This window comes from Gossypium raimondii, chromosome 13 (assembly GCF_025698545.1).
Source record: "Gossypium raimondii isolate GPD5lz chromosome 13, ASM2569854v1, whole genome shotgun sequence".
Classification (NCBI taxonomy): domain Eukaryota; kingdom Viridiplantae; phylum Streptophyta; class Magnoliopsida; order Malvales; family Malvaceae; genus Gossypium; species Gossypium raimondii.
The window spans coordinates 51,783,651-51,927,829 of record NC_068577.1 but is presented as its reverse complement, the minus strand read 5'-3'; the positions used below and the strand labels follow the sequence as shown (position 1 = coordinate 51,927,829).

The window sequence follows — 144,179 nt, the reverse complement described above, 5'->3', positions numbered from 1 at the left end:
CTAAGCAGTAGTGGAGCAGGTCGAAGATGATAGATCCTATCTCCCTAAGCAGTAATGGAGCAGGTCAAAGATGGTAGATCCTATCTCCCTAAGCAGTAGTGGAGCAGATCGAAGACGGTGAATCTTATCTTCCTAAGCAGTAGTGAAGCAGATTTAAGCCACCAGTCCTATCTCCCTAAGCAGTAGTGGAGCAGGTCGAAGATGGTAAATCTTATCTCCCTAAGCAGTAGTGGAGCAGGTCAAAGATGGTAGATCCTATCTCCCTAAGCAGTAGTGGAGTAGATCGAAGATGACGAATCTTATCTTCCTAAGCAGTAGTAAAGCAGATTTAAGCCACCAGTCCTATCTCCCTAAGCAGTAGTGGAGCAGGTCGAAGATGGTAAATATTATCTCCCTAAGCAGTAGTGGAGCAGGTCAAAGATGGTAGATCCTATCGCCCTAAGCAGTAGTGGAGCAGATCGAAGACGGCGAATCTTATCTTCCTAAGCAGTAGTAAAGTAGATTTAAGCCACCAGTCCATTCTCCCTAAGCAGTAGTGGAGCAGGTCGAAGATGGTAGATCCTATCTCCCTAAGCAGTAGTGGAGCAAGTCAAAGATGGTAGATCCTATCTTCCTAAGCAGTAGTGGAGTAGATCGGAGACGGAGAATCTTATCTTCTAAAGCAGTAGTGAAGCAGATTTAAGCCACCAGTCCTATCTCCCTGAGCAGCAGTGGAGTAGGTTGAAGATTGTAGATCTTATCTCTCTAAGCAATAGTGGAGCAGATCGCATCAAGTTTTATCTCCTTAAGCAGTAGTGGAGCAGACAAAAGAAACTAATCCTATCTCCCTGAGCAACAGTGGAGTAGGTTGAAGATTGTAGATCTTATATCTCTAAGAATTAGTAGAGCAGATCGCATCCAGTCTTATCTCCCTGAAGTTACAGTGGAGCAGACTAAGACCACAAACATTGTCCCCCTAAAGTTGCTGCGAAGAAGATTGAAGCTACAAGTTAGATCTTTCTGAAGTGTAGTGGAGTGGATCGAAGCAACAAGACACAGTGGACTAGAACGAAGTTATTTGAAGAAGAGAAGCACCAAGAAGTCAAGACTCGATGAGACCGGGAAAAATTGGTCTTTCTTAGTCTTTGCTCTATTCTAGTTACACGACAATGAGCAAAGAGGGGCAGCTGTAAGACCCAATTTATGCCAGGGCCCAAAATTACAACCCAAACTACAAACCCATGACCCAGGGCCCAATAAGCCCAAAACCTTAACTAGTTTCAGCAAAAAATCAGAAACCTAGAAACCCTAGTGCGCCGCATCTTGCTACCCATGTGCCTCCAGCGTACTCGTCGCCCGAGGTCTTCCACCGCCAGCCATCCTTGCACCAAAACGGCAAATCTTTGCCTCCGTTGACCGCAACATCTGCAAAGGAAAGCCGAAAGGAATACCTACAAAAGAACAAATAACAGCAAGGCAAAAAAGAAAAGAGAAAAACGAAAAATGTAAAATATTTGGCTATATAAGCCAGCAACCAAAAATGTAAAAGGGGGAAAATCAGAAAAAGAGAAGATATAAACATAGGTTTTTACATTCGAATCCTTGGGATTTCTGTTTCATTTCTTTATTTTTATTTTTTATCATTGTTATACTGAATAATCAAAAAGAAACAAAAAACTTACTTACTTGGCACGAAGAGGGGAACCCAAACGGTTTCCTCGCTTTCTAGGATTTGTGGCCACCTTTCAAAGGATTCACCTTGAACTGAAGTTCTAGGAGAGACGACCTCCAAACGGGGCTAAGAAAGGCCGGCTTTTGCACTTTTGGCCGCCGCTTGCGGCGGAGGTGCGCCGGAGCCTTCAGTCGGACCTAGGCCGGACTAGAGAGTGGAGTTTGAGAGGTTTTTTGGTTTTTTAGAGGAAATGGAAAAATGAAAATTTTAACAAAAATTTGATTTTTATAACGCTATCGAAACGGCGCCGTTTAGCCTCTATGACCCGCACGCGATCCGACCCGCTCCAGGGGGGATCCGCGTGTTTTCATGAAAGGGGTTATTTACGCACGCGGTCCCTCCGCTTTTGTATCGCGTTACAAGTAGCCCTGTTTCCTTCTTTTCTTTTTAATCTAGCCATGTAATTTTATGGTTGTTTTATTTTAGTACATCCTGGAACGACGTCGCTTTAGGGAAAAGGGATATTTCCTGTTCTGGTCCCTTAATGTTATGCGCGCGTTCAGGAAGGTCATATTTTATGTTATTTGTAGATTTGCCCCAAAGTTCTGTTTTTAATTCGAATCAGTCCTTATTTTATTATTTTATTTAGTTTTTTTATATTCTTTATTATTATGCTATTATCTTCATATTATTCTTGTTATTATATTTTGTTTATTTATCTAGTTTAAATATTATTAATCATATTATTATTATTAGTTAGTTTCATTATTATTGTTATTATTATTATTGTTATGATTTACTTATTTATGTCATTTTTAGTTTCAAATTTTGGTTGTATATGTACATACTTACATTTTGTCATATATATATATATATATATATATATTCATACTTATATATTATTTATATACCTTATATATATATATACATATATGTGTACACTCATATACAAACATTTTACAATACATGTATATACATGCATGTATATTTTATAATTCATAGATATACATACATATAAATGTTTTTCATTTTATAATTTCAAAATATATATATATATATATATATATATATATATATATATATACATGCATACATTTCCACAACATATACATACGCACTTTTTATTATAAATATACATGTATACACATACTCTTATATTTTAGACATTTCATATTTTTATATACATATACATATATATACATCATTACACCTATTTTTATATTTGATGATTTTAAAATATGTATACATACATAGATTTTCAGATTTTCATAATTTTGTGTACATTCATGTATATACGCTTTTACACCTATTCGTTATTTATTTATTTATATTTTCATTATTATTTAGAAAGAATGATTCAATTTTATTTGCCTATGTACTTGTCACTTTGTATGTCATTGATTAATGATTCAATTTTATTTGCCTATGTACTTGTCACTTTGTATGTCATTGATTGGTCCCTTTTATTATCTTATTTTTGTTGCTATTGCTCGTGTTATTTTTACGCCATCATATTCATTATTGTTTTGCTATGCATATTTTACACCATACATCAAAAGGAAAATTTTTCTAAATAAGGCAATATTTTGGTTTGGGAATTCGAGAAAATGTGCCCTAACGTGCTGGGCTTCGATTTTTCGTTCGACCAAATAGCTAAAATATCCTTTTAAAATTTCAAAATAAAGTGATATTTTGCATTTGAAAATTCGAGAAAACGTGCCCTAACGTGCTGGGTTTCGATTTCTCATTGAACCAAATAGCCTAATATCCTCTTAAATCTCAATCCATGTCGTTCGAGTTTTTTTAGGATCGTATTTTAAAATTCTTCAAAGTTTTCAATCTTCGACACTAAGACACTAATTAATCAACTAGGTACCAATTTTGGGCACATCGAGGGTGCTAATCCTTCCTCGTGAGTAACCGACTCCCGAACTCGTTTTCTGAATTTCGTAGACCAAAATCGTTGTTTTAATAAAATTAAATTGTTTATTAAAAACAACCCCTTTTACGAGGTGGTCCGATCACACCTCATCCAAAAAGATTGGTGGCGACTCCCGTTTTTTGTTTTTATTTTCAAAATCCAAGTCGACCCCGTTTTCATCCAAAAAATGGTGTCAACTCCAAAAAATGGTGTCAACACCATAAATCATCTGTCGAAGCCATTTTTTGTAAAAGGGGTTGACTTTAATTTTGAAAACGAAAACAAACATAAGAGTAGCCACCAATCCTTTTTGATGAGGTGGAATCGGGTCACCTCGAAAAGTGGTTGTTTTTAGTAAACGACTTGATTTATTAAAACAACGATTTTAGTCCACGAAATTCAAAAAGATGGGTTCGAGAGTCGGTTACGTACAAGGAAGGATTATCACCCTCGTAATACCCAAAATTGGTACCTAGCTGATTAATTAGTGTCTTAGTGTCGAAAGTTGAAAAACTTTGAAGAGGTTTAAAATACGATTCTTTCTTAAAATATCTCTTAATTGAAATTTTTTTGAAAAGGGTGTATTTCACTTTAATCGAGAAAAAGAATTATATCTCGTAAGTTAGGACACAATGTCTTAAATCCTTGAAACGAGAATAAACACCAAAAGTTTTATTTATTTTAAAAGATATTCGATTATCTAAATTTTAAAAAGAAATCATATTCCATAAGTTAGAACACAATTTTCTAATTCCAAAATAATGAAAATTAATCTCGATTTAAAATCTCTTTTTATGCATTGCATGAAGATAACATTTGAAATGTCGTATATTTAATTTATCCGTGTGATATACAAATGAATAAGTGATGTAATTTTCAAGTAAAAATAAAAGGTGGAACATGCATAAAAATAAACATAACATGAGAATATCAAAAGAATAAGTAATAAGATAACACGAAATAAGAATAACAATCACAGTAAGTAATAAAAAAATTACACATGTAAAAGAAATTTTTTTGTTTAAATAATGAATGAAATAGTGAGTAAATAAATAAGTAAATAAACAAAATAGATATATATATATATAATATTAAATTTGATTATTATTTTAGGTAAAAGAATAATAAACAAATAATATTAAGTTTTAGGTAACAAAGATAGAGAATAATAACTAAATAAATAAAATAAGCATGGATAATATAAAAGGAATATTGATAACAAGATAAATAAACAAAAACTAAATAATTAAAAGAAGCCACGAAAGGAACCAAATTTGGTTAAATGAAGGATTAAATTGAGTTTAAAATAAAAATTAGGGCCTAAATTATAAAAAGAAAACTAAAAAACTAAATCAAAAGTTAAATGAAATTTAGGGGATAAATTTTAAAATAAAAAAGGAAAGGGCAGATTAAGGGGTGAAAATAAAACGAGCACAAAGGGAGGGAGACCAACAGCGAAATTATTCCAGGCCCTCAAAACGCATAGCTTCGATGGAGACTAAAATGAAGCAAAAATAAAATTATAGGGTAAATTTAAAAAGAAAAAAAGAAATGGGACCAAATAGGAAACACTAAAAAGGCAGAAGGGCTGAAGCAGTAAATATCCCATTTCTGTTTAAAACACGCGGATCCCAGGGGTATTGGGTTGGGTCGGATAGCCCCAAAACGACGTCGTTTTGGGGCTAAATGCAATAATCCAAAACGACGTCGTCTCTAAGTAAAAAATAAACCCCAAAAAATCATTTTCACCACATTTTCAAAAAAAAAAAAAAGAAAACTTCTCCCTTTCTCTCTGGGCACAGCCCAAATTCAGGCTATCGGGCCACCGTGGCGGCCACTGGTCACCGGCGACGGTGCTGCCGTTCACGGTTGCTGGAAAACGTAGAATTTTTTCTTTTTTCGGCCTTTCAGCTTCCCGAGCCTAGATCTGAAGACTACCAACCGAAAAGGTAAGAAAGTTTTGATTTTTTTTCTTTTTTTGTTCGTTTATATATATATATATATTCAAAATAAATAAATAAATAAGAGAAAAAAAGATCACCTTTTTCACTTTTTTTATTGCTTTTTTTTTATTCTAGAGAAAAAAAACCTCCTTACAATACGTTCAATGGCTTTTTATAGCCAATTTTACAAAGTTTTCTATTATTTTTACTGTTGTTTGCGTGTTTATTCTTCTTTGCAGGAGTGGTTGAGGAGCGGCAGAGCAGTTGGTGGCAGAACGGTGGTGGCGTGCTGACGTGGGAGGAGCAGCGGCACTAGGGGGCTAGGGTTTCTTTTTTTTTTCTTTCTGAAAAGCTGTTTAGGCTATTGGGCTTATCGGGCCATTAGGATTTTTCTGATTTGGGCCATATTGGGCGATATTGTAAATGGACTGTTATTTTTGGAAACTTTTTTTTTGTCTGGTTTGGGCCCGGGCGAAATTGGGCTCTCACACTATCAAAATACCTAAGTTCGAGTATATTTTTAAAAAATATGACATATACATTATGCTTTACTTCATTAATGATTTTGCGTTTGCAACTTTTTCCTTCTCTTCTTTTTTTTACTTTTAGGATAAGAAAAAGAAGAAGAAAGAAGCGAAGAATAAAGTAAATTTCATTTCTACCTCGACAAGGGGAATCTTCCTACAATGAAAATCCAGTTCAAATAGACAACTGTGACAACAATTAGAATTTATTATAATGATTATTCACGTTCTTCATCCTCCTTTTACAGAACTTTTATTTCCTTTATTCCAATCTCTTTCTTTAATCAGCACTGGATGGAAATATGGAATGGAGTATCTGAAAGTTGAAGTTTGTAAGAAATGGAACCAATAGCAATAATGGTCGTCAATACTCAGATCAAAATTACTGTTTAAATTTTAAATATTCATCACTAAGCTTGTTTGCATCATGTTTCATCCTCATTTGAACCTTCGGACCTCTTTAAGATATGAAATATTCAAATAAAATTGTTTTTTTTTATCTTTTATCTTAATTTTAAATTATTTTGAATTATTATTTTATCTTATTTCTACTTCAAATGTACTTGTTAAATCAAGTTGAGCCATTTTATCAACTTTTCTTAATTTCGATCTTGGCCTATATGCTTTTTTCTATCATTTTGCTCAAACAAGCAAATTTTTGGATCTTCATTCAGCTCCAATTTTTTTACCTTTTCTTTATGGCTAAAATAAGGCAATTCTTATTCAACCAAGCCAACCAAGTAGCTTTTTTTATTACCAACCAATCATCACTATTATCTATTAGTTCAAAATGTCAAGGTTTATGCTCAACTATCTTGATAACCAGTCGAGTGACCTTGCCTAATAAATATTACATCCCAATTCACTAATATCTAAAATCACAAAATCTATCTTAGCATGCATGGTAGCATCCCAATTGAACCCATATATTGCTTGAAAGGGTGTCATTAAACCCAGGTAATTTGCAAGAGAATCGGCAGCTACAATGGCAGAATCTATCTCCCTAAGGTATTTCAAAAAGATGAGATTTTGATATGAAAAAAATCATGATTAGCACACCACTTCACTTGCCAATCAAACCGCAACACACAACCCCTCATTAATGCAAATCCAAAAAGAGCAAGCTTTGTATAATGTTGGGGTGGTAAATATGTGAATCTCTAGACAAACAAAACGGGCTCCCTTGGGGATAAATTTCCGGAGGCCCTTTCCTAACTTAAGTATTTGCAATTAGATAATATTGTAATGGAGACTGATAGTCAAAGGCTTTGGAAAACTTTTTATCTTGATGAAGTGGATGCCTCAAATTCTGGTTTGTTAATAAATGATTGTGTTTCTATTGCCTTGGATTTTCAATCTTTTATATTATGTTAAATTCATAGAAACACTAATAAGGTTGTTCATATCTTGATAAGAGAAGCTTTGTTGAGAGCGAATTACACATATTGTATTGTCTATTCTTTTGCTATTGCTAATATTGTTAATGCTGAGAAATTGTCTGTTTTGGATGATAATGTGAGGAGTTAGGATTAGGCGTGTAATACCCAATTTTAGCCTGGGCTCACATATAGAAATATAATTTTTGAGGATATACAATCTTAGATATGATATGTAATCCTAGATATGATATGCAATCTTAGATATGATATATGCAATCTTAGATATGATATATAATCTTAGATATGATATGCAATCTTAGAATATATGATTTTGTAATCTTAGAGATTTAATTTGTAGATACCCTTTAATCTCAGCCATTGACGTAATTGATCTGTACCGTTGGATTTGGGGAGGCTCAACTATAAATAGAGGCCTCTCCCTTCATTGTAAAAAAAAAAAAGGAGGAGGGGAGGAGGAATAAAAAAGAGAACGATTGGCAGTTTTTTAAAGGTGGCTTACTATTTTTTTCTTTCGATTATTTTTTTACTTATTTACGATTTTAAAAAAGGGAGAAGGTAATACCACTGCGAATTTTATTTATTTATTTTATTTAGCCCCTCCGCCTTTTAATGTTTTTGTAATTAAGTTTTTTTTTAAATTTACCCTTTTATTTATTTTAAATTCCAATTTAATCCTTTTGAACGGCGCCGTTTTAGAGGAGAAGGAAAAATTTCCCTTCCAGCCCCTCTATGTAATTCGAGCATTCAATTAAGTCCTCCAGACTTTATTTATTTGCAAATTTATCCCGAATCTTTACTGGCGATCCAATTTAGTCCATTTTCATATTTTCTTTAAAAATCAATATTTTTGATAATGTAATTGTATTCTTTTATTTTTATTTTATAATTCTCTTATACAATTATTTTTTTTATATATGTATACTTTTAAGCATGTATTTATGTTTTTAATACTAAAATTTTCGCGTACTTATATTTTATATACACATGTTTAATTTATTTAATTAATTTTAATATTATATTAATTGTTTAAAACTTATGTATTTTTTTATGTGTACAGTGTATTTTTTTATCATTCGTTTATTAATTTATGTTTGCATATTTTATTATTATCTTGCCTATTTATTTGATATTTTGCACGTCATTATTTTATATTCATTTGTTTATATCATTTCTATGCTATTGTTGTATTTGTTATCACAATATTTGCACATATAATATAACGTTACATCATCTTTTACTCAAATTTAAAAATAGAAAATTTTCAAAATTGAGATAATGCTCGTATTTAGGATTTTCAAGGAAATTGAGCCCTAACGTATTGAGTTTCGATTTTCTTCGTTAAATCTAACAATCGAGCATTTCTCTTTAATCAAAAAATAAGAACTCATGATTGGGAATTCAACACGTTGTGTTCTAACGTATTGGATGTGATGCATTGATTTCTCGAAATGAAGATTTTTTCTAAAAAATAATAAAGGAAATATTCCGAGTTTGGGATTTTAAAGGAATTGTGCCCTAACGTATTGGGCCGCGATTTCTTAAATCTTGAATAAATGGATATTCTTTTACATTTTTTTATTGCACTAGTATTTTGCCCTAATTCATTTTTGGGGAAAATTAGAATGTCGTGCCCTAACGTATTGGGTGTGGTATTTTCTTTCTCTGAAATGATAAGGGTCTTAATACGTAACGTTTTTAAGTTTTGCTAAGGATTACGTTTTTTTAAATTTTCGACATTAAGACATTAATCAATTAACTAGGTATCAATTTTTGGGCGTAATGAGGGTGCTAATCCTTCCTCATACGTAACCGACTCCCGGACCCGTTTTTCTAAAATTTGTAGACCAAAGTCATTTTTAGGTGACCCAATCACACCTTAATAAAAGATTGGTGGCGACTCCCAATTTTCATTTTTTAAAGTCGACAACCTAAAATTTTTTTTGTTTTCAAAAAAATGGTTTCGACAGCTTGGCGACTTCACTAGGGACTTTTTTAAAAAAAATAAGAGAGTCGAGCCACAAAGTTGATTAATTCTTGTCTTATAGTCGAGAAAATATTTTTTATAAAAAACTCATGACATCATTCATTATCTTCTTGTTTAAATATTGTTTGCATTATACATTTCATGAGCTGAACAATTTTACCCTTTTAAGTGGGAGTGAGAAACTATGCCTTCGTGAGGTTTTCACCTCCGTGTAGGGTAGTGGATTGCTTCTGGGATACATCCGTACCTATGTCTTCGTGAGATTTTCATCTACGTACAGCCATAGGGAAATGTATTCCCCTGAACCGAACTCGATCCATATGAGCCTATAATGGGTGAGGATTGAGAAATCTGCTGGTTCGGGTACCTTTACTTTAGAACCGAACCGCATATAATGAGCCTTAAGAGCTTACCTTAGGTAGAACCGCACTAAACCCTAGTAGATATCCGAATAGATGTTTTACTATTTCTTGATTATTTTCTATGTTTATATATGTTACTGACCTTTTATGTTTTATTTTGATTGCATGACATGGCATTTCATTTCATCATAAAAAAGAGGTGTTGATTCACGTTCAGCTGTTAAATAGAGAGCTTGTCATAAGAAAATGGGTTTCTTGATAAAGTGAATGACAATATGGTTGTCCGAATATGGTCCAAGAACACGTGATAAGAGAAGGATGATAATTTAATGGAGGGCTACACGACTATGGCTCTGTTGCCCAAGGATTCAAGATGACAAAGATTATTCGAGAGCCGCTGAACTTTCTTAAAGAGGAGCCAACGAACATCATGAGGATGAGTAAGCAACGAATTGTGGCCCGGATAGAGCAAAAAAGAGATAGAATAGACGTCCGTTTTGAAGAGTTCATGATATTTATCTTAACGCTCAAATGGAGAAGAGGATCGAATGTCTTCGCCTCTGAGGGCAAGGCCGTATAAATATTCATTTTATGTAAAGAGATTTGTTTTCTAGTAAAGTTCTCTAAATGGAATTGAATCAGAATCAACGTCTCTTTATGCATTCATTTCATGCATTCGCATTACATGATATCATAGCATTAAAGTCCACTAAAAGATTTTAACCACTCCTCAGTTAATCTGGAAACCAATCAACCTACCAAACACCGCTATGGTACTCGTTCGAAAACTAAAGACATGGATCAAAGGATGAAAAGGCTAGAACAATCCCAAAAAGAAATGCAAGAGCAGCTTTAAAATTAAATGAATGAGCAGCAAAAAATGATAGACAAAATGATGGAATCTCAAGGGAGTATGATGGCCCAGTTAACTCAATGGTTCAACAAGGGAACTGATAAAGGAGAAGGCTCTGTGCTCAATGTTGAAGAAGGAGACAATGAGGGACCTGTCTATCCTCCAAACTTTACCTCCCAACAAGTTGAGATATACCCGCGTAGGTCCTCTGTTACCATTAATCCTCAGTAATTTCAGGGTGACGCTGCAACGCCAATGAATCTTCAGGTAGGATCAGGCTCTAACCCCGGAGCCAACCTTGTTAATCCTACTATCCCTGATTTCGATGAGACGACTGGAAAGGAGAAAATGAATGATGAATTGCCAAGACAGTTAGGGGAAAAGTACAAATGGCTGGAAGAGAAATTTAGAGCGATGGAATGTGCGAAAGGCTACTATGGGATAGATGCTAAAGAATTGAGCCTGGTTCCGGATTTAGTACTCCCATACAAATTCAAAATGCCAGAGTTTGAGAAGTACAATGGAACTAGTAGCCCCGAAGCTCATGTTACCATGTTTTGTAGGCGGATGACTGGGTATGTTAATAATGACCAACTGCTGATACATTGTTTCCAAGATAGCCTCGCAGGGGCAGCATCCAAGTGGTACAATCAATTGAGTTGTACCCAGATTAATTCATGGAGAGATCTAGCACAGGCGTTCTTAAAACAGTACAACCATGTAACTGACATGGTACCTGATAGAATCACTCTACAGAACATGGAAAAGAAGTCGGGTGAAAGTTTTAGGCAGTACGCACAGAGGTGGAGGGAGGTCACCGTCCAAGTTCAGCCACCGCTCTTGGAAAAGGAAATGGTAATACTTTTCGTTAACACATTTAAGGCTCCATTCATCACACATATGTTGGGAAGCGCCACAAAAAGTTTTTCTAACATAATCATGAATGGTGAAATGGTAGAAAATGCTATCAGAAGTGGAAAGATGGATGCTAGAGGAAATAATAGAAGGCAAGCCTCAAAGGAAAAAGAAAATGAGGTGAACAGCGTGAATACGTACAGCAAATCGATTATGGTAAATCAACCAAGAAAGGTGGTTACTAGTCAGCAGGGTTCATTAAGACAAGAATCAGGTGTGAAGCAAGACACTGAGAAGCTCCAGTTCACGCCAATTCCAATGTTGTATAAGGAGCTGTATCAAAAATTATTTGATGTACATGTTGTTTCTCCTTTTCATGTGAAGCCTCCACAACCTCCGTATCCTAAATGGTACGACGCAAGTGTACAATGCGATTATCATGCGGGAGTTACGGGGCATTCAATAGAGAATTGCACTACCTTCAAAAAGCTAGTTGAAAGACTCATCAACCTGGGTGTTGTCAAGTTTGATGACTCATCTAGTGAAGGAAATTCTCTACCCAATCACATTTGATAATGGGGGTGAATGTGATGTATGAAGAAGTGTTGAGAGGCGTACACATCAATGACATATATGAGGACACAAATGAAAAGGGAACTTGTTAGATATCCGCCCTTATAAATCTGGAGTGTTCTAAGCAATTGAACTGCGAAAGAAATTCTTGTAGCATTTAGGGCTTACTTAGAGTAATGTTCAGAACACACTTGTTGCTTTTAGCCTAGAGGCAATAAGAATTCCTTTATGAAATAGGCTTATGTCTAAACGTCATTATTCTAGTAAAATACATATTTGCATTCATTTTTGAGCCAATAATTTTTTTCATTCTTTTTGAAATAATTGTTCTTTCATTCTTTTGGATTTTCTTCCACATCATTCTTTCATTATAGTTATTCATAAATACATTCTTTTGTATATTCTTTTATATTTATTATGGGTCCCTAGATATCAATAACATGAGTGACGCTGCTACAGGCTCAGAATTTCCTTTTGAGTGAGATATGTGTTTAGAGGGATCTCATGACTTTGAAGATGACATAGATTGTAGCCTATTTCCAGACCTGTTAAGGATGGTAGAACAAGTCGAGAAACGGATCTTACCCTACAAAGAATCATTGGGATACCTGACTTCTCCTTATGTGGGACATAAAGGTCATTTGGTCAATCTAGCCAAAAGAGTCTGATGATCATCGATTCATCTTTGTGGTCGTCAATTACTTTACTAAATGGGTGGAAGCTGCCTCGTATGCCAATGTCATAAAGTTGACAGTCAGCAAATTCTTGAAGAATTCTATGTCAGTATGGAACCCTAAAAAGATCATATCTGGTAATATACTAAATTTGAACAACAGCACAATATCAAAGGTTTGTAGTCTGTTCGCGATTAATGCCATATCGTAAAAAAAAAACTCTGCCAGGGCAATGCATTTCTCCTAGGCCCATTGCGGTATTACCTATTGAAGATAAGATTCTTTCTCTCTGAGTTTTTGGATTAATTCCGATTGAAGAGGAAATTTTAAAGTTATTCATCATGGTCAAATGCGCCAAAAGTAAATGATACGAGCTCACAAAAGGTCCACCCTATAGAATTCTTTGAGAGGGACCTAGTATTGAAGAAGATCCTTTCCATACAAAGAAGAACTTCATCCTAAGCTGGAAAGGACCTTATATGGAAGGCCTTATCTGGAAAAGTGTCAATTTTGATTAGAAGGGATAAGAAGGACATGCCTAATCCTATGAGTTCAGATTCAATAAAAAAATAAAAAAAAAAAGAAAAAGGAGAGGCCAAGGTGAAAATCCACAAAGGACGCCTTGAGGCCAAAGGGGATTTGAGTTGAAAACCCGAAAAGGGCGGCTCAAATATTGATCAGAATGGGGCATGAGGTGATCAGAGCAGTTCAAATTTTGATCAGATAGGGGCATGTGATGATATTGCTATACTTGAATCAACAGGAAAGGGTAGGCGACATCTTGGGGCATCGACAAAGCATTGTAGATCTCCTAAACACATGTCAAACTCAGAATGGTCTTCAGAAAGTTTGTGCAGAGAAGTTCAAGCTGCGATATCTGGGGCACCCAATTTCCATACTATTTATATTGAATTTGTTGTTCTTGGAATACCTCATTCTTTTCCAAGATACACATTCTCAATCAATTTCTTTGTTATCCTTATTTTTGATAATCTATTCCTTTCGAGCTATGCTTAGAACCAATTGTATTCTCATCCATTGTTATACCCTTTTTGCAAGCATGTTGCATTGGAATAATGATTAATGGACTAATAAAACTTTCACAAGGGAAGTTCTACATATTACTCTAGAAGTTTCTAAATAATACAGGAACCTGAAACAGGACTGTTGTTTAGAAAGTACCATGTTTAAAGGTTGGAAATTTGAAAAGGAAGAGTCTAAATTAGGACTTTCTCTTTGGATCTTATTATCAAAAACATTGATGATAAGATGTCGTGTTGACGACAAGGCTTAAATAAACAAGCAAGCAATGATCACAGACAATAGAAAGAGGTTTCCTCGGAGAAGAAAGCCTTCATTTGTGCGTGAGCCTTTGGTACAACACCCTGGGAATGGTGTAAAGGACCAAGGAGGTCCACATTCTGTATCCTTGAATTACAATAGGAAAGGATTGAGAGAAAGCCAGATTTTTCTACCATTGTATCACAACGAGAGAAGGATGGTCCAAATTTTGTGTCCTAGAGGATTGAACTTTCAACTTCATAGTGGGGGCAATTTGATTAAGTGTTTCATTGGAGATGCCAGCCAAGAAGGAAGGTGTTGAAGACAAGACCTTAATAAACTTCGAGCAATGATAACCTAAGTGATAAAAAAGGATCATTCTCAAAAAAAAATATTCTACACTCATGCAAACACCATACATGTCTAGTTAGGAGCATTTGATTCATTTTGATCATGCCATCCTAATCATTAGGCATAATTAGGTTCATTATACAGGTCATGTTCCCTAGAAAATAGATCGGTGAAATCACAAAGCCTTGCCTCCCTAGGTTACAGCGGAGCAAGTTGAAAATAACAGATCTTACCTTATTGTACTAGCAGTGAAGCAGATCGAAGACATCACTCTTATCGCCTTGACGTTGCAATGAAAAAGATTGAAGCTACAACGGTGAATCTTATTTCTCTGGCATTGTAGCGGAGCAGATTGAAGCCACGATGGTGAATCTTATCTCTCTGGCGATAAGGCTTGGATTAGCTGAAGCGGAGCAGATTGAAGCTGTGGGCAGCGAATCCTATCTCTTTGGCATCACAGTGAAGCAGATTGAAACCACGACGGTGAATCTTACTTCTCTGGCAGTGTAGTGGAACAGATTAAAGCTACGACAGTGAATCTTGTTTCCCTAACATTGCAATTAAAAAGATTGAAGCCGCAACGGCGAATCTTATTTCCTTGGCAGTACAGTGGATCAGATTGAAGCTACGACGGTGAATCTCGTCCTCGGCATTGCAGTTAAACAAATTGAAGATGGCAAATCTTATCTCCCTAAAGTTGCAGTGGAGCAGATTAAAGCCAATGATCCTATCTCCTTGAAGTTGCAGTGGAGCGGATTAAAGCCGATCTTATCTCTCTGAAGTTGCAAAGAGCAGATCACATCTGGTCTTATCTCCCTGAAGTTGCAGTGGAGCAGACTAAGTAAACAAGTCTTATCCTCCTGAAGTTGCAGTGAGGTAGACCCAAGATGGCGAATCTTATCTCTCTGAAGTTGCAGTGGAGCAGATTAAAGCCAATAATCCTATCTCCCTGAAGTTGCAGTGGAGTGGGTTAAAACCGATCTTATCTCCCTAAGCAGTAGTGGAGCAGATCGAAGATGGTGGATTTTACCTCCCTGTGGTTATAGTGGAGTACATTGAAGCCAGTAATTCTACTTCCCTGGACAACAGTGGAATAGATTGAAGATTTCAGATCTTATCTCCCTAAGCAGTAGTGGAGCAGATCGAAGATGGCGGATTTTACCTCCCTGTGGTTATAGTGGAGTACATTGAAGCCAGATTCTACTTCCCTGGGCAACAGTGGAATAGATTGAAGATTTCAGATCTTATCTCCCTAAGAAGTAGTGGAGCAGATCGAAGATGGCGGATTTTACCTCCCTGTGGTTATAGTGGAGTACATTGAAGCTAGTAATTCTACTTCCCTACACAACAGTGGAATAGATTGAAGATTTCAGATCTTATCTCCCTAAGCAGTAGTGGAGTAGATCGAAGATGACGGATTTTACCTCCTTGTGGTTACAGTGGAGTACATTAAAGCCAGTAATTCTACTTCCCTGGACAACAGTGGAATATATTGAAGATTTTAGATCTTATCTCCCTAAGCAGTAGTGGAGTAGATCGAAGATGGTGGATTTTACCTCCCTGTGGTTACAGTGGAATACATTGAAGTCGATAATCCTATCTCCACGGTCGTGAGTGTAATAGGTTGAAGATTGTAAGTCTTATCTCCTGCAGTTGCAGTGGAATAGATTGAAGCACTAGCTCATATACTTCTGAAGATGCAGTAGGAAGGAATGAGGCTACTTGAAGAAGAAGAGTTTCATGTTCTAGCAAGACCGAGCAAAATTGGGCATTTTTAAAGTCTTTGCTCCGTTCCTGTTACACGACAACGAGCAAAGAGGGGCAGCTGTAATACCCAATTTTAGCCTGGGCTCACATATGGAAACATAATTTTTGAGGATATGCAATCTTAGATATGATATGCAATCCTAGATATGATATACAATCTTAGATATGATATATGCAATCTTAGATATGATATGCAATCTTAGATATGATATATAATCTTAGATATGATAATGCAATCTTAGAATATATGATTTTGTAATCTTAGAGATTTAATTTGTAGATACACTTTAATCTCAGCCGTTGACGTAATTGATCTGTACTGTTGGATTTGGGGAGGCTCAGCTATAAATAGAGGCCTCTCCCTTCATTGTTAAAAAAAAAGGAGGGGAGGAGGAATAAAAAAGAGAATGATTGGCAGTTTTTTAAAGGTGGCTTACTATTTTTTTCTTTCGATTATTTTTTTACTTATTTACGATTTTAAAAAAGGGGAGAAGGTGATACCACTGCGAATTTTATTTATTTATTTTATTTAGCCCCTCCGCCTTTTAATGTTTTTGTAATTAAGTTTTTTTTTATTTTTTTAATTTACCCTTTTATTTATTTTAAATTCCAATTTAATCCTTTTGAACGGCGCTGTTTTAGAGGAGAAGGGAAAATTTCCCTTCCATCCCCTCTATGTAATTCGAGCATTCAATTAAGTCCTCCAGACTTTATTTATTTGCGAATTTACCCCGGATCTTTACTGGCGATCCAATTTAGTTTTCATATTTTCTTTAAAAATCAATATTTTTGATAATGTAATTGTATTCTTTTATTTTTATTTTATAATTCTCATATGCAATTATTATTTTTATATATGTATACTTTTAAGCATGTATTTATGTTTTAATACTAAAATTTTCACAGTACTTATATTTTATATACACATGTTTAATTTATTTAATTAATTTTAATATTATATTAATTGTTTAAAACTTATGTATTTTTTTTATGTGTACAGTATATTTTTTATCATTCGCTTATTAATTTATGTTTGCATATTTTTATTATTATCTTACCTATTTATTTGATATTTTGCACGTCATTATTTTATATTCATTTGTTTATATCATTTCTATGCTATTGTTGTATTTGTTATCACAATATTTGCACATATAATATAACGTTACATCATCTTTTACTCAAATTTAAAATAGAAAATTTTCAAAATTGAGATAATGCTCGATTTAGGATTTTCAAGGAAATTGAGCCCTAACGTATTGGGTTTCGATTTTCTTCGTTAAATCTAACAATCGAGCATTTCTCTTAATCAAAAATAAGAACTCATTATTGGGAATTCAACACGTTGTGTCCTAACGTATTGGATGTGATGCATTGATTTCTCGAAATGAAGATTTTTCTAAAAATAATAAAGGAAATATTCGAGTTTGGGATTTTAAAGGAATTGTGCCCTAACGTATTGGGCCGCGATTTCTTAAATCTTGAATAAATGGATATTCTTTTACATTTTTTTATTGCACTAGTATTTTGCCCTAATTCATTTTTGGGGGAAATTAGAATGTTGTGCCCTAACGTATTGGGTGTGGTATTTTCTTTCTCTGAAATGATAAGGGTCTTAATACGTAACATTTTTAAGTTTTGCTAAGGATTACGTTTTTTTAAATTTTCGACATTAAGACATTAATCAATTAACTAAGTACCAATTTTTGGGCGTAATGAGGGTGCTAATCCTTCCTCATACGTAACCGACTCCCGGACCCGTTTTTCTAAAATTTGTAGACCAAAGTCATTTTTAGATGACCCAATCACACCTTAATAAAAGATTGGTGGCAACTCCCAATTTTCATTTTTTAAAGTCGACAACCTAAAAATTTTTTGTTTTCAAAAAAATGGTTTCGACAAGGCGTATTGGGTAAGTCTAATGACTTGAGTTTAGGTACTCTCCTTTTTATTCTTATTTTTATTTTTCCTAGTTTATTAATGAATATGACTTCTTCTAAAAAAAATAAATCTAGCAACCTAACATAGAAAAGAAAACAGTTGATTTTTCATATTAATTACTATTTTTACGAATATTTTTTTATATGTTGAATAAAAAGCAAAATTCCAAACATATACTAAACATATATATATATCAGACATGGATACACAGAATAGCATAGAATGTTAGTTGGTCCCCATTTTCCACCAATATATAAGGCTTGCAAAGGCTATTATTAATTAAAATAAATGGCGTAGCCAACAAAAAGGATGAAAGGAATCATATGCAACTCCTTTTCAAACGAAACCATAAACAAAAGAAAAAAAGAAAAGAACATTCAATGTTTATTCGGGGCAATGGTCATAAAATTAGCACCAAAGTCAGTAATTGGTAAAATGGGATACTAATACCATAAGAAACAGGAAGAATTACGGCTTCCATTTCTTGAACTTAGGTTTGAGAAACTTGCTCCCCTTCTTCCAGCGTTTCCCAGGCTTGAATTTCGCTTTCTCATGTTTGAATTTTCCCCGACCAAACAAACCCCCATGGCCATGTGCAATACGGTGTGCCCCGTAAGCCGCAGCTGCACCCCCTGCTATCAACCCTCCCACCGCATGTCCATGTGAACTTTGTCCTGTAAATTTTAGATACACCCGTTAGACATTCACAATCAACACTTGAGGTTGAGTAATAGAAGCAAGGACTGAACAAAAATGACATAATCAACTATAAGTTTAAAACCATATGACATCCTTTTGCCCATTGTTGTTTGAACCAAAGACTAAAATGCCTGCTATAGGGAGGATTGATGAGCCATATAAAAATTAAAGTGTGATTGAGCATACATACCGGGATAACCAGCTGGTGGATAAGCTGATTGAGGAGGATATCCGCCAAGATCACCGGGTACCATCCCTTTTGTTTTAATCTCCACTTTTCTTTTCTATTCTTTTTCCTTCTGGGGGTTTTATTTAGATAATCAGATGCATGCCATGCCAGGCCGTTTAAAACAATTTCAATTTGATGTTCGGTGTTTTTTTTTTTTTTTCTGATCACAGGGAGGCCGTGTTGATGCAAAGGGCATAATTTACTTATCCAATATATGGATGGTCTTTGTTGCAACTCACCCAGTTGGGAACTTCTTCGATTTTGATATGCCTCTGGCACTAACATCATCCTTTGCCTTCAACCCTTTTCTCATGGCTTTACATATTGTTGAGATGATTTTAGATAGTGTTAAAATGGTGTTATCCAACATTGTTTGTTAAGACTTGGACTGCATGTAGCCTTATATTTACGTTAGGTCTCTCTACCTGTTATGACTCTTAGCATGATATCAAAGCTCTGGTTCTGTGTCATTTTGGAACTCGAATGTTATTTATTTGAGTTCGTCACACGATTGTCTTCTTTTGCAGTGCATCGTTGCCATGGAGCTTCTTTGTTAGGTTCAATTCTCTTGCATTTCGACACTGATTCATATGATGTATATATGTTCCTTTTATGCAGCTTTATGTGCATGATGAAAAGTTTAATCAACCAATATTTCACTGCAACAATATTTCTGGTCATGTTGAGTCTGTAAGAAAAATCGTGAATCGCCATCTGCTGTCAAACTCTCCTGCAGTTTGTTCAGTAGTTCCTGAAAATCTTGATTGTACAAATTTTAGCTAGTTCCTGAAATGAGCATAGGGCACTGTGCTCCACTCATTCATCCAAGATTTTGTTCAAGGAAGGCGGTTGCAGAGCCTTTGTTCCGCTTTTTCTAAATTTGATTTCCTCGGTTAGTCGGTACAATCAATAATTAAATCCGGCACAGCAACCTCAAATGGATCCTTTACAAGCAGCACAAACTCCGGTTGATGAAATGATGAGACATGCGTAAGTTACGTAGTTATCAACCATATTTACCGTCTTGATCGAGTTCTTAAGTAGCTTGAAGTAAATGGTTGTCTCTGTTTTCTGTAGATATGTTGATCCAAACGATCCGATAAGAATCTTTTTACAACAGCCAGTACACAGCCGCAGGTAAGGCGGCGAAATTACCAGTCCCAACCAACTAAATGTTCAATGTAATTTGATCTTAAGAAACTTAGACTGGTTTATTGCGTTGTGCAAGTAAGTGCTGCATAATGCCACTATTTCTTTCATGTTCTGTGTTGTCCAGTCTTTACCAAAAATGAGTGAATGGAAATTGCTTGTTTATATGCAATTTTATGTTAATTTGATTGTGCCATTGCACTCTTATTCTATGTTCTAACTTGAGTATAACTCAGACAATAATTGAGTTGAAGTGGAAAGTCGAATCATTTCTAACCAAATAATAATACATATTAGTAGTAAAAGAAAATTAATAAACTTTACACTTAAAAATCATTCTGCTAATTAAAATCGAGTGCTTTTGATTCGCTTTAACAGGTTTTAGTAGGGTTTGACTCTATTTATGATCTACGTCTTGAATGGTTATGAAAAGATACAATAATTTATTGAATATGAAAAAGTAGTAGAAAAAATCTAGATTTGCAAGAAAGTTTAAATGAATTTTATGTTGTATGTGGACCGTCTTTTATTTCCTAATTCCTAAAGAAAAAAAGTCGATGAAACTTTGTTAGTAAAGGTTGAATTTTTGAATTTTTTGAACGTGTAGCTTTGATTTTCATTTGTCTTTATGGGTAGTTTTTTTTATCATGTGATTAATTTGACACTGAATGAGACCGATGTCCAATAATATGAATAGAATAGAATTGATTAATCTAATTGTTTAATTAGAGTTATGTTGAATCGATTAATTTTAAAACAATCAAAATTAATTGAATTATTGTTTGAAAAACTATAAAATAGTTACCTAAGCTCGAATTTAAGCACGCTTTTAGATTGAGCTTGAATTTATGTTTTTTGTTTTCTTTTACTTCGGCCTCGTTTTATTATTTAAAAATAATAAATAGTTATATATTTGTATAATTAAATTTAAATAAAAATATTATTATTTTAATAATGAACTATCTATTTAGGAGAGTCAAGCATAAGGTTAAAAGATCTTTTATAACTAAGCTTCGAATTGATTCTATTCAAGTTATACAAGAACTTGTCGATTGAGTTTTAACTTGATTGATATTGACATTATTGCTATTACAAGATGGCTTGAGTTCGAGTGCGTTGAAACGCATTATCCTCTTATTTAAATGTTGGGAGGAGCTTATTTAAATGTTGGGAGGAGCTATTGATAGTTTTAACTATTGTATCAAAAAGATTAGATATGATCGAAAACTATAATTGATTGTTAAAATAAAATAAAAAACTTAAATAATAGATATATTAATATTATATAAATATAAATATTTTACAATTAGAATTAAATAAATAAATAAATCTTTTTTATTAATAGTAACGGGTTCAACTTGAATTACAACTTTATCTAATGCCGGGCGGGAACTTTGGTGGGATCAAATGGGATCAACTTGAACCAAGCCAACCAAGGTGGGAACTTTGGGGAGGAAGCCCGGGCGTTGTGGTGTGCGAAGGCAAACGCAAGAACCGCCAGCGGCAGACAATTCCAAAACTTTTTTTTATGTCTTGCAACTAACCTTGGACGAAAACCCATTACTGGACACCCCACAATGACTTCAAATTCCACCGCGAAAACCCTGGTCAAAACCTTCCTCAGAACCCCACATTCCCTCAAAACCAAATTCCAAGCCAAGCAGCTCCTTGCCCAATTCCTCAAAACCCAACCCTACTCTCCCTCTTCCACTTCCATCCTCATTTCCGTTTACTCTAATTTCAATCTTTTACACCCCTCCCTCTTCCTCTTTAACTCTCTTAACTCCCCTCCTCTTCTCGCGTGGAAATCTATAATCAAATGCTATGCAAATTCTGGCCATTTTCTAAATTCCTTGACTTGTTTCGTCCAGATGCGAAGTTTTGGTATTTATCCGGATCCTAATATGTTCCCTTTTGTGCTTAAAGCTTGTGTCTTTTTGAAGAACTTGAGGTTGGGTGAGTCCATTCATGGCTGTATTATTAGGCTGGGTCTGGACTTCGATTTGTTCACTGGAAATGCACTTTTGAATATGTATGCAAAATTTCAAAGCTTACAACCGAATGGAGGACATAAAGTTTTCGCCTTTAATGTGTTCGATGGTATGCCAAAAAGTGATGAACTTTGTGGGACATCGGCTCAAGAGAAAGGCGCAAGTATTATTCAATTAGATCGTATGACAAAGGTTTTAGAAATGATGCCAAAAAGGGATGTAGTTTCATGGAACACTGTAATTGCAGGGAATGCACAAAATGGAATGTATGAAGAAGCTTTGAGGATGGTTAGGGAAATGGGGAACGCTAACATGAAACCTGATTCATTTACTTTGTCCAGTGTACTTCCTATATTTGCAGAGTACGTGGATGTCATTAAAGGAAAGGAGATTCATGGTTATGCTATTAGACATTGGTTTGATTCTAATTGTTATATAGCTAGTAGTCTGATTGATATGTATGCAAATTGTGCTCGTATCGAAGATTCATGTGGTGTATTTAATCTGCTATCTAAGAGAGATGACATCTCTTGGAATTCGATTATTGCAGCTTGTGTGCAGAATGGTGTGTTTGATGAAGGTCTGAAGTTATTTCGTCAAATGTTAACGGCTGAGGTAAAGCCAAGGGATGTTACATTTTCTAGTATCATGCCAGCTTGTACGTACCTGACAACATTGCATTTGGGAAAGCAACTACACGGATACATAATTCGAGGTGGATTCAATGATAATATGTTTATAGCGAGCTCCCTTGTTGACATGTATGCCAAATGCGGAAACATCAAGGCAGCAAGGTGGATTTTCAATCAAATGGAACACCATGACATGGTTTCATGGACAGCAATTATAATGGGGTATGCTTTGCATGGGCATGCTCATGATGCCCTTTTGTTGTTCAAGCAGATGGAAATGGATGGGGTCAAACCCAACTACGTATCATATATAGCTGTCTTTACTGCTTGTAGTCATGCTGGATTGCCAGAAGAAGCTTGGAGGTATTTCAATAGTATGAGTCGGAATCATGGTATTAAACCAGGCTTGGAACATTATGCAGCTATGGCAGACCTTCTTGGTCGTGCAGGAAAGTTGGAAGAAGCTTATGAATTCATTGGTAGCATGCATATTGCACCTACAGGTAGTATCTGGTCAACGCTGTTATCCGCTTGTAGAGTCCATAAGAACCTTGAGTTGGCAGAAAAGGTTGCTAACGAGATATTTAAAGTTGATCCAGAGAATGTGGGAGCTTATGTGCTGATGTCGAATATGTATGCAGCTGCTCGGAGATGGAAAGATGCAGCAAAGATGAGAATATTTATGAAGAAAAAAGGCATAAGAAAGGAACCAGCTTGTAGCTGGATTGAAGTTAAAAACAGGGTTCATACTTTCATCTCAGGTGATAAGTCACATCCTCTATATGACAGAATATTTGAGGCATTGAAAGATCTTCTCGAACAGATTGAACGAGAAGGCTATATTCCGGACACAAATGAGGATTTCCATGATGTTGACGAGGAGCAGAAGAAATACATGATATTTAGCCATAGTGAGAGACTAGCTTTAGCTTTTGGCATCATTAGCACCCCTGCTGGGACAACGATTCGAATAACCAAGAACATTCGGGTCTGTGTCGACTGTCACACTGCAATAAAGTTAATATCAAAGGTGGTTCAAAGGGAGATAATTGTGAGGGATAATAGCAGATTTCACCATTTTAAAGATGGGAAGTGTTCATGCAGAGATTATTGGTAACAGGCTGAAACTGAAAATAATGTTGAGATCTAAAGCCATTGTTGCGAGATGGCCAACCATGCAATAGCTCGCACAAATGGCAGACAGTCCAAATGTGACTTACTGGGCGGACAATCACCTGTTGAATTGCCTCGCTTACTGTCGTTATGCGGACCATCATGTAATCATGCGAACTATCATGTGAACAGCCATGTCGCGGACAGTTCATATGCAACAAGCCTGGTGGACTGATCAAGTGAGAACAAAGCTGCGATCTGTTTGGCGAGGTTAAAGACCAGCGGAGTGTATCCGATGAATGTGTCTGTGGACTGTATCCGCAGTTAGAATGAAATGTTTTGGTGCACGCTACCAGTGATGAGTGCGTGTGTGTTTTAGGAAAAACCAATCTTAATTGGTAGATCTTTTGTGTTTAGGTAATGATTGACATGTTTGGTTAATTTACTTGTGTACAAGAAATTTATTTCAAGTTTCAGGATTGTTTTAGTGGGGTTTGTTGAGTTATCTTGTAAAGAAACTCGTATATATTGTTAAGTACGAAGAAAATGAAATATAGAGCAGACTTGTTATACTGCTATTTTCTCTGTTTTTGCTTTCTTTCTTTGTTCTAAACGCCAACAGCCATGATCATCTATGGGTTGAGGGATCAATATTTAGACGCAGTTTTCACTCTTGTGAGCAGGGAAGAAGAGTGCGGCGAGAATCTTTGCAGTACGAATCAGTGAGAAGCTTCCACCAGAATTAAAATCTTGGGCAATTTAGAAGGCCAAAGGCACCCTAGAAGCATAAGTGTCTTCAGATTACTTAGTTGGGATGCTCTTTGATCTCTGTCCTATAGATAGAGTATCGTGATAACTTCAACTACTCATTAGAGCTTGAGAACTCTAAGAAAACAAATGTGTTTTAGGGAATGAAGCATTTAGTCAAGAGCCTGGCCCGACTTTTTCAAGTAATCACTAGGAAAGTAGGAAGTAGAACTTTGCACAGGCTTTTACAGGTGTGGGGTTTCTCCGAGGTTCAAATGTGGCATTCTCTGCAACTCCTCTTCTTAATCCAAACCAAGGGTTTCTTTGTACCAGAGAGATGTTGGAATTTTCCTGAGAAAATGTATGATTTTCCATCTGACTTGGCACCTTCTATACCTAACCTTGTTGGTTGATGATTAAAACTTTAAAGAAGACAAGAATTCATCTAAATATTGAACTCCTGTCTCTTCTTTACTAAGTTGATCATCAGATGAATAAATGCTTCAGCCATCCAGAGCATCAACTCCTTCATAAACCAAGGCCTCGGAAATATAACCAGAAAAATATATTTTCTTCACCTAAAGTTAGCCCCAGTATTAAGTGTAAGAAATTTGTATTTGCGATCAGGGATATGTGTATGTGTCCAACATGAATATTTTAAAATTATCTTTTAAGGGTTTTTGATAAAAGTATCACAAATGCCCTTTTACTAGGAATTAGATTACATTTTGCCTTCTTTACTAAAAATGAACAAATTAATCTTAATACATTAGATCAAAGAACAAACTAATCATTCTGTTAAAAATTTCATCTATTTTTACTGTTAAAAATTAATTTGCTTTTTATCTAACCTATAGAAATTAATTTGCCCATTTTTCAGTAGAATGAGCAATCCAACTCCTAGTACAAGAGTTCCCATGATACTTTTACCTTTTTTTTTTCTCATACACTTGAAGAATAATATTCTTTACATATCTCAATATGTATTGGGAAAAAAAAATACCGACCAATGGACACCTTAAAAGAAAATGAAAAGGATATGTATTCTGCAATCTAGCAGAGTTGCGCAGAGAATATTGACAAGTAGAATTGACTGATCAATTTAAGTAGTTCACAAATTGAGAAGCCATTTCCAAATTCAGGAATCAACTCAATAAAAGAAAAGGTAAATTTCGACTTAAACTCATACACCAATGAATACATCAAAAGTTCCCACAACTGAAATACTAGCTGAAATGAAATGAGTCCAATACATGAAACTAGCTCTTTGGTATGTTCTTTCCAACAATCTTAGCCGGGGTTATACGTAGCAGATTTCCGGGCTTACCAGGGACAGCACCTTTGATCATCACAACTCGAAGCTCATTGTCGATTTTCACAATCTTGAGCTTTCGGATCTTTCTTTTGCTTCCTCCCATCCTGCCAGGCATTTTCTTTCCCTTGTACACACGCCCAGGTGTTGTTCCAGCACCAATAGACCCCAATGCTCTATGACTCTTGGAACCATGGCTCATTTGACCTCTTTTAAAATTATGGCGCTTTATTCCACCTGTGCAAAAATTATGCCAAATATTACATTCCACCAATTGGGGAATTTCAATTGCCAAAACAACGAGACCCACATTATGGCAAAGGAAGCTAAAACCTTTGAAGAAACCCTTGGCATTTCATATCAATGTGCTAAAAACAATGTAATATGAGCCAAAGGATATACTTGGATACTAACATCAATAAAAGAGAAAAAGATAACCCATTTCTGAACTTTGCAATTTGACAAAATTGAAGCCTAACAACACCAGCATTGATGAAGCTATGATTCACACAATTAATTCACTTGAAACACAAGGATTTTAATTTGGAATATCAAACTTTTGTTCATTCATCAACAACTCCACTAGAAACATAATATAAAACCATCATAACCTTCAAAATGCAATAAATAAATATAAAATCAAACCTTGAAATCCTTTCCCTATGGTAGTCCCAGAGACATCAACAAGATCACCTTCCTTAAAAATCTCTTCAACAGCCAATTTCTGACCAGTCTCAAACTCCCCCACACTTTGCAACCTAAATTCTTGCAAATGCCTCATGGGAATAACACCAGCTTTCCCCAAATGACCCAACTCAGGCTTTGTCAACTTCTTATCTCTAACTCTCCGATACCCAACTTGAACAGCATCATAGCCATCAGTAGCCGATGTCTTAACTTGGGTCACTAGATTTCCTTCTCTAAAACCAACTACAGTCACTGGAACAACTGTGCCATCAGTTTCAAAGAAACTCATCATTCCAAGCTTTGTGCCCATTACTCCAATGCCTGCTTCCATGCTCATTGAGACTATATGCGAAAAAGGCCTCTTCTCGGTAGTTTTGAAGGCAAAAGAAAACTGGGTTTTTGTGGGTTTTGAGAGAAAAGAAGATTTGAGGGAGAAAGGAGGAGACTTTTGGCAGCAATAGCCTAAAGAATGGAGAGATAAGGTAGCAATTGGCATAGTTTTTTCTGGGTTTGATTCAGAATAAAGATTAGGAAGATGAAATTTTGAGCCAAAACAGAAGACAGAAAAATTTTGAAGCTTTTATCCTTAGAGCCCTTGCTCTTTCTTATCTAGTTGCGGATGAGACGTGGGAAGCAATCTCCTGCTGTTGGATGCATAGAATGGTTTTTTGGACCATTGGAATACCTAATTCCTCACCCAATTTTAAGTTTTGGTCACTCAAAAATAAATTTTTATAATTTAATTTTTAAAATATTCTTATTTTAAACACTTAACAAGCACTCGAGCATTAAATCAATTAAAGAATTGAATTATTTGTTGACTCCAATAAACAGACTCAAATCGAAACCCTTATATTCGAAGCGCAAATAGTAAGATGAGATTTATCAAGGTTTATGCGTAGGCATAGTACATACAGTATATCTTTGAGCACCCTACACTGTTCAAGATTTGCTCTAAACAAAATTTGTTTTCAACGAAATATAAATGAGACTGACATGCTCTATCAACTAATTTTTATCCCTTGGAGAATTCCTCAATTTTCCGCCTTCTTCTTATCTAAATATAAAAGAATTGAGATAAACAGAGTTTTTCTTTTTCCATAATTTTAGGAATTATAACTTTTTTTAATTTTTTTAATTTTTTAATAATGTCACATCAACAATGAAAGGTTGAAGGTCAATTTGTTCCAAATAAAAGAGTGGGACCAAATCGAATAAAAGTGTAAAAGTCGATGGTTAAATTTATTAAATTATTGCTCTCTCATCTAACTTACCGGAACTAGTTTGCCTATTTTTTAATAGAAAAATCACGATGAGATTGTTTAAAGACTTTATCATTGGAAGACTACATTGAGTTATATCACCCATTAATTTATATCTTTTGTAACTTACAAGTGTTGGGTGTAATAGTATGCTACATTGCATTATTAAAGGAAGACACTAGTTTGAATTTTGGAGACGATATTGTTGGAAAGGACAACCACGAATCTAAAATATAAACCATAAAACAAATTTGAAAAATACTAAAAATAACAGAGCAATGTGATGGTCTTGTGTCCATTGGTGGGCTCAGTTTATATCATTTTTCACCTTAATAATTAAAACTAAAACAATTAAATAACATATTTATATATGTAAAAATCAATAAATTTAAGGGTAAACTACACCGTTAGTCACTCTAAATAGGAGCGCTCCTATTTTTGTCACTCCGATTTTTTTGTTAAGTTGGTTACCCAAAAAATATATTAATCAAATTTCCCACTTTTGTAGGCACAACAAATAAGGATGTGACTTAGACTGTGCTAACAACTCTTGTTTCCTACCCAGAGTCTAAAACCTTTGTTCCTATGACTCCTAAGGAGTTAGGGGGAGATGTATCCTCTTCTGCCTTTGAGACTCAACTGTTGCATCATCCCAATAGAATCAACAAGTTGCTACTGAGATTGACGTGCTACTAAGCAACCCATTGCACTCGAGCACACACCTGTTCCCAAGCATAAAATTGAACCCTAGTTGTTGCTATAACTAGCCAAGGTAATCTTGTTTCTACAATTTATAGTTCATTGGTTAATGTTGTTGTTACAATTGCATAACCATCTTCCTCAAAAAGTCCAATTGATACATTTGCCTTCACCACCAATATTCAAGAACTTGTGGTGGAACCTATGAAGGTTGCAAAAGATAATAAGTAGGACCATATTGTCTCTACTGCTACTAAAAATAAGGCTAAGTTTGGAGCCTCAAACTCTAAGATTGAAGTGACCGAGGAAGTGCCCACTTCCACTAGCCCATCGTTGGTAACCATAAGGAGAATCCACTTTGTAATGGAAAATGGGTTTGACGACATAGAGGCTGTCAAGAACAAACAAGGCAAGGCTCCAATTGTTGAAAAAGCTAACAAGAAACAAAAGATTGTTGTAGAAAGTTCTAATGATCCGATGAATCAAAGACAATAACTAAGTCAAGCTTTGATGAGGATGCACCTTTGAAGAATGTCACTACTAGAAAAGTTAGGACTAAGCATCCCAATGCTCCTTTCTTTGCACAATAGAGAAATAAAAAGATGAAGCAAGTTGGGGTTCCAGAGTTGCTTGTTGGCGCTACTAATGTTGCCAAAGAAGATGAAGAAGAAAGATTGATTGAAAAGAGGAATCAAGTATTCCTAACCTTTGCCTATTCTAAGAGGTGCTTTTATTTTCTCAAGAAAAGTTTCATCGAAGAGCAAAACTGTAACATCCGCATTATGCCTCGGAGCTAGGTATAGTGCTATGTCCGATTAGGAATATTAGAAAATTTTAGAAACAGATTAAATAGGAAATTTTGAGTGTAAGTATAAGAAGTAGTTACAACCTATAGGAAATTAGAAAATGTTTTTAGATCAGGAAACTTAATTTGAGATATTAACTAAATTGTAGAAGAATAGAAAGTGTTGTGGTAAAAGTAGAAAGTTAAAAGTTAGAAAAGAAATACATGGAATTGGTGAGAAAAGATGAAGGACAAGAAGTGAAATTTGACCATAATAAAACATGAATCATGCATGGTATTATAGAAAAGATAAAGGATAAAATATTAATTAATTAAATTAGATAAATATGGAAAAAACTTAATTATTCAGGATGGAATTGTGTTAAATTGCCATTGGTGGACCAATTTGCAAAACTATTATTTTAATGATTAATATAGAGACATTTTCATGGAACTATGTAGAAAAGAGTAGAAAAGATGAAAAATTTCATCCTCTATAAGAAGAAAAAAAAATGTCACCCTCTAAAGCCATAAACAAACTTTTAATTTTATTCCAAATAGGTCCTTCCACCATTTCTTAGCCTGCCTAAGCTCAATTCCTTCAATTTCTTTAATGTTTTCTTAGCAAATACAACAAAAAAGATAATAATCATCTTAATTCCATGAGAAAAGAATCCATAGATGTGTTGAATAAGAGAGAAAATAGGAATTAGATTTTGATTTCAAGTAATTAAGGTAAGAGATGATGAAATTTTTATGAAATACATGTTTATTTCAATAAGATAGTATAGAAATGTTATTTGATTATGGTTTTAACATGTAAATATTATATGTTTTCATATGGAATTGAAAAAAAAAAGAGAAGAAAGGTGAGACTCAAATTGAAGACAAATGAAAAGAGGTGGTCAAAGAGTAAAAAGAAGGAGAACTCAACATTCAAGCCTTGGTTGTAAGTACTTCAAGAATTTTATCTTGTTTGGCTTAAAATTTAATCATAAATTATGTTAACTGAATAATTTAATTATTAGTATTATTTTGATATGTATAGTAATCCTTAATGAAAATTCATGTAAAAGATTTAATTTCAGTTTATATTATGAATATATAATGTTATATGTTGACAATTGAAAAAGGTCATAAGTAGAAAAATGATAAAGTGGTGATGTAATGTGAATTAATTATGAAGTTAATTTACAAATCAAGTTGAATTGTGAATAAAAGGACCAAATTGTGAGAATTGAAAAGTCATAGTATATGACTTGATTGAATAAATGTTATGGTTCGATAAAATGAAGCTTATGTAGATGAGATTTGAACTATTAGGATATAGATGGCAAGCCATAAAGGAAGTTTAGCTCACTTACTATTATGTATATCCTTTGTATTTGTTCTCAGATTTGTTCAGATATCCTAATTGTTCAATTTAGTCTACATTGGGCTATCATATGAAATATGAATTAAGAAATTGATAATGTCATGGTAAGTTCTTCAAAGGTAAAATTTTGAATAGTAAGAACTAGGTTTGAAATGAAGTAAGATTATGTTTATGAAGAATATACTAGTTTTTATTAATTAAAAGTTCTAATTTCTTGTTGTACTTACTAAGCCTTCACTGACTTAACACGTTTATTTCCAATATGTAGGTAGAAATTAATCGGACAAGCTAAGAAATAGATTGTGAACTACTTATCTCATCACATCGCCAAGTTTGGAGAAGAGTATGGTACTAACTTTGGTATAGTTTAGCATGTACATAGGTATTTTGACATGGGATATGGTTATAAAGGACTAATATATAAAATTTGTAAACTTGATCTGTTTTGTGAATTTAATCCAAATTCATATCATGTTTGTGTTAAGTTTGAATTGTTGATGTTATAATTGATTTATATGCTTGCAACTATGGATTGGTTTGAATATGTAAAAGAAATTGGTGTGAAGGGACTTAAATGTATAAAGTTTGGAACTTAGCAATTACCCTGCATCCCAAATGACAAAAACCTATTTTGGTATTGATACCATAGCCAAGGTACCGATACTTAGTGGCAAGTATTGGTACTTTAACCTTGGTATCGATACTAATGAATTTAATCCAATTTTCTGAAACTTCAAAACTCAAAACAGTATTGATACTTAACAAGGGTACCAATACTTAGTGGCAAGTATTGATACTTTAACCATGGTATCGATACTTCATGCCCAGTATCAATACTTAGTCACTATTTTTCATAAGTTATTTTAATTGCATGAATGCTCGAAAAATTCATCCGAATTCATCCCATGTTGTAGTACCAATACAATTATGATAGTTAAATCATAATAATTAGTATATAATATTTTTTTATTGTTAGGACATAATAATTTTCTACTCTAATAATCAATGTGACATTCCTATACCTAATCTGATAGTCGGGTCGGGATAAAGGTGTTACAAAAACATTGATGAATCTAGTTTTGCTGACCATGGGATCGATACAATTCTTGAAAACAATAAACTGATGGGATTAGTGAGTTTTGTTAAACCATATGTTAGAAATGTTGTCTTGGAATTCTATGCCAATCTCCTCTGTAGTATCAATGATGACGAAAGCAAACTCTATACAAGGTTTGAGCCATAAGTGAATGGGATTAGCGAGTTTAGCACGTCAGTGATTAAGAAGGCACTAAATTGCCACTGTCACAACATGGTTGAGTTGGGTGAGACCATGGACCAAACTATTGTTACGATTACCAACAACATGCATTTTACCTGGCCAAAAAAGGTAACATCCATGCCTCTTTACTTTTTACAATTTATGTTGCTCTATATGCTATTTGCTATAAAAAAACTAGCTTCCCAATAACCAACGAGATTTTGTGAGTAAAAAGACTGCAATCTTTCCTAGAAAAGTTGTAGAAATGGTGGAATTCAATCTTAGCCAGATGGTCTGTGATAAGATTATCAAGCATACTGAAAAGGTGCACGAGAGATACCTGATTTATGATGATCTAAAAGCTAGTGGTGTCGAAAAGTGTGGTTTCAAAACCTCGTTTTTGTAAATCAAACTTATAAATATTTTTATTAAATATTTACGGAGTTATGTTAGAGGTGAATTCAATTTTAGTCGGGTAATTTTATTGATTTATGGATTAATTAGCGTACACAGACTAAATCGCATAAGTGATAAAAGTGTGAATTATTATTAAATTATAAGGTAGTAAATGGCTAAGGGACTTTGGAAGCAGTTAGACTCATGGATTATTGATAGTGGACAATATTGAATCCTGTTATAAAGGAAAATGTAATAAATTTATAATAAATGAGTAATAAAATAAAACATATTATGAGAAAATAAACAAGATAGTGGAGAAACAAAAGGAAAACATTTATCTTTTTCTTTTTTAACTGAAACCATTAAAGGGGAGAAGAACATACACACGGCTAGGGTTCTTAAAATTCAAGATCAAATTGGTATGTTCAATTTAGTCATTTTCTTGTATTTTTTATGTTTTCGGAATCCCGGTACCTCGAACTAGTTGACCCATGTCATAATTTTTGGTACTTTTAAATATTTAGGATGTTACCATTGTTGAATATTTGAAGTTTTAGGTGTTATTTGATAGATTTTAAGTTTAAAATTGATAAACGATTAAATTGTAAAGTTAATTCATGATTTTGTGCAATAGGGACTAAAATGCACAAATTTTGAATTTAGTTGTAAAAATGTGAAATAAAGAGTTAAATTAAGCCCAGAGTGAAAACAATATAAAAATTAGAGGTTAAATTTGAATGTTATGTTAATCCCGATTTTAGGGACTAAATTGATTAATATGAAAAGGTTGTATAATTTAGAAATTTAATGTGAATTTGGTTGTGTATTATTAATTTATTATATTTTTTTTAATTTGTAGCTATCGTCGGCCCATAGTCTTCAAAAAAGAAAGGAAAAGACAAGGTCGTCGACGAATAGCTTGGAGTTTACAGTTTGTGTTTCTATAATCTGAACTAACTTATAAATTGCTACATATTGATTTAATTTTCCATGGTAAGAATATGAGGTGAGATTTCTTGATCATTTGAGATGATTTAAATTGATCGATGACTATGAAGGTTAGATTAAGTATAATTAAAAAATGTGTGTATTCTTTTATAAATGTGAAAATTTAGTATGTGTTGGTTATTTATGGCTACTATGTATATTAATTGAATACTTACATATTGAGAATGAATGTGGATTGAAAAATTGGCCGATATTTAGACATGAAATAAAAACCTTATTAACTATTTAGGCAGAGTCGAATATAGTTGGCATGCTATAGGATAGGAAGAGTTCATGGTTACTTTGACTACAAGTCGGTAAGGCAGTGGGTGCCAATTTGCTTCAGTTTAACTGATGAGACACTGGGTGTCAAACTTATTGATAGCATTGGGCACAACTACTTGGTGTGTTGGTTGGATCTGTGTATCCGTCCGAGTCTAAATCGTGTTAATAGGGAAATCAATGATAAAAATGAAATATTGATATTGAAATGGTAAATGATGGAAATGGAAGTGAAATATGTGAAATGGAATGAAATTATGGATTGAGTTATGAACATAGGTTGATTATGTTTAATGGAAATATGAGAATTGTAAAGTGAAATGGATTGTGCAATTACATGAATGAGTTACCAAATGATGTATGTAATGTAATTGCCAAGTTTTTATTGAGAAAATATATTGATATTATTTAAGAAAGTATGATATAGTATAACTGAATTGGTTGTGATTAATGAATATATAATTTGGCATTAATAGCTTGATTATTTGCATATCAACACTTGGTTTAATTTATTTTGCATTGTAATGATTTATATTGTATTTCAATGTTCGAATTATAGAAATACCACTGAGTTATATTCAACATACGATTTTGTTTTCCCGTTCGCAGGTTAGGTACTTACCAGTTCGATCGTCAACTCAACATCTAGCGGAAATCCCAAAATTAAGTGTTGGTGATGTTTTTACTTTGGTCTTGACATGTATCTAAAAATCTCTTTCGGTTAACAAGATTATTTTGTAGCTTGATGTTATTTTGAGTACTATGTATATAAGTGTATATATATGTGTGATGGTAATAGTTATGTGGTTGATCTTTTGATAGGTTGCTTGATATATGTAATGTTCTAATGGTTGAGAAAATATCATATTTTGTGATGTATTTTGGTTGATGCTTAAGAATGATATGATGGATAATATGTTTAGGTTATGTCTTAGAAATGTTTTGGTATGTTGGATGTTTTGGTAGTTTTGGTCTTGCACTGAAAAACAATGTTTGGTGTATATCTTACAAGTGAAATTGAATGATTTATTATGTCTCGAAAAAGTTAATTGATGCATGCTTAGTTGGTCAGTTGAGGTGCCTTAATAACATATTGGTTTGACACTTTGTAACACCCCTTACCCGTATCCAACATCGGAATAGGGTACGAGGCATTACCAAAACACATACACTTGTAAACGTATTTAACCGAATTATAAAATTTCATCTAAATTAAAACTTTCAAAATAATTAACATGCTTCTATAACTTTTCACAATATATCCTCAAAATATTATAATCATAATAATTAGGGCCTACGAGACCCGATACATACTTATGCAATTTAATGTTTCATTTCCATTTCATTCAATTCGCAACTTCTCATGCTCACAATTTAAATCAATTCACTAGCAATTTCCATTTAATTCACGTACAATTCAATGACATTAAGTTCAACACTAATACGTATTTACCATTTAACTCAACGTTTATCGATTATACCGTTCAATAACACATTTATGAAATTCTCAATTTTGCAATGAAAATATCACTTTAGCTTAAATAACAATATCATCCTGGTATAAATGCACTACCACTTATCCATTTACTTTAATTCGTTTGGGCCCATTTGTCACTTACCATCCTTAATAAAATTAGGGAACGATTACGGAAAATTGAGTACTTCACTTTGACTTTGCCATAGTATAACTATGGTCTTACGTATGATCACTTATCACTTGTCCCTAATCAGATAAGTGTAGCTAAGGCTACCACTTATCACTTTGTCACTTGATCAGATAAGTGTAGCTAAGGCTACCACTTATCACTTTGTCACTTGATCAGATAAGTGTAGCTAAGGCTACCACTTATCACTTTGCCACTTGATCAGATAAGTGTAGCTAAAGCTAACACTTATCACTTTGTCACTTGATCAGATAAGTATAGCACTTATCACTTTTTCACTTAATTAGATAAGTATAGCACTTATCACTTTTTCACTTGATCAGATAAGTGTAGCTAAAGCTACCACTTATCACTTTGTCTCTTGATCAGATAAGTGTAGCACTTATCACTTTTTCACTTGATCAGATAAGTGTAGCTAAAGCTACCACTTATCACTTTATCTCTTGATCAGAAGTACTCAAATCCGGCGTTCCGCTTAATTTGATCATTTATTCGATTTTCGCATTTTTGTTTTACTCTCATTTCAACTCTAAATACATTTCATCATACATTATATAATTCATGAAATTAACATTTAATCATTAAATTTCAGCCATATGAACTTATTATTTCATTATCTTTCCACACTTGTTTCTATGCACATCACACAACATATAAGCATATCATTCAACCATAGTTGCAAGCTAGTGTATTTAAACATAACTCTTTTTGGAACTAACCACACGATAAACCATTTCAATGCATAACTTATAAATTTAACATGGCATAATCTAGCCACTACTTGGCCAAAGCCTAAGCATATACACCAAATATGTTAGCCAAATACACATATAGCATAAGCATTATAAGCATGGATGAGCACAACATTTATTCATGTATCAGGCTTACCAACATGTGTTAATTCATAAACCATTCATGACATTATTTCATGCCAAATCATATACCGAATATACCATACACACATACTATGAAACTTTATTTTCACACATGAGCTTAAACCATGACCAATAATGCACAAATATAAGCATCATTTCTATTTCATCGTTTATCAATTAAAATCAAGCATATGACCAATTATAAACAAATCATTCATATATTTCCCAATTTTCCTCCTCCTCCTCTCCATTCCACATCCTTAATGTGTATAACACACTTAAACAACATTAGCTATAATTTCAGTATTCACTCACATGTATATTCAAAACTGTTTATCCGAGTCAGAGTCACTAAATTATTTTTATCTGGAGCTAAAGAGCTCCAAATTAAGATCTGTTAATTTTCCCTGAAACTAGACTCACATACCTTATCTCCATAAAATTTTCAGAATTTTTGGTTTATCCAAATAGTACATTTTATTCTTTAAATTTTCTCCTGTTTTGCTGTCTGACAGTTCCGACCACTCTTCACTAAAAATGAATTATCTAATTGTATAGAATTTGGATGATGTTTATGTTTATTTCCTTTAAAATAGACTCATTAGTAATTCTAAGCATATAAATTATAACTCATAATTATTTTTATTAAATTTTTGATAATTTTCCAAAGTCAGAACAGGGGAACCCGAAATCATTCTGACATTGTCTCACAAAATTTATTATATCTCATGATTTACAATTCCATTGCTTACACCGTTTCTTCTATGAGAAACTAGACTCAATAAGCTTTAATTTCATATTTTATTCACCCTCTAATTAAATTCTCACAATTTTTGGTGATTTTTCAAAGTTATACTACTGCTGCTGTCCAAAACTGCTTTAGTGCCAAATGTTGATTTCCATTTTGCCCCAAATTTCACAGTTTATACAATTCGGTCCTTTCTCAATTCACCCCTCAGTTAATCTAATTTTCCCAATTAATACTTTACCTAGACATTATAAGTTGTTTCACAACTATTCAAATTCAGAATTTCCACATATAACTCTATCTTCAAACTCTTTTACTATTAGGTCCCAAACATTCACTTTCTATTCAATTCTTTCAATAAAATCAGCTTATGAACAATTTAAAGCTCTAATTCCATGCTAAATAATCATATATTTCCAACATGTATTCATAGAAACTTTCAACTTCTTTCATAGAATTAAAAACTGATGAATACAACAAGTGGGCCTAGTTGTAAAAGTCACAAAAACACCAAAATTTCAAGAAATAATCAAGAATTGAACTTACCTGCAGTAAAAATAGGAAGAACCAGCCTAAGGAAACCATTCTATAGTGTTTTTGCTTATGAGAATGCAGAAAAATAAAGAGAAATCTAGATAATTCCACTTTGGTCCTAACTTTATTAAGTAAATTTTGCAATATTCCAATTTTGCCCTTATTTCTCCTTACTTTGTTGTTGATTTCATGCCTTTGCCGTCTAGCCCAAATAGAACTTGGGTCTATTTGCCTTTGAAGCCCTCTTCCTTTTATCATTTAAGCTATTTAATCATTTCCCATAATTTTGCATTTGTTACAATTTAGTCCTTTTTATTCAATTAATTATCGGAACTTTAAAATTTCTTAACGAAACTTTAATACTAACTTTTTAACACTCCATAAATATTTATAAAAATATTTATGGCTTGATTTAAAATCTCTGAGGTCTCAATACCCTGTTTTTTTATTCTAATTATTTTAATATTTATTTCTAGTGCACTATTCACTATTTCAAAAATTTTCCTAACTTCACATTTAACTTATACTCACTAAATTAATAATATTTTCTACTCATTTTTCGAATTTAGTGATCTCGAATCACCGTTCCGACACCTCTAAAAATTCAGGCCATTACATTTTTTTTCCTCGTCGGATTTGTGGTCCAAAAAACACTGTTTCGTCTAGACCCAAAATCGGGCTGTTACACACTTAGGTTAGTTGATTTCAATGATGTATTTGGCATGGATTTGGTGTTTTGAATGGAGTGGTTCATGAGTAAGTATGGCTTTAGTTGATAATTTGCATGTCTATAATTATATCTAGAAATACCATTTAAGTTTTGGTGAATTTGGGCATGAAATTGACCACTTAAAGTTAGATTTTTACCATTTTTTAACTCAAGTATCGATACTTGAACATATGTGTCGAAACCACTGCTTGAAAACAAAAATTAGTTATCGACTTAAAAATGAAAATTGGGAGTCGCCACCGATCTTTATTGAGGTGTGATCGGATCATCTTGAAAACGATTTTGGTTTACGAGTTTCAAAAAAATGAGTTCGGGAGTCAGTTACGTACGAGGAAGGCTTAGCACCATCGTAACGCCCAAAATTGGTACCTAATTGATCATTTAATGTCTTAAGGTCGAATGTTGAAAAAAAAGATTAAAAAAACGATTTCCCTTAAAAAAATCTTTATTGAAACCTATTATTTTGAAAACTAAGAAATTGTGGTCATCTTACCTCAATAAAAAAATCGAAACCCCGTAAGTTACGGTACGATTCTTTGAAGTTTCGATGACAACACACGAATTTGCTTCTATTAAAACTCTCATCTTGAGATAACAAAATATCGTGTCCAGTGAGTTAGGACACAACATTTTGAATCCTCAAGTTAAGTTTTGATTTGGAATTTTTATGTTTTAATTGAAAACGAGATACTCGGTTACTTAAATTCAACTGGAAAATTGAAGCCCAGTGAATTGGGGCCCAATCTTCTCAAGAATCTTGGATACCAAGTATCTTGAAAATTTATGGGTAAACAATTCCAATATTTTAATCAAATGCAACCTTTTAAACGAATGTAATGCGAATGAATGACAACGTACAATGTAAAGGATAATTTGTAAATATCATACTCTTACGAATAACAAATGGTCAATAGATAAATACAAATAAACCTAACAACTATAATTTCAATCACACATTATGCAAATACCAATATCAACATTAAAATTAAATGAATTACTAATCAATTTTAAAGGATACACCAAAAATCAATAGCAAGAAGGAAAATCACAATCAATAAATTATATCTATAAAAGTTTTAAAATAAACAATAAATATAAGTATGAAATGTGTTCAAAATAGAGTAAAAACTAAACACTATAAAATAATAATATTTAAATGAATTTTGAAGAAAATATTATACAAGAAGAAAATTAAAATATATAAAATAATATACATATATTAATTTAGAATAAGTAATTTATAGGAATGGAAACATATTGTAAACAATAATATATAATAACATACATAAAATTAAAATAAATCAAATATATTAAAATATTTGGAAGAAGAAAAGCATCTATATATATAGAAATAGGTATGAAAGTATATAATTTAAAATTAATGGTATATTACACATGATAAGTTATAATACAAATAATATTATATAATAAAATGCATAATGAAATTAAATATCAGCATATCATAATAAAACAAAATTTTAGTAATAATACATAAATTTGAAAACAAGTGTATAATAATAAGTCCAAAATAATAATACAATGAATTTATAATACAAATAAAAATGGGAAAATTAGAAAAAAAGCCCTATTTTAAAATTTTACCGAAATGGGCCGGTAAATAATTATTTACCGGAATAGGCCCATACCGAGAAAATGCGTCCACGTCAGCGCGATGTCAAGGTACGTGACAGGAAAACGCGTCCTCAAGGGCGCACTTTGTCGACGTGGACATAAAGCGCTACGACGTGGACGCGCTTTCACGCCACGTCGGTAGCCCCACGGGATGCGTTTTCCTGCAGCGTGAACGATTAACGACTATTTTTTGATCGTTGGTGAGCCCCCCAACAGTAAAAAAAAAAAAGACTATAAAAGCCCCCACCCATTCATTTTTTTTTCACAAATTAATCATTTCTCTATTATTCTCTCAACAACATCTCAATTTGCTCTCAATTTCCTTCGGTCTTGAAGGTCGTTTTACATTTGTCTTCTTCCCTCATGTGGATTTGGTGGTAGCTACTTTTCAAGCTGATTTTTGTGAATAAACTAGCTCCACGCAACTCATCTAAATGATCATAAAGTCATGGGATGTCGATACTTAACGATGATTTTATTAATAGCTCGACAATCCACACACATATGCCATGTCCCATCTTTTTTTTTGGCACAAGTAGGACAGGAACTGTACAGGGACTAAGACTTTCTCGGATGTAGCCCCTTTCCATGTCTCTTCAATTTATGTTTACAATTATTTTGTCTCTTGCGGGTTGATTTGGTATGTTGGTCTGTTTGAAATAGTAGATCTCGGCACAAAATCAATTTGATGTTCTATACCCCTTAATGGCAGCAATCCCTTAGGAACATCTTCAGGAAAGACATTTTGGAATTCCTACAAAAGAGTTAAAATGTAACCAGGCAAGGATTCGCCAACTTTGTTAGTATTAAACTACAATTCTTTCTACAAAAGTACAAGTATGGGCTACCTGGTCGTCATAACTTTCCTAATCTCTCTTTCTTTTGCATAGAAATTTGATTTTTTTCTCTCTTTTTGTTTCACTTTCTTTTTTACTCTTTTTTTCTCTTATAATTACTCTCAATTTCATCATCTTGGCTTGGTTTTCATGAATTTGATCCGAAGTTGTTCCACCATAATTTTACTTATAATATTAGTACAACTCCCACCATCAACTATTAAGCTAGAAACCTTGCCTTTTACATGACAACAAGTTTGAAACAGGTTCTCTCATTGTAATCATTTGCTCTTGGTTCGAACGTTTAGTGCCTTCCTTGAAACAATACTATTTTTTTATCATGATTTTAATTAAAAAAAAGAACAAATTTGACGATAAGATGTGTACCTCACAAAATAAACCTCATGTATTACTCTTGGATCCTCTCGTGTTTGCACACAAATTCTGGCTTTTATCACTCTAATAAGCTTACACGTTTTCTCGCCTTTTACCACTCAAGTCTCTTGAGTCTTTTAAGAACTTGGTATGAAAAAATGTTAACAAAACAATAATATTAGAGGTGTTGACAAAAATATTAGAGGTGTTGTTAGGATGGGACACAATTGAAGAAAATGGAAGGTTGAAATTAATTTGACAGAAAGAGGTTCAAAAGACTAAAAAAGATTATTAGAAGGTATTTTGGCGAAACGGACAAAAAGGAAAGTTTTTTGCTCAGAAATTTCTTTTGTTATCGTACATTTTTTGAATTTCACCTCATCTTTTTCTTTCCTTTTTTACTTCCACACCTATTTTTTTAAAATCTAGGAGAGAGAACAATGATGCCTGTGAAGAATACTAACTTTGATACTAAATTATGTGAACCTTGTATGCGATTAAGATTAAGACACGATTTAAGTTTCTCAATCATTCTAAACAAGATCAAACTCGAAATATGATAAAGGGTAGGAATAAAAGTAAGATACAAGCAAAATGGTAAAGGGATATAACTTTTGAACTAAAAAAAATCTTCGAAATGAACCTATGCTATATAACAACGAGACTCAATTTCTATAAAGATGATTAACGTTTCGATAAGTTTGGATAATTGAAGAAAACCTGTGATCCGCTATTTATATATAAATTAGGAACCAACAGTATAAGGGTGATTTCCACACACTTCAAAAATAGAAGTAAGTGATAAGATTAGATAAGTTTGAACTCGACAAGAAAACAATCTTGATAAGTTCGAATTTAAGTTCTTGAAGAACAAAAGTGAATTCTCTCAAATTATGTAATTGATCATCATCCTTAAATCTTAAAAATGAAGAATTATTTATAGTGAAAACTAGCTAAGTGAACAACCACAAATCGGTTTTAATTGCAATGTTGAGAATGTTCTTTAACATTTAAAGTTGCATTAAGAGTTCTATTCAACCAAACAACCACATGGTTCATCTACTTGTATATACTTATTTAGTGAGTAAGAAATTCTTCAAGGGACTCATTCTTCTCCCATGTTGGACGGTGCATTGGTTTGACCAAAAGTCACCTTCTAGAATCCTCCAATGGGCCTTGTTCAACTCCCTTTTGGATGGTGGCACTTAATGAAGAAATGGTTTATCGAATGGTCACTTGTCATGCTAAAAATGAATAGCCTTTTGTGTGTGAACAATTCTTGATTCCCTTTAGCAAAATGAACAATCCATTTGCATCCTTAAAAGTGGCTGGCCATTAGTGTTCTAAACTAAATGGATGGTTGGGCCTTAAAAGTCTGCATCCAAAACGTTGCATAGGCTTGGGTTTTTATCAGAGGTCAAATAAGAATTGGTCTTGTCATGTTCGGCCCAAACTTGTTGGATTAAGCCCACAAATGACTAGGTCCGGTAGGCATTGTAATTGGATCACTCAAGGAATTTTGCAAGCCATCTCTTGTAAGCTTGTCAACTTACGACCCAAATGGTGTGGAAATGGGTAGCTTGGTGTTTGGCCCAATTAACATTCTAGAGATCACATCAAAAGGTTATTCAAAAGATAAAAGACAGAAAAAAACCCCTCTGCAATGATCTACTTGCCCTTCCTATGGAAGAGTGATTTGGCAATATTTTGATAAAAAGGAGGAGATTATGGCTGATAGGGGAAGAGGATTGTTGCTAACAGTAATGTTTTTGTTGCTTTAACTTTATTTTGTTTATGTTGATCTCTTTTATTTTATTTTGAGATGATTGTAATTTGCATTAAAACTTTATGGGGTGAACTAGATGTTATTGGATAGATGATTATACTTGGTTGCATATTGTTCTTGTCCACAAACTCACTTAGTTATATTATGATTTTTTTTATTGATGCAAAATTCAAATTAAGCATTAATGGTTGACTGACTTAATTATCTTCCAAGTTAAGAATGTTGAATTAAGGGGATTATGCTAAGGTAGAGCTCTTTTTGATTGATGGCTAAGCTTTTTGCCTTAAAATTGTTTTGTTCAAAAAATTGTCAAAAGGGGAGATCGTTGACATATTTGAAGTTGTTGCAAATTTTATGAGATAGATATAGATTAGAACAAATTTAGTTTAAATTTATTTTTAAAATACTTTATATTAAACATGTCATTCACGTCAACAAAGTTTTTCATGAAAGTGTGTATATGCCATATTATTGTTTTCCTATGAAACCAAGTTATCCTCCATGATTGTTTTATGGTCTACAAGTTATCCTCCATGTTTATTTTATGTTATATGAGACTAATTTTTCAAGGTTGATGGTTTCCCATCATAAAAATATTATCTCTAAAATTCGAACTTGAATTCTCTCATTAAGACTGTAAAATACCTTCCATTACATCAAATACATAAACTTAAAATATATTTAAATAAATATAATCTCTAACTATCCTACCTGTTATTTTATGCTGCACCCCAAAACTAAACAAAACCAACTTGTTCTTGTGGTGGGGGCTACCACCTAACCTCTATTATTAAGTTTTATTTTATGGGTTAATACTCAATTTGATTTCTAAATTATACCTTTTTTTAGAATTTTAAAATATTTCATTTTCATACTTAAATTTGTTATCTCATTTTGGTGACATTACCATTTTGATTGAAATAGTTAATAATATTAACTATTTAGACTAATTAGTGTCATCATAAAAATAGAAGGGCCAAAGTACGTGAAAAATTAAAGTATATAGATGAATTTCAAGTTTTAGCATATTATAGGGCTAAATGAAAGTTTGACCATTGTTTTATAATGTCATGAGGAAGATCAACAAGGTAAATCCAAAAGAAATGAGAAACCATGTGTCTATCTGTAAAAACCTTCAAATTATATATAATTACGTAATATTATAATAAAAATTACTGATATTAAATATATAAATTAATTGAGAACAATATAAAATGTAAAATTCAAATTATATTAAAATTAAAGAAAAAATTAAATATCAAATTTCAAAACTCAAAATTAACCATTTTCTATGATGTAAAAGGACACCAATATAGTTAGAAAATATATTGGTTAGAAATGAAAAAATAAAATAAATATTAATTTATTTGTAAATTTTTAGCAAAGGTGTAAATAAGTACCATCTGATAATTCTTTTAATATATTATTTTAACTTTTACTGCTTTTCATTTTAATTCTTAGTATTTTTTACATCAATCAATACTTTAATATTTCATTAAGGATAATATAGAAATATAAATAAAATTTTAAAATTTAGAAAGACATTAAATTAATTAATTTCAATATGATAATAACAAATCGGTTGATATTATTAAGTAATAAAAGTTTTCAATAAATCATTTAATTGATTTTAAAGAATTTTTGTGCGTGTCTCAAATAATGTGATTGTACAGTCAACCGTCATTAGAATTTTAAAATTTAAATGACTAAACTCTAAAATTAAATAATTAATTTTATAATTTTTTAAATGCAAATGTTGACATTAATATTTTCAAATGGTACCATTTGAGAATAGTGAAAACTGAAAATAATTAAATGTTGTGTTAATGTTTACACTCAATACACGCAATCACTATTTTTATCAATTTTATTCTTTTGACCGGATTAATTTTTAAATAAATATCGTAAATTTTAGTAACTCGTGCTTCGCACCGGGTATTGTAAATCATTAATAAATCATTATTTAACTTATCAACTCCGTTTTATTTTTTTATTGATAGTTAATTTTTATAAAAAATATAAAACAATTGTTGAACTTATCAACTTCATCTTTTCTTATTTATTTTCATTAGTTATTGTTAATTAAATATTAAAAGACATTACTTTTTAAATTAATATGATAATAAATTTAATTTTTAATGTTTATATATTATATTAATTTGATTATAATTTTTTAAAATTAACTATGAATAATTACACATTCTGTACTTTGACTATGCTTGAAAAGAAATCATCAAAGAAATAAAAAATTTAAAATATATAGAAATATAAAATTTTCAGTAATTAATAAAAAGTAATAAATTAAGATCTATTTTTCCGTTCTTTCGTTTTCTACATAAAATAATTTATAAAAATTGTGTTGTTTTCATTTTTATTTACAAAAATCTAAAGAAGTGAATTTCGTTTCAATAACATCTTTATCGAATACAACCTTCCATTTTGGTATTAAATTACAACAACAAATTTTAGGTTATATTTTAATGTAAATTTCGATTAATATCGGTGTTTACTAGTTAATTTTGTTCACATGGGTTGGAATATGGTATACCAAGTAGTACAAAAACTGAATTAAAATATACTTTTAATTTTAATTTTATTATTCATTTTGAATTTCTTGAATGATGAATTTTTATATGGAAAATTATATTGTTTGATTTATGAAATTTTTTTACTTGTTTATTTTGAGTTTGTTTAATGGATTTTATTTGTGAAATTTATTAAAAATATTTTATATAATTGATGGTTATTTTATATTTAAAATTTATTTAATCTCATTGTTTGATACTTTTAATATTTTATATATATCGAATATTTTTTTAAAACAATACTAAACTTAAAACGCTACAACAAAACAAATCGATATTGATGCGTACCAATAGCAATAAAAATAATACATCCACTGCATAACACTAACTACTTGAAAATAAACACACTAAACTTACTGATATGTCAGAAATTACACTATTTTTTACATCCTTTTACAAATAACTTTAGCTTGTTTAATAGTTAAATCAAAGCATCTTAGTATATATTTAGGTTTTCATGCTTAAAATAGTAATTTATGCTTTTTAGTAGTTTTTATTACATCATATATATCTAAATAAATATTACATGGTCTTGTAGGACAAATCGGGAGGTAAAGATGCATATTTGGGTCGAAATTAATGCCTATGTCGCGACACCAGATCCGATGTCACAACATTACAGACCTATTTTGCAACACTACTTCTGCATGGTCCAAAAGTCCTTGTACGCGACAACTGCATTTTTTTAGGGAAATTAAAAGTATTTTTCTTAGTCAAACTCTAAGTACTTAAAGGATGGTTTAGGGACTTTAATGTTTCAAGTTTAGCCTATATAAAGGCCATTGTAATCAAATTAAACACACAATTTTAGTGATTGATTCTTAGGTTTTTGTTTTCGTTCTTAGTTTCTACTTAGTTTATTTTATGTTCTTGTAATCAGAAGACCCTATTTCAAAGTGAGACTTTCGTGAGCAAAGATTGTTCAGGAGCCAACTTTTATCAATAAATCTATGAACATCTCTTTCCTTTATTCTATTATTTATATTTCTTTCTTTGACGTTGCTGATTGAATGTTTATGTAAAGATTATAATCAAAATATACTTTATATATATTTCACATGTTTCAATTCTATTAATCTTATAAAGTTTTTGGTTGATAGAGTTCATTTGGATTGGTTAGAGCTGGTTGAATGTTATTAAACCCTAGGATTGACGACCCTAGGAAGTTATCTAGGTAGGAATTAACTCGAAATTTATATTGCCTACCAAGCATCATTCAGCAGATCAGTGGTTAAGGAAGAACTTAAACCCTAGGAAGTCATATAGGTGGGAATTAACCTGAATTCGGTATTGCCTATCCATGAAAACCTTACCCTACTTTAGTCTGAACTGGGTCATCGAGAGGTGAGCAGTTCTCATCATCTAGCTAAGTTAGTAGAGGGCTGATAAACCCTATTAAGTTAATTAGGAACCAACTATTTAGATCCCTACATCAATAATTAATCAGGTAAAACAATTGGATCTAGGCTAAAGGAACTTGCATAATCGGAACAAGGAATAGGAGAAGTCAATACATGAACTTAAGAGTAGATTTAGATTTAGTTCAATTCATTTAGTTTATTATTATTATCTTGCTTCCAGATGAACACTACTAATTTGTGACTTGAGTAGATTAGTAGTTATTTTTGGTAATTGACTTAATAGCCGCTTTCCCCAAACTACAATTCCTAGGGTATGATCCTCGGCATTCTTACCAAGTGTTTCATTGTAAGCAAACTATATTAAAACATGGACCATATACTTGCAGACATCGCCTTAATTCACATATTTAGTTGTAGTATTCTTACTCTCAACGTTGGTACGTCGGGAGGTGGTTAACTTGTTGGCACTGTTGACGGGGATTGTGATGGTGAAATTTGTTGTTGTTTTAATTACTTTGTAAAATAATATTAATCGAAAAACGAACGAGCTAGATAGTATATTAATTTTTTTATATTCATTAATTGTGTTATTTTCATTCTCAATTGTAACACCCCTTACCCGTATCCCTTAATGAAACTGAGTATGAGGTATTACTAAATTTTTTTTTATAAAATTTCGGCAGCATTTCTGCTTATTTTTACATAAAACCCCCTGCAAATTTTCAAACACAATTTCAAACATATTCAATATTCCAACCAAATACAGTTGTATGTTCAAACACAATTTATCCATTAACAAACACCAACATTTTAAACCGAACCATACTATATATATACATATTTACATCGCAATACATAAAGTCATCTATACATGCCATGTCTCCAAAGTATTAATTGCAAAATACCCAAAAAGTTGATGATAGTGTGGATGATTATCTGACGTCGTCTAAGTTCCGAACTGATTGATGTCACTATAATCAAGGGAAAATAAAAACGAGTAAGCATATAGCTTAGTAAGTAAACATATGACAAATAAATAATTTCCTCACATGATTACATAGTAACATTATTTTAATCACACTTAAATTTCATCAATTGTTCAATTTCCAGCAAGCAGTTTTTCTGAGTCACGGTCAGTAATTTATTTTTATCTGGAGCTACAGGGCTCCAAATTGGATTCTGTAAATTTTCCTCAAAACTAGACTCATATAAATTTCCATCATAAAATTTTCAGAATTTTTGATTTAGCCAATCAGTACAGTTTATTCTTTAAAGATTCCCCTGTTTCACTGCCCGACGGTTCTGACCTCCATTTACTAAAATTTAATTAACTCCCTATAAAAAATTCAAAAAATGTTATTGTTTATTTCTATTAAAAATAGACTCATTAAATAACCCAGGCAAATAAATTTCAGGCCATAATTATTTTTGTAAAATTTTTAGTGATTTTCCAAAGTTGGAACAGGGGATTTCGAATCAATCCAACCCTGTCTCAAATAAATTTAAATATCCCCAAATATACAATTCTTTTGCTTGCTCTGTTTCTTTCGTATGAAAATAGACTCATTCAGCTTCAATTTCATGTATTATTCAACCTCAATTTCATATATTATTCAACCTCTAATTCATTTTCCACCATTTATGGTGATTTTTCAAAGTTTCCCAACTGCTATTGTTCAAAACAGTTTTGTATTTAAATTATTTCCTTTGTATTTTTGATATTTCATCCCACCTTATACATGGGTCGATTAAGTATCAAACCCAATATTCCTCCTATAAGCTTGTCCACCACATATAAATATTCACCTTCCCAATTTACTCGTTGAACACTCGGAATATTAACCGTTATCGGTGGATTCAACACTTAGCAACCACCAGTGATTCGGGGAATCAGCACTTAGCAACCCCTTTCACATTCAAAGATATGGTGGAATCAGCACAACCACCAATGATTCGGGGAATCAGCACATAGTAACCCCTTAGGGGAATCAGCACTTAGCAACCCCCTTCACATTTAAAATACGGTGGGATCAGCACTTAGCAACCACAAATGAATCGGGGAATCAGCACTTAGCAACCCCCTTCACATTTAAAATACTTCGGCTTATTCCGAGTGTTCAACCGGAACCCATATTTTCAACATTTTACCACCTTTCCCAACTTAACCACATTTTTAGGATCTTGCCGAATATTTATTCTATGTTCTATTAAATCCCAACATATATTGAATGATATCAAAATAATGCATTAAACCACATGTTTACTTACCTCGGTGCAAAATATCGTAATTTTGCAATTTACTCCACTATCTTCTCTTTTCCCCGTTTGAGGTAGTCTTCTCGTCTTTCTTGATCTATAATATCAAATTTAACTCATTTAATGTTCATATTTAATAAAATAGTCCACCCAACTTTTTGAAAAATACAATTTTGCCCCCAAACTTTTACATATTTACACTTTTGTCCCTAAGCTCGAAAATTAAAATTCATCTCCTATTATTATATTTTATGACATGCTGAACATTTTTCTCTTCTATGACAACATCAAATTCTCACTCTAACACACACTTTTGAACATTACGTATTTTTACCGATTATGTCAATTTACCCGTTTTCGTTTAAAATCGCTTAGCAAAAGTTGTTTAACATAATTTCTAGCTTCATATTCCACCATAAAATAGCAAAATAAACACTTTTCACCTATGGGGTTTTTTCCAAATATAAACCCTAGGTTAAATTATTGCTAGAATAAGCTAAATTAAGCTATCGGGACTTTAAAAACGTAAAGAACATTAAAACCGGGGCTTGGAATCACTTACTATGGAGCTTGGAAGCTTAAAAACCCTAAATATGGCTTCCCCCTTGCTGATTTCGTTCACCATGAAGAAGATGAGCATATTTTGCCATCTTTTTCCCATTTAATTCTATTTAATTACCAAATGACTAAAATGCCCTTACTTAAAAAAATCTATTTCACTAATTTTATGCCCATTTTTGTCCATCAACTAACTAATGGTCTAGTTACCACATAAAGACCCCCAATTTAAAATTTCATAACAATTAGACACTTCTAACATGTAGAACTCAACTTTTGCACTTTTTACAATTTAGTCCTTTTGACTAAATTGAGTGCCCAAACGTCGAAATTTTCGAACGAAATTTATACGAAATTTTTCCATAAAATTGTAGACCATAAAAATATAATAATAATCATACTTTCCTTCGTCAGATTTGTGGTCCCGAAACCACTGTTCTGACTAGGCCCAGAATCGGGCTGTTACATCATTGTATTTGTTCACCTTGTTGGCCAGACAATTTAATTATAGAGGAATTTGATTATAGGTGGTTTAATGATGAAAAGACTTCTTGGGACAGCGAATAGAACTACATAACAAGTTGGTTGAACAAAGTCGCGAAAAACCAATGGAGCAATGATAACATATGTGAATATAATTTGTATCTACACGAATCTTTTTATGATTCATACAACCAAGATAATGATAAGCCCAAAAACTCAGACGAGCTTCCTTGTGATTTGCATAAGATACCCTAATTTGAAACTACTAAGCAGTCCAACTCCAAAATATTATCAAACATGTCAGACATGATGGAACAAATGAGGAAAATGCTATAAGCAATATCCGAGGTGATACCTCCAAGGGAAGAGTTTGTGCATGATGTTCCCAACCTTGATCTTGAGGACCCTTGTATTATCGTTGACCACCTTAAATTAGACAATAACAATTAGAAAGAGTTTGGAATTGAAGATCATGAGGATGAATTAAATATGGATGAAGTGATCTCCGATCTAATTAACATAGTAGTCAATATAAACTTAGCAGTAACAACTGATACAGAGCTTTCAATCGCTTCTAAATGAAAGTGTAGAAGAGATAATACACTTTTTGGCCACAATAGAGAAAGTGTCAGCTGAAGAGGTTGATGAGCTCAATCCAATCTCATCCGAAAAGGGAAATAAAACTTAAGTGACCAAAAAATTCACGCTATATAGAGAGGATGAAGATCGAGGTAATAATACCTTGAAAAATAATTTGGGGTTAGCTTGGATTTGGTACCAAATAGCTCGTAATGTAGATGTTGCATCGATTAAAAATAAGGCAACTTCATTGGAATTAACTAAAGGGGCTAGGTCATATATATCGACAACTGAACAAACGTCGAATCACAGTGTCGAGAACCAACTGGAAGTTCTTCTATGGTGGTAACATGGATCGTATCAATTTTTGAGTAACTTCTATTTCCAATTTCCTATTTTAAATTTTGTTTCTTTTATTTTTATTAATCTTGGTTGTGTTTAGTTTTTTTCCTCCCACAACAGGTGTAGATACCATAGAGTGACATAGTCAAAAAAAAAATTGAAGAAGCCAAAAATTGGGCTTAATGTCGCGACATCGCACCCTAATGCTGTGAAATCCTAGACGGAACGACACCTTGCAACATGGAAGTTCATCTGAATATTTTAAGATGTTTTGTCATCCATTCTTGACACTTCTTCTTTTTCTTCTAATTTTTATTTTTTTTTCTTTACATTATAGTTCATATTTCTTTTCGTAGAATCCTTTTTAGGTACTTTTCTGTCCCCTTGGAGCACATGGATCCCGGGACTATCACGAAAGTAAGGAATCAACTTTTAAGGAAGTTTATTTGTTTAGGCTTATGTTTTCTTTACATCAGGAATAATGTATGCTCTAAAGTGTGGGGGGGAAGTACATAAGATTAGTTTTTTTGTGTTTTTGTTTGTGTGTTTACTCTAATTTTGTTGAATATTTATTTTCCAAAAAATATTATTGTTTTCATTGTATGGTGTTTGAATTATATTAATATTGTGAATAGTGGTTGAAAATAATAAAGCATGTAATGGTTTTAGTCAAACATGAAATTTTTATTGATATGAGATAAATTGATTATGTTTTAGATAAATTGATTAGGTTACTTAGTTAAATTGCACAATAGATTAAAAGTACCTAAGTAAGAATGTTTAATGATGCCGTGAGATATAAGTCTTATATATAGTCGTAGAGACATGAATGCTTGAATTTATTATTATTTGTTTAATTTAATTCGAAGCATGAAAGAAATTGTGTATGGTGGGATGCTTAAGGATGACCTAAGGCATTGTTTGAATAGCCAGTTCTTAAATGACCATATCTTAATGTTATGAATCCCTAGTCTCTTTATTTGAGCCTAATAACTCTTTTTTTGATGAACCAACAAAATTGAAACCCAAAAACCAAAAATAAATTGAAAAATTGAACTCTTACCTATCCTTGGTCCTTTAATACATTACGAAATAGACGTCAAACCATAGATATTGAGGTTTTAGGTAGACACATCATGTTGGTTTAAAAAAAAGTGGAAAGTAAGAAACAATGTGATGTAGTGATTATAGGTCGAGCGTAAACGTGCAAAAAAGAAAAATCCAAAAAAATTCAAAAGTAAAAACGAGAAGAAAAATTATAGAACAGAAACAAAAGCATTGTGATTGAGAAAAGAGTAAAAAGTCAAGTGAGAAAACAAAAATTCAAAAAAGTGTGAAAAAAACTCGGTCATCAGTGCATCAAAACTCGTTAAGTTGACCATAGTTGTTAGTATTATATTGTATCTTCTTACATGGGGAAATAAGAAAGGTGAGAGAATAAGATAAAAGGCGGTGAGCTTGGAAAGGACACTTAGGGGGAAGAGAGGGAACAATGTCATATGCCTAACTCTTTCTAGTGTTTGAACCATTTTGAGCCATATCTTTCTTTGAACTCATACCGTTCTAAGCCTCAGAACTTTACAAGTCTAGAAGACTAATGTGACTTAAGAGTTCTCTGTGCATAATCTTCTGAAATTGCTAACAATTATACTTAATAAATATTTTCGATTCACATGATTGTTTCTGCTACATATTTGTTTGATTTATGTTAATGGTGATATTGCTAAACATTTAATCTTGAGAATTACTTCTAATTTGTTAGTAATTTAACTTTGTAAACTAATCTTAATTTACTTTAAAAAGTTTTCAATGCATCGAACTATCAAGATTAAGTCACATATGCGATATAAATTGTGATACCTTTAATATTTGACAATCATGTTCGTAGTAGTAATAAAATCCAAAAGAAGTTTTCTTATTGTATGCTATGTGTTTAGACTTGGTTTGCTTAAGGACAAGTAAAAAGTTAAGTGTGGGAGAGTTTAATGTAAGGTTCTTATTTACATCCATCTTCGCTAACTCTAACTTGTTTAAAGAAAAAAAATCGAGTCATTTTCATATTATTATTATTTTCTTTCTTTCTTTGTTCCTTTTGCCTAAATATGTGCTTTGGTTGCTTGAAGACAAGCAACAAGTTAAGTGTGGGGGAGTTTGATTTGCCACGAACTACATTATTACTTACATCATTTTCACACATAACTTTAGCTTGTTTAATAGTTAAATAAAAACATCTTAGTATATATTTAGGTTTTCATGCTTAAAGTAGTAATTTATGTTTTCAGTAGTTTTTATTACATCTTATAAATCCAAATAAAGGTTACATGGTATAGTAGGAAAAATCAGGAACTGAATATGCATATTTGGACCGAAACTGATTCTTATGTCACGTCACTAGATTCGATGTTGCAACACTGTAGGCCTATGTTGCAACACCACTTTTGTTTGCCCAAAAGTCCTTGTTCGTGACAGCTGCGTTTTTTAGGGAAATTAAAAGTATTTTTCCTAGTCAAATTCTAAGTACTTCAAGGTAGTTTAGACACTTTAATATTTTGGGTTTAGCCCATATAAAGGCCATTGTAACCAGATTAAACACACAATTTTAGTGTTTGATTCTTAAGTTTTTATTTCATTCTTAGTTTCTACTTAGTTTATTTTATGTTCTTGTAATTGAAAGACCCTATTCTGAAGTGAGACTTTCGTGAGCAAAAATTGTTCAAGAGCCACACTTTCATCGATAAATCCATGAACTTCTCTTTCCCTTATTCTATTCTTTATATTTCTTTCCTTGACATTGCTGATTGAATGTTTATGTAAAAGTTAAATTCAAATTATACTTTATATATATGTCACATGTTTTAATTTTATTAATCTTATTAATTGTTTGGTTGATAGAGTTTATTTGGATTGGTTAGAGCTGGTTAAATGTTATTAAACCCTAGGATTGATGACCTTAGGAAGTCATCTAGGTAGGAATTAACTCAAAATTTGTATTACCTACCAAGCATCACTCAGCAGACTAGTGGTTAGGGAAAGAAGAACTTAAACACTAGGATTGATGACCCTGGGAAGTCATATAGGTGGGAATTAACTTGAATTCATTATTGTCTATCCATAAAAACCTTACCCTACCCCGATCTAAACTGGGTCCTTGAGTGGTGAGTAGTTCTTGTTGTCTAGTTAGGTTAGTAGAAGGCTAAGAAGCCCTGCTAGATTAATTAGTAACCAACTATTTAGATCCCTAGATCAACCATTAATCAGGTAAAACAATTTTATCTAGGCTAAAGGAATTTTCATAGTCGAAATAAGGAATAAGAGAAGTCAATACATGAACTTAGGAGTAGATTCATATTTAGTTCAATTCATTTATTTTATTGTTATTATTATTTCTTGCTTCTAGATTAACTTTACTAATTTGTGATTCGAGTTTATTAGTAGTTATTTTCGGTAATTGACTTAATAACCATTTTCCCCAAACTGCAATCCCTAAGGTGTGATCCTCGAAATACTTACCAAGTGTTAAGTTGTCAACAAACTATATTACAATATGACTTGTATGCTTGTGGACATCGCCTTAGTTCACATCTTTTGTTGTAATATTCATACTCTCGACGTTGGTACGTCGGGAGGCTGTTACTTACCCTCTTTTTAAACTTTTTTTTGCTTTGTTTTTCTTATAATTTCTTGAATTTATAAAAAAAAATTATTGATAATCTTTCTACCACCATCATCATCACCAAAATCCTTCACAAAACAGCAAGCTGCTATTTTCACCTTTACAACTCTCGCCAACCATCACTTGACTCATAACTCTTGCCATCATCACATTTTTCCACCATTGAAGACTTTTATTCACTCCCTTTTCTTACCTAGAAATCAAGCCATTGCTTCACTCACAACACTAAAAGAAAAACCATCTCTTACAAAATCAAAACATGTATAAAAATAAAATAAAAAAATTAAGAAGAGTCTAAAAACCCTAAAGTAGTTTGAAAAAAATAAAAAGAAGAGAGAGAAATTGATCTAGTCAAGGTGGACTTTAGGAGTTCGAGGGCATATTTGGAAGATTCCAATGGTGGAAGTGAAATCTAGTTGTCGCGTAACAACATATTATAAAACGGGGTTGCTACAACAATAGACGATGAAGATTAGAAAGGGTAAAGGTGACTGGTTCTAGCCTAGATTCGTGGACTTCGAGAATTTTTGGTGAAATGGAACCCAGATCCAAGCTCAAGGGCCAAGACTACTAGCAGATAAAGTTTGAATTCACTAGCAACCAAAGATGACAATCAACATGAAGGCTGGCACAACGGTCCAACATTGGCCTTTTTCCGATTTCTAGGTTGTATTTTAGAGAAAAGTGAAAAGAGATATGTAAAAAAAAAAAACCTTAACCCACAAATTAACTATACCATTTTTCTCATTTTGGTACTTCAATTTTTTTCCCAAATTATGTTTAAATTAATTTTTCTCAAGTTGGTATCTCTCTTAACCAAACCGTCAATTAAAATATCAAGTCTATTTAAAAATGATTAACCTATAAATTGATACCTTAATTATATCAATTTTCTCGGTTTTATACCTAAACATTTTGTTGACTACAAGTGCTACCTAAATTAATTTCCCTAAGTGTGAAACCATTAAGTTTATTTTTTTTAAAGGGATAATATAAAATTTTCCCCTAAACTTGACAATTGTGTCTACTTTGGTACTTGTACTTTTTTTATCCACTTTGACACTTGAACTTGACAACTAGTTTCATTTTGGTCCTTGAATTTGAAAAAATATATAAGTTTGATGATGTGACACTTTGAGATATCATTACTTGAAAATTAAAAAATATATAATTTTTTAAGTGAAGTGTTCTAATAACCGAACTAGTGGTTGAATTAGCCAGACTGCTAGTCTCAATTTAATCATTTTGATCGGTTTAACTGTTGTACCAACTAATTAAATAAATAATTAAAAATTCATAAAAAATATTAAACTTGTTCAACTTGGTCAACTACTAGTTTTCATTTCAATTTTCAATTTTTAACAATTACAAGCCGTTTTCAATTCAATCGATTCAACCCCTCTGTTTAGATCAGTATAGCGGTTGGTGCTCAATCCAATGGGTCCAACTGACTAATGCAATCATGTTCCAGAAACATTGATCACATCATTAAATCTTGTTGGAATTCAAGTTCAATGACTAAAATGGATCTAGTTGCTAAGTTCAGGTACAAAAGTGAACCAAACAAAAGTATAGATACCAAAGTGGATCTAGTTGCTAAGTTCAGGAGTCAAAATTTATATTATCTCTAAAAAAGGTAACTAATTAAAAAGTGTTATGTAGCGGAAAAAAGATAAACATTATTATATATATATATATTCTTGTTTACTTTATATTTTTTTTCTTTCTCCTTTTCTCTTAGGCTTCTTTTACAAGTGTAAGCATTTTGGGATTCATGGTTTTATCAAGATTTTGTAAAACTAAACTGATGATCAAATTAGTTAGGCCACCCATTTCTAGTTTGATCAGTTTATTCGGTTCAATCAAATAAATGATTAAAAATTCATAAATGTAAAAAAAAAATTAAAATAGAGAAAACTAGTTTAAGCGGTTCAATCAAATTTTTAACTTGATTCAACTGTTTTGTATTAGTTCAAAATTTTAACTCTAATGTCTTCCCATTTTGAGGTTTCCTTTTTCACATTTCATGGTTTACTTGACAAATTTCAACAAAGGGCAGGAGGGTGATATACGAAGAAATGTAGGATAATCACAAGAATTTTAGGAGAAGTACAGAACCTGAGAGAAAAGTCAAGGATTGAAGTAATGAATAGGGCCCTCACGGAAATCATGACGAAAAAAAGCAGGGCACGTGACAAATAGCCCAGGGTACATGGCATGATCATGTAGGCATAAAAGCATTTAGGACAAACACGTGCATATCATAATAACATCATACATCATATACAGGTATTCCAGTAGAGCAAGAGATTTTGGTGGCAGCTGCATTGAATCGATGCAAAAGAAGGATTCCAAGTTTTACCTGATAATCTTGATTGAAATTCTGATTCTCAAAAAAAAAAAACCACTTCTTTTTCTGTTTTTCAAAAATCAACTCATAATCTAAGAGGTGAGTTGAGCCTCGGGTCGCACGCTGATGTATTTTCAATTTCAGATTTTCAAAAATCAACTCATAATCTGATAGGTGAGTTGAGCCTCAGGTCGCAAGCTGAGGTGTTTTCAATTTATGTTTTTCAAAATCAACTCATAATCCGAGAGGTGAGTTGAGCCTCAGGTCGCACGTTGAGGTATTTTCAATTTCTAATTTTCAAAAATCAACTCATAATTCGAGAGGTGAGTTGAGCCTCGGGTCGTACGCTGAGGTATTTTTAATTTCTTTTTTTTCAAAAATCAACTTATAATTCGAGAGGTGAGTTAAGCCTCGGGTCGCACGCTGATGTATTTTCAATTTCTAGTTTTCAAAAATCAAATCATAATCCGAGAGGTGAGTTAAGCCATGGGTCACACAATGAGCTATTTTCAATTTTTGTTTTTCCAAAAATCAATTCATAATCCGAGAGGTGAGTTGAGCCTCGAGTCACACGCTGAGGTATTTTCAAATTCTATTTTTCAAAGATCAATTCAGAATCTGATATGTGAGTTGAACTTTGGATCGCACGCTGAGCTATTTTCGATTTCTGTTTTTCAAAAAAAAAATAGACAATCGAATAAAATTCAGTGCTTTTAAGTCTTTACTCTTTCCCTGTTTCACAACGATAAGTAAAGAAGGGCAGCTATAATCACTGAATTTTGTTCGGTTTGGACTTCATGTTTTAATTTTTCCAAATTACGAGTGTGGGCTTGTCTCATATGGGTCCAATGATTGGGCCTGTAGGGAATGGATAATTAGGCTTTTAACAGTTTGATTTTGGACTTGTTTTGGCTTTAGCCCATTAGTGTTTTTGTTTTTATGTTTTATTAATTTTAATAATAATAAAATAATAATAAAAATACAAAAATTTAAAATTTACATTTTGGCCCCAAAATTTTTCCTAAAATTACATTTTGGCTCTCAGTTTTTCTTAAAATTACATTTTGACCCCTTGACTTTTCCTATTTACATTTTGACCTAAATTTTACTATTTATATTTTGGCCCCTAACTTTTCCTAAAATTACACTTTAACCCTAAAAGTTTTGCATCCTTTGCAATATAGTCCTTCTGGCACAAAATCCCCAGTCGTCAGGCGCGATTTGCACACCTACCCTCCGATTTTTCAACAGCTAGCTTAAGCATGATGGCCCTCCAACTGCTCCCTAAAAAATCAACAGATTAAAAGGACTGTCACCTTCTTAAAATTAGCAGCAAGAAGCAAAAGCAAAAAAATAAAGCAAGCAAGTAAAAAAAATAAAAATAAAAACAACAGAAAAAACTTCAAAAATTTGGTTGTTTCCCCATCGCCATTGGCCCACTGCCACTTTGACCACCATTTTCATCGTCATCCCAACCTAAATCGAAACCCAAAACCTATCTCCTTTCAAAATGGGCAGCAAATGAAGCAAAAAGAAAAAAAGGCAGCCAAGCCAAGAACAAAAAAGGAGCTTAAAAAAGAAAAAGAAGACGAGCTTACCTTTAAAACTGCCACAGCCACCGAAGGTGGAGAAGAGCTGAGCAGCTGATCGGAGTGGTTTACGATGCCCATGGGTTTTTAGGGCTCTCGAAAAAGAAATAAACAAAAGGAGAAAAGAGAAGAAAAAGAGAGAAAGAAGAGAGAGGGGGAGTACGCCGGTGGCCATCGCACCGCCGGATAAGGGAAGCGGCGACGACGGGCTAGGGCTAAGGTTTGAGAAGATGAAAAAAGAAAGAAAGGAAGAAGAAGGAAAAAAGAAAGAAAAAGAAAGAAGGAAAAAAGAAAGAAAAAGAAAAAGAATTAGTTGGATCTGATTCGACCCGACTTGACTCGATAATGCAAGAATACCAACCCAAAGAAGCCAGCAAATTAATCCAAGAGGGCTCAAAGAACAAGCGGGCCAAGAGCAACCAAATACCAAACAGCCCACTCCCAACAAATTTAATCCGCAACAACAAAAAAAAGAACAGAAAAAAGGGGCCCAAATTGTGTAGCCCATTGGATCGAGCTCGTAACTTAGGTTTTTGGTAAATTCTTAATCTCCTTTTTTTTATTTAGCACAAGTATTTTAATGTTATCTCATTTCAATTAGTATTTTTTAATGCCTTTTTTTTTGAAATATTACCATATTTATTCCATTTACAATTTCAAATTTAAACAATTTTAATACCTAAGGCAACAAACTGATTTAGCATTAAGTCATCAATTTCACTGCTATTTTGGGTGGATATTGTTGATTTCGTGTTAAATACGAGACGTCCTTCTAAAACTTGATAAATTCAAAAAAAATTTCTTGCATTTTCAAATCAAATCACTATTTTTGTAATTATTCATAAATTATCAAATCATTTAAAAAAAGGATATATATACAACAATAATATGTAATTTATTCAAATTCTCATTTTTTAATCAGATCATGATTAAATATTAAATTAAATTCGTATTTTTGAAAATTAAGATAACGCGCATTTAACGAGATACTAATTTTGGGCTTCACGAGGGTGCTAATACATTCCTCATGCATAACCGACTCCCAAACTCTGATTTTCTCTGGATTTTGACGTAAACCTAAAATCGACTCTTTGTAAAGGAATTTTAAAAATCTTTCTTTTAAAAAGAGAATTTGATAGGTGTCCAATCACACCTAGAAAAAGGATCGGTGGCGACTCCTCTTTTTTTTTCTAAACAAAATTGAGACTTTTTTCAAATTTTTAATAATCGTTTCCATTAGCACTCGTACAAATTTTAGTTGGCAACAAATATATCACCACTCAATTTGCTGCTACTTTTTGAAAATATTCAGAAGCACACCAGGTTGTCTTAACCCAACCTGAGCCTTGAGCTATGTACTTGTCTAGGTACAACTTTAGCAATTTGAAGCGTTCACCTTCCCTAGGCAAAGAGAATTATCTTTAGGTCCAAATCGTATTTTTCTAGTTTTTCTATAAAATTATAATATATATATATATATATATATATATATATATATATATATATAAACATTCATAATTGAAAAGTGATGTCAATTCAATAAAACACTTACTAACTTGTTGGAATGGAATAGAATTGTGAAGGAATTCTATCCTATAAGAATAAAATAGAAGTGTTATGGAACGGGATGTAATAACTTTAATAATAGTTTTGTTAGATGAAATGTAATTAACATGTTACATTACTTTGTTTGATTGAGTAAAATAGTATGGCATAATGTCAAATTTAACTCTTAATGTTTTTATAATTTTTCTCAATTTGGCCTTTTTAACTAAATTTGACCTCAATATTTTAAAAAGAGTCGAATTTGACCATCAACGTTTTGAAAAAGAGTTGAAATGATATCTTTTAATGAGGATACTAAGTAAAATGTTAATTTTTTTAAATACAAGAACCTACATGACACTCCATGCTAATTTTTTAAAAAATTTTATAAACTTTTTATTTTAATTTTGATTCTTTTATCTTTATAATTTTTGAATTTTTTTATGTGACATATCAGCAGCTCATCTACGCCATTGGCCACCGCTGTTGAACCCAATTTGTTTTAGGTTTTTATCTTCTCATCTTATTCTTCTTTTAAAAGAAAATTTAAAAGAATCCTGGATGTAAAAGAATAGAATGAGATTTTCACCCAAAAAATTCTAGTTGCTCACTCCATCGTTTTACTTTTTGTTTGTTTGAGTTTGTGTTATTCAACCTTCTGTTAATGATTATTTGATGTATTATTAGGAAAAAATATGAGAAATATATATATGTGAGTGAAAAATAATATTTTTGGAGGCCTTATCAAAACAAAAAATGCTTATAATTCTTAAAAAGATGAAAGCAAATAAGGACTATGTTGGAAGCCAGTGCCCTTAGCAGATGGTTTGAATAGGCAATTCAAAGAGTGGGTGGCTGAATGGGAACTCAAGAAATAATCCTAGAAATAAACCCGACCTGACTCATTATCAAGTCTAGCTTTAAATAATAAAAAAATTTCAATAGTTAAATATCTATTAATATAGACAATATTTTAAATTCATATGACAAAAATATCATATCAATTAAAAATTTTAGGCTTAAGGGTGTAAAAAACCATCAAACTTCAAAAAAAAAAAAAAACAATTAAGCTCCTCCTCTCTTTTTTTTGCACTCAATTGAGCACTTGAACTTTTAAAATGCATTAAAAAGGCCCTCAAATTTCTTCAAAAAAAAGCAATTAAGTTCCTTTTTTTTTTGCACTCAATTGGATACTTGAACTTTCAAAATGTATCAAAATGACCCTCAAAATTTTTCAAAAAAAAAACAATTAAGGCCCTGCTCTTATTAAAATTAGAAAAAATTAAAATAAAATTTGAAAATTTATTAAAATTAGAATTTTTATAAAATTGTAAAAAGTAAAAATTGTAAAATTTTATAAAAATCATAAAAAATTATAAAATGCATCAAAAATCTCTTTAACAATTAACTTTAAATTGGTTGTTAAAGTCAATGGCCCTAATTTTATTTTTAAATTAAAGTTATCATGTGTCGCAACGTAATGTGACATGTGGCGAAAATTGATAAAAAAATAATCAATAAAGTTATAGAAAATTATAAAATTATTCTTTTGGTACGATAATTTTATAATTTTTTTACTAAATTTATATTTCATTATATTTTGTATAATTTCCTTACAACTTTATAAAATTTTATAAAATTTTATATTTCTATATATTTTATAATTTTTTATGATTTTATAAAATTTTACGATTTTTATATTTTATATTTTTCTAATTTTTAATATTTGAAAATTTTATTAAAATTTAATAATATTTATAACTTTTAATTTTTTTAGTTTTTCTAATTTTTAATAAAAATAGAGGCTTAATTTTTAAAAAAAAAGGTTTTAAGGTATTTTTTATACATTTTGAAAATTCATGTATCCAAAATGAGTGCAAAAAAAAAAACTTAATTACTTTTTTTTGAAAAGATGTGAAGGTTTTTGACCGTCAAAATTTTCCATATATGATAAGAATAAATATAGTAATAAATTCAAGAGTTGAGTTTTTAAAATATTACTCATATAAAAAAATTATAAAATTATGTAAAACTATATATATACTCTTTTACTCTCACTTCATCCTCACCACAACTTTCTCTCTCATCCAATTTCTTTCCTTGTTTATTTGATCATCTTTGTTCATCTTATTCTAGAAAACATCACAAACCCAGAAGTTCATCTCTCTAAAGGGTATGATGATTTAGTATGCTTTTCTCATCCTTTTTGTAAAAAAATTCGTTAACTAGGACTTCAACATCTCTATCCCTCTCTTTTTTTCGAGATAAATTTTTGGATTACTTTGGCATTAGAGGTGATGCAGGGACTGATAGTGGTCTTCACATTCCTTAAAAACCATAACTTTTAATCTGGTCTCATAAGTTAATCAATGATAAAAATTTAATTTTTCATGTTTAGTCACTTCATAAATTAATATAAAATAAAATTATATTTTGACATCTAAAAATTTTATATTTAGGTTCCAATCTTTAAAGAAAAAGTTTCTATTTAATTTTTAAAAGTCTTAACTTTTTTTATTTTTGTAAATAAAAAATAACGATTTCATAGGATGATTCATGAGGGAATTATCAACAAAATTATCTTCCTACAAAATTTCTTTAATCCTGATACGCAAGGAGTTAACACTCGACAAGCCATTTTAGCCAAAGCATCAACAGCCCGATTAGTCTCTAAGAACATAAGTCAAGAACTAACTTTCTTCCGAGGCCAAAAATTGTTGTATCCTCCTAATTAGTGCATTTTTTAAACCACCAAACTTGCTCTCACTGATATAGATCATGTTTTCGAGGTTATCCGATCCAATGATGATCTCGTTATATCCTTATTTCTGAACGATAAATAATCCATCCAGCAGATCCCATAACTCAACAGCCGCTGAAAAGCATTTCCCCCCAAAAAATTATAACCTAGGATCCACTCCCCTCTCTTGTTGCATGCACAACACCTGCAGCAAAAAGACCGGACACAGAATGAACAGCACCATCAGTAACTACATACTGGAAACGCCTCTTTCCTTATCAGATTACGTGGCCTTCTCTCATTCGTAGCTTTCGCTGTCCCTCCCATTATTATTAGAATTGATACTTAAATTGACATACGAAAGTAAACGTTATTATTAAAATCAGTAAAGGGAAAAATACATTAACCCTTTAATATATTAAATCCTTTAATATATTAAATATAGGAGACATTAACAGCTAACTAAATACATTTTAAGATTCAATTTATAAACACCCACCAATGCCACCTTCTCTTGGATCAGATTCAACCAACCTGATCCAAATTTGCATCTGTATAAATGCCCTTAGCCACTCTGATTGACTTCAAGGATTCACTTATTATCTAGTAACTATTTCTTCAACGTTTCCCTTCCATTTCTCTCCGTTTTCAAATCCAGGCTTCAGCAGCCAATTCTAGTATTGGAAGCCAAAGGTTATCGGATTCCCTGTAAGTTTTAAGTCTCTATGCGTATGATCTACAGTAGTCAGTAACATACTAGTACTGGTCTGGTCGGTAATAATGTTGCATGCCACATAACGATACTAAAATCATTTTTCATTCAATATATATAAAAACTTTATTGCTAACTTGATATGTATGTTTGATGCATGAAAAAGTAGGTGCAAGAAATGGCTCCAAGGAAGGGACAATTAGGTAACGCCCCATCGTTTGAGACAAAGAAAGATGAAGCATCCAATGATTCGGAAGTTGAGGATTTGGAGCGGGGGCCGGACCAAGGGTTTATCTACGAGGTCCCTAGGAACATTCGTCAAGCAAATCCAAAAGCTTACACTCCTCTATTAATTTCAATTGGCCCTCTTCATTATCGGAAAACAAGTTTGGCTAGCATGGCCAAGTATAAAGTGGATTATCAAGTTAAATTTCTTCAAAGGACTTCCGTTTCCAAGAAGGCATTGGAAAGTTTTTGGAGCTTCATTGAACGCAACGAGAAAAATATTCTCAACTGTTACGAGGCTTTAATCGATGAAGACGAGTTCGTAAAGATGATATTTTATGATGCACTGTTTATCGTGGAGCTCTTCTTGAGGAACTATGAGAAGGAAGTGGAAAAAAATTCGGACGTCAAAGACTTGTTGTTGAAAGAAACATGGTCCGCTGGTCTACGGAGGGATTTGATCTTACTTGAAAACCAGATCCCAATGTTCGTGCTTGAAGAACTGTATAAACCATATGAAAACCACAAACTAGCATCAGATGCTTCTGTTCCTTCTTTCCTTAAACTAGCTTGCTCCTACTTTGACATTCCATGGGACCCGCAGTTCGAGCATATAGAAATCCCACACTTCACCGCTTTGCAAAGATGCCATATGACCAAAACACAAAATCCATCATCCAAGACCAAGATCCCAACGTTAAAAAAAGTGTATGGTGCCGCAAGTTTGCAAGAAGTTGGTGTTCAGCTTATAGTTGAACCTAATCAAACTGCATGTTTGCTTGATATTAAATTTGAAGGCAAAAAGCTTAAAATCCCCAAATTGACAGTGCACTCCAACACTGAAGCTTACCTTCGGAACGTCATGGCGTTCGAGATGTGCCATTGTCCAGATGAAGCCTACGTTTGTGCTTACATAGAACTAATGAATTATCTCATTCAAAATGCCCAAGATGTAGAACGGTTAATAGAAAAAGAGATTTTAAGCAAGGAAGGCAAACACGAAGGAAGACTGGTTACCATAATAAACACGAATATAGTTGTGCAACGTATGATTAAGAAACTTATGGTGGGTATTGGGCAGCCATCTCCTGCATGCTACCGGGTAACCGCGAACCGATTGAACCAGCTTTATAAAGAGGCTCGGAAGCGCAAAGTGACATTATTCATCAAGGAGAATTATGGAATTCTGAAGCGTGTTTATTTCCCCAATCTTTGGAGAGGAACAGGGACTGTTGCAGCTTTTATGGTGGTCGTCTTCACCTTCATGCAAACCGTGTTGGCGTTTGTGAAAGATTAATTTTTAGTATTATTGTGCTGGTGTGCTTTCAATAAAAAATGAATGCCTACGCATTTGTATGTAATGAAAGTCGTGATTGAAGTTTTCATGGTTTTGCTTTTAGTTTGGCATTTGGCTAGGGTCAAATATTTTAGTGTATATTAAGTTTAATTATCATGCTAAAGTTAACATTATATGTCCTATCACCTAAATTTTCTATGTATGTAATCTTCAGTACCTGCTTGCACAAACCACACCATCTGCGTAACTTATCGTTGCTCCGTCACTCAACCCAACTCCTGGCCTCTTCGTCTGCATGCATCTATCTATATATCTTGTAAAGAAGGTTGAGGTTAAAGATGATGTGGACAACTTAAGGGAGGCACAGGTTGTGGATGGTAGTGATTTAGTGAATAAAGAAGGAAAAGAAAGAAGGGAGAAAAGAAAAATAAAGAAAATTTCATATGTCATTTAAAGTAAGTAATTAATATTCAGAAAAAATAAAAAGGAAGACAGTTCTTAAATACTTAGCATATTTGTCATGCCACGTCAGATAAACCTTACTTCGTTAAGGGTACTTAGCAATTAGGTGAACATTTTGTAGTAACCCCATAACCGTAGTGATGATTTTGTAAAATTTAAAAGTTAAGTGGTTGAAACATAATTTTAATTAAAATTTAAGGACGGTTGATGTAGCTTACCCTTAAAAGAAAATGATTTGTTGATTGTATAATTAGTTGCAGGTAGACCTGTCCATGGGCCGGGTGGCCCGGCCCGGCCCGACGACCCGCCCGAAATATGGGAGGGTTTGGGTAAAAATATAGGCCCGAAATATGGGCTTGGGCAAAATTTTAGGCCCGTTTAAGAAATGGGACTGGCCTCGGGCAAGATTTTTTTGGCCGGCCCGGGCCGAAAATATTAAATATATATTTTTTATTTTTAAAATATAATAGTTTTTTATTTTAAGTTTATTTACTTTCATTTCCTTGACTAGTGTTACAAAATAATAATAATAAAACATCAAGTTTGTTTTACTAATCAAATGTTAGATTTTGTTACAACAATTAATACAATTAATAATTTGATAAATTTACTAATCAAATGTTAGATTTTATTACAACAATTAATACAATTAATAATTTGATAAATTTACTAATCAAATTTTAGATTTTATTACAACAATTAATACAATTAACAATTAATAATTAATAATTTGATAATTTTACTAACAATTAATTTTAATAACAATTAGTTTTAATTTTATTAAAAAAATAATTTTAATTTTAATTAAAAACGGGCCGGGCCGGGCTCGGGCCCCATATTTTTTCGGGCCGGGCATAGGCAAAATCTCAGGCCCATATTTTGGGCCGGGCCCGGGCCTAGTAAACGGGCTGAAAATTTTTGTGGGCCCGGCCCGAACCCGGCCCGGCCTGGCCCATAGACAGGTCTAGTTGCAGGTTGTTTGTAATTTATTTTTTCAAAAAAGATTATATGAAATTGTGATTTTACGCGATCCATATATATCTTATTTTTACAAGTTTATGAAAACTTTATTATTAACCCGATAGCGTTAATAAATTAAATTGTAATATTTTCAAAAACCTTCAAATTAAATATAATGACATTTAGAATTTAATGCCGCGACCCCAAGACAGCAAACCAGCTTCACTCCTCGAAGACCAAATTACAAAATTATTCCATGGACGTCGCGATCTTGAGGTTGAATGTCACGATTTCAAAAGTTAGCGTCATGACATCCAAAAGTTAGCGTCATTCTTCTCATCATCTTAATATCATAAATTTTAGGATAAGGTTTTCCCATCAGATGACATTAATATCAAGAGACATTTGTCAGCCAAAAAAACTAATCAAAGGACATTTGATTAAACCATATAAAATAATTAAAACCTTCTAATTTAATAGCTCGTGCTTCGCACCGGGTATTGTAAATCATTAATAAATAAGTTTAGAAACAAATATTGTAAATCATTAATATATTTTTATATATTGCGACTTAAGTCTCCCTCCCTGTTTTATAACTACTCAAGCCTGCTTCTGGTAGTACATAGTGTTTATACTACACTTGAAAATGATTTAGGTAAAAGTTCTATATGTTGTTTAATTTCCAAAAGAAATATAAGGATTTAATTAAATTTTAAAAGTTTAGGGCTTAATAAAAAATTCAAATTTTTGGGAATTTAGTTAAAATATTTTAGAAAATTAATGAGAGTTAAAATTTTTAGAGATATAGAGGTCAAGGAACAACATATTGTAAAATGGGGTTGATGCCATTTTTCATTACATTTTTTAATCATAAATGCTACTATTTTTCCTAGTGAAACCATTATGTTTATTGCTTTTGAAAAAAAAAGGATAATAGAAATTTTGCCCATAAACTTGATAACTAGGTTTACTTTGGTACTTATACTCTTTTTATCCATTTTGACTCCTGAACTTGACAACGAGTTTCATTTTGGTTCCTAAATTTGAAAAATATAAAAGTTTGATGACGTAACTTTGAGATATCATTACTTGAAAATTAAAAAAATTATATAAATATTTAAGTGATAACGTGGTACAATCTTTGAGTGCCACATACAATGTTCTAATAATCGGACTGTTGTTGAACCATTTAGACCACTAGTCTCAGTTCAATCGGTTTGATCGGTTCAACTGTTATACCAACTAATTAAATAAACAATTAAAATTCATAAAATAAAATAAAAAGGATTAAATTGGTTCAACTATTAGTTTTCATCTCAATTTTCGATTTTTATCGGTTCTGAAAATTTTTAATTCAATCGATTTAATCCATTTGTTTAGACCAATATAACAATTGGTTCTCTATCAAATGGGTCCATATTGATTCCCTGTAAGTTTTAAGTCTCTATGTGTATGATCTACAATAGTTAGTAACATTTTGCAACATAAGTCTCACCTCTCGTGTTTTAGTACATAGTGTTTATACTACACTTGAAAATGCTTTAGGTAAAAGCTCTACGTGTAGTTTAATTTCCAAAAGTTAATAATAATAATAATGATGATGATGATGGTTTAATCAAATTGTAAAAAAAGTAGGGTTTAAGAAAAAGTTTCAAAAAATTGGGAAATTTAGTTACAATTTTAAGAAGATTAGAGTTTTAAAAATTTTAGAAATTTACTTGAAATTTTTAGAACTTTTAGAAAATTTAATTAGATTTTTTTAAATTTCATGGACTCATTAAATATTTTAAAATTTTAAATTTAAAAGATATAATGGAAATTTTTCTTAGTGCCAATTTGTACATTTTTATTGTTTTTTCTTATGACATGGTCAACAAAATTGCAAAACTTTAAGAAATAACCGAAAGTTGTTTTTGCAAAACCACGTGAATCACCTAACCCATCGGTTACTTTGGGTATTGTCAACTTTTTTAAAAAAATTATAAAAATTATAAAGTAATTCAACACTTTTTGAAAAGAAATTATAAAATAATTATTTAACTTGTCAACTTCGCTTTTTCTTTTGACTTTCATTAACTATTGTTAATTAAATAACAAAAATGTCACGTTTTAAATTAACATAATAATAAATTTAATTTTTAATAAAATAATTTCCAATAATTACGCATTTATGTACCTTTTCTATGCTTGAGAAGATATCATAAAAGAATTTAATTTTTTAAAATAAAAAATAAAAAATTTCATAATTTATAAGAAGTAATAAATTAAGATTTATTATCCATTCTTTCATTTTATCAACATAAAATAATTGAAAAAGTTGTGTTGTTTTCAATTTTTTACAAAAAGAAATTCAATTTCGTTTTTATATCACTTCTACCGATTAGAACACTCCATTTCAAGTTCTATTTTAATGTAAATTTCGATTGGCGCCAGTGTTCACTAGTTAATTTTGCTATTTTTGGAATTATAGTGTATCAATCAATACAAAAAAAAAGATTAAAATTTAATTTTTATAGAATAAAAGAAGAAGAGTAAAGAACAAAAGAACATGGGAGAACAAAAATGTGAGCGTATTTTATTGATTAATGAGAACAATTTATAATGTTTCTCTAAAATTTATATTTATAGATATAAGAAGTATAAATAAAATAGAATTGTACTTCCAATGAAATATAACTTGTCAACTTTGCCTTTGCTTATTTATTTTCATTAACTATTGTTAATTAAATATAAAATGTTACGTTTAAATTAACATAATAATAAATTGAATTTTAATAAAAATTTTCCAATAATTACACATTTATATTGTTTGATAAAAAGTATTGTTGTTGCTATAAAATTGTATGAATTGTTTTAATAGGAGCTAATAGTTTTATTTTTAATTTATTCTATAAATATAGTATTAAAGATGGATAACCAATTCTTTGTATACACATTTCGAGGGGGTAGTTTTACAAATAGCAAATGGTTGTATATTTGAATCTCGTCATCAAATAGAAATAGGGTTCAACAAGAATATAAAAGTCGATGATGTGAAACAGAAGATTTGTGCAAAAATTACTCGACGTTGTGGGAGGAGAATGTCTAGGCTATTCTACAAATTTCCAGTTTCGTAAAATTTATGCAAATATAAGGAGATGGAACTTATAGATGATGATGGCGTAGAGACTATTATCACACTTTGTCGCTCACTTGGGAACATTTAACCAGTTGAGTTGTTCACTGAGTTAGCAGATGTTGAGCCCACTTAAAATATCACTCCATTAAATGAACAATATAGAGTTCAAGACCCAAGGTTCTGATAGCATCTACCAATAGGCGGTCATTTGTACACAAATTTGAGTTTGATCTAAACATTGGGTAGGTAGAATTGTGCGATTATGAAGCAACATCGACATGAGCCAAGAATTCACACAATGTTCCGACTGTGTATAACAACCCTAATCCAGGTTCTTGTTTATAGATGCATCAGTTGGTGATTGGTACCGATGCAGATGGTGAAGATGGACCCGATAATGATGGTCGCTACGACCACAAGGGTGAATATTTTAGTGGCCCTAATACCAATGAGCTCTCGGATAATATCGATGATGAAGGCGTAGATGATGATGATAATGTATATGCCCCTTCACTTGAGAACCCTACTCGAGCCATTTTCATACGCAATAACCTTGGGGTCCACATGTTGAGCGTAAATCTTGATGTTCCACATGCATCTGAGTTCTCTGATTACCTAAATTTGATGCCTACGAAATGGTTGGCAATAGATATCAAATCAAAAGAGTTGATAATGGGTCAACAATTTGCAAATAAAGAGAAATGCATATTTGCCATCAAGTGGTATAGCATGAAAACGTCGATGGGCTACAAAGTTGTTATATCTAAACTAACATTATATATTGGGAGTGTTAGAGGTTTGTAGAAGGTTGTTGGTGGCAGGGACGAGTTGTATTGATCTAGAGGTCACAACTGTGGGAAATTCAAAATTTAGGCCTCATACATGAACTTCTGGATGTATTACATAAGACCATCGGAAACTTGATGTGAAAAAAATCTGTAACTACATCATGCCACTGGTGAAAGACATGCCCATCATTCCTATATCGGTCCTGATTGTCAACATGCAATCTTGATTTCAGTACAGAATGTCATACAGGAAACCATGGTAGGCCAAACAAAAGATATTGAGTAATTGTACGGAGATTGTGATGCGTCTTACAGTGAATTGCATGGGTGGTTATCCGTAATGTAGTAGTATGTGCTAAGGATTATTATTGACTTACAAACTATAACGATCTGATTTCTAGTGGTATCGAAAAATGTGGTTTCAAGACCCATTTTCGTAAACCAAATCCATAAATATTAAATAGGAAAAGACTTGAGGACTTAAATTGTAATTATCCAAAGGGCCAAAATGGTTAATAAATCATTTTTAAGTATTCTATAGTGGATGGCAAGATGGTATTTGATTAAATAAGTAAACTTAAGATTAATTATAATTAAAGCATAATTAACTAAAGTTAATCAAACATTAAATCATGTATAAAAGTGAGAATTTGGTGGAAATAAAGAGAAAATATATCATCTTTCTTCTTCACCTAAAATTTCCACCATTTTTTAATTAAAGAAACCTTCCAAGCTTGAAACATTTGGCCATAATTTGGTAAGCTTATTTAGGCCCTTTTTCTTGTACTTTTTTTATAGATTTGAGGTCATGAGAGCTTAATTTAGCTAGCTCATGTAACAATGTAAGAAATTGTTAAAGTTTTAGAAAGCTTCTATTGTTGAGAATTGAATGATTTAGGTGTTAAATTGATAGAAATTAAACTTAGTTTAAGAAAAATGAGTAAATTATAAAGCTTAATTGATGGTTTCGTACATTATAGACCAAATTGAATCAAATGAAAAATTATCACAAAATTTCAGTAGGAATAGGAAGTAGGAGGTCCCTAATGATTAAATGTGAAATCGAATTTCAATTTGGAGGTCTAAATCAGAAGTTATGCTTGTCTCAATTTTTGAGACTAAATTGAATAAAATACAAAATGTGTGTGACTTTGTAATTGAATGTGATTTGATATGGAATTTGAAATTCTTTATTGTTGGATTATTACTCATAGCTAAAGACGATTTGAGGCTGTCGAGAGGGAAAGAAAAGGCAAAACCTGACGTCGAGCGACTCGAATTTTTGATTTGTATTTCTATAATTTGAATCAATCTATTTATTGCACATTCATGATGTTTTGCTTGGTACAATACTGAGGTGAGTTTAAAATAGGTACTGGAATTGAATTGGTATGATTTTGATAAATTATAGAGATAAATGACTAAATTGAATAAAATGAAAAGTAGTCTAACTTATGATTTATGATATTATGTATGAAATTAAGCAGAAACATGATATTTGAATTGATGAAATGATAAGTTGATGATATATTAAGAATGAAATAATGAGAAGATTTATAATGAAATTAAAAAATTGGTTACCTTATTAATTGTTTAGGTAGAGTCGGATATAATTGGCATCTCATAAGATAGATTGAGTATGGGTTACTTTGACTATATGTTGATGAGCGCTGGACGTATTTTCTTTCGGATGTTCAGATGAGTGTAGGGCACAACTTTTATTTCAATTATATTGATGAGCACTAGACACAATTTATTCACTTCGAATGTTCCGATTAAACACTGAATGATAAATTGGTGTGCTGATTTGGATTCATGTACCTGTTCGAGTCTGAGTCATATTAACAGGGAATATAAATTGTGACTTGGTTGATTGATACTTAAAGATAATTAAAAGTTATTACGTAGTATTACATGTTTTATAAATGATAGTTGATTACCGATAGCATTTGAAAGACTATGTGAACCAGCTAACGAGCCTAAGGGCCGATATGGTTAGACAAGGAATGATTGATTCAATTTTGAAATTGTAATGTGGATTTTGTTGAATGTGTTAAAACTATAACATCCCAAGTTTCACTGGTTGACCAAAGAATCACAGCGTTACCTACAGACATTTATAATGGTACACAATATCTTTGAAAAATAGAAGTGTTTCACGGTACACCACTCTATAGTAAAAACTCATTGAATTGTCGTTTGGCGAAATATGGATTTTGTGATTTTGATAATATTGGTGGTATGCCACAGTTGAAATTTTTGGCGAAATGCTACAATATTCATTTCAAACGTTGCAACGGTCATAAGTACAAACCAAACTGAAAAAATACAATGTTTTTTTTAGGTTAAGGTATTTTTGGAACTATATGCTACACTACCCTGATAATTACATGTTACAAAACAATAAAATAGGCAGCTAACAAAAGAAGTCTCTTTCTGGCTAAGTCCTTTCAAGAATAGTCCACCCATACTTAAAACACTTGAAAATGGGGAAAAAAAGAAGCGAGTGAGTTTAAAAGAACTTAGTGAGTTTCGAGATAAGGAACGACCATTCGATCAAGTGAACACAATATGTTAAAACAACTTAGATAGTTTATATTATACAACTTACAGGCGTACATAACCTAACACTTACGTAATATATGTTGGAAGATAAATAGCGCTAGAGAAGTACTGTTAGATAGCGGGTATTATCCGCGTCTAAGAACTAGTCTTTGGTGAGTACGTGTCATTATTAACTTCTATTTGCATGCAATATTTAACTACCCATTTACAATAGAATCCAACGTAACTGCATACAGTTCATGCAAGAACACTTATAAACATTCATACACATTGATACGCCCTTCCTTATGCTAGCTTTTGATCCTTTAAACACTCTAAAAAGCTAACATTCCATTTTCACGATATTGTTCTGTGTAGCTAGTAATTTGATTAACCAATCGAACCCCCACAAATCCTCGTTAACTCGAACACTCACGTATTCCCTCGCAAGGCTAGGGCCTTTCACCAGTCTTGATTTGCATTCATATGCAATACCAGAGGTGAAATAATCAGTTTCTCCATTTTATTCTCCCATCATTATACTGATAAAATTGTTCTCAATGTAAAATTGTTCACATTCATATAAAATGCTTATAAACTATTTATAGAATATAGATAACCCTTTAAAACAAAAAATTAAAATCTAATAATAACCAATGACTCTTGACCTTTCATTCTCCTAAACAAAAACTACTAATTTAAACCCATTAAAAAAACAACATAACTCTTGACCTTTCAACTCTTGACCTTTCACTTACATAACTCTTAACTTTTCATTTAAGTTTATTTAACAAAACTCCCCTGTAAACTTAAATGCTTCTGCCATCCTCAATGCCGATTAATTTCTTGTAGTTGTCGAAGAGTACCATCGGTAGCGGTTTTGTGAAGATATCCGCGACTTGGTCTTGACTTGCCACGTGCACTAATTTCACACTTCCTTTCTTTACATGATCTCGGATGAAATGAAAATGAATGTCAATGTGTTTGCTTCTCTCATGATTCACTACGTTCTTTGCCAAATCAATCACTGATTTATTGTCAACTCCTGTCTCAGTTGCACCAAGTTGTTGTTGCTCCAACTCGTCCAACAAATTTCTGAGCCATATAGCATGACACACACACCAAGATGCTGCCACATATTCAGCTTCACATGTCCAGAGTGTCACGATTGGTTGCTTCTTTGAAAGCCAAGTAAACATCGTGTTACCCAAAAAGAACACATATCCCGGTGTACTTTTTCGATCGTCTAAATCTCCACACCAATCACTGTCGGAATACTCAATCAACTTGTAATCTTCCATATTTGAATAAAATAACCCGAGTGACACCGTTCCTTGAATGTACCATAGGATTCGCTTCAACGCCTTCCAATGTGAATAAACCGGTTCCTCCGTGAATCGACTTACAATGCCAACACTTAGCGAAATGTTAGGCCTTGTGCAAGTGAGATAGCGAAGGCTTCCCACCAAACTCTGGTATTTGCTCGGGTCGACTTGTTCTCCTCCATCGAATTTCGAGAGTTTTACACCTGGATCCATTGGTGTTGATACCGGGTTGCAGTGTGCCATCTTGTATTTCTTCAAAATTTCCTTTGCATATGCCTCATGTGACACAAAAATACCTTTCTCTTCTTGTCTAACCTCCAAACCAAGGAAATACTTCATTAAACCCAAATCTGTCATCTCGAATTCTTGTGTCATCTTGCTCTTAAAATCTAGTATCATCTCACCATTGTTCCTCATAAAAATGAGGTCATCGACATAAAGAGCAACAAATAACATATTACCTCCATTCTTCTTCACGTAGAGGGCATGTTCATAAGGACATTGTTTGAACCCGTTCTCCTTGAAGTATGTATCGATACGATTATTCCATGCCCACGGTGCTTGCTTCAACCCGTAAAGTGCCTTATTCAATTTCAGCACCTTCTTCTCCTCTCTATTTTTTATGTACCCGGGTGGTTGTTCGATGTAGACTTCTTCTTCGAGCACACCATTCAAGAATGCTGACTTGACATCCATTTGAAATATCTGCCATTTAAATTGAGCTGCTTGTGCAAAGAGCAATCGGATTGTCTCCATTCTTACAACGGGAGCAAATTCCTCGTCATAATCGATCCTCTCCTTTTGCTTATATCCCTTTGCAACAAGTCGTGCCTTGTACCGTTCTAACTCACCTTGAGCATTCATCTTTCTTTTGAACACCCACTTCACACCAATGGGCTGACTTCTTTTCGGTAATTCTGTTAACTCCCATGTGTTGTTACGGTCAATTGCTTTAATCTCCTCGTCCATAGCAGTTTGCCACTTCTTGTCTAGCACTGCCTCTTCAAAACTTATATTCTCAAAATCTGCAAACTTCACATTTTTGGTTGTTGCGGTTCATCTTCATCATCGATAGTTTTAGTTGGTGTAGCAATTGATGATCCTCCATCTTTGATGATAACCTCCGTTGAGTTATTCCAATCCCACTCGCTTGCTTCATTGAATCGTACATCACGACTTACCACAACCTTCTTACTTATCAAGTCGAGTAGCTTGTATCTTTTGTTTTCTCATCATACCTAATAAAAATAAACCTTTTGCTTTTGTCTTCGAGCTTCGTTCTTCGCTGATCCGGCACATGTGCATAGGCCTCACTACCGAATACCTTGAGTTGAGAAACTGATGGTTTTTGTCCACTCTAAGCCTCTTGTGGTGTTTGATCATCCAACTTCGCATGTGGACATCGATTTTGCACATAGATGGCACATTGCACGGCTTTCGCCGAAAATTCCTTCGGCATTTTCTTGCTCTTGAGCATTGATCGAACCATGTCGAGAATAGTCTGATTCTTCCTCTCGGCCACACCATTTTGTTGGGGAGAGTACGGTGCGATTAGGAACCGTCTTATGCCTTGCTCCTCACAATACTCCATGAAAGCCGTCGAAGTATACTCGCCACCTCTACCAGATCGTACAGATTTGATGTGTCTACCAGTTGCTTTTTCCACCATCACTTTGAACTTCTTGAACACCTCGAATGCCTTAGATTTTTCTTTAAGAAAATAAACCCAAGTTTTTCGTGAAAAATCATCGATAAAAGAAATGAAATACCTTTTACCACTAAAAGATTCGGGGGTGATTGGTCTACATATGTTGGTATGAATCAATTCGAGAAGTTGCTTAGCCCGATATTCTGCTTTCTTTTGAAACGAAATTCTCGCATGCTTGCCAAGCACACATTCTTCACAAAATTTTCCCTCATAGTCCATGTCTGGTAGCCCATGCACCATGTTCTTCTTCACTAACTCGTTTAGACCACCATAATGTAAGTGGCCAAAACGGAGATGCCATAATGACACCTTGTCTTCAACGTCGACTCGCAAACATTTTCCTTGAAAACTTTTCAAATTCAACTTGTACATGTGATTTCTCTCCATTTCAACTAGAGCGACCAAACGCCATTCCTTATCTTTCAAGTGTAACACCCGATCTTTCATAAATACCGAATAACCTTTTTCCATGAGTTGCCCCATACTCAAAATGTTGCTTTTAAGGTCTGGTACGTAATACACATCTTGGATTGACCCAACTAACCTATCTTGTTGTAAATAACAAACGGTACCTTGGCCTTTTACCTCAACCTTTGATGCATCTCCAAATGACACATGTCCCATTTCAACCTTTCGCATCTCTTTGAATAAGTGCTTATGCCCGTACATATGGTTACTTGCACCCGTGTCAAGGTACCATACCATGTTGTTGTTGTTGTTGACTTCGTTGTGTGCCATCAAGAGAAAACCTTCTTTTGCCTTCTCATTTTCCGTGGTTAGGTTGGTTGTCTCTTCCACCTTTTTTGAGATGGGACATTCTTTCGCGAAATGTCCTGCCTTACCACAATTGTAACACTTATCAGAGTTACAATCCTTCACATAGTGACCATATTTGCCACACTTGTAGCACTCGACATTGGAATAATTCGACCATCTGCCTCTTCCACGACCACGTTTTCTTCCACGCCAATTTTTTTGGTTTGAATGCTCCTTCTCCTCATAATTCCCTTCTTGACGATGACCTTTTCCACCACGACCATTTCCTCGATCTCCACGACTACGGCCTCTACCTCGAAAGCTTTGAGAATAGAGAACTTTTTCGTCTTTGATTGATGCCTTGGTTTGAAGTGCTTGCTCGAGTGCCTCCTCTTTCTTCTTCTTCTTATGTTGTTCATGTGCCTCGAGAGAACCGGCGAGTTCATCGACTGTGAGCGTTGCTAGATCTTTTGACTCTTCTATGGCACATACAACATTCTCGAAATTGTCAGTTAACGATCTCAAAATCTTCTCCACAACTCGTGCATCGGTTAACGCTTCTCCGTTTCGGTTGAGTTGGTTCACCACGGTTTGAACACGAGTGATGTAGTCGGAGACACCTTCCGATTCCTTCATCTTCATGCCTTCCAACTCACCACAAAGGGTTTGAAGGCAGACTTGTTTAACTCGGTCAGCTCCTTTGTACACCTTTGCTAAAATGTCCTACGCTTCTTTTGAAGTTGTCATACTTGCAATCTTTTCAAAGCCCGACTCATCAACAGCTCGGAATAACATGTACAATGTCGCCTTATCTTTCAATCGCATTTCTTTCAACGCCTTGTTTTGAGCCGCCGTATATCCCGCAGTAGTTGTTGGTTCGATGAAACCTTCTTGGACCACCTCCCAACCATCTTGAGACCCGAGCAGAGCTTTGATTTGGATGCTCCAATTCTCATAGTTCACCTTTATTAGTCGAGGCAATGGCACATTACTAGTCACACTCTCCATAGCTCAGATACTAATTTGATAAAATTGTTCTTAATGTAAAATTTTTCACATTCATATAAAATGCTTACAAAATATTTATAGATTATAGATAACCCTTTAAAAAAAATTAAAATCTAATAATAACCAATGACTCTTGACCTTTCATTCTCCTAAACAAAAACTACTAATTTAAACCCATTAAAAAAACAACATAACTCTTGACCTTTCAACTCTTGACCTTTCACTTACATAACTCTTAACTTTTCATTTAAGTTTATTTAACATATACCACATCAGTCGCCTCCATTACCCCTTTTCACCTTTTGAGATACTGAGCTTGTACACCAAAGAAGGAGTATTCATTTCACTCAAACATGCACATTTATTTAAGCTTTATTTTCATAGTTTACCATTCAAAAAATGCACATGCAATGTCACACATAATAGTCATTGAATGGCTCATATAGGTTGATAACTTTCTTTTTATAAGGTTAATTTGTTACAGGAATTAACTTTATGCAGGTTCCACAACACTTAGAGTAGTGACTACTTTACCTAGATAGATGGTATTATTTTTAAGTAGGTTTGAATATTCATTAAACAGAATGTGAAATGAAACACACCAGGGATCTTCAAACAAAACTTTATCTATGCAACGGGTTCTTTCCCTTTCAAACTAGGCCCTTCTCATGTTTCTTTAAGCTAAAATAATCAAACACTACTATTAATATACATAAACAATTGAAACTTTAACAAAAAATAAGAATTAGTAACACGCAATCATTTATTCAAAAGGAAATTTCCTTTTGTCTAGTAGTTCTGGTAAAACCCTAATAAATGATTCCCACTACCCAATCATTTCCTAGTATTAAATTAAAGAAAGTCTCAATTATTTACCAACACCTGGCTTGGAAATGGTAGTTTCTACACAACAATTGGTTCCTTCTACAAATGAAGAACACTCTAAGTTTTTTCTTCGGAAATAACGAATATGAATAGAGAAAAAGAAGGTAAAGTCCTTTCTCCATTTTTATTTTGTCCTATTTATAGGAAAATTTTAATCTATATTCCACTGTAATCAGGGTCTCTAATCACAAATCATGCATACACGATTCCACTAATTAATCACATCATACGAGGCTCTCTAGGTTTCACGTACAATAACATGCTCTTTTCTTAAGGTTTGAAACATAACTAATACGTGTCCCACTTGCTGCTAGTTCTAAAATAGACTAACGAGTTCACAACACTAGAATTTCACAGGTGGTGGATTCACTAGCAGAAGGGTCCACTAAAACAAATAACTCGCCAAATGTGTAAATATTTTTAAGGGTGGAGTGATCTAGAAACTAAGAAAAATGGATGGATTAGGACCAAATTGAAAAGGGGAAGAATTTTGAGGGACTAAATCGTAATTTTACCAAATTAAGTGATGACTCAAAGATGGAATTTTAAAATATCTTAAAGGGCAAAATGGTCATTTAGAAGAGAGAGAAATCTAGAAGATAATGATGATGTTGGAGATATTTTAGATTAAATAAATAAATAAATAAATATTAGTTATTAATATTTTAGTTTGATTTTTAAATAATATTTTATTATTTTATTATTTTATTGTTTAGTATATATATGTGGAAAGAAAGGTTAAAAAAACAAACCAACCAACCCATCATCTTCCATGCATCCAACGTGAGGAGAAGAGAGAAAGAAAGAAAGTTTTGCTTTCTTTACAATTTGGTCCCTCCTTCAAAAAAAGTTACCATTTTCACCTAAAAATCAAAAGAATTTCCATATCCATCAAGAGAGAAAGATAACAATGAGACTATGGGGAGCTAGAATATCAAGTTAGATTCAAGAAATAGAGGCTGGAGGAGAGAGAAAATCAAGTTAAAGATTGAAATCAATTGAGCAAGGTAAGAGCATAAAGATTTCAATATATTTTGAGTTTGATATTATTGAAAAAGTATGAAATTGATGTTAATGTAGGGTTTTATTATATAAGGATTTATGTTCTTGATATGTTAGTGAAGAGAAAATAAGAGAAAGTGATGAGAAATAGTATAGAGAAGGAAAATAAGAGTGTTATAAACTTAATAATCAATATTTTGCACTAAAACAGTTTTGGACAGTAGCAGTAGGTTAACTTTGAAAAATCACCATAAATTTTGAAAATCTAATTAGAGGATGAATAAAATATGAAATTAAATCTTATTGAGTCTAGTTTCTTATAGAAGAAACGGTGTAAGCAATAGAATTGTAAATCATGAGTTATAATAAATTTTGTGAGACAAGGTCAGAATGATTTCGGGTTCCCCTGTACTGACTTTGGAAAATCATCAAAAATTGGATAAAAATAATTAGAGGCTTAAATTTATATTTTTAAATCCTTAATGAGTCTATTATCAATAGAAACAAACAGAAACATCATTAGAATTCGGTACGAGGAGATAATTAATTTTTAGTGAAGAAGGGTCAGAACTGTTAGACAGCAGAATAGGGATGACTTTAAAGAATAAACTGTACTTATTGGCTAAGGAAAAAATTTTGAAAATTTTATGGTAAGAACATATGTGAGTATAATTTCAGATAAAATTTACGGATCTTAATTTTTAGTTCTGTATCTCAAGATATAAATAATTTAGTGACTACGACTCAAGTGGACAGCTTTGAATGAATATATATAAGTAAATGGTGAAATTATATATAATATTACCTATAAGCATGTTATATACATTAAGGATGTGGAATGGAGAGGAGGAGGAGGAAAATATATGATTATTTAACTAGCATGAGTTTTCATTAAAAATGACCAATTTACATGTTTTAGGTTCAGGGACTAAATTGAACAAATGTGAAACTTTAAGGGTAAATTTGTAAAAATGTCAAAAAGTGGCCAAATTGCATTAAATGGATTGGTTATTTATCTAAATTACAAATTTGAATGAAATTTAGAACAATATTGGGTGGAAATATGAGAAAAATAGAAAATTTCCAAAATGTTCCTGAATTTTGGTAATTCTGCAATTTAGTCCGGTGAGCTCGTATGAGCTATATTCTATATAATTTTAATTGAAGTGAATGCTATTTGGTAATGAATATTATATATATGTGTGTGTGTTTATTATTGGAATCAATTATTATTGGTAATATGTATAATTATTTGATGCATTTAAATGATTATCGGAAGCTCGATTGGGTTGGAAGCTTGTTGGAGATATATCACATTATCCATTGGTTCTATTGGTAATTTTGGATGATTTGATTTAGTTATAATGACTTGTATAAGTTAAATTGGTTAATGTTAGCTCATAAATGTTTTGATTATAATTGGTCATAAATATGAATGCTTGATGAAATGAAATGTCTGAAAATTAATTTATAAACTCCGGTAATGCTCTATGTAACACTCCTAACCCGTATACGTCGATAAATTAGGGTTACGAAGAGTTACCAAATAAAACGCAACTTAACACAGACATTCAGTAGAATTCAAGAATTTTACATTTATATTAAATTAGTCAAATATGAAGTAAGTATAATTATAAATTTTACTTTAACCTTTTATAACAAAACATAACACTTCAGTTCAGTTAAACTGTAAGAAAAATAAGCTAGTTTCATATGGCTATTAATTATATATATACAGTACATTAAAGTACAACTCCCAAAATTTAAACGTTTTAATACTGAGATAGTAGATAGAGTGATGATCTTCGCTAACAATCCCCGAGTCTGCAGCTTGGTTTTTAACTAAAAAACAAATGGACAAAAACAATCAAAGTAAGCTTTTATAGCTTAGTAAGTTTATAGCATATCTAAAATACATATAAACGAACATATGTATAAACATTATATGCTTATAATCAAGTTACGATATAATCATTAATTGCATATAGTAATTTCTAATATACTTATCATTTGCATTTCATCGAATGCATATCTATGATCTTTCAAATACATAAGTCAAAAGCTTATATTTTTACTTATCAACTACATGAACCAAATGCACATTTATACTTCTAATCCACATGTGCGAATGCATACATGTATATTCAACAATTTTCATAACAACCAATATATGTGCCTATTCACTAAACACATAGATCCAAACATTTATATGCTCATCAAATACATATAAATAAATGTTCATAAACTTATCCATTACATATAACCAAAATCATATATATATATCAAATGCATATAATCACTTAATTTAATAGATTCACCGGCACTTAGCCTGCTAGGCTCATAGCCTGATTCAGATCACTGGCACTTAGCCTGCTAGGTTTATAACCTGATTCAGATCACTGGCACTTAGCCTGCTAGGTTTATAACCTGAATCAGATCACCGGCACTTAGCCTGCTAGACGTATAGTCTGAATAATTTCACTGGCAATAAATCCGATTGGTATTGAGCTTTAACAAAAGAATCTCAATTCACAGAAGTTGTATCTCATATTTGTATATAAAATCCACATAAAATTCAGCTCAATATTCATAACTTATATCTTTAAAACACATGGATATATATAAATCCCAATCATCAAATCTAACTTAAATAATTCAATAATTCAACAAAACACATTTATATATATATATATATATATATATATATATACCTCATACTTTAGATTCCACTACTAATATCATAAGATTTAACTTATAATATCCTATGTACTTTTAACATTTGAATTCCATATATACCTATATAATTTCATATACCTTTTCAATACAAGATCTTATACATGTACATATATACATATTCAAACTAACAAATATATATTACTATATGCTTATATTCAAACAAGAACTTGTACTTTTATACATTATACACATACATATTCAAATTAACACACACATATATAAATATAATTTCATACCTATACTCAATATAATTATTTATTCACATATATATATATGCTTATTCAATCCAACTTATACAAATATTTGATACATATATATATCTTTATATATATATATATATCTATTCGAACATCATGTAAACATATAAAACAATTAACATTAACTAAATTAAAACTTTATTGACATATATACATACATATGTTCGAATACATCACATGCCTATAGTTCCATACCCAAATTATTTACAAAGACATTGATGTATATATATTTGTATATTCATACTCATTCGAACCTAACACATATATATACATAATTTTCATACTTCTCATTTGATTTATATACTTTTAATTTTAACTCAACATAAATACATTTGATATTCATACATGTAATATAAACTGATTTAATAAAATTAAATAGCTAATAAACTTACCTCGAATATCAGCGGACACGATCGACTATTCAACTACTTTCATTTTTCCCCGATCCAAATCCGTTTTCTTCATTTCTCGATCTTAATCATATTCAAATTTAACCTTTTTATTCATCAAAACATTCAATTAAATCCAAAAATACATAAATGGGCAAATTACCATTTTGCCCCTAACATTTTACACTTTTTGCAATTTAGTCCTTTTTGCACAAAACACAAAATACACAAAATTTGCCCACACCAAGCTAGGGCCGAATGTTCCTTATCTTCATACAAGTCCACACATTTCATTTATTTCATATTTTAATCCCTCAAAAAATTCATTTTCACAATTTAGCTCTAATTTCTCAAATTCACTAAAAATTCAAAAACAAAACATGTTAATCTATCACATTTCTTTCATTTTTCATCATCAACTATCACAATGTTCAAGCATTCATCAATGGCATATTTCAAGTATTCAAAGCAACGATCTCAAAAACGTAAAAATTAACAAAAATCGAACAAAATTCATACATTAATCAAGCTTTGTAAGTGCCAAATATTCCAAAGCTTTAAACCCTTATTTTTCTCTCTTAGTTTCGGTAAAAAAAAGAGATGAAGAACATGGTTTTAAATTTGTTATATTTAACATATATTAACCATAATATTTAATTTACTTAATTAACCTTTGTTAAAATATAATATATAACACATATTATAAGGTCATTCTTGACCATTGCCATCCACTCACCTAATGGTGGACTAATTGCTTCTTAAATCCTCCAAATTATAAAGACAACAACAAACAAATAGATACTTTCACATTTAACCATTAAATTTTTATTTTACGCGATTTAATCCTTTTATTTAATCTGACACTCAAACGACGAAATTAAAACACGAAAATTTATACAATTAAATTCACACATAATAAACACACAAAATAATATTAAAATATTTTTTTGACTCGGACTTGTGGTCCCAAAACCACTATGTCCGATTAGAGTCGAAATCGGGCTGTTACACTCTATAACCCTATTCTGGAGAAGGATACGCGTTAGGGGTGTTACACAGCGTACAATTTGTTTTTCATGTGCAGGTTAGGTTTATATCAAGTTCTTGAGTATCAACTTTAACATCCAGATAAAGATCCCAGACTAAAAAATGTTTATATAATTTCCTTTTATTGGTTACACGACATGTGATCTACCATAATTTGTCGTAGCAGATTAAACCTCTTTTGTACTTAATGAGCTTGTTAAAAAGCAATTTAGTTATGTTTTTACTTGGTTTTTATCCATAGCAATTAGGTAATAAAGTGAGCAATTTAGGTATTTTATAAGACCTTGTAAACCGAATTTTGCCTAAAGGTGGACTAACATGTTAGGTGAGTGTATAGGACATCACTTTAGGATAGAAAGACAGTGGGCCACAATGGAGCTGGGATGTCAGAACACAAAAAGAAGAATACACAATGAGCAGTCTACTGAGTATGTCGCAACACAACCTTGAAACGACACCCTAAGAAGCAATCTGTCATCAATGTCGCGACACAAGCATGAGAGTGTTACGACACCAATACGATGTGGCCACTTAATTGATCAAGGGTGTTTTCATTCACACAACATAATTTAATGAAGGTTAGTCACCCATTTTAGGTCAAGAAAAGACTGTTAACCTAGGTCTATAAAGTTATTGCTCAGAACTGCTTAAGGAGACTTTTGCCTCATTTTAGTATCATTGTCATTCTTTTGTTAGGTTTTACTTTTAAATTTTAGTTCCATTCTTGTTTTGTTATTAAAGATATTCAAATTGTGGATTCATTTGAGATTATTAAGGATTGCATTTTGAGCTTCAATATATTAAGGATCTTCTTAATCTTTTTATTTGATTTTGTAAATGTTTATATTCCAATTCTAATTTATGATGTTTGTTAGATATATGAGTAGCTAATCCCTTAGGAAGATTAACAGGTGGATGTGGGATTAGTTGGCAACTATGTAAGGTTTCTTAGCGGATCAATTGGTAGGGAAAAGAAAAAAAATTAAATCCTAGGCTTGACAACCGTAGGAAGTCATGTAGGTAGATATGAACCCGTAATCAGTATATTCTACTGTGAAAATTGACTGCTTTCAGATGTACTAACGTGCAGAGTATGAATATTGCAGTAAAAGATATAGATATATGAGGTGGTATCCGCAAGTATATAGGTCTAGTTGTAATATAGTTATAACGGAGTAGGTGAGTACTCTGAGGATTGTACACAAGGGAGGCGAGTGTTGTATCAATTTTAATGTAAACACTAAAAGATCTAATTAGTACTTTAATTTAGTTATAGTATGATGGTAATAAAAGAGAATTTTTAAGATTTTTTTATAATAACAAAATAAAATAACATAAAGAAATAAACTTCAAGAGATCAAAGAATAGGATAAATCAAATCTGGTTATGGATTATTAGCTCGTTTCGGTATTTCCCATCAACTGTCACTTCATGTTCCTCATCAATCAACTAGTTAATATCCCAATAGGATCTTTCGATCTTCCACTCAAATAATGACTCAGTAAGAACTACTTATCTTTTGACCTCACAGTCCAGACTGGTTTAGGGTGAAAGTGTTCACGGATAGACCATACCAGTTTTGGGTTAATTCCCACCTTGATTACTTCCTATGGTTGTCAATCCTAGGCTTTTAAGTTTTTCCTTTTCCAAATAGCTGATCCGTTGAGTAACCCTGTAAAATAGATAATGGATCATACCTCCACTCGTTAATCCCTCAAAGAAGGATTAGTTTCTCATGGTTTTCATAAACAATATGGAATTGATATAAAGACAAAACATGATAATTGAATTGAAGTGTAGAGTTTAAGAAAATGCTTAATTTGTATTAAGAATAAATTGAATCCACAGAGTTTAACCGTCTCCACAAATCAGATCTATCAAGATAAACAAGGACAATTTGAAAATAAATCTAAAACCTAAAAAGGAAGAAAAGATAAACTGAAATTAAAAGCAGAAAACTAAGCTAAGTAATTGGTGTCTTTTACATGTGACAAAGGAGCGTATGTATAGATTTTAAGTGGTCTTTCTCTTTAACCCTAGGTTAGCTGACTTTTCCCAACTTTAAGTTTAATTGTACGAACCAAAACGCCCCTTGGCTCTTGTTATTTACCGTCCAGAGTCAATGTCGCAATATACCAGAACCTGTGTCGGGATATAGGAATCAGTATACTCCCCTTTTGGATACCTTCAGGGGTATGTAGTGACATCCTTAAGTGCTGTCATAACATCGAAAGTAGTCTTGTGATTTCCTCCATTCTGCTCCCTATGTTGCGACATTGAGCATTCCATGTTGCGACATAGTGACCAGCATATGTTTGTTACACCTTCTAATGGTCTCCTACACATTTATGAAGTTCATTAGCTCACCCTTAGGCCTCATTTGGCCCCTAAAGTCAATAAATGACTCATTTTTTCCCATTTTATTGATTTTAACAAAACATACTAAAACATAATTAAATCTTAATGATAATGCTTAATTTCAAGCTTTTAAAGTGTGAAAACTAGTTTAGTATGCTACACTGAATTAAGACAGATCAAAAACCTTACCCTGACCCAATCTGACTTGTGACATTGAGAGATAAGCAGTGCTTACCGATTCATTAGGTTTGTGGAAAGGCGAGTGGCCCTACTAGGCTAATGACTAGCTGATTGAATAGAACCTAAAATAGGAGCTCAATATGAACACTGAAACGAGTTAGTCTTCTACCTTTAGATATGATAATATTTACAACATGTTTCTGTCAATATTTTATTCTTCCTTTTAAATTCACTTTTATCATTACTTTATGAATCGTCGAAATATAATTTGGTTAAAGTACTAGTTAAACATGTTAGCGTAGGAGCTAATTTTACTTTAATCAAGCCTCTTTTGGATACAATCATCGAGGTACTTTCTATATTTTGTTGTACAAACTATATTACAACCTAACCTGTATACTTGTAGACACCGCTTTAATTTACATATTTAGTTGTAATATTCTCATTCTCGACAATAGTATGTCGAGAGGTAGTCATCATGTACCTAGCTTGAGTTAGATTAGTATTTTGAATTGCTCATATGTTATATGTATATAAAATGATGAATGTCACAACTTATGGCTGGTTATGTTTTGAAGTATAGTTGGTAATGTGTTCATATGCATAGGTAACTAAATGTCAATTAGCTTAATAAAGGACTGACTGAAATTGTTTAAAAGAATGAATGTATGGGTGCACAAATGGTACTTTAGACATAATGGAACTCATTAGGTATATGAATTTGGTTGTATTTATAATTGCAAATGAATTTGAAAAGCTTTAGGTGGTGGCAAACATGTACCAAAACTCAACCAATTGAAAATAGTATGTCACATTATGGTGTTGAATGGTGGTCGTTGTGACAAGCCCAGGTTGCCTTACCAGGGCATAGTACCGAGTTCGATTGTTGTGACGAGGCCTACTCAATATGTTACATCGTGATGTCAACTTGATGTTTTGAATTTTTTATAAATCGGTCCTAAATCTATCTCGATTTAGTTTTAGAGCTTTCATAAGCTCACGTAAGACCTGAAAATGGTTGTTTCATGAATTACATGCATGTTTTGATTGAAATTAATGGTATGAATCATACGAATTTTGATTGCACTTGCTCTCACAATGAATGTAACACCTTGTAACTTGGATCTGATGATTAGATTAGGTATCACGGTGTTACATTTATTGGTATAAGAGCTGTAGGTTTAGCTAGATTTAAGATTAAATCAAGCTCAAAAATTGAGTGTAAAGGTATATGCCAAAATTGAGTCAAGTTTGGTTCAAGATTTAGATACTGATTATAATTTTTTTTTCTATTTTATAGCTAAAGATGTTAGAGGAATAAAAAAAACAAGGCTAGTGATGATGTATATAGCAATGATCATTCCGATGAAAGTAAAAATAGAATTGGGATTGAGACACTTGGCATTGATTCAGCCGGTGCTCATCAGTTTAGAGTTGTAAGATATTGACTAGAGGGTTAGGGATGAAGATTTACTCTACGTTATAGCGAAAGCTCTTCAGTGAGTGGCGAGAGCTACTCTACAAGTTGCATCAGTACTCGTAGTTGGACGATCTCTAATAAAAGAGTTCTAAAAGACTGTGCCAATGAGTTTAAAGGATTGAAAAGGGTTGATCCATAGACAAATAAGGCTTTGCTTGAATCGAAAAACTGGTTACTGCAATAGTTCGAGTGTTCTTCACATGAATGTGTCATGTACGTAGTTTCCCTCTTGAAAGAGGAGGCATATTAGTGGTGGCTAATAGTTACCCAACATGTTTTAAATTATCAAATTAATTGGGAATTTTTTCAGTAGGAATTCTAGAAAAAGTACGTCGATGAGTTATATTTGGAAGATTAGAAGCATGAATGATGTTGAAACAGGGTGAGATATTAGTAGTTGATTGTAAATGTGAATTTTCATGGTTCAACAAATACGCTCTAAATCTAATATTTATAAAGAGGAAAGTTGTAAGGGATTCCTTCGAGGATTGTATAATGAGCTTAGAGTTCAATTGGTCTCCCAGAGAATAAAAGAATTTTCTGACATGACTGAATGAGCCAAGATTGTGGAGTAGGCTATGGGCCTTGACAATAGGACTGAACCCTCCCGAGCCTTCGGGAACTGGATAAAGAATTCTAGTTCGTATTCATTACCTAAGTGAGCTAGAGAGTCTTGAGAGCCTTAGAGAGCGACCCCAAAGTCCGTTAGATCAGAAAGAGTCCAAGATTGTCAGCTATTAGTATCTGTGGGCAGTGTTAGAGGTGTAACAGCCCATTTTTTGGTGGTGTCGAAAATAGTGGTTTTGGGACCACCAAATCCGACGAGTAAGTAGTAAATATTATTATTTAATATTTACAAGTCAAATGTGATTTTAAAAAGGTTTTTGATTTGATAATTTATGTTATTTAAGTGACTTATTAAGTTCAAGTGGTAAGACCCTAAGGTCAAATGGTTTTAGAGAATGAGGTATTGTGTCCTTGTTTCTATAAATCAAGCCCTTAATATTTTTATAAATATTTACAGAGTGGTATTAAGGTGGTATTAAAGTTTCACAAAAAAATTTTAACGCTTTGATGGTTAATTAATTAAAAGATTGTAAAAGATGTAAATTTAATCACTATTTGATTTGAGTGATTAAATGGTTAATTGAATAAAGGAAATGAGACTTAAATGGTAATTAGACCATTCAAGGTGTTAATGGACAATAATGGACATGAATTTGATGTTTTATTTAATTATTAACTAAGGTTAATATGGTAATTTGATAATTATATTAAAATAAATAAAACAAAATTTTTATTCATATTTTTCAAAGCTTCATCACCGATTTGAAAATGGGGGAAGAAGCCATTTCTTTTGCTTGGATGTTTCGGCATGTTCAAAAGCTTAATTGGTATGCCATTTTAGCCTTGTTTCTTTTAATTTTTATGTTTTTGAGATCATTGTAATTAGGATTTTGAATGTTTCCATTGATGAATCTAGTGATTTTTATGTTAAATTATGAAATTAAAATGTTGGTTGGTATTTAAAAGTATTTTGCTAAGGGTTTTTTATGTTCAATTAGGGACTAAATTGTTGAAATAGTAAAAATACAAGAGTTTATTGTGAAATTATCGTAAATGGCTTGTATTTAATGCCATGAATATTTTACTAGCAAGTATTTGTATTAAAATGGCTAATTTGTAAGAAAGTAAAAAGAATAAATTGCATAAAACATATTGTTTTATCGTCTAAATTAATAAATTGAATGAAATTATTAATTTAGATTAAGATCGGTGGAAAATCAAAGAGAATTAGAAATTATCAAAATGCCCCTGTACTTTTACATTTTTGGAAAATAGCCAGGTAAGTTCGTATAAACTATACTATGTATAATGTTGGCTAAATTGAATGTTATTATATGATTTTATTGAAAATTAATAAATATATATGTTAATTATACAATTTATCAAGTAAAGAAACGATAAAAATTTAATGACGTACGACGACTATTGAACCCTTTTGATCTTCAGGAATATATAGGATACAAATGACATGTCATTAGGGGTTACCATGTTTCGGGTGCTGGTCCTGCATGTCCTATCGGTGGTTGAGTTTCCGGCATGTGTTACAGTTACTTGACAGCTTGTGTGAGTAGCACTGTGTAGCTACGTTCCGATGGACAGCTTGTGTGAGTAGACTGACTGCTACGTTCTGATCGACAGCTATATTCTTGAAAGTTATTTTATCATGCTGTGATTTATGCTAAATTATGTGTTTATTCACTAACTTGTGTATATGGTTAATGCTATATTTATGTCATATGTGTTGTGCAAATGAAATGGTAAATGCTCAATATGAATTAAGATAGGTATGCAAAAAACTCATTAAAATGGTGATATATGAAAAACATGATATATTTTGAGATGGATGATAAATCCAATTGAATTGTGCTCAAGTATAATGGTTATCCATGTTAAATTCATATGAATCATGTTCAAATGAACTAACATATGTTGTTGATGTGCTTAGGCTTATGCCAAGCTTGTGGATGTGATTGATGTTTATTATTATGCTTGTACTATGCATATCTAATGAGTAAGAAAAGGGGACAAAATGGTAAGTACGTAATTGGGATGCGTTATGATGTTATAAAAAGTTTAATATGATAAACGATGTATTTATATGTGACCAAATTGCGTATGATTATGTACATGTTTAGTTATACATGTTTAATTATTGTGATTGAGGTGCCTTTTGTGCATATTGGTTGTATGATTATGTACCTATCTAGATAAATTGTTGTTACATGGTTTGGTGTACTTTGGAATGCTTGATTACATATGGTAAATTGGTTATAGGGGTGTGCATGAATGGGTGAGAAAAAGGGCTTGGAAATGTCCTATTTTTCGTTCACAGGGTCAGACACACGGGTGTGCGTCTCAGCCATGTGTGACACATGACCAGGCGATACGAACGTGTGTCCTAGGTAGGTTTTTAAAGGTTGCATTTCGAAAGTTACATGGCCTGGCACATGGGCGTGTGGCTTGGCCGTGTGACCTAAGTCAAAGAGTTACACGGGCTAGGACAAGGTCATATGTCCCTACTTCGAATGCATACACAGTCTGAGACACGGGCATGCATCTTAGCCATGTGAGTTATACGGCCGAGTGACCCCTGCAAGTTGAAAATTTTCATCTTTTCCCTGAAAATTCTATATGTTTCTGATTTAGTCTTGATTTGTTTCTAATGTGTTTTTAGGGCCTCGAAGGTTCGTATAAGGGACAATATGTATGTTATTGATGGAATTTGCTATGATTGATGTTGTGAAGTAAATGAGTTATATTTTTGATAGTTTCGAAATGTAAACTTTGGTAATGCTTTATAACCCTATTCTAGCTATGGGTACGAGTTAGGGGTGTTATAAGAGGTCTCGCTAGAGATTATGATATTTTGAACTGTAATAATTATGGAAAAAACACCAGAAGAAGTGTTGGAAGTTGACAAGGGCTTGCTTTTTTTTTGGATCCCAAGACCACTTTATTTGATTTTGCGCGAGGAATGATAATGATCTATCTGTTACAGCTCAGAGGTTCGCTACTAAGGGCTGGGGAAATCCTTGTAGTGGTTCTGTATTGAGGGGTGGTCTGAGAAAAAGGACCAAGTCAACAATTCAACAATCTTAGGCTAGAGTCTCAGCTTGAGCCTATGTGGTTCATTCCTGTTAGAAAGGTGATGTTACTGATGTCGTAGTAGGTATATTTCTTTTACACACATGACCCGTATATAGTTTGATTGACCTTGGTTCATCCCATTCGTATATAAATTATGGTTTTGTGAAATCAAAGAGTTTGAAATCTAAAATGGCAAAATTTGCAATGGTTGTATCAAGTCATTTGGGAAAAACCGTGCTTGTTGACCAAGTTTGTAAACGGTGTCCATTGGAAATTCATAATAGATAGTTCCCTACTAATATACTGATCATGCCATTTGGCAATTTCAATGTGATTTTGGTAATAGATTGGTTAACTAAACATGGTGTGATACTAGACTATTGCTAAAAGAATTTTTTTATCCAAAGTCCAAATGGTGAGGCCATGGAAGTGAAAGGCATTATAACAAGTGATTCAATTTGTATCGTTTAATCAGTTAGAGATAATAAGCTCTTAAATCAAGGTTGTGAAGCATATTTGGCCTATATAATTAAGTCAAACTCTGATGAAAGCCAAATAAGCAATATTTAAACAATATACGAGTTCACAAATTTTTTTGAGGAATTGGAAGGATTGCCTCCTGATCGTAAGGTCGAATTTGTAATTGAAGTTTACCTAGGTACAACTCCAGTATCAATTGCTCTATGCTGTATGACATTGACAGAGTTAAATGAGCTAAAAGTTCAATTGTAAGATCTCCTGTAGTGTGGCTTTATACGTGGGGAGCTTTAATATTGCTTGTCAAGAAGAAAGATTGGTCAATGCAGCTTTGCATTGATTATAGATAGTTGGAAAAGTTGACAATCAAAAATCATTATCCTGTATCACGTATCGACGATTTTTTTGACCATTTGAAAGGTGCTTCAGTCTTTTCCAAGATTGATTTGAGGTTCAAATATTATCAGTTAAAGGTAAAAGATAGTGACGTACCAAAAATAGTGTTCTGTACACGATATGTTCACTAGAATTTCTTGTGATGCCATTCAGACTGACGAATGACCCTATGATATTCATGCATCTCTTGAACTGCATATTCCAGCTTTATCTAGATTAGTTCATAATTGTATTCATTGATGATATCCTGATATGCTTAAGATCAAATACTGAGCATGAAATGCATTTGAGAATTATATTGCAAGTGTTGCGAGAGAAACAACTATACTGGAAGCTCAATAAATGTGAGTTTTGATTATTTGAAGTGGCATTTCTGAGGCACATTATTTTCGTTGATGGAATTCAAGTCGATTCTAAAAATATTAAAGTTATCATTCTAAGGAAAACACCAAAAAGTGTAACAAATTTTGAAGTTTCCTTGGTTTGGTCAAATATTATAGGAGGTTCGTGAATGGGTTTTTCAAAATAGCTTTGCCTATGGCTAAGCTCCTGCAAAAGAACATGTCGTTTGAATGGAATAAATGGTGCCAAGAAAGTTTGAGAAATTGAAAATAATGTTCACTAAAGTGTCGATCCTAACCTTGCCTCTGTTAAGGAAAGAGTTCATGGTGTTCAATAATGCCTCATTGAATAGTTTGAGTTTTGTGTTGATGAATGATGGCAAGGTGATTGCTTATGCATCTCATCAATTAAAACCGCATGAATTCAATTACCCGACACATGATTTAGAATTGATCGCTGTGATGTTTACTCTGAAGATCTGGAGGCATTATTTGTGTTGTGAAAAATGTTGTATTTGTATAGATCACAAATGTCTCAAATACCTCCTATCGCCAAAGGATTTCAATCTGAGACAACATTATTGGATTGAGCTATTGAAGGATTACGATTGTGTAATTGATTACCATATTTGGAAAGCAAATGTTGTATTTGATACTCTGAATAGAAAGGTAGCAATTGAATTGCGGGCAATGTTAGCTCAACTCAATATTTGTGATGATGGTAGCCTGTTAGCTGAATTGAGAATTAATCTCGTGTTTCTTGATTGGAGAAAGGAGGCAGAATTTGTTGATATTAATTTATCTAAGAAAAAACAACTTGTTCAGCAAGGCATCATTGAAAATTTCAGTGTAGATAAGAATGATTGCCTTAGATTTTGTAATCGAATCTGTGTTCCTAAATATGTTGAATTAAAAGAATTGATTCTATGTGAGATTCATATTAGTTTCTTTGTAATGCATCCTGGTGGAGCAAAAATGTATCGCGACTTGCAAGAAAAGTACTGGTGGCCCAAAATGAAAAGGGAAACCGTTGACTATGTTGCAAAATGTTTGACCTGTCAATGGGTAAAGGTCAAACACCAAGTTTTCACTGGGTTATTACAACCTATTTCAATTTCAGAATGAAAAGTGCCCAATGTTACAGGAAAAGGTCAAAAGGAAACCTTTTAACTACCTCCATATATGATCTCTAAAGCTAAGTTCTTCAAAACATCTCTAAAAAAATAGCCTAAGAACTTCTCATATTTCGGGGTTACTTTCATTTCTTCTACTTTTATGAAATAGTACCTCGTGAAACATCTCCTATTAAACATCTATTGAAATGCAAGACCAAGGCTATTCTTGAAAAAAAATTATTTTGGCTCGTTTCAAATGTGAGTTATTTTAATATAAAGGCTTTTCTAAACAAGAGTTATTTTATGGTGATACTTTTCTTGGAATACCTTATTCTTAATAATGGCTCTTCCGAAAAAACACAATATTCGAAATAGAAGTTGTTCCAAACAATGGTTGTCCTAAACATAATTATTATTGAAATTCTATTATAGTAAACTAGAGATGTTCTCAAATTACAGCTACATAGATAACAACTATTTTAAACTGAAGCCCTGTTCTAAATATAGTTGCTCTAAGTGCAACTATTCTTAAACAACGGTTGTTTTGAACAACTATTTTGACTAATAATTGTTCTTCTAGAGTGATTTATAAAATATATATAATGTTCCAATAGTTGCAAATTAAAAGTATCAAGTGACTCAAAATTATTTTACTTGATTATTAACCAAGACTCGTTATTATTCATAGTGATTAGTTGTAACAACTTTGCTTTAAATGATGTCAAAAATAATGGCATCGGGACCACAATTCTAACGAGTGAGTTATTATTTTAATATTTATTTAATGTCTAAGAGATTATTTTAAGGTTTTATTAAAGTTCCGTTAAGAAATTTTGAAGTTTAAATGGTTAATTAGGTAAAAAGACGAAATCGTAAAAAGTATAAAAGTTGAATTCTACAGTTAAAAGGGCTAAATGGCTATGGAAAGAAAATTTAATGGACTTGAGTGGTAAATATACCATATTTAAAGTTAGTGGTTAATAATAAGGTTAAAGTAGTAAATTTATTGAAATTTAATGGACTTGAGTGGTAAATTTAATGAATTTTATTAAAAAATTTATTAATAATAAGGTTAAAGTAGTAAATTGGTAAATAAAAGAAAAACTAAGTAAATAAAATAAAAATAAGATGTTGTCTTCTTCATTTTTGTTTCAAACCCTAAAATAGCCATTAGAGAAGAAGAAAGTTTGAACCAAGCAATTACTCTTTCATCGTATGAATTCAAGCCCTGTTTTTAATGATTTTTATGTTCTTGAGTTAATTTTAGCTTAGTCTACAAAACTATTAAAGGTTGAGGGACTTTTCATGGTTTTTAATAGGTTTTGAAGTTATTTGATAGATTATTAATCTTGGTTGTAAAATAAACATGTTTTGTTAAGTGATTTTTATGAAATTGCATTTAGGGATTTATTAGTGAAGATAGTAAAATTTCATGGTAAAATTATGAAATAATGGTTTAGGTGGGTTGGTATGAGTTCCTAAGAAATTCGGCTAGCTTGTATAAAGGATTACAATGGTTAAATTTCAAATTATGAGCTTAAAGACTAAATTGTGAAAAGTTAAAATGTTAAGGGTAATTTCATAATTTTACATATATATGAATCATGGATTAAATTGAATAGTAGAAGTACTGAATTGAATGAAATTATTTATTTAGATCAAGATAAACCAACTTAAATCGAGGAAAGACTAAAGCTTTGGATTGGTGTTAGACTCTACTTTTACGACCAAAGTTGCCAAGGTAAGTTTGTATGAATTATTACAGTATTAATGTTAGCTAAATTTATTATTTTCTATGTTGCGTTAATATAACGGACTTGTAATTGTATATGTATCGATGTTTAAATAATTGATGGATAACGAGTCTTGTTTGAACCTTTAAAATTCTTAAGATATGAATGACATGTCATTAGGGATTTCATGTTTCGGGTACTGGTCTTGAATGTCCTACCGATGGTTGAGGTCCTGCATTTGTTGTGGATTCTCCACAGCTCGTGTGAGCAGTATCGTGTAGCTAACATTCTGACCCACAGGTAGTGTGAGTAGGCCCATTTCACAGCTCTTGTGAGCACTATTGAAAAGGAAATGTTACAGTTATATGGAAAGGCACACTATGTGTGAGCATTCCCGAGGATTCGATGCAATTATAGATGGTTCCACGGATAATTAAAGGAAATGACACAGTAAGTCTACAAATGAAATAGTTCATGATCATATGAACAAGTTGATGAATTAAATGATGTTTATGTGAATCTTACTATAACACCTTTAACTCGTATCCGTCGCCGGAACAGGGTTACGGAGCATTACCAAAACTTATAGAATAAATATAGACATTTTATATCATTTTAACATTCATGTCAGAAAATTGATCGTAAAGTCCCTTATTAAGGCCCTCGACACCCAAAACATACATTAGAAACAAGTCAGGACTAAATCGGGAACTCAGAGCATTTTTCGTGAAATTTGAAAACTTTTCCTAGGTGCAGGGGTCACATGCCCGCGTGGTCAGGCCGTGTGGCTCACACGGCCAAGTGACACACCTATGTCCTAGGTTGTGTTGTATATGAAGTAGGTTACACGGCTGTGTCCCTAGCCCATGTAACTCTTTGACTTGCAAAACATTAAGGTGTAGGGGTCACACGGCCAAGCCACATGCCCGTGTGCTAGGCCGTGTGAAAAATACTGAGCATTCCGTTTTGAATTTTAAGATGGGGGGACACACAGCCAGAACACACGCCCAAGTGCTATGACGTGTGTCACACACGACTGATACACACGCTTGTGTCTCTATCCATGTGGACAAAATAAGGCCATCACCAAGCCTTATTTCTCACCCATTTGATCATCCACCTACACAAACATTTTTTAACACATCTAAAAGCCAATCCAAAACATTTAAATCATGCCAAACTCAATAACACTTCATAAATCCATGTTTATGAATTTATCTACTAGGCCATATTTACTTAATATCATACTAATATTCATAAATCAAATTAAGCACTTATATCAAACATGAAATTAATTTATATGTTAATATACCAAAACACATTCATCACAAGCCATTCCAATGGCTATTTACAACCAAAATATTTGTATGCTAACATTGGCTAACCAAAACCTATACATGTCATTATATCTATAATTAGTATCATATTTGTACTGAAATGTGCCGGTGGATAGTGTGAGTTATCTCCGTCAAACATCCAATCAAACAAGCTTTCGTATTACTATAAAACAAATGAAAGTAAAATAGAGTAAGCATATTATGCTTAGTAAGTCCGTATAAACAGGAAATTAACTTTCCATTCATTTGTACATTAAGTAAACATACACACGCATTCCAAACAATTTGGCCATAGCCTAAGCACATAATCTCATCAAATATGTTAGTTAATCATTTCATGTAAATATCAATACCAAAGATGAGCTCATCAAATACCAAGTTCCATGCATTTCATGTATTTTCCAGATTTTGATTTCATTTTGATTTTCACTTGTCTTCATGTCACAATTTCATCCGTTGAATCATTTGAAATCTCGATGGATACGAGGGTAGTACACATAAAGTGTAAAAATCAGAAATATGTCAATTCATGTCTGGGAGTACTCATTAGAGCATTTAAACAGAAAGCTTTCTCTCAAGCACTATAACGGGAAACTCATTAAGCCATGTAACGAGAAGCTTATCCAGGCTTAATAACGGGAAGCTCACAAAGAGCCTATATCGGGTAGCTTTAAAGAGCACTTAACGGGAAGCTCCGAGGAGCCTTTAACGGGAAGCTCACAAAGAGCCTATAAACAGAATGCTCATAAGAGCGTGGGTGTGTCTACAACATATGCATATCACAACTAGTCGGGATGCTCAGAAGAGCATTTAACGAGAAGCTTGTGAGAAAACTATAATGGGAAGCTTGAGAGGGCCTATACCGGGATGCTCTTTTGAGCTATGGTATGTTCGCAACAAATGCAGGACCATTACCGTTTCGGGAGACAGAACCCTGTATCCAATTTAATTTCATTCATTCAAACGAGCTTCAACATTTATCAGGTATTTTCTGGATATGTGACCAGATTTCATACACATGGAAAATAAATAATTCACATACAATTCATTCAAATAATTTCAAACATATAATTATAAAATTAAGTTAAACGAACTTACCTCAACTAATTGTTCGTGACTTGTAATCTACTAATCTGATACTTTTTCTTTAACATGATCTACTTCCGTACTTGGTCTATCCGGATCTATACGAGTAAATTTAGCTCAGTTTAATACAATTTACATTCAATTCTATACAAGTCACATCTTAGGAAAATTACTATTTTGCCCCTATACTTTTACTAAATGACTATTTCGTCCCTAGGGTCGGAAAATGAAATTCATGTAATTTATTCCTTATTCCATGTCTAAATACTTTCATATATATATATATATATATATATATATATCAATAGAAACCCATAAATTCCATGAAATTTTAGAATTTCACATAAATTTAACAACTTTACAAATTAATCCCTAAAACATGATTTCATCCAAAATTCCTTAATAAAATACCTTTCAATACCCATCAACATCTCAATTTCATCACTTAATAACTAAAATCATACGAACTTATCAATGGTATCTTCTAAAACTTTCAACAAAATAAAAACTAATGAAATAGTAAGTTGGACCTAGTTGTAAAAGTCTAAAAACATAAAAATTTCAAGGAAAAATCAAGAATTAAACTTACATGAAGCTAAAATATGAAAAACCAGCTTAAACCCTCTTCAATGGCTATTTTTGAGTTGAAAATGATGATGAATTTGTCTCGAATTTTCAATTTCCCATTTATTTCTCTTTAATTTGGCAAAATTGTAAATTTTGCCTTTATTTCACATAAAATCCTTGATTTTTTTTCATGCTATGCCACCTCAGCCATTCATGTGGGTCTATTTTCTCTTTTAGTCCTTATTTATTTACTATTTAGACTATTTAATCACTTTAGTAAGTTTTGCACCTTTTTTAATTTAGTTCTTTTTAATTAATTGGCTACCAAAGCGTTAAAATTTCCGAACGAAACTTTAATACTACCTTATTGACACTTCGTAAATATTTATAAAATAATTACGACTCGTTTTATAACACCGAGGTCCCAATACCTCTTTTTCTAAATCAATTAATGTAATAAATCTTTATAACCACAAACTTACTAATTCAAAAATCTTTTAAAAACCTCATTTGGCTCGTAAATATTAAATAATAAAGTTTATGAGCTCATTTGCCGGATTTGGTGGTCTCGAACCATTGTTTCCGACATCACTGAAAATCAGGCTATTACACTTACTTACTATATGATTGAATACATTTGTATCAGGGATAAGCATACTAACTTGTGAGTTGATGATGCTTGTATAGGCTTATGCTAAGCTTATTGTCTCGGTTATGATATTGTGCTGATGAAATGGTAAGTTTTGTTTGAGTTTATATGAGCTTACTAAGCACTAGTTGCATACGTAGTTATTTTCCTTTGTTTTATAGATAATCAGAAGCTCGATCGATTGAAAGCTCGTCAGAGACCTATCACACTATCCAACAACCATTTTCGTTAGTTTTTAAGTATTTTGGCCAAGGTTAGTAATGGCATGTATAGGACCTTTTGTAATGGCAGTTCATGATTATGTAAATGGTTGATTTAGTATGTTCATGCTTGTAAAGTTTATGTTTGGATTTGATGAACTTTTTATGCTCGTTCAAGTTAGGTCATTTTGGCCATTCTTAAGTAGTTGTATATAAGGCTCTTTTAGTATGTTTGTGATGGCTTGGAAATGATCATTTGTGATATGATTTGGTAAATAATTGAACTAGGTTATATGCTAGAAAAGTAGCTATGTTGTTTTGGTTTGATCCATGATGTTTTGATACAATTGTGGTGCCTTTGAATGGCATATTGGTTAGATGAATTAGGATGTTTGAAATGGCATGTTTAGGTGTGTTTGAATGATGTTTAAATCCCTTGAATGTGTGCACAAATGGGATGATTGATTATATGTATTTTGGCCTTGAATTGGCTTGTTTTAGGGTCAAATTATGGATCACATGGCTTGGGACACGGGCTGTCACACGGCCGTGTGATATGCACGGCATAGCTACACGACCATGTGTCATGTGTAAATTTCTAGTGTTTTAATTCAGTGAGTTACACGGCCTAGCACACGGCCGTATGTTGCAACTCAGAGAGTTACACGGCCTGGCACACAGCCCCCGACACGGCCATGTGACCCTACTTAGTGAGTTACACGGTAAAGACACGGGCTAGGACACGGCTGTGTGTTCCCTTGTTTGATTGCTACATAGCCTAGGCTATGTCACACGGCCGTGTGACCCTTGTTTTCTAATTTTTCCAAAATTTTCCCAAATATTCTATTTTGTTTCAAATTAGTCTTAAATTGCTTCTAAGTTATTTTTAAGGCCGTGAAGGCTCGATTTAGGGACCAAATGTATATGTTTACTATGATTTTGATTCAGATTAATTTTTTAAATGTTATGATGATAAATGTTTTTCGATGGATGGATAATGCTCCATAACCCTAATCCAAAGACAGTGACGGGTTAAGGGTGTTATATTAATTATGGATCTTAAATAATAAAAGCTATGTTGCTTTATTATTAACAAAAAATTATGATTATTCAAGTAATTTATAAAAATGATATTGCTCATTCTTAATAGATGTATCTATTCAAATAAGCATCTATTGAATAATTATGTCTCTACGAAGAGACATGAGAACTTACATAAATAGGAGAGGAATTTTATTTACATATATATACTAAGAAATACCAAACCAAACCAAAAATTCAAAAACAAAGGTTTCCCTAATCTTCTCCATCAAAGATTTTCCTATAAAGAATTATTACAAAAATTATTTATAGAAATCTATACTTTTACTATGTTCCGCATAATCATAAATAGGAGAGGGAGTGGATCGACATCTTCGACAGTAAATCAAATGGAAGCTAGTTTCGGCTTTTGCTGATATTACAACGCTGTTTCATGGAATAAAATTCACAAAATCATCACAAGGAGATAGAGAAATTCAAAGAGAAGCAAAGGAGTTGGCAACTAAAGCCCTAATGTGGATTTATCCTTTAGTTTGTTTGTATTTTCTTACGTCCTTTTCTAATTAATTTCCTGTCGTCTATTTGGGAGACCTAAAAGAAAAAGGCAGTTGATAGAAGACAAAGAAAGCTGTGAAACACATTTATGGTACCCTACCAGCCCCCGACTCCACCCTTGGCTAGACAAAGAAAGCTGTGAAACACATTAACCCTTTAATATATTAAATATAGGAGACATTAACAGCTAACTAAATACATTTTAAGATTCAATTTATAAACACCCACCAATGCCACCTTTTCTAATATTTTTGTTGATGTTTAGTTGGATCAGATTCAACCAACCTGATCCAAATTTGCCTCTATATAAGTGCCGTTAGCCACTCTGATCGACTTCAAAGATTCACTTATTATCTAGTAACTAGTTCTTCAACGTTTCCCTTCCATTTCTCTCCGTTTCCAAATCCAGGCTTCACCAGCCAATTCTAGTATTGGAAGCCAAAGGTTATAGAATTCCCTGTAAGTTTTAAGTCAGTAAAATACCAGTACTGGTCTGGTCGGTACATACTGATTTCAAAGCACTGTAATGTTGCATGCCACATAACGATACAAAAATCATTTTTCATTCAATATATAAATAAAGTTTATTGCTAACTTGATATGTATGCTTGATACATGAAAAAGTAGGTGCAAGAAATGGCTCCAAGGAAGGGACAATTAGGCTCAATTAACGCCCCATCATTTGAGACAAAGAAAGATGAAGCATCCAATGATTCGGAAGTTGAGGATTTGGAGCGGGGGCCGGACCAAGGGTTTATCTACGAGGTCCCTAGGAACATTCGTCAAGCAAATCCAAAAGCTTACACTCCTCTATTAATTTCAATTGGCCCTCTTCATTATCGGAAAACAAGTTTGGCTAGCATGGCCAAGTATAAAGTGGATTATCAAGTTAAATTTCTTCAAAGGACTTCCGTTTCCAAGAAGGCATTGGAAAGTTTTTGGAGCTTCATTGAACGCTACGATAAAAATATTCTCAACTGTTACGAGGCTTTAATCGATGAAGACGAGTTCGTAAAGATGATATTTTATGATGCACTGTTTATCATGGAGCTCTTCTTGAGGAACTATGAGAAGGAAGTGGAAAAAAATTCGGACATCAAAGACTTGTTGTTGAAAGAAACATGGTCCGCTGGTCTACGGAGGGATTTGATCTTACTTGAAAACCAGATCCCAATGTTCGTGCTTGAAGAACTGTATAAACCATATGAAAACCACAAACTAGCATCAGATGCCTCTGTTCCTTCTTTCCTTAAACTAGCTTGTTCCTACTTTGACATTCCATGTGACCCGCAGTTCGAGCATATACAAATCCCACACTTCACCGCTTTGCAAAGATGCCATATGACCAAAACACAAAATCCATCATCCAAGACCAAGATCCCAACGTTGAAAAAAGTGTATGGTGCCACAAGTTTGCATGAAGTTGGTGTTGAGCTTATAGTTGAACCTAATCAAACTGCATGTTTGCTTGATGTTAAATTTGACGGTAAAAAGCTTAAAATCCCCAAATTGACAGTGCACTCCAACACTGAAGCTTACCTTCGGAACGTCATGGCGTTCGAGATGTGCCATTGTCCAGATGAAGCCTACGTTTGTGCTTACATAGAGCTAATGAATTATCTCATTCCAACTGCCCAAGATGTAGAACAGTTAATAGAAAAAGGGATTTTAAGCAAGGAAGGCAAAAACGAAGGAAGACTGGTTACCATAATAAACACAAATATAGCGGTGCAACGTATGATTAAGAAACTTATGCAGGGAATTGGGGAGCCGCCTGCTTGCTACCGGGAAACCGCGAATCGATTGAACCAGCTTTATAAAGAGGGTCGGAAGCGCAAAGTGACATTATTCATCAAGGAAAATTATGGAATTCTGAAGCGTGTTTATTTCCCCAATCTTTGGAGAGGAACAGGGACTGTTGCTGCTTTTATGGTTGTCGTCCTCACCTGCATACAAACCGTGTTTGCTTTTGTGAATTAATTTTTAGTATTATCGTGCTGGTGTGTTTTCAATAAAATACGAATGCCTATGCATTTGTATGTAATGAAAGTAGTGATTGAAGTTTTCATGGTTTTGCTTTTAGTTTGGCATTTGGCTACGGTCAAATATTTTAGTGTATATTAAGTTTAATTATCATGCCAAAGTTAACATTATATGCCCTATGACCTAATTTTTCTGGGTATGTAATCTTCAGTACCTGCTTGCACAAACCACACCATCTGCTTAACTTATCGTTGCTCCGTCACTCAACCCAACTCCTGACCTCTTCATCTGCACCCATCTATCTATATATCTTGTAAAGAAGGTTGAGGTTAAAGATGATCATGTGAACAACTTAAGGGAGGAACAGGTTGTGGATGGTAGTGATTTAGTGAATAAAGGAGAAGGAAAAGAAAGAAGGGAGAAAGGAAAAAGAAAGAAAATCTCGCATGTCATTTAAGAAAGTAAGTAATTAATATTCAGAAAAAAGGAGGAGCAATTCTTCTTAAATACTTGGCATACTTTGTATGTTAGCTACCTTAGTTTTGGCAAAATTTTTACTAAGACATAGCACTTAAAATAACAAGTGAGCAGAAGTATCCATGTTCATTAGTAGGTATAAGCAAACTCAAAACATATCAATCCATCACTTTCACATAACTTGTCTCAATGTCATATTCTATCATTATCTATAAGAACATAACAACTTCACATAGTTCATTTTTAATGTCATATTCCATTACCGATCTATAAGATTATACTAATTCCATACAATTCCTTTCAATGTTATATCAAATTATTTTATCAACTCATTTCATTACATTTTCAAGTTTTATATTCCAATTATCATGTTTCACCAGATGGAACTTTAGTAAAATAGACTCAGATACATAGGTAAACTATGCCATACTAGGTTGCTCATCCAAGCTAAATTACACCAAGTTGATTATCTGAGCTATATAATACTTGATGATCCGCAACGGATGTTGAATCTCAATATGACCTATAATAATCTTCGTACAATCACATATCCCGTTCCAGCACGCATATAACTCAATAGGCATCAATTACACATATTTCATTATCATCCCTATAATCAATCAATTTTATACATTTATACTCTATAGTCATTCAAATTTTCACATTTATTACGCAATAGTCAATCATCACATGGCATTCCAATTCATTCCATTACTAGACATATATGTCAAATTCACTAATATTTTAAATTATACTCAAACATAGATATATCAAATTAAACACAAGCACACATATCATACAAAAATGAGATAGAAAATTCCATATGAACTTACTTATTCAAAACAAAACACTAGTCGATTCTTTAGAGACTAATCCCTAATTTTAGCTTTTCCCTATTAACTCCACTTTGAACCAAATCTTGATATATACAATTATTTTATATAAAAATTCAATACCAAACATTTTCATAAAATTTCCTGACATGCATGATCCTATATAAATTTATTTTTGATTTCCTTCATATTTTATGTTTTATTCAATTTAGTCCCTAAACTCGAGATAGGCATAACTTTCAATTCCTAGCTTTGGATTAAAATATGATTTCATATATTCTCATTAGAGGCCTTATATTTTCTATTTGTAACATAATTTCATGACAGGTTTTACATTTACTCAATTTGGTCTCTAACATAACAAAGTTAACAAACAAGCTAATTTAACTTTAAAATCTAGTCATTTTCATATTCTAAGCTTAAAATCTATCAATTTCAAACCAAATTCTTTAAATAATCAACAATGACAACTTTCTAAAACTTTAACAAATTCACAAATTGGTACATGGGTTAGCTGTATCAAGCTTTCATGACCATAAATCTATAAAATTACAAGAAAATAGCTTGATTTCCATACCTATTTGAATGTTCGAATGACTAAGCCTTAAGAATGGGTTTTCTCTTTTTCTTTCAATGGTGAATCAGCTAAAGAAGTATGAAGAAGATGGTAACCTTCTATTTCTTTCCACTTATCTTGTTATTTATAGTTTAATTAGTAGCTAATTAGCTTAATAAATCACAATTAGTTAGCATAATCTAACTTTTAACTTCACTTATTAGAGATAGAATCTTCCATTAACTTTTACATAATAATGGTTTATTACCCATTTCGGTCTTTTGGTTAATTGTTATCTAGTCCTCAAGCTTTTTTAATTAAAACTCTATAATGATTGGACTTTACAATTTTGTCCTGGAGCCTTAATTAACTATTAATTTGACAAAATTATTCGACCATTCTTCAATATATTTTTATATTAGCTCGGTAAATATTTGTAACACCCGTACCCGACTTGCTCTCCAAATCCGAGTTTCGGATGATTCAAATCCTAAATATCTAGCTAACACATTTGAATTTTATTCTCAACTAATTAACAATACACAATAGTCAATACTAGCATATACATCTTTTAAAATAGCTAGTTCACAACTTCATTTAAAACTTTGACTTTAAAACTTGAAAATTTTAGAACTTGACTAAAACCCCAAGGTATAACCTCTAAGAGCGCCCCTCTATATGCATGTTATGACTATCCCTCCCTTTTTCCTTCAAGTTGGCAAAGTCTGGCTTAGCCCCCCGCGCAATTTCCAAGTGAAAGCTTATTCCTGCAATTAAGCATACCGTTGGTTAGTTCGATAGAACTTAGTGATCTTTTGCAAGTCGACCATATAGCTAAATTGAAATTTAATAAATAAACCCTAAAAGGATATTTTTCCACTCTCTGGTCACCATTGGCCATTAGCAGATTATTTCAATGTGTCTTTCTCTTCGCTTTTTTCCTAAAGCGCACCGCTGACCAACTCCTTCATAATTTGTAGCATACACAAATTCTATCCAAGGTAGGGGTTCACGAGGAATACAGAATTGAACACACCTCATCCAAGATTCTTTGTTTCCCCCTTTCGCCACCTTGGATGAGAGATTCCCATGTCAGCCATTAACTAACTAACATTGGCTTATTGGGTTTAAAATTCCGATCTTCCCTTTTTCCTAGCAAACTATTTACCCCAGATAAACCTTAAGCGAGTTCCTTGTCATTCCTAGTGACTTAGCCCTTACCCATGGACCCTGAAGTTTCACTCCTTCATTTGGTACATCCTCTAATTGAAAAAGCCTTAGGTTCCATTCCATTTGGCGTTCTTCGCCAAACTCCATCACCAAGCTAAGATTTTTCACCTTGTGAAGTCCCATTTTCACCATATCGGCTGAGTCTTCATGATGTCACAACCAAGCTACAGTTCTTCACTCTTTTACCCCAAGTTAAATGTCTCAATAGATTTTTCCAAGTCTTCTAACCTGATAGGTTGCACCATGTTTTCTATCCTAACACACTCTCTATGCTGACATAATCGAGTTATAGACTTACACAGTAGACCCCATGTAAACGTTATTATACAAAATTGACATACGAAAGTAAACGTTATTTTTAAAATCAGAAAGGGAAAAATACATTAACCCTTTAATATATTAAATATAGGAGACATTAACAGCTAACTAAATACATTTTAAGATTCAATTTATAAACACCCACCAATGCCACCTTTTCTAATATTTTTTTTGATGTTTAGACTTTGGATCAAATTCAACCAACCTGATCCAAATTTGCATCTATATAAATGCCCTTAGCCACTCTGATCGACTTCAAGGATTCACTTATTATCTAGTAACTAGTTCTTCAACGTTTCCCTTCCATTTCTCTCCGTTTTCAAATCCAGGCGTCAGCAGCCAATTCTAGTATTGGAAGCCAAAGGTTATCGGATTCCCTGTAAGTTTTAAGTCTCTATGTGTATGATCTACAGTAGTCAGTACCATACTAGTACTGGTCTGGTCGGTACATACTGATTTCAAAGCACTGTAATGTTGCATGCCACATAACGATACTAAAATCATTTTTCATTCAATATATAAATAAAGTTTATTGCTAACTTGATATGTATGCTAGATACATGAAAAAGTAGGTGCAAGAAATGGCTCCAAGGAAGGGACAATTAGGCTCAATTAACGCCCCATCATTTGAGACAAAGAAAGATGAAGCATCCAATGATTCGGAAGTGGAGGATTTGGAGCGGGGGCCGGACCAAGGGTTTATCTACGAGGTCCCTAGGAACATTCGTCAAGCAAATCCAAAAGCTTACACTCCTCTATTAATTTCAATTGGCCCTCTTCATTATCGGAAAACAAGTTTGGCTAGCATGGCCAAGTATAAAGTGGATTATCAAGTTAAATTTCTTCAAAGGACTTCCGTTTCCAAGAAGGCATTGGAAAGTTTTTGGAGTTTCATTGAACGCTACGATAAAAATATTCTCAACTGTTACAGGCTTTAATCGATGAAGACGAGTTCGTAAAGATGATATTTTATGATGCACTGTTTATCATGGAGCTCTTCTTGAGGAACTATGAGAAGGAAGTGGAAAAAAATTCGGACATCAAAGACTTGTTGTTGAAAGAAACATGGTCCGCTGGTCTACGGAGGGATTTGATCTTACTTGAAAACCAGATCCCAATGTTCGTGCTTGAAGAACTGTATAAACCATATGAAAACCACAAACTAGCATCAGATGCCTCTGTTCCTTCTTTCCTTAAACTAGCTTGTTCCTACTTTGACATTCCATGGGACCCGCAGTTCGAGCATATACAAATCCCACACTTCACCGCTTTGCAAAGATGCCATATGACCAAAACATAAAATCCATCATCAAAGACCAAGATCCCAACGTTGAAAAAAGTGTACGGTGCCACAAGTTTGCAAGAAGTTGGTGTTGAGCTTATAGTTGAACCCAACCAAACTGCATGTTTGCTTGATGTTAAATTTGAAGGCAAAAAGCTTAAAACCCCCAAATTGACAGTGCACTCCAACACTGAAGCTTACCTTCGGAACGTCATGGCGTTCGAGATGTGCCATTGTCCAGATGAAGCCTACGTTTGTGCTTACGTAGAACTAATGAACTATCTCATTCAAAATGCCCAAGATGTAGAACGGTTAATAGAAAAAGAGATTTTAAGCAAGGAAGGCCAACACGAAGGAAGACTGGTTACCATAATAAACACGAATATAGCGGTGCAACGTATGATTAAGAAACTTATGGTGGGAATTGGGCAGCCATCTCCTGCATGCTACCGGGTAACCGCGAACCGATTGAACCAGCTTTATAAAGAGGCTCGGAAGCGCAAAGTGACATTATTCATCAAGGAGATTTATGGAATTCTGAAGCGTGTTTATTTCCCCAATCTTTGGAGAGGAACAGGGACTGTTGCAGCTTTTATGGTGCTCGTCTTCACCTTCATGCAAACCGTGTTGGCTTTTGTGAAAGATTAATTTTTAGTATTATTGTGCTGGTGTGTTTTCAATAAAAAAACGAATGCCTACGCTTTTGTATGTAATGAAAGTAGTGATTGAAGTTTTCATGGTTTTGCTTTTAGTTTGGCATTTGGCTAGGGTCAAATATTTTAGTGTCACTACAGGGTTTTAGCGGTACTTTTAGTGATGTTTCGATAAAAAACGCCGGTAAAATTCAGGAATTAGCGGCGCTTGACAGAAAACGCCGCTAAAAATGAGCTTTCGCGGCGTTACTAAGAAAACGCCGCTGAAAATATGCATTCGCAAAAAAAAAAATCCCAACGTCGTTTGGTAGTCTTCGGAGGGCTTTAGTGGCGTTTTTATATTTCCGCCGCTAATGCTTTTACTTTCAGCGGCGTTTTTAGGCTCTCGCCGCTAATGGTCGGGGGTTTTAGTGGCATTTTTAATCAACCGCCGCTAAAGTTAAGGTATTTAGCGGCGATTTCTTTGAAGCGCCGAATATTTGGTCTTCTAGCGCGTTTTATATAGCGACTAAAGTTAAGATTTTTAGCGGCGATTCTATGATAAGCGCCGCTAATGTTAGGGTTTTAGCGGCGTTTTTGTTGAAGCGCCAAAAAAAATATTTTATCTTAATTGGTTTATTATTTAGATTAATGAAATAAAATTCAACTTAAATCTAATTAAATATTTAAAATATTCAGAAAAATAACACATAAAAATAATTTGAAATAAATCACATGGAAAAATTAAAATACTATTATTTAAAATAATTTTAAGATTTTTGGATACATGATTAATATATCTTGCTTATTTTTATATTATTATATATAGTAATTTTTTTTATATAATAGTAAAACAGATATAGTATGATTTTAAATTTAAAATATTGAATTAATTAATTATCAGTATAGTTAATTTGGGGTTTAATTACAGGTTTAAGGTATATATATATATATATATGATTATTAATTTAATATAGTATTAATTTAAATTATATATTGTGGATGTGATCAAATCCAAAAAAGGTTAAAATTTTAAAATTATGTTTTTATTAGGATTAAAAATTTGATGGATAATATATATTATTTAATTTAAATTCAAGGTTGAAATAGTACTTAATACTCAACTAATTATAATATTTCATGACAAACATTTAATTAAATACTTAAATCAAATTGTGAATTTGAATTGATCTCATTCAATTAATTAAAATATATGCATATATATACGTCCTAACTTGCTATCATTCCTTTTGTTATCACTTCATCAATATTAAAGAAAAATGCCATGTATATATATAGTTGTTCGTCCTTCTTGTTTTTTCATTTATATATCTATTTGAGAAATTAAGAATATAATAAATTTGTTAATTAGAGAAATTTATTCAATATTTATCAATAAAATAAAATATTAAAAATTCCATACTTTATATAAAAATAAATTTTATAAAGAATAATATTATTTATTGCTACTTTATACAAAATTTTTAACTATTAATTATTGTTTAATCGATTTTAACTGCTTTTATGATTATTAAAGATTTAGGGAATTTTTTGGAAGGTATATATAAAGGGCGTATATATGATTATTAGGGTTTGAGATATAAGGTTTAGGGGTTAGGGGTTAGAGATTTAGGGGTTAGGAGTTAGGGGTTAGGAATTTAGGGGCTAGGAGATTTAGGGGTTAGGGGTTAGGGATTTAGGGATTTAGGGTTTAGGGTGTCAATTAAGGGTACTACTCAAGTTAGGGGCTAGATTAATTAGTTTTATTAATTTATATATTAAATATGTTCTTATATGTTTGTAAAATATATAATAATTAATAAATTTAATATTAAGTAGTGATCGTCCGGTTTTGTTTCTCCAAAATTTTGTCACTACTCTACAAAATCTGGTTCAGCCTTCTAATTTATAGTAGAAAGGATCGTTCTAAAAATATTTATTGATGAACGACGGGATTTGGAGGGTTGGAAGCTAGCAGATGCCCCCTTTCGGTATTTTGGCAATGTTCCTAGGGCACCGATAGCACATGTCAAGAATCCTACAATTGGGGGAGGATTCAGTGATCATTTAAGATATTTCAAAGATATGTATAGTATATATTATTAAATTAATTAGAGATATATAATATATATATATATATATATAGATCACTTAATTTATATATGCATGTATACCTAATTGTGAAATTAATTAGGGTTTTGGTTTATTTTAGACAACTTGTTAATGATACATTTAATTACTAAAATTTATATTTAAAATATTTAACATTAACAATTCGATATTTTATATATATAAATATAGTAATTACTTATATTTAATTTGGATAGGATCAAAATATATGAAAAAATAAAATAATATAAAAATGAAATAAAAAAACTAAAATTTATAATTTTATCAGATAGTTTTAAACATTACTTAAAATTTTAATAATTAATTAATTAAAATTCTAATGAAACATAGAAGAAAGAAAGAGACAAATAATACTAAGTAAAAGATGTGAGATTTAGCGGCGTTTTGAGCAAAAACGCCGTAAAAGTTATTAATAATTTGGTAAAAACGGTGTAGTTTTTGGCTGAGAATTTAACGGCGTTCGCGGCGCAAGGGCAAAAACGCCACTAAAGTTGGGTATTAGAGGCTAGGAAGAAAACGCCGTAAAGTTGCTCTGTAGTTTAATCAAAACGTTGTCGTTTTCTATTGCATATTAACGGCATTAGCGGCGTTTTATTCGTAAACGCCGCAATTTGTAATTATATATTGTGTTTTTTAAATATGAATTAAAAAAACAATGTTTTAAAATTTCTAAAAAACGGTGCCGTTTCAATAGAAGAATTTAATTTGTTAGTGGCGTTTTTGTAAAAAATAAAAACGCCAGAAAAATGGGCATTAGCGGCGTTTTATTCGTAAACGCCACAAAAAATTATGAATAGTTTGGGATGTTGTTTTTGTTCGGGAATTTACTGGCTTTTGCGGCGCAATTGTAAAAGCGCCAGTAAAGGTATGTTTTAGCGGCGATAGGCGAAAGCGCCGCAAATTTGCTTTCCAGTTTTAAAAAAACGCTATCGTTTATCTACCACATTAACGGTATTAGTGGCGCTATATTACAAATGCCGCAATTGTTCATTCTGTATTTCATCCCAACATTTAGCCGAAAAACTTATTTTGTCCCCAAAAAGGCCCCCCCAACTTTTCCCCAGAAATCGTGAAAAAATACAAAGAAAAAAAAGGGAGAGGAGGACTCAGAATCATCACAAACGAAGCAAAGGTTTAGTCAATCTTCACAGGATACTATCAAAGCTGCGGAATTTGTGGTTAAAAGGTAAGCGTTTTTCCTTTTGAAATACTGTATCTTGATTTAGGGTTTTGGTTCAGTGTAATTTGGGAATTTGGGGTTTAGATTCCAAGTTCAATCACCAAGCTATTGGTAGTTTGTTTGGGAATTTAGGGAATTTGGGGATTTTTGCATGTCTAGGGTTTGGGGATTTCTGCGTGTTTCTCCCTTCATTTTGTGTATTTCGCTGTTCTTTTTCTTTAAATTTTTAGTTATGTTCATTGACAATAACATTCTTGTGCTTTATAATTTTAAAAGGTATTTTATTTATTTTATGATTTATTTTGATTATAAATGTCGGTTATTCGGTTAGGATTTTGTTAGAAAAGAAAAAATAAACACCGGTTTTAATCTATGCTACTTGGATTCCAGTGTAAGGATCGAATGCTTGAGTATTTTTATATTTTTAAAGTTTTATGTATTTGAAAATGTTTAGAAATTCATATTTTCATATACAAAATAGCTTAGAAATTAGAAGATGCAAATGAAAATGAAAATTCAATTTCTTTGAATAAATGTTGCGGAGAATTGACTAACCGCTTTACTAAATCAAACAAGCTGAAGCAGATGAGTTGAAGTTCACTATCTTTCGCCAATTTAGCCTTCAATGCCTGCAAAAATTGATTACAAAATATATAAGACTCATTTCTGTTATCATGTTATTCATGAGGTCAATCAGATATATAAAAAAAGAAAGCTATGAAATTTATAAATGTTTAAAATGCGTTTCACACCTGTGGTCTGAGTGTGGAGAAATCGATACCAGATTTTGCTGCTTAAATTTCAATACCTCGGGATGACTGTTTTATAATCAATTTGAACAAAAGGGATCTAGTTTGTTTTCTAGTCTGTTTTACGAGATTTTCTGAATGAATATGCAAATAGCTGTTCTGTTTTCTACCTTGTTTTGCGATAGCAACATATATTATTTAATAATAGATTTTATTCATATTTAGTTAAATGTAACTAATTATATCTTGTGGGTTATGAGACTCAATGCTGCAATTTGCCAAAATTGTGACTGTAGATAGGCTGTAGACAGCAGCTTAGCTGCTGTCAACTGTTCATAATTTGTAAAAGAATGGTTGGTTAGATCCTAAATTTAGGCTACTGTCAAATGTTCTTTGATGTGAATTTGATATTAGATATTTCATCTGAATCAAAGTTGTTAAATATTTGATATTAATATTTGGTATGAATAATGAAGTGAGTTTGATATGGAAATAGTTCATACGGTAATTCTGAAGAAATATAGAGTCTTGTTCTGCATTGGTCTTTATGTATTGTTCTGATTGTTGTGATAATTAAAATTCAAATTTAGATTTGTATCTTAATTTAGTTAAATATTGTTTTGTTTCCTTCTGTTATTTTTTTCTGTTTTGTTGGTACTAGTTTACTTGTGTGTGTGTTTTTCTTTTTTTTTTTGCAAAAGTTTGCTTCGAAGTTGAGGAAATTTGAGGTATTTATTTCTATGTTTCCCTAGATAGTTTTCTTAAAAAAAACACCTCCAAATGTTTAAATTTCGGATTTGGTTATATTTTAGCATTATCGTTTAATTATTTTTTTTAGTTTTAAAACGGAGTTTTAATTAAGATTTTTGGTTTTAAAGCTGTGGGTATCGGTTTTAATTATCATCTTTGCTTTATATGTTGCTAGCTCAATTTGCGTGTAACTTTGCAGACTTATTACAAGTTATGCTAGTTTTAAATTATGCTTGTTATTTTGCTACGTATCATTTACCCAAGAAAAAAATTATGCAAATTTCATAATGTTGATTATGATTCTTAAATCACTTTTTATATTTGAGTAATTGAATAAATTATGGGCGATTAGTTTATTCGGTTTAATGTGAATAAATTATCGATTTTCGATTTTATGTCAATGAATAAATTATCGATGTTATATGTGATTAATTGATTGAATGTTAATGTTTAATAATCTATGATTATTCAATAAATTGATCAATTAATTGATTGATTGTCGATCAATTGTCAATGAATTATTAATATATATATTTTAAAACTTATAACTTACATTACTTAAATATATTAATTACTAAAATTTACTTAAATATATTACTTAAATACATTACTTACTAGAATTTACTTAAATATATTACTTAAATACATGACTTACTAAAATTAAAGTATATATTACATTACTTACATTACTTACTAAAATATATTACATTACTTAAATATATTACTTACAAAATTTATAACTTACATTACTTAAATATATTACATTACTTAAAATTTATATATATATATATATATATATATTAAAATTTATATATATGGTATGGATATATAACCTATATTTCAATTTTATTGTCAATAAATTTTATAATTTTAAAAATAATTGTAAATGTTATTTTTAAATATTAAAACCTATATTTTAATATATCACCCCATATATGGTATGGATATATATCCTACATTTCAATTTTATTAGAAATGAATTTTATAATTTTAAAATAATTATAAATAAGATACATAAAAGTGAAATACTTACATAATATAAACTTATATATAAACTTGCATAACTTACATAATAACATAATAACTTACATAATACATAGACTACATAACTTACATAATACACAACTTACATAACTTAAATAACTTACATAATACATAACTTTGATAACTAACATTATACACAACTTGCATAATACATGACTTGCTTAACATACATAGCCTACATAACTTACATAATACACAACTTACATAACTTACATAATACACAACTTACATAACTTAAATAACTTACATAATACATAACTTTGATAACTAACATTATACACAACTTACATAATACATTACTTACATAACTTACATAATAATAACTTACATAATACACAACTTACATAGCTTACATAATACATAACTTACCTGTGCAATTCATTGTCAACGTCAGACTTCAAGAATTGAGATATGGACCGATCTTGGATGAATTTGTCAAGGGTAAGCAACGGTTATCGAAACAGAGTTGAGACTTTTCTAAATTTTGCATTTCAATATGCAAGCCAAGAGAACATGATTCTTTGCCCGTGTAAGAAGTGTGTGAACATAAACTGGCATTACCGAGAAGTTGTATACGAGCATCTAATTGTTGATGGGTTTGTTCGGGGTTATAAAAAATGACTTTTTCATGGAGAATGCCCGCCTAGTACCTCCTCTTCAACGATGGATATATCTTATCCTGGTACTGCTTACCATTAGTCTGTTGGAGGGGATGACATGGAAGGTATGTTGCGGGATGCATTTAATATGCACAATCATGGTTTTCAGTCGCCATTCCCAACTGACTTTATGGCATCTGATGATTGTAATGTTGGTGCAAATGCTTTTACTGAACCGGGAACAAGTGTACCTCATGAAGAGCCGAATGCAGAAGCGGCGAAGTTCTACGCGCTACTTAATGAGATGAATGAAGAACTATATGAGGGATAGAATTTTTTAAAAATGTCTTTCTGTATTCGTCTTTTCCAGTTAAAATGTTTGGGAGGGTGGACCGGGAACTCATTGACAATGCTATTAGAGTTTTTGAGAGAAATGTTTCCGTTTGCAAAAATCCCTCAGTTATGCAAAGATATGAAGAAAATGATAAAAGACTTGGGTCTTGGGTACAACAAAATCCATAGTTGCCCGAATGATTGCATGTTGTATTGGGGCGATCGGAGAAACCAATAGTGCTGTCATGTATGCGGAGAATCCCGTTGGATAAATAGAAACACAGAAGATGGGAACGACGATGAAAATGATGCACAACCAAGAAAAAAGCCAGCCAAGATTTTGCGGTATTTTTCGCTGATACCAAGGCTTCAAAGGCTTTTCATGTCGTCGAAGACAGCAGAGTCAATGACGTGGCACCATGAAGGACGAACCGATGATGGATTATTAAGGCATCCGACAGATTCTTTAGCTTGGAAATCATTTGACAATAAATTTCCAAGCTTTGTAAGCGATCCCAGGAGTGTGAGGCTTGGCCTAGCATCTAATGGATTTAATCCTTACAAGATCATGAGTACTGCATACAGTACTTGGCCAGTAGTGCTTGTTCCTTACAATCTGCCTCCGTGGATTTGCATGAAGCAATCTTCCCTTATCTTATCTATGATTATCCTTGGAAAGAAAGGGCCCAAGAATGATATCGACATTTTTTTACAGCCACTTATTGAAGAGTTAAAACAATTATGGGCTGGTGTCGAGACATACGATGTGTTGAGAAAGGAGAACTTTAATTTATGTGTAGCTTTGATGTGGACCATTAATGACTTCCCCGCTTATGCCAATTTATCCGGTTGGAGTACCAAGGGTCGTTATGCGTGCCCTTGTTGTGCTGCACAAACATGTTTGCAATGGTTATACAATGGGAAGAAGTTCTCTTACATCGGGCATCGTCGGTGGTTACCGAAAAATATAGATTTAGATTTCAGAGTTCGGCATTTGACGGTACTGAAGAGTTCAGAGAAGCTCCTTCGCAGACAAGTGGATCTGAAATCTTTTTAATGTTGGAAGATGTGAATTTCAGTTATGGGAAGATGAATCAACCGGCAAACACGCAAAGAAATAGAAGATCAAATGATGAAGATGATGATGACTCCGATGAAGAGGATGATCCTAATGAGGCGGGCTTGTGGAAAAAAAGAAGTATTTTTTTGAGTTTCCTTATTGGGAGCACCACCTTTTACGACATAATCTTGATGTTATGCATATTGAGAAAAATGTCTGCGAGAACATTGTCTGTACAATTTTGAATGTAGACGGAAAATCAAAAGACAATCTTCAGAGTCGACTTGATTTAGTTCGGATGGAATTGACACGATCTTCATCCGAATCCACTTCGAATGGTAAATATCGGTTGCCGCCTTCTATTTTCTCAATGTCGAAGACAGAGAAAGAAGTGTTCTGCATGGTGTTGAAGGATATAAAGGTTCCAGATGCGTATGCATCAAATATATCTCGATGTGTTAGTGTTAAAGATCGAAGACTATATTCGCTAAAATCACATGACTATCACATCTTGATGCAAGATTTACTGCCAGTTGCTCTACGATATTGTATTTCGAAGAAGGTGATGTCTTGTATAATTGAACTATCCAATATAATGAAAGTCATTTGTGGCAAAGTTTTGGATGTTCAAGAACTTCAGAAGGTACAGGATCGAGCCGCTTTAACTTTATGCAACATGGAGAAAATCTTCCCACCTTCCATCTTCACTATTATGGTTCACTTGATAATCCATCTCCTGCATGAAGCAATTCTTGGCGGACCCATTTTCTATCGATGGATGTATCCCATAAAAAGGTATTAATTACAATTTTTAAAATTTTCCTTCATTCACCTATATGCCTTTAGTTACAACTTTTGATAATGTTGTATATCGTGTTTAGGTTCCTATCCAAATTAAAGTCTTATTGCCGCAACAAGCGTTATCCAGAAGGATCGATTGCTGAAGGCTACTTGGCAGAGGAATGTATGACCTTCTGTTCAAGATATTTGGAAGATGTTGAAACAAGGTTGAATAGACGAAATAGAAATGCTGGACTCACGAATCATAACTTTGCCGATAATTATTTGTTCCAAAGTTTTGGAGAACCAATCGGTAAAGTTGAAATTGCAGAATTAGATGATTTATCGTGGGTACAAGCACATCGATATGTTCTGTTTCACCACGAATTAGTGGAACCTTTACGCAAGTAAGTTCTGGAAATTTGATAAATATTCATCATTTAAAAATTGTTTATAGTCTAAAAAACTGAACATATTTTTAACATATTGAGTACAAACAAATATTGAGATCTCGTTCGCGCTCCCGAAGAACACAACATCGAGATATTAATAAGTTGTTTACAGAATCTTTTCATGAATGGTTAAGTCAAACGGTATGTAATTGGAACTTTCACCGACAAATAATAATATTTACTCAAAACATTTTTAATTACTCAGTTTACTTTCCATTCAATAGGTTTGGAGTGGGAAGAACATCACCGACGAAGTTAAATGGCTTTCCCAAGGTCCAAATCGGGTGGTTAAAAGATATAGTGCGTTCCTTATAAACGGATTCAGATTTCATACAAAATATCGCGAGAGATTGAGGAGAACGCAAAATTGTGGAATAGTTGTTAATTCCTCAATTACAAGTTATGCTAGTGTTAGGGACAATAATCCTGTGGAGGGAAATGTGGAATATTTTGGACTTCTTACTGACATAATTGAGTTGGATTACTACGGCAAATGGAAAGTTGTCTTATTTCGAGGTGATTGGGCCGATGTTAATACTGCACGTGGAATAAAGCAAGATCAATTTGGTTTCACAATGGTAAACTTCGCTTGATTAATTCACACAGGACAACAATTGATTGATGAGCCGTATGTATTTTCTTCTCAAGTCAAACAAGTTTTTTACTCAAAAGATCCAACTGATGAGGGTTGGTACGTTGTACTCTGTAACATCCCTAGAGACTTGTTTGACATGGGCAGTGGAAGTAGAGATGACATTGACGATAGAACACAAACTTTGCCATTTCCAGAACAGAACTTAAACGAAAACATCCCTAGTACTAGTACACAATTTCAATGGGTCCGCCAGGATACGGATGAAGATATTTATGAATTATAATGTAGTAAGCTTTTACCATTATCTAATTATATTTACGAATGAATATATTTCAACTATTTTATATGTGATATTATTGTTGTAATTGTATACAAAGTTTTCAACTAATTTATTTGTATTCAGATAAAATGCCTAGAAGAAAAGTGCGATCGCACCGCATTGTTCAAGGTACTCCAAACTCGGCGAAAACAAATAGCACTGAACAACAGACTGCTATTGGATCTTCGAATGTTCCGGTTACACCTGAGGAACCTATAGAAGTTCAAAGTAATTTAACATTTAATTTACATGTGTGTTGACTTCTTGTTTATTTTTTAAATTTCAGATATATACAATACTTTTATTTTTCAGATGAAACTGGTGGGACGCGGAGAGTTCGCGGACGTACGGTACTGAGCGATTTATACGAGCTAGATCCAATCGAGCGTGTCCAAGTATCTAGTAATAGCTTTGGTCAGCCTGTTGGATCAGAAGCTCGCCTTTTAGCAGGATACATGAGCATTCTAGCACGGAATGCAAATATGTTGCCAATTAACTTCGAGTCATGGCATAAAGTGCCCGAGAGTAACAAGAACCAAGATCTTGATAACATTAAGGTAACAAAACGTGTATGTCATTTATAATACTTTGGTTTAAGTTTCGTTTACATTTACTTTCTTAAGTTGTGTTTTTTGTAGGCGAGATTTACTCTAGAGGTCTCCGATGCTTATGTAAAGAAGGCATTGGGAAAAAGATGGAGAGACCATAAGAGAACTTTAAAGAAAGACTATTTTAAGACAAAAACAACACTCGACGAGAGATTACAAAATGTCCCGCCGGGAATGCTGAGGTACCAGTGGGAAGAGGTCGTTAGATTTTGGACTTCGAAGAAATGAGAGGTATGTGTAACTTATAAAATTTTGTAATTATTTTGGTGTATAGTATTTCCTAATTAACGTACTAATAATTTCATAATGTAGGATTGTGAACGAGTTGGAAAAAATAGTAGGCAGCAACAAAAATTCAGTCACACAGCTGGGTCGAAAAGTTTTGTGTGTGTAACTCATGCAGAGGTATTTTGAATTTTTTAATATTGGCAGATATTTATTACTTTCTATCAATTAATATTTTTACTATTGTATTGTAGGAACTGTCGTCCGGTCAAAAAGTTGGACGCCTTCAACTTTTTGACATTACACATAAGAAGAAAGATGGAAACCCTATGACTCCTGAAGCTGCAGAAATTATGGTACGTTTGCTTAATACAATTTCACTTGTTTTAATTATTTATAGTGTTTATTTTCTAATGGTTTATTTCATTTATTGTAATGCAAATATTGTTAAGTTATGTTGCATTGGGTTTTTTAATATATATTGCGTTCCTAACTATGTGATTTATTTTTTAGGAAAAATTAAAGGATAAAAGGTGAAGTACGAAGCGATTGCTTCCAGTGATAGTTCTGTTCATATTGACGACATTGATAACCGGATTATCACTGAAGTTTTGGGTCCTGAAAGGTATGGTCGGGTTCGATTTCAAGGATCTTTTGTTAACCTATCCCAATATTTTGGATCTAGCTTGCAATAATATATGCCTTGAGGAGTCGAAAAGTCAAGTTCGAGGTTAAGAGACCAGATGGCTCAGATGCAAGCGACAACAACTGAGCAAATTACACAACTTAAAGCGGAGGCAACATCGAGAGAAGCTGAGGTTCAAAAAAGATATGAAGAATTCCAGCTACAACTTAAAGGAGATGCAACAGCGAGAGAAGCTGAGGTTCAATGAAAGTATGAAGAACTCCAGCAGCAGCTTAAAGCAGATGCGGCAACAAGAGAAGCAGAGGCGGCAGCGAGAGGTCTGAGGCTACAATGAGGGAAGCGAGGCTATAGCGAGGAAGTAGAGGTGCGAGGGAAGTAGAGCGGCGTCAAAGTTCGATGAACTCCAAAGACTTGAGTATGATGAAGATGTTTCAAGATCATAACAACCGCCGTCTTAGACTATCGTGTAAATATACTTCAATTTTGACTTTTAATTATCATTTTAACTTTTAACATTTTTGTAAGAATAATACGAATTTTATTTTATTTATTGATATTTATTATATTATTTATTGATCTATAGATTTATTACTTTTGGCTGGTTTAAATATGATTTCTTCTGATTTGTTTTTACAGGAGGCTGAAAATATAAAAAAAATTATTTTACAAATCTGCCAAATTTAGTGGCGTTTTTAAAAAAAACGCCACTAAAGGTGTTGGCCTTTAGCGGCGTTTTTGATAAAAGCGCCGCTAAAGATAAGGGTCTTTAGCGGCGTTTGTAGAAAAAGCGCCACTAAAGATCATGGTCTTTAGCGGCATTTGTGGGGAAAGCGCCGCTAAAGATTTGGTTCTTTAGTGGCGTTTGTGGTCGAAGCGCCGCTAAAGACCCTAATCTTTAGCGACGCTTCTCACAAAAAGGCCGCTAAAGATGGCGCTTCCACTAAAGCGCCGTTAAAGGTCTTAGTCTTCAGCGGTGTTTGTGCTTGAAGCGCCGCTATAGACCAACACCTTTAGCGGCGTTTATTTCTAAAAACGCCGCTAAAGTTAGCGGCACAGTCATTAGCGGCTTCTAAAGGCCTAAAAAAGCGCCGCTAAAAACCTGTTTTGGTGTAGTGTGTATATTAAGTTTAATTATCATGCCAAAGTTAACATTATATGTCCTGTCACCTAATTTTTCTAGGTATGTAATCTTCAGTACCTGCTTGCACAAACCATACCATCTGCGTATATCGTTGCTCCGTCACTCAACCAAACTCCTGGCCCCTTCATCTGCATGCATCTATCTATATATCTTGTAAAGAAGGTTGAGGTTAAAGATGATGTGGACAACTTAAGGGAGGCACAGATTGTGGATGGTAGTGATTTAGTGAATAAAGAAGGAAAAGAAAGAAGGGAGAAAAGAAAAATAAATGAAATTTCATGTCATTTAAGAAAGTAATTAAGTAATTAATATTCAGAAAAAAGAGAAAGGAAGACAATTCTTCTTAAATACTCACTACATCAAAACATGCTTTTAGCGGCGTTTTTAGCGGCGTTTGGACAAAAAAACGCCACTAAAAATCAAGCATTAGCGGCGCTTTTATAAAAACGCCGCTAAAGGTCGAGCATTAGCAGCGCTTTTTGTAAAACGCCGCTAAAAATAAGCATTAGTGGCATTTTTTAGAAAGCGCCGCAAAAAGCCTAAGCCCAACGACACCGTTTTCTGAGTTTTTGGGGCATTTAGCGGCGTTTTTATTAAAGCACCGCTAATGCTCTGGCCTTTAGCGGCGTTTTTATTAAAGCGCCGCTAACGCTCGGGCCTTTAGCGGCGTTTTTGAAAAAGTGCCGCTAATGCTCTGGCCTTTAGCGACGTTTTTATTAAAGCGCCGCTAACGCTCGGGCCTTTAGCGGCGTTTTTGAAAAAGCGCCGCTAATGCTTTGGCCTTTAGTGGCGTTTTTGAAAAAGCGCCGCTAATGCTCGGGCCTTTAGCATCGTTTTTGAAAAAGCGTCGCTAATAATAATAAAATCTAAAACCATTTCAATTATCTCATTCTTTGATATATTCTCAAGTAATGTTTCAATTATATTTTTTATTATAAGTTGAAAAAATTGATATTTCATTGTATTTATTATATATTGGTCAAATTTACATTTGAATGATAACAAATAATATTGTTTAATACAAAATGTTTTTATTAAAGAGAAGTCCTAACTCCTAACTATTTATTATTATTATTCAATCACAGTTTATTTAAACTACTTTACTAGAAAAATATATTAAATTATGAGTAAAATAAAATATCATAAAACTTAAGTTGTTGTGTTGTAAAGAATAAAAATAGAATAAATTTTTATAAGAATAATAAATTTTGATAGTTTGATTAAATAAATCAAAGAAAGTAATATAAAACACCAAATATCGTGATAAATAATATTATATATTGATAATTTTATTACCAAAAATAATTTTATATTTAGTTAATCAAACATGAGCACAACAATGACCTAATAGTACCGACTCAAGAGTAAGAACTGAAAATGAATGAAAAGGGACAAATGAGGTTGTTACTTGGTCTAATACCATGCTAGAAATTAATACTAGCTAGGTTTTTTAGGCTGAGAAAGGGTTATAGGAAAATATTATAAATATTGAAATTCGAATAAAATTTATTAAATATTGAATTTTAGAAAATAATTAAGTGAAGTTGGGATTCAATTTAGCTAATAGAGTCGGTGGGGTTAGTTGGACAATTTGCTCCTGAAAAGAAAAAGCTGATTGTTTTTTCTTAATAACAAAAAGTGTTAGCCGGGTCTCGAGTCTATAGCCGAATGTTTAGGGTTTAATATATATGTTTTAGAGTATATATATGGTTAATTTAGGATTTAGGGTCAGTTTAAAAGTTACAATTTTAAGGTTTATAGATTATGGATGTACAAGCCCATTTCTGCCCGGGCCTGCACCAGAAAAACTAAACTATTAACAGTCTATTTATAAAATTGTAACCCACTAACCCTCAGCCCAAATACCCAACTACCAGCCCAATAACAAACCCAATACTAAAAACCCAAAACAGAAAAAACCTAGCAGAAAATAGAAGAACCCTAGGCGCCGCTCTTAGGGTCTTCTGACCTTTGGTCTTCTGCCCACCTGCTCTGCCAGCAACCACCGCCAACTGCCACTGTCATCTCCACCCACGTGCGTTGATCCCTGCAAACAAATCAAGGCAGACATGACAAGCATAGAAAATAGACTAAAAAATTCATGTAAATCGGCTATAAAGCCAACAAAAAAATCTTTGTAAAAGGGGCTGATTTTTTAAAAACAAGATAGAAGAAATAGAAAAGAAAATCAGTTTGAAAGGTGATATTTTTAGTCTTTTTCTCTTCGATTCGGATCTGTTCTTGCTTTTTCTTTTCTTTCACATTTAATAAACTAAAAAAAGTAATAAACGAAACTTACCCGAACCGTCGCGGTCGTGGCGTCGCCGGAGTCCGAATCATTGAGAACGGACGAGGAAGGCGTTTCTTTTTTGGAGTTCCCTCTCTTGGACTTAGGGCCTTAAGGACCTGATCTCTGAAAGGCTTTTGAAACGGGGTTTAAAAAACCCGACCTTTTACCTTCCGACCGCCGCCTACGGCGGCGTCGGCGCCGGTAATCGGCGACCGGCACGGTGGTCCACACTGACCCCTTGGCCGGAGAAGAGAAAGAGAATAGAGAGAGATTCTCTTTTTTTTTAAAGGAAGAAGGAAAATGATTTCTTTTAAAGATTTTTAGGCTTATATAGCCTTCTGGTACGACGTCGTTTTGGCTAGTAGCAATAGTAAAAAAAACGGCGTCGTTTTGACATGGATCAGGCCGACCCGACCCAACCCGATGAAGGTCCGCGTGTTTTCGTGCCTGAGGGTTTATTTGCGATTTCGGTCCTTCCACGTTTATTTTCTTTTTTAATTTGCTCCCTTTTGTTCGATTTTATTTTATTTCAATTTTGTCCCGAACTTTTGTTTCTCTTTCGATTTCGTCCTTAGCCCTCCGGCGTACTAGGCAACGAGCACGTGTCCTAATAATGGTCTTATTACCCGTTTGGTCCCTGACCTTTGCGCGCATTTCCATTTTAATCTTTCTTGTTTGTTTTATTTCAGTTTTTTACCCTGTAATTTCATTTTACTTTTGATTTCATCCTACCGTTTTGTTTATTTGTTAATGTAATTTTTTTTATTATCATTAAATTAACTATTGTTATTATTGTGGTTATCTTTGTTATTTTTTTTTTCCTATGGTTTATGCGTCCATATCTTTTAACTTTATATATATATATATATGTACTTTTTTATATACATACGCATGTACCCATATATATATATATATATATGTTTTACATTTTAAAATTTATATACATATAGATCCATGTATATTTTCCTTACGAATACACATATATTAATATCTCTTCTTTTGTCCTTTTATATACACATCCATACATATATGTATATACCTATATGAGTTTTACATATTTAATAACTTTGAAACATAAATATATATATGTTTTCATATTTTTATAAGCATATATATATAAATATTTTCCTTATATGTACATGAATGTTTTTATATATTTTATAATTTGGATCAATTTTTCCTTTTATTATTATTTTGTTTTACTTAATGTTCATTTGTTTATTTATTCATATGCCCATTTTAAGTTTTAGTTTATTTATTTATTTATTTGTTATTGTACATACATGATGAATTAGGTTTTTATTTATTTATTTATTATTTGTTTTTGCTCATATTATTTTGGTCACATCATTTATTATTACATTATGCATAAAAACACCATATTTCATAAAAGGGAAAACATTTCCAATTGAGGCAATATTTAGCGTTTGGAATTCGAGAAAACGTGCCCTAAGGTGCTGGGTGTCGATTTTTCTCGTTCAACCAAATGGCTTAATATCCTTTTAAAAATTTTAAAATAAGGCAATGTTTTGCGTTTGGAAATTCGAGAAAACGTGCCCTAAGGTGCTGGGTGTCGATTTTTCTCGTTCAACCAAATGGCTTAATATCCTTTTAAAAATTTTAAAATAAGGCAATGTTTTGCGTTTGGAAATTCGAGAAAACATGCCCTAAGGTGCTGGGTGTCGATTTTTCTCGTTCAACCAAATAGCTAAACATCCTCTTGAATTTTAATCCATGCCATTCAAGTTTTTAGGATCGTATTTTAAATCTCTTTAAAGTTTTCAGTTTTTTCGACACTAAGACATTAAGTAATCAACTAGGTACCAATTTTGGGCGTATCGAGGGTGCTAATCCTTCCTCGTGTGTAACCGACTCCCGAACCCGTTTTTCTGAATTTCGTGGACCAAACTTGTTGTTTTAATAAAATCAAACCTTTTATTAAAAACAACCACTTTTCGAGGTGATCCAATCACACCTTATCAAAAAGGATTGGTGGCGACTCTCGTTTTCGTTTTCATTTTCCAAAACCCAAGTCGACCCCGTTTTTCATCATCCAAAAAATGGTGTCAACAATGAAATTAGGGATTATGGATTAGGGATTCTGATTTAAGGGTTATGATTTAAGGTTTATGGGTTAGGGGTTAGAGGTTAAGATCAGTTAGAGATTTAGGTTTTATGGATTCGGTGTCAGGTTATGGTTTAGATTAATTAGTGTGTTTTAATTTATATATTAAATAATATTTAGGGGTTAGGGATTCAGGGTTGAGTTAGGGTTTAAGGATTAGAGATTTAGGGTCGGGTTAGGGTTTAGGATTTAGATTAATTAGTGTTTTTTAATTTATATATTAAATAAGGTTTAGGGGTTAGTGGTTATGGGTTTGGGGTTTGGGGTTAAGAGTTAGTGATTTAGGGTTTAGAGATTTGAGGTCGGGTTAGGGTTTAAGGTTTAGATTAATTAGTATTTTTTAATTTATATACTAAATAAGTTCTTATATAATTGATAATAATAAATTGTAAAGATTATTAATTTAAAATTGATATGCAATATACAATAATTGAATATAAAAAATTCTAAAATATGCGAGCTTTAGCGACGTTTATAGCAAAAACGCCGCTAATATGTATTAGAATTTTTCAAAATGGTGTCATTTCATTACAAGAATTTAATTTATTAGTAGCGTTTTTCTGTAAACGCCGGAAAAGGTAACATTAGCGGTGTTTATGACTAAAAATATTTAATCTAAACCATTTGATATATTTAAATATTAGATTTAAAAAATTAATAAAAATGTAACAAATTGATACAGATCGTAACTATCTATTTTGGATATATAGGACAAATTAAAACAAATAAAAATAAAATATAAAAATTAAAATCATTCCACATCGAACATCTAACAAAATAATTATATTTTAGTTAGGAAGAAATATCTCTAATAAAATGGAGATTAGATTGGAAATGAATAATATAAAATCATGATTAACGTCTCAATCTTTAATAGAAATTTGATATGTGAGAGATTAATTGCTTACATTGGATTATTCTAACTTAATAATTAATTATAGCCATTTAATCATTTTTTCTTATTAAAATATACGATATTTATTTTGAGAGTACTTGACTTTTTTATAAAAATTTAATTTATAAAAAATAATAAATGTTTTATAAAATCACTTAACTAATAATTTTAACAGACAAAATAAAAGATTTTAGCACAAACAAAAGCGATTGTCGTTTTATTTCAAATGAAATAATTTATTGCGGCATTTTTCATAAAAACGCCGCAAAAGGTAAGCAACAGTTTTTTATAAAAAAAACGCCACAAAAAATAATTTTACTTTAAAAAAATAGCACCCTTTTAGCATAGCAAAACAATATCGTTTTATTCCAAATGAAATAATTTTTTGCGGCGTTTTTAAAAAAAAAACGTCACAATAGATAAGCAATAGCGACATTTTTGTAAAAAACGCCACAAAAAAATTACTTTTAGAAAAATAGCGCCATTTTGTAAAATTCCCTCCCCAAAATCCCAAACTTTCCCCTCTAACATCCAACCCCTCTCTCACCCCATATCTAAAGTCCTCGAAGAAAAGTTCCAGTTTTTGCCTTAATCAATGGGCGGCCATGAAGCTGTGGAAGTTGCCAAGACCGTCCTCGAAGTCACCGATGTCGCATGGACCGCCTTGGAATGTAGCCACCACCTCCATCATCACCATGATACTCCCCACAATCTTCACAATTTCGAGCTTCAAAAAGAATTGGAAACCCTACAATCCAAAAATCGGCGTTTAAGGAATCAACTGGAACAGAACCTCAAACTTCTCAATAATTTATCTGAATCTCCTGTTCTGTTAAATGATTGTCCTCCTAACGTATGTAAATTTCAATCTTTTAGGGTTTTTTTTCTGTGTGTGTTAATTCTTTTTTCGTTCTAATTTCTGAAATTAATTGCAGCTCTATGCTCGGTTGGTATCTACCGTAGATTCTAGAGACTTTTTGACCCGACTCAAATCTCTTAATGAATCCGATATTAAAATTGAGTTTCCATTCAAGGAAGCTGCAGGTTCTTATATACTAAATCTCTTCATTTAATTGTAATTGTTTAATAGAATAAATTATGGCAGAGTAATGCTACTTTTCTCGAATACAGCACATGGAACTGGTAGGATCAACACCCAAGTAAATTATTTAGCAAGGTATGCTATTGAAACTAGGGGTGAGCAAAATTCGATTCGACTCGAAAAAATCGAAAAAAAATTTGAATTTCGAGTTAAATGAATCGAGTTATTCGAGTTAATCGAGTTATTCGAATCAACTCAATTTTTTTTCAATTCGAGTTGAATCGAGTTGAGTTTTCAATTGAATAGCTCGAATAATTGAATAATTGAATATCAAACTATAATATTTTACAGTTTTACCCTAAACTCCCAAACTTTTTTACTTTTCCCTCAAAACTTTTACTCCTTCCCACTTTTCCCCCAAAACTTTTACTCCCTTCCCCTCCCCACCTCCCAATCTACCCAAAATCCATTTCCCACCAAAATTTTACTCTTCCATTCATTTTTTTCAAAATTTTACTCTCAAAACCCTCAAAACTTTTTATTTTCCCCAAAATTTTACTCTCTCCACTTTTCCCCTAAAACTTTTATTCTCTTCCCATCCCACCTCCCACCTCCCATCTACCCCAAACCCTCCCCCCTCCAATTTTTTTTTTAATATTTTCCCTCCAAAATTTTACTCCCCTATTTACTTTCCTCAAACTTTTATTCCCCAAAACTTTTTATTTTTCCCTAAACTTTTACTTCTCACCTTTTACTCTCAAATAAAAATCAAAATTATCCAAAAAAATCACTAAACATAAATAGTAATAATTTTATTTATATATACTATTTATATTATTAAATTAAATTTCACATTTTATATTATTTATATTATTGAATTGTTTAGTCATATTGAATATTTATATTAAAATTGAATTCTTAATTATGCCATAAAATATTTGTGTTAAAATTTTATATTGGTATCAATTTCAAATTTTATTTTTAAAATAAATTTTATTAAAAATCATATTTTTATATTTAATATATTTTAATTCCAAAATACATAGTGACAAGAATCCGAAGATAATTGAAACAACTAAGCAAACAAATAAGCTAACCAAGATATAAAAATTAATAAATAAATTATGAGTTGATGAAAGTTAATAAAAATTTGATTAAGGTGGACAAATTTTATTACGATGGGTGACAATGGTTACAAGGACCCAAAATTATTTTTTAAAATTTAACTCGAACAAATATATTCGATTCGATTCGATTCGAATTCCATCTCACTCGACTCGATTCGAGAAAACTTCAAATAAAGTTAGGTTGATAAAATGAGATTCGAAAACTCGATTAACTCGAAAATTTTCGATTCGATTCGATTCGATTCGATCGAATGCTCACCCCTAATTGAAACTGAGCGACGCTGCTGCAATTTTAGTGTGCGCAATGGTTTTCTTGTTTGGAATGCTTGTCCATGTAATGAGTTAGGCATCCCATACCGCATGCTATTCTAAAATAATGGAATGAAACCTTACGACAGTGTTTGGTGCTGAAAGTATGAGCATTATCTTTGTAAAAATAAAAATAAAAATGTTGGCCGGTTTCTTATATTTAAAAATTAATGCATGATTTGGTTTCATTGTTCAATTATTTGGTATGGTGATATCTATGGTTGTGGGTGATACTTGAAGGTCCTACATTTAGGTATAGATTTTGCAATTGGTACTCGTTAAAGGTATATTGTTTTATGCATTTGAGATGGATGAATAAATCTCTGGAAGAAATACACTGGAAACCATTAAAGGAAAAGCAAGAAAAGCAGTTTAATTTCCAAAGACACGCCAGCCAACAATACTGACGATAATCTGTAGCAAAGAACAGTACAACATGATATGATTGTATTGGAAGAAAGAGCGGTTAATGGATGCCCAATAACTGTTGTAATAGCAGTGAATTTCTCGGAATTGCTTACACAGATAGCATTCTTGCAAAGTGGAACCAACTTTTGTACGAATCCCATTCAGCATGTTTTTGAAACTTTCCTCATTTCGCGAAAAGCCATTGATAATGTCAGCAGAACGAAGGTATCTGACATCTTCGGGTTGCTTCATCAGGCAACTCATGAAGCATACATAAGCAGTGAAATGTTTGGATTCATCCGTGAAGCATTGCTCACTTTATGGAAAAATGCCTTTTATCGAACCCTAAAGGTCAGGTTTTTAGCTACTTGTTTGGCTTTTCTCCATTCGTAATTTACTATATTTATCGTGTTCTTATGTTTTTTTTTATAAAATCCTGATATTGCAGACTTTGACCCCAGAAGAACTGCAGAAAAGTAAGTTTGCTTCATACTGTAATTGATATTTTTTTTCAATGTGCTATTTTCTTCATGTTGATTCCTACAATACTTGTATATTAGGCTCTCGCCCCTTATTTTTTGTGTATTACTTTTGAATACATTCGTCAACCACATATATTTAATAGAACCACTTATCGATTGACTCATACATATGAAGGGTGACTAAAGTTGTTTTGAAAAGAAATGAACATGAAAATAATCGCAGGGATCCTAAACCGATAAGCTTTGGTATGAAGAATAAAAGAAGATGTAGAGAAACTCTTTGAGTTGCATAGAAAGATGGATCAATCAGAGCTTAAGTATAATTTAATCGGCTTGGATGTGGGTAATGTGCAACTTTTATTTAACTTTTAAGAGCTTATCTTTTTTAACTTTTAATCGGCTTGGATGTGGGTAATGTGCAACTTTTATTTAACTTTTAATAGCTTATCCTTTTTAACTTTTAATCGGCTTGGATGTGGGTAATGTGCAACTTTTTAATCACTTGGTTATAAAGACATCACAAGAGATCAGTTTTGTGCATAATCTTTTTTTTTTTTTTGACACTTTTAGCTTAGTCGAAATGTTTCTAATATGTGCTTGAAGTTGCTGTGTATTCCAGGGGCTTTGGGATGTAGAAAGCGACAATAATGGCCAACAAGAAGGCTGCGTTTTGCGGGTTATATCCCAGTTTTAGTCATTCTATCTAAAATGTTCTTTGCAGGTAAGTCTTTTTGGTGTTCTTAATAGATTTTTAGTAGTTAACTGTTGAGTAACTTTGGTGCTCTGTTGATGTACCATGATTCAGGATAATCACTTAGTTTAGATGCTTTATAAATGTTAATCCTGTTGTAATTTGTTTCAATAATGAATGGATATTTGATCCTCACTGTATATGTGCAGGTGTGTCACTGTTTGCGGCACTTGGCTTTTTACTGTATGGTGGAAGGTAATTGCATTGACATTTAGTGTATTGTTTCTAATTGTTTTAATGGCATTCGAGCTAGCTTAGTGTGATAATTTGTTTTATGTGTAGGGAGCACACATTTTAAAACCTGTATATCATTTTTCTTTTTATATGCTGACATAGGCTTTGATATCTGGTTTGTGAATTAAAGGAGTGGATTTTTCCCTGTTTTTTTAATTGTCTTCTTTGCTTTGGAGTTTAGGGTTTTGAATTCACCCCATGCAATCTAAGTTGCAAGAACATCGTTGCTGTTGATGTTCTTGTTTCTCTCGATTAGTTGTTGCTATGAATCTTTTGCCCTTTTAATGTTTTTTTCCCTACTGAGGAAATGCATCCTGTATATCATTTTTAATTTTCCAATTTTTTGTTGATTAGCAATTTATTTATTTTCTGTGTGTAGTATTTTTCTATATTTTTTTTTATCATTCATCATGCTATCCCTTGCACTGCAGTTAACAAATTGCTTGTGGAATTTGTGATTTGCCATATCTTTTTCGATCTCATTTTGTGTCTTCCATAACTGGAATTGTTATAATACTTCTTATCTTGTGTGGAAGACTGCAAAGGTCTTAGTCTCTTTAATTCGTTATCTTATTTGATCAGGTGCTCTCACTTTGCCGATCCAATTTCTTTTTGTGGTAATGTTTAATTATAAGTTGTTTTGCTGCTGGAGATACATCTCCGTTTTCCTTTTACCTTTGTGGAAGCTAAGGGTAGAATTTTTTTTGGGGGGGTCTAAAATTAGTTCTCATTGCTATTATTTTCGAATAAATTATTTTTTTTCTAAACATTTTTATATATTTCCTGTTCTGTGTATTCTTTATTTTGCCTATTTTAGTCGTTTCATTTATTCCGATTGGTCCTTCAGAGTTCTAACTTAGACAGTTCTGTTTCTTGCTATGTTTGTTTGAACTTTTATTTATTTTCTATGCCTTTATGTTGTTATTTTTGTCTTTAGTAACATATTTGTGCCTACCTCAAGGTTAGCTGACACTTAAATTATAATTTGTCTTAGGCTTATGTTGTAATGTTATTGAAGTTCTTTTGCTATGTTATGTTGTATGCAATGGTTCGAAATTGTGATCAAATTGTGTAACACTTCCTAGGTAATGCTATTCTTTAATCTTAACTCAAAACTAAGCTATGGTTTCTCGTGTTCTTTTCCCTTAGGTTCCCCAATGAAAATGATCTCGGGATGAGGTGTCCATTGATATCCGTTTTATTTCTTGCCTGTTTAGTTTTATTCTGTTCTAATTTCCATTGCCCCTTCAAGTATAAAGAGCTTCTTTTTTCTTTTTTTTAAAAATTCTCATGCTAACAAGGACATTAACCTTATATGCAATTTTCAGTTATAACATTGGACTAATATTTTCTGTTTTTCTTCATCTTGAGTTGATGTGTACATGATTTATTGAAAAAAAGCTTTTCGTTTCATCTTGAGTAACATGGTTCTTTGTTTTCTTAAGCAGGGATGATGAAGATGATTCTGTTGCCGAGATGAAGGCAGCTAAGGAAGCCTTGGAAGCAAAACAAAAAGTAACAAATTTTTTTATTATCATGTTTTATAATTTTGTGACAAATTGTTCTTGGTACCCTGAAGATATTTATGGAAAATTACCCTATAATTCTATTGTATTTATACTGCATGGTTGCACCATGTATTTCTTAACTAGTTTGATAAATTTTGTGTGGTGTTTAATTTTTCATTCTTTATCGTGTTTTAGTTTTCAATTCTTTATCGTGTTTTAATTTTTCATATGTATTATTTATTTTAGTTTTGATTCTAAATTTTTATTTTTACTTTAATATTTATGACAACTTGAGTTCTAACTTTTGGATTTTAATTGTGTTATTAATTTATTATTTTAAATTCTAAAATTAAATTCATTAATTTTTATATTTAGTTTTAAAGTTAAAATTTTCATAGAAAATTTAATTTAAATAATATTATTTTATTTATCATTAAAAGTATATTTAAATTTCAAATTTAAAAAATAAAACATAATATAATATTTATCATAAAAATAAATATTATTTGATTAAAATAATTTTTTTAAAGGTTATATTTTTAGCGGCGTTTGTGATAAAAGCGCTGCTAAAGGTAGTGGTCTATAGCGGCGTTTGTGGGAAAAGCGTCGCTAAAGGTAGTGGTCTATAGCGGCGCTTTCGGGAAAAGCGCCGCTAAAGGTCTTGGTCTATAGCGGCGTTTGTGGGAAAACCGCCGCTAAAGGTCTTGGTCTTTAGCGGCGTTTGTGGCAAAAGCGCCGCTAAAGGTCTTGGTCTTTAGCGGCGTTTTTGGAAAAAGCGTCGCTAAAGGTCTTGGTCTTTAGCGGCATTCTTTTCTAAAAACGCCGCTAAAGTTAGCTGCATTTTTTCCGGCGCTTCTCAAATCGCCGCAAATACTTTTAGCGGCGCTAAAAAATGCTGCTAAAGGCCTAAAAAAGCGCCGCTAAAAGCCTATTTTGGTGTAGTGACTTGGCATATTTGTCATGGCACGTCAGATAAACCTTACTTAGCAATTAGGTGAACATTTAAGAAAGTTAAGTGGTTGAAACATAATTTTAATTAAAATTTAGGGACGGTTGACGTAGCTTACCCTTAAAAGAAAATGATTTGTTGATTGTATTCATAGTGTTTATACTACACTTGAAAATACTTTCAAAATGCATCAAAAAGACTCAAAATTTTTCAAACTAGCAATTAAGGCCCTGCTCTTATTAAAAATTAGAAAAATAAATAAATTTTAGATAAATTTCATTTTTTGATTTTATTTAAAATGAGTCTCATTTTAGAATTAATTTTTAATAATAAATGCTATTGATTAATAAATAAAATAAAGAAATATTATTTTAAATTACATTTACTTTTATTCTATTTTTTTGAAAAAAATTAGACTGTTATAATAATAAAAGGAATAGAAGAAACAAGTGGGTTAACTGTAACGCCCTGAATAATTTAAGTCAACTTTTGGTGAAATTTGACATAAATGAGTATAGTGGTTAAGTGTTCTAGGTGTGTGTGTGAGGTCTTAGGTTCATGTCCCATTTTTAGCAATTTTGTTATTTTTAATCCTAGCCTTATCCCTGCTGGATAGGCTTATGTAATATTCTTGGTAAACTAGTATTAGAATGAGTTTGTTGGTTTGAGTAGTAAGGAGTAAGCTTGTTGGAGTTCCTGTGTTCGAATCCTTATGTGAGTGTGGGTGATAAATTTTTGCTCCGGTTGTCTGAGAGAGTTTGGGTGGAGTTAGAATTCTGAGATGGTTGAGAGTTAGTGGGTTTGTTAGTAGGATAATGGGGGTTGAGATTTAGTAGGATATGAATTTATTTTAATTTTAATTTTAATTTTTGTTTTTAATTCTGATGTTAGTTTTCATTTCTCTACATATTTCCTGTCAATTGACAAATTCCTATTTCCTCGCTCCTCGTTTTCTATCACAATTTTGTTATTCAATTTCGGTATTTTGGTGTTGGCGTGCGGCTTGGTAAGTGTAGGGGGTATAGTTTGGGATAATTTTCGAGTGTTTCTTAACTTGCTGTTCTTTTCGTTGATGTTATTTCTGGGATTTTTGGCAGCAGTTAATCGTGAGGAATGGAACTCGCCTCTTGCGAAATCATAGTCAGAATTGCTTGAGGAATTTGGTAAGTGTGGAACACTTGAACTTCACTATTTTTGATTTTGTTAGTTCGGTTTAATTGAGGAGTAAGACTGATTTTTGGAGCTTGTAATGTTGATTTTTAGGTTCTGGTGGTCTCGAGAGTATTTTCGCATCAAAATTGTACCAGGTGTGTACCCTAAACACAAAAAATTGAGGTTCGGCGAAAGTAAAAAAAAAGGGCTATCGAAAAAGGCCGAAAGTCGAAAAAGGGCTCCGTTTAGATGCAAAATAAGTCATGATGAGATGGAACATTGAGGGAACATTCTTTTTTATTATATTATTTTGATGTATGAATATTTAAGGTAAGTTTGGATGGACGGTGAGATCTGTTTAGTTTATTTTTATCTCATGCTATAGTATCTATGTAATGCCCCAAAATTTTAATTTTGGGTATTGTGAATGTATGACGCAAAATATTTGTCTGCTTTAGTGGTTATGTGTTTTGGGTGTGTTTGAGAGGTCCCAAGTTCAAGCCAGGACTTGGGCAAATTTTGGTATTTTTATGAATAAGCCCTATCTTTGATCAGTAGGCTTTTAAGTAAAAGTTGGCAAATAATTAATAGAATGAGCCTGCTGGTTTGGTGGATAAGTGGAGTGTTGGTGTGAAAGAGGACTTGTGTTCAAATCTTGGTGTGGGCATTATTTTTGCTCCTGCATCCAGGAGAGTTTGAGATGGACTAAAATCTAAGTGGAGTTTGATGGAGAGAAATAAGGGATTGGGGTGGTTATCAAATATTTTGTTCATCTATTTTTTTTTTTTACTTTCCCCAAAATCCCTCCACCCTCTTGCCATCTTTCTCTTCGTTGCTGCCGAATTTCTGCTCTCTTTCACTCTTCATCTTCTTGAGTTTTATTTTCCCACTCTGCCTCATGTCGCTTCACATTTGTATGTGATCGTTCGGGGAGGATTCAAGGGATCATAATCACCAATCAGAGTTTTAGTTGTGTGGGAATTACTGTTCATCGGTTGAAGGCTTTGGAGTGCTCGAGGACTATTTTAGCATCAAATGAAACCAGGTGTGTATCCGGAACGCAGAAAATGGGATTCGACGAAAAGCCAAAATTGCTTGTTGTCGAGAAATAAGAGAAAATGATGTGAAAAATTGTGGAGAAAGGAAATAAGGGTGTTATAAACTAGGTAATCAACATTCTGCACTAAAATAGTTTTGGATAGCAGTAGTAGTCTAACTTTGAAAAATCATCAAAAATAGTGGAAATTGAGTTAGAGGTTGAATCAAATATGATTATTGAGTCTAGTTTTTCATGGAAGAAATAGTGTAAGCAATGGAATTGTAAGTTATGAGTTATAATGAATTTTGTGAGACAAGGTTAGAATGGTTTCGGGTTCCTCTATTCTGACTTTGGAAAAATCATCAAAATTGTAAAAAATAATTAAGAGATTAAATTTATACGTTTAAATCCTTAATGAGTCTATTTTAAGAGAAACCAATGGAAACATCATCCAAATTTCGTACTATGAGATAAATAATATTTAGTAAGGAAATGTTGAAGCTATCAAATAGTAGAATAGGGATAACTTTGAAGATTTTACTGTACTTATTTGATAAGCTATAAATTCTAAAAATTTTATGGTAGAAAGGTATTTGAGTCTAGTTTCGAAAACATCAAGCGAATCTTTATTTGGAATTCTGTAGCTCAAGCTATAAATAATTTAGTGACAATGACTCAAGTAGACAACTTTGAATGAACATATAAGTAAATAGTGAAAACATATATGAATATCTAGCTAGCATGGGTTACATTAAAAATGGATCCCGCGGCCAAGGCCAATTTGGGCTGAGTAGGCTATACGGGCACACACGGGCTTGTGGGCCCATTTTTACTGAAATGTTTCTAAGGTTGTACGGGTTGCCCAAGTCGACTGTAAACCTACTGTAAGGTCGATAAGCACTACTTAGACCCCTAAATGTGTGAAATTAACTTAATGATATCTATACTGAGCATGTTAATATTTGAACCGAATATATGTACTGAAATTGCATAATAGCATATCATCCGTTGTATGTTGCATTGCATTGGGTTGGGGGTTGTTATTCGGAGGAAGTGTACTGAAAGGCTTTAAGCCTAATTTACTGGCAACTCAACTGCAAACTACTGTTTTATGCCGCATTTGGTACTACTTGGAGTGTAGGGATGGGTGGGTTGATTATATCCCTACATGGAGTGTAGGGTTGGACAGAGATGGTGTGTAAAGGCTGGTTGGGTAGGATTTTGCTACTGCATAACTGTTACTGCTACTAATACTATGATGGACTAAGACCGTACTGCATTTTTTATACTGATACTGTGATGGGTTAAGCCCTACTACCTTTTTGACACTGTACTGAGATAGGTTAAGAAAATAAAAAACCACGAGCAAAAGGAGATTTTACTAATATATAAAACAAGTTCAAAGATGAAGAGAATAAAAAGAAAACTCAAAACCTCGAAAGAAAAAAACCTTTCTAACTCAAAACACAGAATTCTCTCAATCTATGGATTTTTATATGTTGTAAACCTAGAGTAACTAAAGCCTATTTATAGGTTAAATTCGTAGTTTTTATGACTCAAAATATCCCTAGATTAATCAGAGTTTAAGTGAGAAATTAAAACAAAATTTAACTGAGAAAAGAAAATTGAGAAACTTGAGAAATACGTCGCCACGTTGTGGCGTGATGTTTGGTTGTTTCGACTTTATAAAATCGTAAAAAATATAAAAAATTGTAAAATTTTATAAAAATCATAAAAAAATTATAAAATTTTATAAAGTCAAAAGAAAATTATACAAAATGTAAAGAAATATAATTTTTGTAAAAAAAATTACAAAAATTATTGTACCAAAAGAATCATTTTATAATTTTTATAACTTTTATTGGTTTTTATTTTTTTATCATTTTTCGCCACATGTCACATTATGTTGCGACACATGATGACTTTAATTTAAAAAAAAAAACTAGGGGCCGTTAACTTTAACGACCAATAGTTAAAGTTAATTGTTAAAAGGATTTTTGATGTATTTTATAATTTTTATGTTTTTATAAAATTTTACAATTTTTTACTTTTTACAATTTTATAAAATTTTTCTAATTTTAATAAATTTTAAAATTTTATATTTTATTAAAATTTAATAATTTATCTAAAATTTATTTGCTTTTATTTTTTAATTTTTAATAAGGCCTTAATTGCTTTTTTGAAAAATTTTAAGGGTCTTTTGATGCATTTTGAAAGTTCAAGTATCCAATTGAGTGCAAAAAAGGAAAAAAAAAAGAGAACTTAATTGCTTTTTTTATGCATTTTGAAAGTTCAAGTGCTCAATTGAGTGCAAAAAAAAAAAAAGAAGAGGAAGGGCTTAATTGCTTTTTTTGAAAAAGTTGAACCGTTTTTTACACCCTTAAGTCTAAAATTTTTAATTGATTTGATATTTTTATCATATGGATTTAAAATATTGTCTATATTAATAGATATTTAACTACTGAAATTTTTTATTACTTAAAGCTAGACTTGATCATGAGTCAGGCCGGGTTTAGGTCAAACATCAATAGAATTTTAGGTCTATTTTTTAGGTTTGAGCCTGGCCTGGTTCGAAAAATGAGAGTAAATTTTTTCCCAAGCCATGATCCAGATTATAGATGCTAAACTCAAGCGCGACCGACGTTAAAAATTTCATGTCTAGAAGCAATTTTCATCACCACCCAAAAAAATTGTGAGCAAAACTTGATTTGATTTGAAAAAATAAAAATAATAAAAATCAAATTTCAAGTTAATCGGATTGCGTTATTTGAGTCAACTTAAATAAGTAATTCGAGTTTCGAGTTCGAATCAAGTTGAATTTTACAATTTGAATAATTCAATAACAAATTAGAGTTAATACTCACTTGATTCTTGTCAATTTTGAAAATAAGCAAATTAGTCCCTCTCAACAAAAATTAAAAAATTAAAAGTAATTTTAAAATTTAAAATATTTATAAAAATTCCAAATTTATATATTTTAAAATTATAATAAATTTAAAATTTTCTAATATAAAGGAAGTTAAATTTTAATTTTTTAAATAATAAATTTAAGATCTATATAAGTTAATTAATAATTCAAATTTATCATATTAAAGTATCTTATTTTTATTATTTTACTTTGAAAAGGTTTTTAAATATATATGGTTTGAAAATTATGGGGTCTAATATGAAATTAGTTATACTAAAGTATGATTTTAATTTGACATGTTTATTTTTAATTTAACACAAAAAATTATTCGATTAAAAATATTCAAATCAATTAGGATTATAAAATAAGAATCGTTAACTCGATTAACTCGAAATTTTAAGACGTCACGATGGTAGGTGGAAATACGAACAACAAATTAATAATTAATAAATATGGTAATTCAATCATCCTCGGAGAGTTTTAATAAATTCATTAGTAATTATTGTCTTTCTATTATTTAATTTAATAGTTTAAAAGATTGATTAAAACTAAAATTAACTAACGAATGTGTCAAGGAAATAAAAGCAAAAAACAGTCAAATTTAACCAAGTGACAAAACAATACTTAGGTAAGAGTCCACCTAGATTTCATCTATAATTCTCAATACAACTTCTATTCTTAGTTCTTTGATATGTAGAAATCTCTAATTTATGTTTATTTCTCTTTCGAGCATAAGAGCAACTAACTTTAAGTTGTTTAATTGAAATTTTTTTAATTAAAACACTTATTATTGCATTAATTCGCTCTATGGATCTCTCATATTAGATTTCACTCTAATCCGGTACATTTATGTCGACTTATTTCTAGGATTGCATGCAACCTCATTCAATTATGTAAGATCTAATCACAAGAAGGGTCTATTCGACCTCAAACTTATGCACTTCAAACATGGATTAACACTCTATAATTATAAACCTAAGAACAATTAAACATTCATAATTGAAAACAAAGAAACTAATGTTTTATTGCATAAAAATATAAATCAAACAATTCATAATTGAAAACAAAGAAACTAATGTTTTATTGCATAAAAGTATAAATCAAACAATAGAATACATCTCCCCTTGGTATTAAGAGAATTAGTTCACATTTGCAAGACGAAACACCAAAAGTATAATATAACACTAAAATGAAAGAAATCCATGATAACTACCTCAAAAATCAGCTTGGACTCTTGAATCTTGATGGAGAATATTGTGAAAATCGACTTCAATGGCGTTCGTTGAATAATTTTCGTGCTATTCTATGACGGTTGGTCTTCTCCTCTTTCATTTCCTTATTTATACCTTCTTAAAGTGTAAAAAAAAACCCTAAAAAATCGTGGTTTTCAACTATCAATGCACATGGTTCTCGAAATCCACACGCCCTAGACACACGATCATATGGATCACATGGCTGTGTGGAACTCTGCTGCATGTGTTTAGCTTTCGGATTGCTCCAATGTTCTAATCCTCTTGTTTTTCATTCATATTGCTCCCAAGTACTTTATTAAGCATAAAAAAGATGAATATAAAGAATTAAGAGTATATAATTCACTATTAATACCACAGAATCACCCAAAATATGTACTAAAAATAAAAATAAAACATATTACTTTTACACTTATCATTTAGCTATTTCTTTCTTTTTTTTTCATAGCATTTCATTAGCATGATTTTAGCTTCTAATTTTAGAACACAAAATTTAGCTTCCAGTTGCTTGAAAATAATATTAATATATTACGAATTTCGAATTCTAATTTCATGATAATTTTAATTTTTAATGTTTACGGATAAATGCTAATTTTGGTGAAGAATAAGAGTGAGTGATGGAGAACCAATTCAAGTTTGCCACCAACCTATGTCTATCAGTTAATAATTTTCTCACTAATTACTGTTTCTTCAAGAATTTGACTACACTGTTCTTTACATTGATTTTCGTGTTTGATAGACCGAGTTGTTAATTGTAATATTATTACACAAAATTTCACCCGCACATTTCATATTTCATTTAGTACATATTATTATTAATTTTAAACCATACAATTTTTTATTTATTATACATTATTTTTAATTATATTTTCACATTAAATATATAATTTCTATGTCAATAACGAGTCAATAGAGCAAGAAGCTAACGACTCTTGTTTTGTTATTACTTGAATTTATATACTAATTTAACGGAGCCATTATTGAATGGGTCTACTGTTTCATTTTCTTTGTTGAATTTTCCATTCCTCTAGGATTATTTCTTGAGCCCCCTGCCCTTTGAATCGCCTATCCAGACCATGTGCTAATGGCACTGGGTTCGAACATTGTCCTTCTTTGCTTTCATCTTTTTAAAAATTATAAGCTATTTTTGTTTTGATAAGGCCTCCAAAAATATTATTTTTCACTGACATCTATATATTTCTCATATTTTTTCTTAATAATACATCAAATAATCATCAACTGAAGGTTGAATAACACAAACCCAAAGAAAAAGAAAAAAGTAAAACGATGGAGTGAACAACTAGAATTTTTTGGGTTAAAATCTCATTCTAATCTTTTAAATTTTCTTTTAAAAGAAGAATAAGAATTGAAGATAAGATTTAAAGGAGAAAACCTAAAAAACTTTTGGTTCAACAGCGGTGGCCAATGGCGTAGAAGAGCTGCTGATATGTCACATAAAAAAAATAATTCAAAAATTATAAAGATAAAAGAATCAAAATTAAAATAAAAAGTTGATAAATTTTTTTAAAAAATTAGCATGGAGTACTTATGGATTGCAGGTTGTTGTGTTAAAAAATTTAACATTTTACTTAGTATCCTCATTAAAAAGATATCATTTCAACTCTTTTTCAAATGATTTCATTTCTCCATTTTGGAGAAAACCATAATCATTTTTTAATTTTTTTCATTTATTCATTTCTGTTCATTTCGTGCATTTTGATTCAACATGCAACTCATTTCTAATTTCAACGGCCTAACGGAGGGACCAATTGGATATATGCAATTAGGGCTCAAATAATTTATAATTAAGTTCCAACTTTTTCGCCTATTAATTATAAACTCTTTTAGTCACTAAGTCATTCCATTATAGTATCGTGATTGAGTTTTCCCTGACAGCATACTATTACGAAAGCAACTCAATCAATGCTTGTCTAGTAACCTTGTAACAAGTGTTTTACCCTCATAGGATATCCTTAATCTCTTTAGGATAATATTTGTTCTTCCAATATGATCATATTTTATCTCATGGTAACCATTACCTCTCTTTTTATGAAAAGTCTATTACTATCAAATAGCAATCAAGTTATTCGTCACAAAGAACGACCCATGACCATGTTTACTTTTCATAAACCATGTAATGTCAATGAGAGGATATCATTTACCTATGTCTTGGGCTATAAATTCCACTATTGTGAACGACTCTACATATTGTGGAAGTCATACACCTAACACACCAGCTTTCGGATCCTCATCTATTCTAACTCAGGCTTTTACTTCCATCAAAGTTTACGAGTCACGCATACATTCTAAACTTTTAAATTCAGGATTCTCTTTAATTTTTTTTTAAAAAGAATAAGATGAGAAGATAAGATTTAAAGGAAAAAACCTATTTTGTTTTTGGTTGAACAGCGGTGGCCAATGGCGTAGAGGAGCTACTGATATGTCACATAATATCAATTGTCTTATTTGTCACATAAAAAAATAATTCAAAAATTATAAAGATAAAAGGATCAAAATTAAAATAAAAAAGATATAAAAAATTTTTAAAAAAATTTAACATGGAGTACGTATGAATTTTTATGTAGGTTGTTGTGTTTAAAAATTTAACATTTTACTTAGTATTCTCATTAAAAAGATATCATTTTGACTCTTTTTCAAAATATTGATGGTCAAATTCGACTCTTTTTAAAAACTTAAGGGCCAAAATTAGTTAAAAAAAGTCTAAATTGACAAAACATAAAAACATTAAGAGCTAAATTTGAGATTTTGCCATATTTATTTTACTCAACCAAACAAAGTAATGCTACATCTTTATTTCATTTCATCTAACAAAGCTATTGTTAAAGTTATTACATCGTGTCCTGTAATTAGGGGTGTGCAAAACTCGATTCGACACAAAAAAATAAAAAAAATTCAAAATTCGAGTTAACTCTAATTTTTTTTTTCAAATTTGAAGTTCTAATCGAGTTTAATTTTCAAATTCGAATAATTTGATTAAACCAAATACCAAACTATTATATTTTACATTTTTACCCAAAACCTCCAAACCTTTTTACTTTCCCCCTAATACTTTTTCTCCCTCCCACTTTCCCCTTAAAACTTTTATTCCCCTCTCATCTCACCCCAAATTTTATTTTGAATATTTTCTCCCCATTTACTTTCCCCCAAAAAATTTACTTCCCAACTGTCAAAACTTTTTGTTTTCCCCTTCCCTTTCGACTTTTACTTTTCACTCTTTTCCTTCAAATAAAACATCATTCAAAAAAAAAATCTCTAAACTTAAATAGTAATCATTATATATATCTATTATTTATATTATTAAAATAAAATTCACATTTTGTACTATTTATATTATTGAATTTTTAATTATATTAAATCTCATGTTAAAATTTTATGTTGTTATCAATTTAACATTTTATATTTAACATAACTTTTATTAAAAATCAAAATTTTTATATTTAATATATTTTTAATTTTAAAATACATACTTGATAAAAATCAAAGATAATTGAAGCAACAAAGCAAGCAAAGAAGTTAACCTTTGCATAAAATATTAATAAATAAATTATGAGGAGATGAAAGTTAATTACAAATTTTATTATGATGGATGGAAGTGGTTACATGGATCCAAAATCTTTTTTAATTTAACACGAACAAATATATTCGATTCGATTTGAATTTCATCTCACTTGACTCGAATTGAGAAAATTTCAAATCGAGTTAGGATGATAAAATAAGATTCATCAACTCAATTAATTCAAATTTTTTTCATTCGATTCGATCGAATGCTCACCCTTACCCATAACATTTCTATTCGTTCTCACATAATAACATTCCTTCACAACTTTATTCAATTTCAGGCAAACCAAGCATGTTAAGTGTTTGATTGAACTAACATCACCCACCAACTATGTGTGTGTGTATATATATATATATATATATATATATATTATAATTTTATAGAAAAACTAGAAAAATACACAATTTGGACCTAAAGATACCCTTTGCCCAGGGAAGGTGAATGCTTCAAATTGCTAAAGTTGTACCCAGACAAGTACATAGCTCAAGGCTCAGGTTGTGTTAAGACAACCTGGCGTGCTTCTGAATATTTTCAAAAAGCAGCAGCAAATTGAATGGTGATATATTAAGAAAAGTCGCAGCTAAAACTAAAGGATTTTGGGGAAGGAAAATAGCCAAACTTATGGCTAGTGTTGAAGCAGAAGTTTACGGGAGTGAGAAGAAAACTTATAAGGAGTTTAAGGGAAATAGCCAAACTTATGACCCCACCTTATTTCGTGAAGTGGTGGATTATACGTGTAATAGGCCCGATTTGCCTAGCCCACTAAGCAAATAAACCAAACATAATAAATAATAACAAAAACCTATTACATCAAGTCCAAAAGCAGGCCCAATTACAATAAACCCAAAACTAATTTGCCCTAGCCCAATACAAACCCGGCCCAATACATTTTCA

General features: G+C 32.3%; 6 protein-coding genes across 11 annotated transcripts; 5 read left to right on the top strand and 1 right to left on the bottom strand.

Moving 5' to 3' along the window:
- Window positions 1-21,549: 21,549 nt before the first annotated feature.
- Window positions 21,550-24,478, top strand: LOC105784183 (putative pentatricopeptide repeat-containing protein At3g23330). The gene has a single exon (XM_012609987.2). The coding sequence runs from the start codon at window positions 21,735-21,737 to the stop codon at window positions 23,895-23,897; it is 2,163 nt and encodes a 720-aa protein (XP_012465441.1). The 5' UTR covers window positions 21,550-21,734; the 3' UTR covers window positions 23,898-24,478.
- Window positions 24,479-25,716: 1,238 nt separating this feature from the next.
- On the bottom strand, window positions 25,717-27,241 carry LOC105783385 (50S ribosomal protein L3, chloroplastic). Its single transcript, XM_012608808.2, has 2 exons — window positions 26,598-27,241; window positions 25,717-26,189 (listed from the first exon to the last, which is right to left on the bottom strand). Exons 1-2 carry the CDS (start codon window positions 27,133-27,135, stop codon window positions 25,900-25,902), a joined length of 828 nt encoding a protein of 275 aa, XP_012464262.1. The 5' UTR covers window positions 27,136-27,241; the 3' UTR covers window positions 25,717-25,899.
- A 36,183-nt stretch (window positions 27,242-63,424) lies between these two features.
- On the top strand, window positions 63,425-65,333 carry LOC128031838 (UPF0481 protein At3g47200-like). 2 transcript variants are annotated; one of them, XM_012609790.2, is made up of 2 exons: window positions 63,425-63,634; window positions 63,805-65,333. In XM_012609790.2, exon 2 carries the CDS (start codon window positions 63,817-63,819, stop codon window positions 65,158-65,160), a length of 1,344 nt encoding a protein of 447 aa, XP_012465244.1. In that variant the 5' UTR covers window positions 63,425-63,634; window positions 63,805-63,816; the 3' UTR covers window positions 65,161-65,333. The 2 variants fall into 2 exon arrangements, with proteins under 2 accessions (XP_012465244.1, XP_012465247.1); XM_012609793.2 differs by having other exon boundaries at window positions 63,426-63,634; window positions 63,808-65,333.
- A 36,189-nt stretch (window positions 65,334-101,522) lies between these two features.
- On the top strand, window positions 101,523-103,467 carry LOC105784032 (UPF0481 protein At3g47200). Of its 2 annotated transcripts, none has more exons than XM_012609787.2 (2): window positions 101,523-101,773; window positions 101,942-103,467. In XM_012609787.2, exon 2 carries the CDS (start codon window positions 101,951-101,953, stop codon window positions 103,292-103,294), a length of 1,344 nt encoding a protein of 447 aa, XP_012465241.1. In that variant the 5' UTR covers window positions 101,523-101,773; window positions 101,942-101,950; the 3' UTR covers window positions 103,295-103,467. The 2 variants fall into 2 exon arrangements, with proteins under 2 accessions (XP_012465241.1, XP_012465245.1); XM_012609791.2 differs by having other exon boundaries at window positions 101,939-103,467.
- A 23,587-nt stretch (window positions 103,468-127,054) lies between these two features.
- LOC105784309 (uncharacterized) lies at window positions 127,055-127,821 on the top strand. The gene is made up of 3 exons (XM_052626975.1): window positions 127,055-127,399; window positions 127,482-127,590; window positions 127,678-127,821. Exons 1-3 carry the CDS (start codon window positions 127,142-127,144, stop codon window positions 127,803-127,805), a joined length of 495 nt encoding a protein of 164 aa, XP_052482935.1. The 5' UTR covers window positions 127,055-127,141; the 3' UTR covers window positions 127,806-127,821.
- Window positions 127,822-128,738: 917 nt separating this feature from the next.
- On the top strand, window positions 128,739-134,885 carry LOC105781679 (uncharacterized). 4 transcript variants are annotated; one of them, XM_052626248.1, is made up of 7 exons: window positions 128,739-129,783; window positions 129,881-129,908; window positions 130,534-130,635; window positions 130,815-130,860; window positions 132,348-132,414; window positions 134,457-134,519; window positions 134,620-134,885. In XM_052626248.1, exons 3-7 carry the CDS (start codon window positions 130,623-130,625, stop codon window positions 134,674-134,676), a joined length of 246 nt encoding a protein of 81 aa, XP_052482208.1. In that variant the 5' UTR covers window positions 128,739-129,783; window positions 129,881-129,908; window positions 130,534-130,622; the 3' UTR covers window positions 134,677-134,885. The 4 variants fall into 4 exon arrangements, 2 of the variants coding, with proteins under 2 accessions (XP_052482208.1, XP_052482207.1); XR_008192680.1 differs by lacking the exons at window positions 134,457-134,519; window positions 134,620-134,885 and adding an exon at window positions 130,138-130,257 and having other exon boundaries at window positions 132,348-132,601; XR_008192679.1 differs by lacking the exons at window positions 132,348-132,414; window positions 134,457-134,519; window positions 134,620-134,885 and having other exon boundaries at window positions 130,815-132,339.
- The last annotated feature ends 9,294 nt before the right edge of the window (window positions 134,886-144,179 follow it).

Excerpts from the sequence above, each read along its gene's own strand:
- LOC105784183 (XM_012609987.2), top strand. The coding sequence starts at position 21,735 with ATGACTTCAAATTCCACCGCGAAAACCCTGGTCAAAACCTTCCTCAGA.
- LOC128031838 (XM_012609790.2), top strand. The coding sequence starts at position 63,817 with ATGGCTCCAAGGAAGGGACAATTAGGTAACGCCCCATCGTTTGAGACA.
- LOC105784309 (XM_052626975.1), top strand. The coding sequence starts at position 127,142 with ATGGGCGGCCATGAAGCTGTGGAAGTTGCCAAGACCGTCCTCGAAGTC. Across the intron at positions 127,400-127,481 it reads TAAATGATTGTCCTCCTAAC|CTCTATGCTCGGTTGGTATC; the intron begins GTATGTAAATTT and ends AATTAATTGCAG. Across the intron at positions 127,591-127,677 it reads TCCATTCAAGGAAGCTGCAG|CACATGGAACTGGTAGGATC; the intron begins GTTCTTATATAC and ends TCTCGAATACAG.
- LOC105784032 (XM_012609787.2), top strand. The coding sequence starts at position 101,951 with ATGGCTCCAAGGAAGGGACAATTAGGCTCAATTAACGCCCCATCATTT.
- LOC105783385 (XM_012608808.2), bottom strand. The coding sequence starts at position 27,135 with ATGCCAATTGCTACCTTATCTCTCCATTCTTTAGGCTATTGCTGCCAA. Across the intron at positions 26,190-26,597 it reads CATAGGGAAAGGATTTCAAG|GTGGAATAAAGCGCCATAAT; the intron begins GTTTGATTTTAT and ends ATTTTTGCACAG.
- LOC105781679 (XM_052626247.1), top strand. The coding sequence starts at position 129,466 with ATGATTGTATTGGAAGAAAGAGCGGTTAATGGATGCCCAATAACTGTT. Across the intron at positions 129,784-129,880 it reads CCTTTTATCGAACCCTAAAG|ACTTTGACCCCAGAAGAACT; the intron begins GTCAGGTTTTTA and ends CTGATATTGCAG. Across the intron at positions 129,909-130,533 it reads CCCAGAAGAACTGCAGAAAA|GGGCTTTGGGATGTAGAAAG; the intron begins GTAAGTTTGCTT and ends TGTGTATTCCAG.